Source organism: Schistocerca nitens, chromosome 9 (assembly GCF_023898315.1).
Source record: "Schistocerca nitens isolate TAMUIC-IGC-003100 chromosome 9, iqSchNite1.1, whole genome shotgun sequence".
Classification (NCBI taxonomy): Eukaryota; Metazoa; Arthropoda; class Insecta; order Orthoptera; family Acrididae; genus Schistocerca; species Schistocerca nitens.
Window position 1 is genome coordinate 211,380,298 of NC_064622.1, and position 144,179 is coordinate 211,524,476.

Below are 144,179 nucleotides of genomic sequence, written 5' to 3' on the forward strand. Positions count from 1 at the left end.
TAGTTTAAATTGTGGAAAGGGGCCAGAATAAGCGGCTGTCCGTTACACTCGAACTTACAACTTTATTTATTTGACCAAACATTACCAGAGCCAAGAAAATTTAAAAAAACGCAGCTTTAATTTTTGGAACAAAATTACCGGCTGAATGCGTCATACAATCTCATGCCTTAAGGGCAAAACCACTTTAATTTAAAATCGGTTGAAAGCCAATAACATAATACTCAAACCAAAATCAGAAATTTAAAAGGCAGAAGCCTTTATCTTAAATCAGTTCTTTCAATTAGGCTGAAGGCCCAAACAATCTTACGCCTTAAGCGCAAAACAACCGTAATTGAAAAATCGGCTAGCAGCTAAGCCATACAAATACAAACAACAAGAACAAATAAGAAAAGGCAGCACACCAAACGGCTCTCCTAAGTTTCCGAGGGCTGGCCTCGAATTCAAACACTAACGCTCGCTTAGGTGAGACAGGCAGTTGGCCCGACCACTCTCGATCCGACGACAGTCAACGGACACACCGACAAGATAACTTCCGCTCCACCCGACCATCACACAACAGGGAGTTCAATGGAACTACGTAGAAGGTATTGGCGCCCACAACCAATTATACATTGAGCTGTCAAAGTGCACACCGTTTTGTACAGCGACAACACGATGAGGAAAATACAGTGCCTGAATTTACGTCAACGGCCAAGGCTGGAAACCTGTCACAAGACAGAACATTCCGCTGGTGCACTTCAATTCAAAATAACAAAGTACAGTTGAATTCCACCGGAGGGGGGCTAAAATTTGCCAACTAGAAAACACACGTTGTTGCTCGCGGGAATGACTCAACAGTCGACAAAGAAATTCAAACGACACAATGTGAACAGTCGTGAATTGGTGGTAGATTAAGTCAAAAATCAACTTTCGTATCCAGGATCGGTGAGCCACGGACCTCGTAGCAATGGGAACAGCACCACACACTCCGACACCGTGTAGAGGCCGCCACCGGGCTCGGTCAAACTACGCGCCGCGGAGATTTCCTCGCTGAAACACGCCAACCGACCAACTGCCGAGGCCCGGAAACGGTCAAAGGACCAAATATACGTCGGCGATGAGACGACCAACCGAATGACCAACCAACGTTTGTCCCGCTCCAATCTCCCTCCGCTGGACAGTACATGTGTGTCGCCAGCGGTCGGCGATCACTGGCTGTCGGCACCTCACCGGCGCTCCGTGCCCGACTTCACTGCTACTGTGTCCGGACTGCACTGCTGGTCCGTCCTGGACTGATTGCCAGACTCACCACGACCCGGAAGTACAATCGGTCGCTCCAGAGATGGTACTACAGTGCTCTTATCCGTACGCGCTGCTGCTGCCGCTCACGGGCAAGTAAGGCAGGAAGTTAGTGACGCCAGTAAATGGAACAAGAAAACGAGGCTGCAGTACCGTAATAAAAGATGACAAACAATAAATGGGATAAACTCCAGCCATGCTCGGCTCACACATCATGCCGAAATTCGTCTCATATATGGCTAGAGCTAAACTGCCTGAAATTTGTGTTCAATTTGATTCAGCAATTCAGCACAGGACAAGAAAAATCACAAGCAAGGATCTTCCTCGCCGCCCTGGTTAAAAATGGTTCAAATGGTTCTGAGCACTATGGGGCAACTGTTGAGGTCATCAGTCCCCTAGAACTTACAACTATTTAAACCTAAATAACCTAAGGACATCACACACATCCATGCCCGAGGCAGGATTCGAACCTGCGACTGTAGCAGTCGCGCGGTTCCAGACTGTAGCGCCTAGAACCGCTCGGCCATTTCGGCCCACCCTAGTTATCCAGCGATGGAATATTATTCTTTCCCCTTGTAGGGATATTTCGCTACCCCAGGACACATACGTCTTGAGGGTTGCAGCAGTTTAAGGACACGAATCAACCTGTATCCCTAGATGATGATAATGATGATGATGATGTTTAGATGGCGGAGCGCTGAACTGCGTGGTTATCAGCGCCCGTACAAATTGCCAACCTTTGCTGAGCCCAATTTCCCTACTTTCATGAACGATGATGAAATGATGAGGACGACACAAACACCCAGTCATCTCGAGGCAGGAGGAAATCCCTGACCCCGCCGATAATCGAACTCGGGATCCCGTGCTCGGGAAGCGAGAACGCAACAAGACCACGAACTGCGGACTGTATCCCTAGAGGTAACTCGTTCGACACGAAGTCTTCCACAAAATTTTATGCTGTAGGTTTTCAACGCCCTATCGAACTATGAGACACGAGTTTATGTTTACAAGTGCAGTACGTCGAGATGGAAAATAAATTTTAAGCTGGTACACGCTGGTCTGATATCTCTATTCCAGTTTGCCGACTTATTTATTAAGTCATCCTCGTACATTTCGAGTACGGACTGCCACCAATATATATTTTGCATAAGAACTGTGAAGACAAGATGAGAGAAATTAGCCTTGTACTTTGGCATATAGGCCGTTTTTTCCATAGGTCCATTTGCAATGGCAACAGGAAATGAGGTGATTCGGATTAGTACAGGGTACCCTCCGCCTTGCACCGCATAGTGACATGCGGACTATAAATGTAGATATAGCTGTAGCCAAACAAGCATGTTATTTCCCATCACATTGGACAATACTAGACCTATAGTAAAATCACAATCATATCCAGCATTGTGTGAAAATTCCGTAACTTGTAGAAAACCTGTGGCTATGACATTAGAAGGGCCGTTGTTTTTGAGAGTTTACGATGATATGAATGAAGATGGACAGACTTTAACGTATATGCTTTCAATCAGTCGCATTTACACTTTTGTTATATTTAACAACTAGTATCATTGACAATAATCGTGATTCAGGGTGAATCCCTTATAGTGTTTCCTTATGTGAATGCAGTTCCGTGTCGTATCGTTGCTGTTTTTCACCGCATATCAGCATTGTGTACCTGCATTTTTCAGTGTTGGTATTTTCGTAGATTTTGGCCCAGATTAGCTGGGAAGTGCTTTCTGTGTTAAGTCCCCTCTAACTGGGCCCCGGCTACGTCAGGCGGACCCATGTCTACCACGGAGGAGTCTGCGGAACTGTCGTCGCGACCCTCCGACTCTCCCAACGCCGTCCCTCGGGATGAATCGGACCTGAAACCAATCACCGTGACGACTGTCCACCGTCCCGTGGCAGGGTCCATTCCCCCGTGTCGTCGTCGTCCGACGACTCACCCCCCACTTATCTTTCTTGTAGTGAGGTGGCGAATGCCTCGGCTGTGTCTGACCACCACCCGGTTGTACATGTGAGTACTCTTCTTCCTAAGCTGTCCCGTCACCGTGGCGAGACTTCTGGACACCCTGACCCAGTCGGAAAGTCCTCTGGCCGTCGCTCCAGACGCTCCTCCACCCATACATGCTTTGGTGACAGCGGATCGTGTTCCGATATCTCCTTCCCGGTGGCCGCTGCACTGGATGGTCCTGTGAATGAAGAAATGACTCATGCTCTTGACCCTCCTACTCAAGATACCCCGTCAAGCCCTCTGAAGAAAGAGATGATACCCTCATTGTGGTTTATAGTGTCACTAATTATACAAAACTGAGCACTGAGCTCCAGCGGTTCATTTGTACCCAACTCCGAGCTGTTTACCAAAAAGATCATGTGAAATAACTGCTTTACAGTAGGGACGACTATCTTACCAGTTTCGACTTTTTCAAATCAAAGGCGATGCCTTACTTTACCCACCATACGTCAGGTAGTCGCCGAACCAAAATCGTCATCAAAGACTTCCCACCAGAGGCTACGGCAGAAAAAGAGGAACTGCTTCAGCTCCATTTGGAAGGTCCTTTGGTTCACCAGTATAGCAAGATCATGAGACCCAGGCGTTGATACCCTGCCCTACTCACGTCGTCTCCCTTTTCCGGATAGAGGACATGGAGCGGATTTACCAAATCCAGTTTTCTTCTGTATATGAAAGTCCGGATTGAATCGAAGGGGCCCCGAACGGGCCAGTCATCTGTCGCTCCATGCCGTTGCAGTGTGTTAAGTGTGGTGGTCCACGTTTAGTAGAGAACTGTACATTCCCCACTTTGGAGAAACCTACCTGCACCAGGTGTTTGGGCACAACTCACGATCCCCACCACATGGCATGCTGGAGGGGGTGCCCTGTTTAAAAGAAGGCACTGAAGTCTTCTCGTACTCCCAAAAAGAAACCAAGAACAAATCACCTCACCCAATATAATTGGAAGCGACCAACTATCCTGTTTTGCGGGGCCAGCCTCGTGCACCACTCTCAGCACCCACTCTGGAACCAACCACTCAGGCACCGGATGGTTCTGTGGCTCCTGTGCTCCCTTCTGCCCAGACTGCCGCGACATCCTTTTTCTGTCTTCTATGATGGCTTCCACTGCTCACCGACTACTGGAGCCAGCTGCAGCTCCCTCCAGTCCACCTGTGGCTGTATTCCAGCCCTCCGCCCCTATCCCCACTTTGCCTATTACTACACCCGCCACTGCCTGCCGCAGGAGCAAGCACATCACCCAGGACCCTCCCCCAATGGTGGAGACCGATGCGTCCTTTCTGGATGACGTGCGAAATCCTTCATGTCATCTCCTTTTTCGTGAAACCCCACATCTGGGCTGTTATTCGTGATACTGTACAAAAAGTCCTTCGGTCTGAAGATGTGCTCTGCAAGGTCATCGCCCTTGTGGAAGGGCTTAGTCAAAAATTGTTGTAATAGCGAATCGACTACCACACAACCACCAACCCTCTTCGAATCTTGTAATCTGCATTTTGATGCCAATGGCATAAGACAGATGAAGATGGAGTTGAATGCCTTCGTCCATGACCATCCTGTGGATGTTTTACTGGCCACAGAAACACACTTTAAACCAGTGGACGATTTCCACCTTCACAACATGGTGTGCTATCGCTCAGACCGCCTCGACCACCTCGGTGGAGGCATGGCAGTGATCCTCAACAAACCTCTTGTCGATACCCAAGAGACTCTCCAGCCAATGGAACACATAGAGGACACAGCAGTTACCATGTCCATACGCCTTGGTGCCATTACATTTGCAGCAGCATATTTGAGCCACTGCTGGAAGCGGACCTCTGTACATTGGCATCCTTTGACAGGATCATCATTGGGGCAGATGTCAATGCCAAGCACCCATTCTCCTCCTTGACCTGGAGGATACTTTAGCGTTATCGGTCTATGGCCCCCACGAACCTACCCACATCCCATTCCATTGTAACTGTGAGCCAGACGTTCTGAATGTGGCCATCTTCAAAAATATCACTGCTCAGTTTTCACTGGACGTTCTCCATGAAGTGGCCTCCAACAATGAGCCAGTACTCCTGCACCTCACCGATGCTGCCCTTTCAGTTGGTGTTTGTTCCACTGTGACCCTCGCCAATGGGGACAAGTTTTCCAGGGTACTTAATAACACCACTTAACACGACCTCGACTTGATGACACCAGCCAATATGGTCTGTCCTGTGGATTGCCTTACCGCCAAAATACAGGAAGCAGTGAAACTCTCCACCTCCACTGCACCTCGGGATATAACCCCTCTCGACGATTTGCCTCCCCTGTTATGGGAGCTGTGGGTGCAAAGAACCACTAGCGTCAGCGTTGGAAGCAGTTTCGCTATCCTCGAAGACAAATGCCTAATGATACGCCTCCAGCGCGAATTCTGCTACCGGCTCGCCGACTGGAGATCGCCCATCCTATTCTCACGGCAGTGGGCTTGTCGTATGATACCCTCCAAATTGTGGAAACGCTGGCGGATGCATTCGACATTCGATACCCAAAACCGCCCCCGTGTCCAGGACCTTTCTCTGGACGAAGTACAGGACAAACATGAAGTCCTGGCAGCTGTTGCTGCTTTTCGCTACCGCCCACCCCAGTCTGCCCACTTCCTTACGTCCATGGCAGAAATTCAGCGTATCCTTCGACGGAAACGTGGCCGGTCGGCCCCTGGATTGGACGGAATTTTAAATTAACACCTTTGCCACCTTCCCAGCACACCTCTCGTCTTCTTCACCAAGATTTTAAACTGTTGTCTCACATTTGGCCATTTCCCCCGTTAGTGGAAACAAGGCACGCTGATTGTGATGCCCAAGAGGTACAAGGACACTATGGTACCCGCCAACTACAAGCCCATCAGCCTCTTAAATACTATGGTGATGGTCCTTGAGTCTGCGATCCTCCATCAACTTTCCCAACCTCTGGCGGCTCCTGGGACGATCTATCCTGAACAGTTTTGATTCACTTCGCACCTCTCTACCGAACTTCAGGTCCTATGTATTCCTAAACACGTCACTAAAGGCTTCAACACCGCAAAGTCGACAGCTGCCGTTTTTATGGACTTGCAGAAGGCCTAAGACAAGATCTGGCAAGACAACCTACTACACAAGATGTTGACACATACCCCTATACTAGATATTTATGTCAAGATCGTGGACGACTTCCTCCGCAGTAGGACTTTCCTAGTGGCTCCATCGGGAATGCGTTCTGGCATTCGCCAATTGTCGGCAGGTACTCCACAAGGATCAGTGTTATCTCGCATCCTTTTTAATAACTATGTGAATGCTATGCCAGTCATCCTCGAGTGCCATCTATCACAATATGCTGACGACACAGCACTATAAACAACTCTCTTCATTACTGACTCCGTCGTAGCCCGCCTCCAGCGACAGGTGGACGCCATTATCACCTGGTGCCGGACAAACAAAATAGCTCTCAATGCCGCCAAAACTACGACATCCTATTTCACCGAACGCCGCCCAGTCCTCCGCCGCAATATTTCGATTGCAGGCGTGTAGGTGCCCTGGTCCCAGACAACTACCTGTCTCGGGGTCCAGATGGACTACAAGTTGATCTTCAACTGTCATGCTTATTTCCGCCAGGGAAACTTCGGTCACTACCACGGTTTGTGGGCTTTCCACACGGTAAGTCACAGAGTTTTAGATCGATGGTATGGACTTCTAAATTGAATCAAAAAGTGTTTCAAAAGAAGTTTCGCTTCGGGAAAACAAAGTGCGAAGTAAATATAAGGAATGTGATTGATCATTGTTCTTTAGATAACCTACAGACCTGACTTCAAAGACGTTCCATTTACAGACGTTTAAAACCACAAAGAACTCAAAAATATTTCCAATACTAGTGCGGTACTTTCATCCAAAGACTGGAATTATTGTAAAAATATTAGATAGTCTGAATTTACTTGGTAAACCTGCAGTTTATATATATGATTCTTTAATGGACATTCTAGAAATCATGGGCTTAAGGAGAAAGTCATGAGAATTAGTGTAGGTAGTGCCAATACAAATTTTGCCGGAGTTCAACGTGAAGGACAACATAATGTTTCCTTCAAACTTCAAGAGGACTCAGGGCGAAAAGTAGTTGGCACGGGGTGTGCAGCGCATATTGCACACAACGGTATACAAACATCAGCAGAGTTGTTACCAGTGGGCGTTGAATATACTGTGACGAAGATTTATTCGTACTTTTATACATATACCTTGCTTGTAGAAGCTCCCAAACATTTTTGCGAAGAAGCAGAAATGCAATACAAAACAAATCCTGGTATATAGTAAAACAAGATGGCTTGCACTTTTACCTGCAGTAGAGAGAGTCCTGCAAATGTATGCACCATTGAAATCTTACTTTCTATCGGAAGTAAAATGCCCACCTGTGCTACACGCATCATTTTCTAATGAATGTTCGCAGCCTTGGTTATAATTTGAACATGTACAGGGCGCTTTATTTAATGACTCTGTGAAATTGATGGAAGGAGATAAAATTTGCTTTTCACAAGTTTCACAATTGTTTATGGATCTCAAAAACAAGTACACGAAGCGATTGTATTCCCCTGAGCATACGAAATGAGTTAAGAAGGCTTGTGGAGGGTGGGAAAAATCAACAAAAATTATTTTGTGGGACATATACATAACTTCCATGATATCTGCAACAAGTACCTACAGACGTATATGCATTAGTACAACGAATTCAAAGCATATGACTAGATTGCGTTAAAAAATAGGCTGAAATACATACCAACAATTAGTTGTGCAAATGCCAATGACGGCAACAACAACAGCAGAAAATAGATTGTTTGACGGGGTAAACTACATTTCAGATTACGTCAGTCACGATGTTCTGAACAAATGGGAAGATATGAAGAGCAGCACGGAGGAACGGTGGTTAGAGGTGTTCAATAAACTTAGTGAACACCACATACAACATACAAACTGCCTGGCCATCGTCCAATATGTAATCGGCTTATCGGGGACGAAGTCACCTTCAGGACGAGTATTTTCGCTGATGAACACCATGTGGACATCGGAAAAACTTCACTTAAAGTTGAAACACTTCGTGAAATGCTGATTGTAAATTCCTATATGAGAACTTGTGAAAATTTTTTATGAAATTCGAAATCAAAACAAAGACTTAGTAAAAAATGTCACTCATCTCAGAAATATGATTTTAGAAATAAGTGGAAAATTAATAAATTATGTTTCATTTCTAATTTTAGCACCGTCAGGATACATGGTAACTTACTGTCAATTTCCATCCACATGCGACAAAACGTCCTACATTGAGCTTGGCCATCTTAAGCAAAAACCATTCAAAAATTAATAAATGGAAAACACCAGATTGCTTATCTTCTACAGTATTACTTTTATTGCGTTAAGCGGTTTTCGGCTTACAAGGCGCTTGCGAAAATATTTATGAAACTAAAGTAAAGATCTAAAATTCAAAATAGAACGTCACTTATACTAGATATATTATTAGAAAAGCAAATGAGTTCTTTTGTCGCCTAGTTTCAGAATAACCGAAACACTGAATCACGTGTTCATAGTCTCCATCAACATCCTCGAAACGTCCCGCGTTGGGACTTGAAAAAGTTGGCCACCTTAGGTTACTTCAGTAACAAGATTTATTGAACAGTGGGCATCTATTAAATACCCACTCCCTTTTCATTATAAACTAGGGCAGTACTGAATATTAACAACCTGTTGCCTCCGTACGAATTGTATTTCAAACAAAAAAAGTAAATACTTACAGTATTACAAGCCGCCAGTTACGTTGTAAGGCACTGAATAGTTAACACTTTCACTAGTAACATGCCACAAACATTCAGCGCAGCATATCCACCTCGAAAGATCATGAAATTTCATGTAATGAAATTTAAGTTTATGTGAAGTGCATATGATCTTTGCGTTACTTTTCGTAAATGCCGTTTACACTTTTCTGTACTAATTTTTAGTTGTATGTTGACTGCTGTGTTAGTTTGAGGAGCTACTGCACCTCAGGTTTACCACTGTTCAATAATATTGCAATATCTAGAGAGAACAGCAAATGAGAAATCTTACTTGTTTTAGCGAATACCCATTTACGCACCATGCAATGACGCCATGTGTTAAACCCTCATAAAGATTACAAAAATTGAATTTACTGCAATACACGATTGTCCTGGGAGCATACGTCCACCGTCTGAAAAGACTACGTGGTGACAGCACCGCTCAAGTGATTTTGTCGGTCTCACTATTGTCGCCATGGCTCTCTCTGCTGCAGCACAAAAGGGAGCCGCAACAATGTACACTGCGCTGACAATCCGTCAGCCCACTCACATTGCGGATATTTGTCGTGCTGCAAGGAAACCTTTTTCCTGACTCAGGGAACGTGACTTGGCAAGACGATCATGCACTCCCAAGCGAACAAAATCCCAGTTCTCTCGGGCGATAGCCACGCAGGGGCCGTTCTTATGCTGCAAAATTCTGAGCGATTCCCCACTCGCAAAGCAGTCGTTATGTCCCGACCAAAGTGAGCAACAGTGTTGCTGAACAATGACGGACAAACTCGAGATCACGACCCTGACCGAACTGTGATATCTCCAGGTAGAACGTCCATCGCCTTACTGCAAGTATAACGCGATCTTCTCACAAACAAACGACTTCAAAATGAAAAACTTGAATGATTCAGGACTGCCATACTTCTGGGTTTCCCAGTTCGGTCCTGTTTTTGACGGTGGCCAGGAGAGTCCCGGGGAGGAGAAATTGTGCAATGTCCAATGCAAATCCGGACTGACTTCAGTTTCTGGAGAAATTCAGTGGACTGGAAAGTAACACATTTCAATAAATCACAGCAAAAATGGACTAAGTGATAACTGCCGTGTAGGTAGTTCCATCAGTTTTGTTTTAAAAGTTCATCGTGAACCACTCAAAGATGCTTTCCTAATCAAACATGTTTTCATATTTCTTAAGTGAGAAGAATGACAAGCCACCAACAGTCGACCATGTCATGCATCCCACAGCCACCCATTGCAAGTGCTATGTATAAGTGTACGTTTCACTCCACACGTCTGTGCCACCAACACAATAACTCTATACTGCATCACATTATGCACAATGTATCATTAACATTCGTTAACCTTCGTAATACCAGAGAGAGTGGGGGGGGGGGGGGGAGGGTACTGTATAACCACCTATCGAAAATATTCTACTGTAGTCATGTAATCAATGTTTTAAAAATTTTGAACAATATTTATTGTTTTTAATGATTTTTATTTATTTACGGAGTTACAGAAAAAAAACCACATCGTTTGCTAGTAATTTTCTAAAGTTATTTCGCGACCGTTTTCGTAGCTTAAAGCTTCATCATCAGGTGCAACCAAATAATTACGAAACCATAAATATGTGGGTCTTGGGCCAATCAGTCACTGGGCATCATACTCACGTGAAACAAACGCATGGGATCATAGTATCAGGAATCACACCACCCACCAGGACAGCACGATTTATTTTACCAGATTCCGTACTTGTTTTCAATTTTTTAATAAAACCTAACCCATAATTTTTGTCTTAGTAGTGAATCCGACTTTCCCCAATAAATTTCGTATTCATATTTTCATGTTCAGGGCACTTATTACACATATGTAATCTTTAAAAAGTGAATAAATCGATGACAATTCACAAAATTTGTATTTTCATTTAATTGTTTTCGTTGGTCATAAGGTAACCCTCGAATAAGTGCACACATTACGGAAAAATCGTTGGTATTGCTAAGATCGCATTAAACGATATTTTATGGCTCTGGACCTACTTATACATCAGCACCTACTTAAAAACGATGTTGTTAACAAAAGGTGCCATCACGTAACGACATTGTTTCTTATTCTTTTTGTAGACACCATAAACTACCCCCACCTCCATATTAAACATCATGGAATAAGCGTTGATATTGCAAGGGTTAAGATCATCTAACGCCATGATGTTATTTGTATGAAAGCTGCTGATCGGTACACTGCACGCGTACTCAGGCGTTGTCAGCACTGAAATATAAACGAGGATACAATCATGTCCCCACTATCCGCTGGGAAATTCCGTCGATAGCTACGCTATTGATGAAATACATCTGGAGACAGCGTCTGCCATAAAATGTTTTGGCGTAACTATCCAGAGAGATCTTAAATGGAATGGTCATATAAAACAGATAGTGTGAAAAGCAGACACCTGACTCAGATTCATCCCAAGGAAATATAACTCATCCACGAAAGAAGTGGCTTATAAGGCGCTTTTTCGGCCGATTCTTGAGTATTTTTCAACTATATGAGATCCCTATCAGGTAGGACTGATAGAGGAGATAGAGAAGATCTAACGAAGAAGGGCGCGTTTCGTCGCGGGATCGTTTAGCGGGCGAGAGGGCGTTACGGAGATGCTAAACAAACTCCACTGGCAGACGTTACAAGAGAGGCGTTGTGCATTACGGAGAGATTTACTATTGAAATTTCGGGACAGCACTTTTCAGGAGGAGTCGGACAACATATTACATCACCCCCCGCCCCCTCCCCCTCCCTCCCGCATATACATCTCGCATATGACCACGAGGAGAAAATTCGAGATATTAGAGCCAATACAAAGGCTTACTGTCCGTCATTCTTCCCACACATTATTCGCGAGTGTAACAGGGTTGGAGGTATCAGATAGTGATACCGAACGTACCTTCCGTCACACACCATTATGTGGCTTGTGGAGTATGATGTAGATGTACTAGGTCTACGTGTCCGGAAAAATAAATCACCTTGACCCGAACGTCCCGTTTCTTCTAAATCTTACGCCGGGTTAAGTAATTTCAATGATGGCAGGTGTATGAATAAGTAACGCACTATACGATCTTTCCATATACACGGGATGTAGATGGATTCTCTCCCAGCTGCTTCGTAAGATTGAACTGAAATGCCAATTTTTCGCGTTTCAAAGCATGTGCTACACTTTCCGCCCATTTGATGCTTCTTGTATTCCTTCTTCAAGGTGTTTCAAATACGTTGGTAACCTGATTACTTAACTGTATCAGACAGTGCATAATTTATAGTAACAAAGATCAGTATGAGATGCGAATAGCGGAAGTTCACTTTAATGGTCCTCAAAATCTTTTCGTTACTCACTTTGTGCTGACGAAACGAATGTCGTGGAGTAGCAATATGCACATATAAGATGGCGGTAGTATCGCGTACACAAGGTATAAAAGGGCAATGCGTTTGCGGAGCTGTCATTTGTACTCCAGTGATTCGTGTGAAACGGTTTCCAATGTGAATTAATAGACTTTGAACGCGGAATGGTAGGTACAGGTAGTCGCATGGGTCAGTCCATCGTCGGGGAATTCAGTTCTTCGAGATCTACAGTGTGAAGAGTGCTCTGAGAATTCCAAATTTCCGGCATTACTACTCAACACGGACAACGGATTGGCTGATGAACTTCACTTAACGATCGAGAGCAGCGGCGTTTGTCTAGAGTTGTCAATGTTAAGAAGCGAGCCACACTGCGTGAAAGAAATCGTGAATAAATCAATGTGGGCTGTAGGATGGACGTATCCCTTAGGACACAGCAGTGAAATCTGGGGTTAATGGACTATGGCAGCAGCCGATCGACGGGAGTGCCTGCAGCTCCTCTCCCGGCCTCGTGACCATATCGGTTCGACCTTAGACAACTGGAAATCTGTCATCAGGTCAGACTGGTCATAATTGCTAAGAGCTGATGGTAGAGTTCGAGTGTGGCGCAGACACCAAGAAACCATGGAGCCAAAATATCAACAAGGCACTGTGCGAGCTGGTGGTGGCTTCATAAGGGTTTGTGCTGTTTGTACATGGAACAGATTGGATCCTTTGGTTCATCTGAAACTGTCATTGACTGGAAATGGTTATGTTCGGTTGCATGGAGACCAAGCAATGATAGAGTTTGTATGAATGACAATATGCCGTATCACCGGGCCAAAACTGTTCGCGACTGGTTTGAAGAACATTCTGGACAATTCTCCCGAATGATTTGGTCACTCAGGTCGCCCGCAGTCAGTCCCATCGAACGTTTATCAAAGATAATCGAGAGGTCAGTTCTGCGCTCTCAACACTTTCCCATTTGTGGACGGCTACAGAAGCAAAATGGCTCAATATTTCTGCACGGGCTTTCCAACAACTTTTGGAGTCTATGCCACGTCGATTTACTGCACTATGACGGGCAAAGGAGGGTGCGAAACGATGTCAGGTATTATACAGTGATTTTTGTGACCTCAGTGTACGTGTGAAAATCTATCAGTTCACAGAGCAATTTTTGGTACTCCATCTCCACATCATTTTACTTCACGCACGTCGCGTTGACTCTTAACTTGGTTCAAATAATAATTGTGTAAGTTATTGATTCGTTACAGTAAGCTTAGAGTTTGTTCCTTTTCGAAATTATTTCAATTCCTATTGAGCTGTGTTACTCGATTACAATGTAAATTATCCTCTAGCTCCTTTTGTATCAATCTTACATAATTATACAGTTTTCCAGCCATTCATTGCAGTATTTTTACGTCTCTATAACACAAAAACATTTCCTGAACACTGTTTAATCTCTAAATCACTGTTATTGCGATCCTTCTCAGATACTAATGTTGTGCAGTCCAATGAACGCCCGTCTACACTCCTTTACGCCTAATACTCACTACGCAGGGTATCTGTCTCTTTCAGACCTACGACTTGTTCCGTTTAGCACACTTGTAACCGGCAATAGTTTTCTTCATTCTGATTCTGCAGCGCTTAATGAGGCACAGCCTGCTAACTTCTTCGAGGTTTCTCTTTTATGTAAGGCTTATACAATCAGTAATCAACTTTTTCCTGATTTTCTTCGATACTGTCAATTATGGTTGCCGACCTATATTAGAAAAATTCTCAAACTGTCCTTGCGGGGTGCAGATTAATAATTCATTGCTACAATTGATCTAGATTTTGTTCAAATGGTTCAAATGGCTCTGAGCACTATGGGACTCAACTGCTGAGGTCATTAGTCCCCTAGAACTTAGAACTAGTTAAACCTAACTAACCTAAGGACATCAAAAACATCCATGCCCGACGCAGGATTCGAACCTGCGACCGTAGCGGTCTTGCGGTTCCAGACTGCAGCGCCTTTAACCGCACGGCCACTTCGGCCGGCCCAGATTTTGTGTTTTCGAAAATTAGGGCCGATTCTGGGAAGTTTTCTGAATGATCAGAGATGCCATTAGTTCTCTGATGACTATGTTATCGATATAACGTCAAAAAAAAAAAACTTGAGGAACTTTCGTGGTGTTCAAAGCAGTTCCACTTCTGCTGACATATTACACATTCTCGGCCAATACCGAGCTACCTCCGGCTCCATTATCATTGTTCGGTTGACCATTCTTTCTACGCTGACGCGCGGTGGCTAATGGAGGGATTAAACTGTAGATCGACATACGTACATCGCTCAGTACTGTTTGGTGGCGGTTTCTGTATCCACTTTAAAATTTTTGCCTCACTCTGTCCGAAAGCAAACAATGTGAACGTACTACGTTCACATTTACTTCAGATTAACTGTCAGACTTAATGAACTTAATGTTACTTACACCGAAGGAGTTAATATTTCGTGTGATCCATGCTTCGTTCATTAATCCTTCAATTCGGTATCATTTAACATTTTTTATCTCTGCCTCCTTCCTGAACAAAATGATCTTTTCCATTACAAAAACTTTAATCGCAAGAGACTCAAGTCGTGCTTTTAACACCTGATATCCCCTGTGCTAGAGATAACATTTTGATAGAGGATAACTTTCTATTCCGTACTATTTCGGGGCATTCTGAATGGGTCCTCCTGGAATATATAAAACCCGGTTTAAAAGAGGTCGAAAACTGTCTGACAGACAGGACGCACATACCGAAACTGCATCTCGTGAGCCCCAGGCAGTGTAGTAGGGTCTTTGGTTTTCAAGATACACGTCAATGACTTTGCGGCCGAAGCTAATTACAAATCTAAGGCTCTTCGAAAATGATGCAGTTGTCACTGAGGAAATTCTGTACGGTAAAAATGACAATAATGTGCAATTATATCTCGAAGAATTATCGGACTGCTGTAGAGAAGAGGGTAGTTGTGCTCTTTACGAAGTGGTACAAGAGTTGTTTCATTTGACTACTGGATTAACTAACATTCGTATCTGGTTTACTGGAGCTGCAATACCATAGCGCTACTGCGAAATGCCGAAAATTTGATTCCAGTGTATGTTAATATCAGGGCCGGTTCTAGAAGGTGTAAATCCACAAAAGCGATATATGATTACCTCCCTTTTTTCTATACAACATCAGATTTAGCACCTTTATCCCTTTACTTCCCTCTCACATACAGTTTTTGCCTTTATCTGGGTTCTTTGTAAGATCTTTACAGATAAACTTACATCTTTTTAGCGTGAAAATGGGTTAATTTTGCCATTATTTATGATGCGGCCTTTGTGAAAATATCGCACTATGGGTGATCCTGGCGCTACTCTGAACTTGCCCCTCCTTCCTCCCCCCCTCACCCCCCCCCCCCTTCCACAGTGATCGAGTGTATCGCTTCATGCTTTAAACGGGCCCAGGGTAATATGCACAATCTGTCGACCTGGCCTGCACAAAGGTGCACATTTCGTTGCCAAGCAAGAGACATAGGGGCCATGTGCACAGTTGATGCCACACATACGGCGAAGCGAAACCATTTCCCTGTACTGGACACAGCCTTTACGAAAAGGAATCACAAACTATATCACTAATTTGTTTAGTTTGAACAACGTTTCATGTTACATTAGATACGGTTCAGTCGTTACCATGCACAGTTTTAAAACAAAAATATTCCCCATCTTTTTTTCCGTATAATCACGCTTCTTTATGAGGTACATATCCTGTAGTTTGACGGCGGGTTCTGTGACGTAAATATTTTAATAATTCACACACGGTGTTAAATTTCATATAGCTGTCAATATTTTATTCAGCTTAATAATGGTCTTGCGTTGTCACATCTTCATATAAATGTTTTAAATGTGAAACCTAAATTTTTAAATTAAAAGCTGCCATCGAACTGTTTGAGAGTTTAGAAGAATGATAAGTTTTCATAATTTACGTCCATCGACAAATTACGTTTGTTTCCTATTATATAACTCAGTCGACACTGTCTGCAAGCGAATCTAAATAACTCATCCACAAAATGCTGCAGTCTGCCTTGATAATTCACAACTTAATTCTGCCACTGCAATTTGCAATAGTTGCAGCCATACAGATGTATTCATATATAAAAGACAGATTCGCCCTCAGTCACAGAAGAGAATTAGAGGAATGCAGAAGCGTTCAGTCGACTTTCTTCGTCTCCGTATCTCACGATCCCCATCCGGCAGGGGCAGAAAGTTGTTAGCACTCGGTTTACCGACAGGAACTGTAGTAACGTCAAAAGGATCTTAAGTACTCGCTGTAAGACGGGCCGTATAAGAGATACAAAGGGCCTTAAAATGAAGGATAATTTGTCCTGGGCAGCCAGTGGCAACTCCGTTCTCAAGCTTAACATCCGACACCTGTCGCTGTTGGGAGTTTGGGAACTGGGTGAATCCCACCTGTTCAAATTCCAATCGATTATCGCAGTCGTATTAAGCTTATGGAGCACCGTGGAGTGCGCCCTAGCTGTTTACTTCATCTGGGGAGATCTGGAGCAAACCACCCTTGTTCTCCTGATCACCTTCACCTGCGGCAGCGGCGTGGCTAAGACGGCCGTCTTTCTGTACAACAGACGGCAGTACAACTCCCTGGCTCATCAGCTCGACAAGCTGCTGTCGCTCCAAAGCGAGTCCTGCTCAGAGGACCCTAACTTGGCAGCCATTTCTGAATGGTCCCGCCGGAAAGCTGCCCGCCTCACGCTGGGTCTGCTGCTCTTCATGCTGTCGCAGAGCTTCTTGTGGAACTTTGTGCCCCTCTTAGTCTACCCAGAGGAGCGGCGTCTGCCCTATGTTCAGCACCAATGGGACAACAACAGCCTGTACGAGTTCTCCTACACCGTGCAGGGCCTGTCGGCTATTTGGGTGAGCCAGATAAGCTTCGGTGTGGACTGCCTGTTCGCGTCCGTCATGATTCTGGTCGCGGCCCAGCTGGAGATCCTCGGACAGCGTCTTGTGAAGCTGAGAAACGACGTGGACATCGTCGGCGAGGAGAAAGCAGTTTCTCAGAAGAAGGAACTTGACAGCGAAACTGGTGAAACCATGTACGACGATTTGTGCCTTTGTATTGAAACTCACCAAGAAATCCTCAGGTAGGTTACTTGACGCGATGTCTGATTGCAAATACATTTCGATACATCACAGTCATTCCTCCTTGCAAAACAATTTCCTAAATATTTCTGTAACCGCTATTTATTTTGAAGAATAAATAGTGTAGAAATAATTTGACAGATTTCGATGTCATGTAGCGCTTTCATCACCAGTGTTATTATTTTCGCACTTTGATATCAATATTTTGATTTATCGTCATTTTCATGTTTTCAGTAGTTCCTTAATTACTTTGTTACTGTTCTTATCATTACGATTGTTTTCCTCTTGGATATGTCGTCCATCTGCGGAACTAAGCAAAAATCTGTTGATCTCTATATTATATGCGTTACGCTTCGATCCAACAGCTTTTCCGCTAATAAATCTAAGAGATTATTCTAAGAAAACATTCGTTTGTTTTATGATTTCTACAACAAACAGACTGAAACTGGCTAATGACCAGTTGTGGTACATACCACATCTTCAGTTGTAAAGCTTATATCAAAATATACTCCCATAACAACATATCTGACGTTCAAAAGCCTTAAATCTTGACAGATACTATTTCATATCAAAATTTCACTAAGTTGCAGATGTGATGTATTCCAGCAACTTTCATATAAGCTGTAATATATTTTCATTTACGATTCTAGAAAGGTTCGATAATGTATGTTTTGCCCACGTACCCTTCACTGTAATGTAGACGTCGTAAAATCTTCACCGGGGTTCAGAAGAAAAATTGCTAAGCGAAAATATTTAAGTTTTTGCTGTACCATTAACGTTCGTGATCAAGTGAATCGAAAGATCCCTTACCATGGTATGTTGGAGATTTGGATTACACTTATTTTAACTTTTGTGCAGTATGTTATAAGGCACCATAGCTTCATGTTTACATTGCTCACTTATCTATCGTTTTCTGGCCCATTTACGAGGTAGTTTATACACGCATGTAGAACATTTATTTGCCGAAAATGGTTCAAATGGTTCTGAGCACTATGAGACTTAACATCTGAGGTCATCAGTCCCCTAGAACTTAGAACTACTTAAACCTAACTACCCTAAGGACATCACACACAGCCATACCCGAGGCAGCATTCGAACCTGCGACCGTAGCGGTCACGCCGCTCGGCCACCACGGGCGTTATTTGCCGAGAAACGTTTCTTAGTTTCATGGTACATGATCTGGCTAATTTATGTACGTTTACACAAATACACTCCTGGAAATGGAAAAAAGAACACATTGACACCGGTGTGTCAGACCCACCATACTTGCTCCGGACACTGCGAGAGGGCTGTACAAGCAATGATCACACGCACGGCACAGCGGACACACCAGGATCCGCGGTGTTGGCCGTCGAATGGCGCTAGCTGCGCAGCATTTGTGCACCGCCGCCGTCAGTGTCAGCCAGTTTGCCGTGGCATACGGAGCTCCATCGCAGTCTTTAACACTGGTAGCATGCCGCGACAGCGTGGACGTGAACCGTATGTGCAGTTGACGGACTTTGAGCGAGGGCGTATAGTGGGCATGCGGGAGGCCGGGTGGACGTACCGCCGAATTGATCAACACGTGGGGCGTGAGGTCTCCACAGTACATCGATGTTGTCGCCAGTGGTCGGCGGAAGGTGCACGTGCCCGTCGACCTGGGACCGGACCGCAGCGACGCACGGATGCACGCCAAGACCGTAGGATTCTACGCAGTGCCGTAGGGGACCGCACCGCCACTCCCCAGCAAATTAGGGTCACTGTTGCTCCTGGGGTATCGGCGAGGACCATTCGCAACCGTCTCCATGAAGCTGGGCTACGGTCCCGCACACCGTTAGGCCGTCTTCCGCTCACGCCCCAACATCGTGCAGCCCGCCTCCAGTGGTGTCGCGACAGGCGTGAATGGAGGGACGAATGGAGACGTGTCGTCTTCAGCGATGAGAGTCGCTTCTGCCTTGGTGCCAATGATGGTCGTATGCGTGTTTGGCGCCGTGCAGGTGAGCGCCACAATCAGGACTGCATACGACCGAGGCACACAGGGCCAACACCCGGCATCATGGTGTGGGGAGCGATCTCCTACACTGGCCATACACCACTGGTGATCGTCGAGGGGACACTGAATAGTGCACGGTACATCCAAACCGTCATCGAACCCATCGTTCTACCATTCCTAGACCGGCAAGGGAACTTGCTGTTCCAACAGGACAATGCACGTCCGCATGTATCCCGTGCCACCCAACGTGCTCTAGAAGGTGTAAGTCAACTACCCTGGCCAGCAAGATCTCCGGATCTGTCCCCCATTGAGCATGTTTGGGACTGGATGAAGCGTCGTCTCACGCGGTCAGCACGTCCAGCGCGAACGCTGGTCCAACTGAGGCGCCAGGTGGAAATGGCATGGCAAGCCGTTCCACAGGACTACATCCAGCATCTCTACGATCGTCTCCATGGGAGAATAGCAGCCTGCATTGCTGCGAAAGGTGGATATACACTGTACCAGTGCCGACATTGTGCATGCTCTGTTGCCTGTGTCTCTGTGCTTGTGGTTCTGTCAGTGTGATCATGTGATGTATCTGACTCCAGGAATGTGTCAATAAAGTTTCCCCTTCCCGGGACAATGAATTCACGGTGTTCTTATTTCAATTTCCAGGAGTGTATATTAACTAGCAACAGAACATCGTTTTACCAATTAGTTGTAGGCATAAAACGTGTATGTTTTCATTGTTGTGTCAAGTGCTACTCTTTACTCTTCGCTTTGAAAATTATGTGCTGAAACTTGATAACTACGCGCGACAAAGCTTGTTACTCAGGAATATTCCTTAGTACCATTACTCTATAGCTTCTGAAGCTTAACAGTAGCATACATTTTTATTTTTACTGTTTCTACAAGAATTCAGTGTCTCAACGTACTACTAACAAACTGAATGTACGTGTACCTTATTTAGAATGTATTATCACCCACGTACTTTGATCTAGAATAGAATTTACTATCCTACTTCTGAACACGAAGATTGGCTATGCAAATTACTTTCAGTGCATACAGCACCAATGACTCTAAACTGAATCTATCTGTAACTGTAACTGAATATAAGGAATGGCTGCCAATAGTACCCGGAATGGCTTCGTCATCATTCAGTCACAACACCCTGGCTAATAGTCCCATACTGAAAACCATGCTTTGTTAGAGAAACGCACCAACTGAATCATGTGAAAATGTTACAAGTGAATACAGTTCCTATTTCCAACTCAGAAAGTTCGTTTAAACCCTGCAGTTGTTTCTTACCTGCAACGGACCATTCAGCTCTGCCTTGTCTTGTTCCGCTGTAACAATACGGAATGCAGAAATGGAATTAATAATTGAGCAGCTAACTGCCTTATCATTCACTTTAGGCTACTTTGAAAAATGCAACTAACTGTTTACGCAATTGTGTAAGGGGGTGAGCGTGTAGAAATATTACGATTTGCCGCCAGAGGTTACAATAACACGAAACTATAATCGTCCTTTTGCATTGTAATACACAATGTAAACTGATACGAATAAACATTATTTAAGTTCCAAGTTAACTCTTTACTCTCTCTACAAAACATTTATAACTAAAAGTGATGGATGGCTAATAGTCATTAAGATTCTAGACACATGACCAATAATTTGCCCTGGTTACAAAAACATAGATATTGTCGAACAAAGCGTAATCTTTACACTCCAATAATTACTCGGCTTCTGCTTGCAGCAGAGAAGAAGTATATTCATGTTTTTTTCCAAATGTGTCGCCTCTCTATGAAAGGATCTCAAAATTATTGTCTACTCCAGTGAGTATCCAGATTATATTCATTCCTTATCCAGCACGTCTGCCGTCAAAGCTACTCACTCACCGACGAGTCAACACTCTCTCTCTCTCTCTCTCGCTGCAGCCGACGCACTCTCTCTCTGTCTACTTGAAACTTCAGGAGGAATCTGCTTTTCACACTCCTGTCTTTCAAGATTGCAGCAGCAGTGTTTACATAGCTGCTGAGGCACCCTATTGCACTTTGGCTGGCTAGCTGAATCAAGCGTTCTTAATCTCATAGAAGATGTCTGGGACTGTTTGGATCAGCATGTGAAATACAGTGATCAAAATACCTACACTTTTGTTGCTCTACAGTATCTAATCTTCTATGAGTGCCTTCAGCTGGATAGGGCACTAAGTAAGGTCGAATAAGATTTCCATTGACTTTCCTTGCTACTAAGTCTACGTGTTCGAACTACTTCATACCATTAGCCCTAAGTATTTAAACCATGCGACAACTCCAGATGTCTACCACTGAGGTGTAAATCGGATGTAGTCAAACCATTTCTCTCTCTTATATGCATTAGCATATTACCGTTTGGTATAAAATGTAGAAATACTGAATAAGCTAAGACTAATGAAATTTCTCTCAGGGCTCAGTATGCAATCCAAGTGTACGTCCTCCACTATTTTCAGGTATTAGATGATTAACCGACGTTGCCCAATTACCTCGAATTCTCCAAAAAAACCAGGTCTTGAAAAAATTTTTCTAGTAACTTTAATCTCCGATAAACCATGCCTTATTGTTCTAAACGTTTTCAAAACATTCGGTATCTCTACTGCACCTGGGCTTAAATGTCATTCGGACCATTATAAGTGACACTAGTACATATGGCGTCTAAGCCAAGAACTATCGTTTCGATTACTCTTTTATGTGACGCCTTCTCTTCACTATGCCAGCCTCTAGGAATGATGTGTACGTTACCACCTACCCAACATACACTAAACGTAGAGGCAATTGTTGGAATGAAGAAGGTTTCAAGTCCACTATGCATAGTTCTACTGGAGATGAGGTTCCAACCCAGTTATTGTGCTATCCACAATTTAAGGTAGGTTCCGAACCATATGCACAAAGCGTTTTCCACATTCACAAGCATTCCCAGAGTTAATAAAACAGTCAAGAAGGCTAGGAGAGAGTTTCTACTAGATGGAGCAGATAAGCACTTACTAACGTCTTACTTATAGGGTGAATTGGCATCACTTACCATCAGTAAGAAGGATGTAGAGGAATTATAGGCAAAGTTTAAGCATTCTTGAGGGTATTTTTGTTGTGCCGTTGCAACTACAAAAATGTTCAAATGTGTGTGAATTCCTAAGGGACCAATCTGCGGTAGGCATTGGTCCCTAGACTAACACACTACTTAAACTAACTTATACTAACTTATGCTAAGAACAAGACACACACCCAAGCCCGATGGAGGACACGAACCTCCAGTGGGAGGGGCCGCGCAATCCATGACTTGGCGCCTCAAACCACGCGCTCACTGCACGCAGCAACTACAAAAATGCGTCATTTTTTAACCAGACGCATTTCGCCTTATTGAGGTAAAGCATCAACAGTGGTCTGTAATTAGGTTATTCACATTTTGATTTGCATTTATATCGATAAACGCTTCGTTAAGAATAAATTGATTTGTACTCACGGTGATTTTCGGTTGATTTCTTGCTTACACTGGGAAACGCTGTCTGCAAGCACATCGTTGTTTTTCTGTGTTAGAGACTGATAGTTTTGGTGTAATTTTTATGTGTTCTACAGCACCATGTTTTTCACAACACACTTTTAAGCACGCCACTTTCGTTTTTGTACTTCAAGTATGTTTTGTGGTTTGTGTTTTTAGTGTTGCCCACATAACCTTTCCACTACTTTGTCTTTGACATACAACTTTTTTTCCCGATGGACTATTGTATGTGGGTAATTCTATTTAATTATCTTTCTGTTTATTTATGTACTGTGTAAGAGTAGATATGGAATATCGTATGGAGGGATCTTTTGTGTGTGTAGGGGAGGGGGAAACCGTGATGAGTGGACATAACTGTGTAGCAGTGTGATGGATTGTCTAATAGAGGAGAATGTGAGGTCACAGATTCATTTCACTTCTTGCTCCTCACTTTAATCTGTTGTAAACAAAGAACTCTCTCTTAGAGGAAAGACTGTAGTTATTTATTTAGTGGCTGTGTACTTGGCATTCACTGCTATGTTTATTTGAATATTCTATTAATCTCTTTACCCCCCTCCCATAACTCTGTTCATCTCTTCATCTTCCCTATCCCTGTACATCACTTCCTGCCCCCTCTCTTCATCTGCTCCTCCAATATTTCTCAATATTTCTTTCTCTGTCCATCCCATCTCCTCTTGCCACTTCTCTCTGTCCACCTCCTACTACCTCCATTCTCTATCCATCTCCTCCCCTTTCCTTTTGATGTCCACCTTCCGCTCTCATCTATGTGTCTCATTCTACTTCTCTTCCCTTTATTCTATTTACCCCCTCCCCTCCACCCCCCCCCTCTCTCTCTCTGTCTGTCCATCTGCTCCTCTCCCTTATTCCCCTCAGTGTATGTCCTTGTCCTCCTCCTCCCTTATGTCTCTACATTATTGCTCTCAACCCTATTGCATGTTGCAGATCCTTAACCACCACAATATTTCATTCCAGAAGAAAATAATTTTTACCAAATATGGGCAAACTCGAAGCAGTGGCTAAGTTGAAGCTTTTCACCTGTGACTTTGCCTGCATAAACTCGAACATGTTTGAGACTGGCTCTGATCTATATTCCTACCATACTTGCCCAAGGATGCTGTGTGGATGTTTTAGAAATTTGGTGTTGAACCTATGGCCTGTAAGGTAGGACTATGCCCTCTCACACATGCAGAGTTCAGAAGAGCAGCAGTAACGATAGTGATGTAATCAGACATTATCTCAATGTCGGTTCGACTACACTCCCTGGAAAGGAAATATTATCGCTAAAAGAAATTAGTGTACAGGCTGAGATATAACTATATATTAGCAAAAGTGAAATCTTAGATTTTCGTATTTAAGGTTTATTTTAACTTTAAGTATGACTCCATGACATAGAAATATTAGCAAATTTATGTACAGGGTGGAAAAATATTATTACTGGGTCTTCACAACTGCGAAAGGAAATTCCTAAATTTTATAAGGTTCTTTAGTGGTAAGATGGTGATGACCATGTCTCGAAGTTGATAAATATACAAACAAATTAAATACAATTCGGGCAAGAGATATCAATTGCACTAAAATACACAGTGAAAGTAACCAAAATTAAATGGGATCAGTAAAGAGCAATCAAAAAGAAGTACACAGTTAAAAGAATTCATAACTCTATAGTGACTGATCAATCCCTTTCGTTAGATGGGACATCTCACGTTTCAACTTTAATTAAGCCCGACAATTGTGAATATGTTTAACTACAGGTCATGGATGAATGTACGAAAGTTAGGATAGATGGAGACTACGGCAGTTCCGAGTGTCCATCGAATATCGCATGCTAGCATGGGACAAGCACTTGTGATTACCTTGCATTGGCTGAGGCAGTGGCAGCTGATCGTGCGAGCTATGAATCTGAGAACCGATTCTAAACCTCTCTAGATTATTAAACACCAGTCTGATACATTTCCTATGTCTTTGGTGAAGCTGAGACTCCTATTTTCCCCTAGCTAAGTTAACTGGTATGGTACATGCTATTTGGCAGGAACAGCGAGTATGTTGTTGCCCTAAAATCGCTCACAAGCATTAATTGTTAGGTGCGGTTCTCTGTGCTTGGAGACTTTGCAATTTAACTCCTTATGCCTGAAGAGGAGTCTGTGAACAAGTGTTCTCATAATGACTGTCGCAATTGTCCTAGAAAGGCGCGAGTGACCTTGCTCAAAACCTTGACGTTTTTCTGCAAGAGAAGAAGCCAATTACTCTGTCTGAAGTTTGCCTATATCAGAGCTGGTGGCCACATGTTTTCTTTCTGGCCAATGAGGGCATATGTACTTGTTTCTTTCGCAGGGCAGAGTTTAACTTCTACTGCTTAATACTAAGACAAACAGCTTTTTCTTTCATGCGAGTTTTAAAGTAGGTGGCCACAATGAGTCACCAATGTTTTTAGTTGGATTCCCCGGACGTTTATCTGCGATTTCCGGCCCTGATCCTGTAGAAAGGGTTTCTGAAGGTCGTCGTTAAAAGCAGGGAGTAGGGCTGCTTTTCCCAGCAGCGTACACAGTGGGTGCAGCGTCTCATTGTGTCCACTAGGTATCCCGCATTGAGGGTTTCAGCTGCACAAGAAGGCGTGCCGTCGTAAAATTCTCCTTTCAGGTCAGGGAAATTACTTGCGTTCAGTTACTAGGGTGAGTGGCCGTGGTTTATATTCACGAAATGTTGGTTTCTTTATTCGCTTCACTTTATCTATCAATAAAAATCATGTATTTTTACATGACTATGTAGGGTGACATACTGAGTTAACTGCAGTTGTTCCAGGAATTCAATGTAAGGTGCGTTATACGTTTGACACCTTACATATCACTACCGTATTTTACTGAAGTTAGACAATGGTTACGGCATTGTGTAAGTCAGTCGCAAATTATACTTTTTCTCAAGCATTGCATATTGTTCAACCACTTGGTTTAGTACTTATTCTATTTCATTCTGTTGGTTTGTATACTTTGTTATATGGTTAATTTTGTTACTCATTTGTCCCCCTTAAGTGAAGACTATAATATTTTTTTACTGACATCAATTTCTTTTTCTTTTTTATTTAAATGTGTTGTGTGTTTTAGATTTTATATTGAAGACAAGGAGCCTCTCACATCGATCTTTTAATACTTTTTTGTCAACCACTTACTATTTAAATCAGCTTAAAAGATTGAATACTTTATACGTAATCCAAAAATGCAGTGTTTACATTTTGCTGCTTCTTTTACAAAAATTATGATTCTAACAACTAATGTAAGCATCAAAATAATTCTTTGGCAAATCCTAATCATGTCAAAATTTTAAAAGTTTCTGTTCCTGATTTATGCAAATTCAAAAATATTGTAGCCAAAAACAATGCTCATACACACATGTTATTATAAAAAATATTAGTCTAAGAGACAACAAGGTTTTTAAGAAATGTTGTATTGATAATTACACATGAATAAAATTTGAAAATATTACACTCATAGACAGTAAACGAACTTCACAAAAATGTTATCTTCAGGACACAATATAGATGAAAAGGTTTTCTTTTTAACATATTATTCTAACGAACGTTATAAGTAAATAAAACATTTCTTTACAAAAATGCTTCTCCTGAATTGCTCATGAAACAGAGGTTATGAAAAGACTTTGATACAGTTCTCATTCAGACATTTTCACATATTGTATGAAGTGTTGCAAATTGTATGAAATCGATATGAAATCGCCAAAGTCCTATGTTAATTGCTGTGCTCTTTGCAGGTTTTTCTTTGTCTGACACTGATCTTTACCTAAGTTCGATACTATTTTCATATGATGTCTACGAATGTTCTTGCGTGAGTTTGGCAACAATTGTCTTTGCATGAAGCTGAAGAACTTATACCAGATGTTTGTCAGCAAACCTTTGAGAGACCAGCGACATTCTTCATCAAATTTTGCAACAGGTTGTTGCCATAGTTTGGTGTGACCCTCATAATAATGTGGACCTTTTACTGCTGCGTCTCATGTAGTATTGGCTTTAAAGACATGATTTTTTCATCTCAAGACATTGCTGAAGATAGTTTGTTTTTGTAGCGCTTCGTACACTACTAGTTTACAGTAGGATGGGTGTTTGGAAAAAGTGTATCTTGAAATATTTCCGCCCATCCTCTGTGTTCAACATCAGTCTTGGGACTCTTCATCCTCTGCTCTTCTAAGTATCTTCCTTTCTGCAGACTTGAACCTTGTCTCTTCTCTGGGTAGCATATACGAAATTATTGTCCACTAGTTGCTTTGAAATTTTATGTTCGGTAGTGTTTCAGTCAGTGATTAGGATGTGTAGTTCAGAATTGTTTTATTGATTTTCCTTCAGCTCTGTAGTTCAAAATAACATCGCAGTCTGATGGCAACAATGCCATTCTACACGTAATATGTTTTTTCCCAATTATGCCTCAGCCCGTCATTCCCTGCAGTCCTTCAAAATCGAGTATCGATCGAAAGGGAATTTTCGCAAGGCCTGGACCCAAATTCGATCTTCTGGTGCTCATCTATCCTCCTTGTACTTTTTTATTATGGCAAGATTGCTACCGCAGTTAGGTACAAGGGTGCCTAGATTACAAATTGCCATCCTTCTCGTGTCCTTGCCAGCACCTCTGCATTGTAGAAAATAGTTTATCTCTTCCATTCACGTTCGATATACATATTCAGTTGCCATCTGCCGCATCGTCATTGGCAGTTGACGGTTGTTTCTTGCAGAGGCCGAGTACAAGAATATTTTCTTATAATCTACCTTATGCCTAATGCCTAATTTACGCGCTTAAGAAATTCTTTACATGGTCCGTCGTCCTATCTCTGTGTTACAATTCTCGTTTCTCTGTCAGGTTCTAGTTTGTTCCTGATATCTTAAGCTAATGACACTCCCTATGGTCGATATGTGTGGTGTCGTGGTGTGGCATGTTAGTAGGTCATGCTATTAGATCATCACCTTTGCAAACTCTATATATTATGTTAGTTGCTACATATGAAAATTTAAGGTACTTCTCAGTACTCTGATTCTTCTTTCGCCCATACTCCTGGTCACGTCCTGTCTGGACGTACTTGACGGCTTCTTTGATATTATTTACTGATGCTTATAAGTGATTATTTATCACACCTTTTAATATGGCTTACATGATGAAGTCCTAGAACGTAACCTATCTCATTCTATGCTTCGTTCGTTCTGTCTGCACCACTTTGTTTGAGTGGTGGAACATCGTTCCTTAGGTCTGGAAGCTCTTGCTCTTCCACCTACGTTTGACAGTGTTCAGCCCTGGCTCAAAGAGAAGTGTAATCCTCTCAAATGTCATGCTATCCTTTCCCATGTCTAACACACCTCGTCTTTCATTCGAAAATCCGCCCCAATATCAGGTCCACCGTTAATTTCGGTATGATAAAGAAATTGGCTTAGATCTTTTGACCTTGGCTGAAAAGCATTACCTTGTTTGTTTATCGACACCCGCAGCATGATTTTTGTTGAGACCCTCCACTTTAATCTCCTTCGTTTTCAAGATCGGTATTTCTTCGTTAGCATTGCATTGGTTTAATAAGTTTTCCGAAATCGCGGTTAGCTCGCTTCTGCTGCCTGTTGACTACCTTAATTTGGATTTTTGCTACCAGGGCCTTCACAACTGGTTGAAACTCGACCGGTTTTCACTTTTCTTCCTCATCTCCCTGCAGTAAAGCACCCTCTATGAATCATGTATGAGTCGTTTTAGGATTTTTACCTGTGACATCGAACTTCCTGTCAAGTATGCCTCGACCACTATCTCTCTCTCTTCTACCAGTTCTTCTTCACATTTAACGTAGTCTTACCTCAATTCAACTATATTTGCCTTTTCTTTCTTTGTGTAGACTCCAAATAGTCGCATCTAAATGTCCTTGATGTATCTCTGTAACTTTCATTCATTGTACACATTGGAACCTATGCCCAATAGTTATTTATTTTCAGCTTCCGTCGACTGCGGATCATCGTCCTTGAGTTCGTTTTCCCTGGTCTCAGCCTCAAATAACTCCGCCAGTAACCACCCATTTACTATCTCCCCAGCATGATGTTATTGTTATCCTGCCTTTGTTTGATCCTTGCCATCCTATTTCCTCATTTACTACCTGTCGTTACTAAATGTTTATTTCTGTCGATGGTACGTTGTCCTCTTGGAATCGGCTCTCCCTAGTTTCAGTATTAAATAACTCTGCGATGCTAATTACTTTACCTGTTATCTCGACTTCCGTTATGCTTGCTTCATTTTGTTCTGGTAGTCCCATTTTTGCCAAATCCTCCCAACTACTTCGTGTCCAACCTGTTGTTTGCGGTTCTGTTCACATCCCGTGATTAGGTGCATATTTGTCTTACTATGTTGCTGCTGCTTGCAGGAGTAGGTGCGCTGTACTCCTTGTCTTTGCCGCTCTCTCTTCAATTCGAAGGTTTATCGGGGTTTGGTGGCCTTATCTCCACTTCTTCTTTCGGTCCTTCTTGTCTATGTTCGACCTGGTGACACGGGTTTCGTTGCTGGTAATTTGTCAGCCGGTTTGTCCTCCAATACCCATTGCGATTATCGTTATTCCTCCTATAATAGTTATTACCATTCCTGTGTGGATAACCGTTGCCTCTTCTTGTTCCGTACCATACCCGTTTCTCTGTTGGAATTTATTGCCACTTCTCTGCGCCAAGTTATCATGCGGTTTTGTAATACCTGACATTCCCTCGTGCGATCTTTGGCGCATTTCGCTGTCTTTCATTCACGTTTTCATCCTGGTTTCGCTTTTTTATTGCCTCATCTTCCGATAATATGAATTCTACTTCTCTCAAAATTCCTTTGAAGGCTTCCACGTCATTGCCTCCACGTCCTGCTAATGACTGTTGTTGCTTTAGCGTGGGCCCTCCCGCCGGAGGTTCAAGTTCTCCCTCGGGCATGGGTATGTGTGTTGTTCGTAGCATAAGTCAGATTAAGCTACTTTAAATGGAGTGTAGGTCTAGGGACCGATGGCGCGGTTACGAATTGGACACTGCCGGTTCAGCCATCGCCATCTGCTGACGGCTGCGCCGGTGCCGTTCTGCCCATGTGGGCAATTGCTGACGGTTCGCCACATTTTAACGTCCTGTCCGAATTTTAATACACTGCGCGTTGATCTTGGCCTGCCATGTACTCTGGATGCCATTTTAGCGGATGACCCATGAGCAGCTGCTCACGTTCTTCGTTTTATCCACTTGACGAACCTGTCTCAGGACATTTGATTAGGCTGTTTTTTTAATCCTATGCCTATTAATATGTCTTTTATAGTGTTGTCACTTTTAGTTGCTGTTTTAACCTTGTGCCTCGCAGTGCATTCCTAACTTAGTCTGGGCGCTAATGACCATTGTAGTTGTGCGCCCTAAAACCACAAAAAAAAGACCTCAGTAGTTTGTCCCTTAGGAATTCAGACACACCTGTATATTTTTTATTTTAGTGGTACATTCATGGTACACAATTTAATCAATTCTCCCTCACTGTACGGCACATCCAAACATTGGTTTTTCTTTCTGACTGCTTCGAAAAAATTTACACGGGTCTTCTCTCCGGAATTCTCGAAGTATGGATTTTGAAGTAGTTCATACTTCACCGTAGCGTGAGAGAAACTAATCTCTGAAATATTCGTATGATCGACATATAGATGCTACATTTTGCACCGTTTCTGGTTCTGTTCGAGACAAATGGGCACATATGAAGTCTAGTTTTTGTGCTAATGTCGAATGTTCTGATAGAGTAACTCTGAATTGATCAATGAATGTTCGTGTATGCAGTGAGTTTCCTTCACGAAAATGCTATAACTTCCTTACGGTGAGGAACTGACCATTATCGTACCTCGTCATGGTACCGTACGAAAGTCGAGAGTCCTCGCCACTTCTGTTCCAGATCATTTCACGTGTTAGTGTTTCACGTTGTGGTAAATCCATTGCATATCGTCCACCGTAACATTTGCCTAGTAATGTATGAAGTCGTTGTAATGGAACGCAATGACTTTCTTTCATCGGCTCTCCGCGAGTGTCGGTATGCTTTGCGCTGTAACCTTCGCTCCCTTGCACTTCCTGCCACTTCATCATGTGGTCCGCATTATTCCGAGAAGTATGCATACGGTACCCAATGTCTTTGTGGTACGTCTGCTCTTCGTAAGTTTCGAAACGTGCCTGTGGTATCGTAAGTGGTCGGATATCGCGTAATTTATTTTTCATCTGTGATCTGAGTCGTTTCTACGTGAAATCTTTTTCTTTGTTTCTTGTGAAACTTCTTGCCTTCCTGGTGGTGTTATTGACTAGGAAGTTGTTACGGATTCAGACCTTGCATGACCTTGATCACTTAACTCTTGTATAGTTTGCAACAGCTCTTCTCCGAATTTTTCGAACAGATTCTTCGTTTTCGCTCCTGTCTCACGATGCGAGTATAGTACCTCTTGAGAACCGCTTTCGTGATGCGTTTTTTCAACACACTATCTTCAACTGTTTGTCGTGCTGTGCCTGTTGCTTAGCGTCTAATTTCATTAACCTTTTCGGTTATCTTCGTAACTTCACCATGAGTATTATCACGTAATGTTTTGTTGTCACCACGCAATGTTTTGATTCCAGTCTGTGTTTTGTCACGCAATGCTTGCACGCCCACTTGGACCTTGTAAATGTATGTTCTTAATTGTGTGTGAAATATTATTGAAGTTTCGATCACATTTCTGGATTCTTTAGCCTCTTCCTCTATGTGACATAACTGTTGTCTGACCTCACACAGTTGTTCCGTTGTTTCTGGTTTCTGCTCACGTATCTGTTGTTTCATCTCTCTGTTTTGTACCTTTATGGTGCACGTTAATTGCTAAAGAATTTCCGACAGATTAACGGGTCCTACTACCTCTTCTTCCAACACTCTTCGCTTTGCGATTACATTCTCGTGTCTGTCCGAAACTAACTGCAGTGAACCATGTGATCACACATTTCGACTTGTATTTCCTGTACTTGGTTGTGAGGGAGGTGTTATTATATGTACTATGGGATCTGCATATCGAGACGTTCACCATCTTCCTGAACTTCAGCATTAGGCGCCTTGTTGCTCGGTATTTACGTCCTGCTGCACACCTTGATCTATTTCTCGCGGTATTGTGTGGTCTGTTATTCTGTCCTGAGATTCCTGCATGTTATCTTGCTGGGTGTCAGTCTCAATTCAGTCAAAGTCTCAATCTGCCACTGCTAATCTCTCTGATTCCCGTATTTACAATTTTAACTGACGCGCCATACTTCGCTTAATCATGCGACTGTACAATCATACTCACTTCTTAAACTTACTACCTTCGCCCATTATCTAGTGTTCCTAATTCAGTTGACACAATAACAAGACTGTGCGACCGTGATTTACTAGTTGGGACAGAATCAACTTATGAACGCTGTGTCAGCTATGTGTTCATTTGCTAGAAAAACTTAGAGTTAACAATTGCACTGCAAATGTACTATGGGGATACTGCGTACGCCTCTCAGTGCATTGCACGTCTCTGTCTCCCCATTGACTTGTCAGTAGCCACTAATATTTACCATTGGTTGATACGACGCAAAAATTTAATACAATGTTTTTAAGAGTATGTTTTTCTCTGTCTTAGCAAATACATATGGTTGACCACCTTAGCATGGTATTTTCCATACTGGCAGGGTCCCCATTATCTGACACGTCTGCGAGACTCGTTCTGATGTGTCATCCTACCAGTTGTCCAAGGACACCCTGTGAGTATTTTAGGAATTTCGTGTTGAACCTACGGCCTGCCAGGTAGGAAGATACCATCTGACACATGCAGAGTTCAGAAGAGTGTAGATTATGTCAGTGATGCAGTCAGACAATGATCTCAATGTCGGTTCCACTACACTCCCTGCAAAGGAAACGTTATCGCTAACAGAAATTAATGTACAGGTTCACACGTATCTATATGTTATCAAAAGTGAAAGTCTTCGATATCCGTTATTGAGATTTATTTTTACTATAAGTACGACTTCATGACATAGGAATATTAGAAAAATTATGCACAGGATGCCAAAATATTCATACTGGGTGTTCAAAACTGTGAAACGAAATTCCTGTTATAAAGTTCTGTAGTGGTATGATGGTTGATGACCATGTCTGGGGACGATAAAAATACAAACAAATTAAATACAACTCGGGCAAGAGATATCTATTACGCTAAGATGCACAATGAGATTACCCAAATTGAATGGGGTCGATAAAGAGTAACCAAAAAGAAGTAAACAATGACAAGAATTCATAACTCTACAGTGGCTGATCAGTCCTTTCCGTTAGATGGGACATCTCGCGTTTTTGCTTTAATTAAACAAGACTTGTGAATATGTTTAACTACAGGCCCGGGTTCAATGTACGAAAATTAGGAGACGACGGCAGTTCTTAGTGACAACTGAATATCGCTTGCTGGTGTAGCACGAGTGCGTGCGATTACCTTGAATTGGCGGCAAGCAGTGGCGGCTGTCGGTGCGAGCTATGAAACTGAGAACCTATTCTAAATCTGATTAAATAGGCCTTCCCGGCGTAATAGGTCTTGAAAGTCTCTTCGGGTTTGCTGCCGGATCCTAAAATCAACTGTACTGAACGGTGGCCTATATAGGACGTCGATTTGCAACCTGGCGTCAGTTCTCAGCGGGACTCATCAGCAGAAGCAACATTTTCCTGAAGATGGCGACCAGTTGGATCGCCGAAATATCGAGTCATGTTGATTTTAGGATCCGGCAGCAAACCCGAAGAGACTCTCAAGAATATTCTAAATCTCTCTTGACTGTTGAACACCAGTCTGTTACATTTTCTATGTCTTTGGTGAAGCCGAGACTCCTATTTTCCCTAACTAAGTTAATTGGGATGGTAAGCGCTATTTGGCAGGAATAGCGAGTACGTCGTTGCCTCAACTCCCTCCCAAGCATTAATTGTTATTGCTTGGTGAGATTCACTGTACTACAAGACTTTTCAACTTAACTCCTTACGAGTTAAGACGAATCTGTGAACAAGTGTTCTCACAATGAGTCTCGCAATCGTCTCAGCACGGCGCGAGTCACCTTGCTCAAAATCGTGACGATTTTCTACAAGAGAAGAAGCCAATTACTCTGCATTTTACCTATAACACAGCTGGTGGCCACGCATTTTCCTCCTGGCCAACCATGGCGTTTGTACTTGTTATAACTTCACCTTTCCGAGTTTTTGTAGCCTTTCACAGCCGTCGTTTCTTTCGTAGGGCAGAGTTTAACTTCTGCTATGTAATACTGAGATAAACAGCTTTTTCGTTCATGTCAGGTTTAACACAGTTGGGTACAGTGAGTCACCAGTGTTCTGATTTGAGTTTCTCCAGATGTTTATCTGCGATCTCCGGCCGTGTTCCTGTAGAAAGGCTTTCCGAAGGTCGTCGTTAAAAGTAGGGAGAAGGGCTGCTGTTCCCAGCAGCCTACACACTGGGTGCGGCGTCTCATTGTGTCCACCAGGTGCCCCTAGAGAGCCTCTATAAGGAGAGAGTGGCCAAGCGGACGATACGGCGGCCATTTTTCTGCCAAACTGCGGGCGGGACTTTTGAATAGCCAGTAATGGAGTAGTGGAGTACACACTAACCGAATCAAAGACACAAGACAATATGGCAAAATCATTCGTTAAATACCTTTCTTTACTGCTGTAATGTACTCATAGTAGCCTACTACGTACAGCACAGGAAAATTTGATACAGTGGCTGTAATAATTATTCGTTATTTGCATTTATCTCCTTTAAAGTTCGTTTACTAGACATAGTGCAATGAAAGTAACGTAAATAAAAAATATAGTGTATAGCATTTGTTTTGTATCAGAAGTGCATAACGCTAAAAAAATTACGTACCTGTATTACGTCAGATGAATGAGTCTTAAGCAGTTGTTTAATTCTGACATGCAAAAAGTGTGAGACGTATTAGTACTTCTTGTCACGTCTTCAAACTTTTTGCATTTCACAAGTAAACAACTGCTTACGACTTTCTTTCATATATTTACTGGACACCTCTCGTAGATAACAAACAAAAATAATTGCAAAAATCAGGTAATGATAAATGTAGGCTACTGTAATAACGACCAAATATAACTACCGTATCCCTTCTACCCCACAGTAAGTAGGCCTATTAAAAACTGTCTTCAAGAGTACCTACAATAATTTACTACGAATAATGTTTCAGCAACTACGAAAACTGCGGGAAACGTGCTTACAACTTGCCTGCGTCAACAGTCAGGCGATAATACTGAAACCAAAATAATGCCTAGTGTTCTGACGCTACAAAGTCGAATGGGCATGGCATAACAATTACAGGAACTTTCCATTTCCAGTAAGGACTGTCAGATATTGGCTTCAGAAAAGCTTGTGATGCTACCAGTATGCACAAACTGTTAAAGAAAAAAGATCTTGAAAATGCATTAAGTTGTAATAGGCCTACCTGTTTTGCGTGACCTTCTTCATTGCGTGGAAATGCTAATATGCGAAATCCACCTTCGATCTATTGGAAAAACCAAATGCGGCACAACCTGGCATCGTTTACGAACGTCTGCAGAACGAACTAAAAACGATATACAACTAAATCGAACATGCATGCACAACGCATAAAAAGTCTCAATAATTCAAATATCTTTTAATCTTTTCTAAAACTCCTCTGAGCTTCAATTCAACTCAAAAGCACTGCGAACATAGAAAGCGCGAGAGACGTTTGGCAGGAAAATGGCGGCAAAGCTAATCACCCAATCACGGGCAACTTCACCTATGGCCACTCTCTCTGTATACAGGCTCTCTAGGTGTCCCGTGGTGAGGGTTTCAGCTTCGCAGGACGGCGTGCTGTCGTAAAATTCTGTTTTCTCTCAGAACTGCATCTCGTAGCCAGAGTCAGAGAAATTACTTGCGTTCAGTTACTAGTGTGTGTGTCAGTGGTGTATATTCATGAAATGTCTGTTTGTTTATTCGCTTCGGTATGCCTATCAATAAAATTCGTACATTTTCGTCTAACTTATGTCGTGTGACTTATCGAGTTAACCACAATTGTTTCAGGAATTCAATCTAATGTGTGTTATTTTTTGACTCTACATCATGCACGTGTCACATGTATTTGATATACATCTAACTTATCTCGCACGTATTTGTTTGTATATTTCACCAGTATCTTCAGTGAATTTCGTAATGCAGTTTCATTTTCACGTAGCTTAATGTTTATGGCGTCATATCTCCTGAAAGATACGTCATGCAGTGTCATACATTTGGAGGTACATCTAGTTATATATATGGATAATGTCTGTGGAATGCATTGCGAATGGAGTAAGTAGTAAAGTAGTAATAAACTGAGACGTTATGCATGATTCGGCAGTTTTACTCTATGAACAGAGAAAATGGATTTCGGTGTTTATGAAGCCATATCTCGAGAAATACATTCAGTGGTATATGTAAATACTGTATGCAATTCAGGCTGCACAGACATGGTAGTAAAGAAATAACAAATTAAAAGATCGTATCTGATGTTGCTGTTTTACTGTATTTAAAGCGAAATTGTAGTAAGTGATAAATCCTTTACCTTCCCTTAGTTTGTTTGCAGCTATAGCGAGAAAATGTAAATATTTGAAATCATGTTATGTTAGATCCAAGTCTCATTCTCAAATAGCAGATGAATGTAGTCTCACTATTTGCGCATGGTGAGCTACGCTGCTCTTTCAGTACTATCATCACCGCTTGGAGAGATAATTGCTTCTTACTGGTAGAGTGGTTCTTTCCAGACAGTAAGTGATACGTGCACCAAATTTTTTTGAAAACGATTTGGTGGTTTAGGAGGAGGTGTGGAGCGTATATACGTACACAAATACATACATCCACCTTTAACATAAACGATGATTAAATTTTAAATGTTTTAAGACCGTTGACTTCAGAAACATGAGACAAAATTATAAAAAAAAAATTAAAAACTGTGCACTCGGTTATCCTGAATATAAATACATTGAACTTTATGTTATTCAGAGTTAAGCTTAACCTTAAAGTAATCAAATTAAACAATCATAAAAATTAATTTCTCACAGAAATATAACTCACAAGGGTGACATACGGTTAACTCTTTTTCATACATTCAGCACTGCATAATCTCAGAAAATGGAATTGGCATGCCAGTTTTTCATACTATTAATGTATTGTCGCATGCATATATACCGACTACATCAAACTTGCTAAAGTACTATGAAACGTCCCCTTTGAACAATTTATACACTACTGTGCTTATACTGACACACAATATTTTTAGTGCAACGCAATCTGACTTTCAATAATCTCTACAAGAGAATGGCCCTGACTAACATTAACCTGTACTTTTCACAAATCACTTACCTCACAAAAATCTTCGCTGCTCAAGCTACTGCAATACAGCAAGCACCACTACTGCCAGCTAAATAAAAGATACAAACTATGGAAGGCACTAACTACTGATAGGGATAGTTAGCAAATGAAAGATATTAATAGAGAACAAACAATGTATTTACCTTGATATCATCATATATATAGCAGTTCATGACAAATTACAAAACTCCGCCATCTCTCTCCCCACATCCACCACTGCTGGCGGCTCACCTCCAACTGCCCAACGCTACGCGCTGTTCACAGCCAGCTGCCTAACACTACAATGGCGAGTATTACAACAATGCAAAGCAGCCACAGACTGCACACAGCACAGCCAGTGATTTTCATACAGAGGTGGCGTTACTAATAAAAAAACCTAAACAGCCTACTTACAGTACATTTCATTTGATGTTGTTATTTAAAACGTTTTCCTCTTCCAGGTTCGTCGCGTACCTCCAGGACACCATGAGCCCCATCGCAATGACGCAGTTCACCCTCAGCGTTGTCATCGCTTGCATGGCATTATTTCAAGCAACTTTTGTAAGACTTCTTCTTCACTATGTCTCATTCGTGTAATAAGAGTGACCATAGTTTTCAGTTGAGAAAAACCACTATCATAAGAGAAAAGCGTGCGTGCAGAGGTAATAGACATTCTCTCTTACTTCGTTCCAAAGAAAAATCAAAGGACGACACAGAAAACGGATAGAAGTTATCTCGACTGTTTGCGATAAATAGTATTTTACCTCACCATCATAATGGTGCTAAAATAGAAAGAGAACACATTAAAGTAACAAAAGTAATATCCTCTTGTATCTAGATGTTCCCGTACCCTAAACATACACATACACACGTAGTGGTCCATACTCTAGGTTCGAATGATTCAGAGCTTAGATTAAGTCTCAGCCATTAGCCAGTCCACTAGTGAGTAACCAGAAACGGTGTGAAAACTTGCAAGGGTATTGCAAGGTAGGTTGTGCAGAGAAATAATAGTTAAGACAAAATGTGATTATATGCTACACCGTTCCCTATTTAAGTGACAATGAAGTCATCCAATACGGTCACCACTCGCGCAAATTCAAGCAGGCTGCCCGATGCATCTAGTTGCACTTTGTTATTACGCACTTCTGGTAAGAAAAAAAAGTCACACTACCGTACATTGTGGATAAGTGTTGTTTCGTCTCTTAAAATATGTATCACATATATAGTATTCTGTAACAGAAATAAATATCGAAATCTTACTCCACTGCGAAATATTAAAAGAACAATCAATTCAATCTGTTCAGCGTAATTCGTGAGATCCTTAAAAGCTTGTAGTGAAAGCAAATAGAACTTGAGGTAAAGAAACTTCCTGGCAGATTAAAACTGTGTACCCGATCGAGACTCGAACTTGGGACCTTTGCCCTTCGCGGGCAAGTGATCTACCATCTGAGCTACAGAAGCACGACTCACGCCCGGAACTCACAGCTTTACTTCTGCCAGTATCTCTTCTCCTACCTTGCAAACTTTACAGAAGCTCTCCTGCGAACCTAGCAGAACTAACACTCCTGAAAGAAAGGATATTGCGGAGACATGGCTTAGCCACAGCCTGGGGGAGGTTTCCAGAATGAGATTTTCACTCTGCAGCGGAGTGTGCGCTGATATGAAACTTCCTGGCAGATTAAAACTGTGTGCCCGACCGAGACTCTAACTCGGGACCTTTGCCTCTCGCGGGCATGTGCTCTACCATATGAGCTACCGAAGCACAACTCACGCCCGGTACTCACAGCTTTACTTCTGCCAGTATCTCGTCTCCTACCTTCCAAACTTTACAGAAGCTCTCCTGCGAACCTTCACGCCCGGTATTCACTGCTTTACTTCTGCCAGTAACTCGTCTCCTACCTTCCAAACTTTACAGAAGCTCTCCTGCGAACCTTGCAGAACTAGCACTCCTGAAAGAAAGGATACTGCGGAGACATGGCTTAGCCACAGCCTGGAGTGCTAGTTCTGCAAGATTCGCAGGAGAGCTTCTGTAAAGTTTGGAAGGTAGGAGACGAGATACTGGCAGAAGTAAAGCTGTGAGTACCGGGCGTGAGTCGTGCTTCGGTACCTCAGATGGTAGAGCACTTGCCCGCGAAAGGCAAAGCTCCCGAGTTCGAGTCTCGGTCGGGCACACAGTTTTAATCTTCCAGGAAGTTTCATATCAGCGCACACTCCGCTGCAGAGTGAAAATCTCATTCTGGAGAACTTGAGGTAGTGTATTCTTCTAGCATCAATAAAAATTTCCTCTCTATTAAACTAAATGGAAAGATGAAAATAAAATTTTCCTTTTCTTTCTCTAGACTGCTACTGGGGCATTTTAATTCCCTAATTTAGAAATTATTTCACTTTTCATCGGAAAACGTGCGACATAAATACAAAAAGTAACATCTAATTTCATAATTGAGTGCTACACATTAGACACTATTACACTGCGTAACGTCTACATTTACATTTATACTCCGCAAGCCACCCAGCGGTGTGTCGCGGAGGGCACTTTACGTAAATTGTAGATCTGAAGAAAACTCATCAGTAAATAGTTACTTACTAATAAATTTATGATGAAAGATCCTGATAACAGTTAAAAAGTTGCAAAACTTTTATGTATGGAACTGTAAGTCAAAATACAAGATGTGTATAATACGATAGAGAAATATTCTCTTAATAAAGTCGTATGTAATTCCTAAAGTTGTTCAGATTACGTATCGTTAATTTTTTCTTTGGATAAAACATTCTATTGACTTTTTATACTTTCTCGTTTAGCAGTACTTTTCTAAATAGAGTCCGGATCTGTTCATTTCGAGGTATCGCTATCAGTGGTTAGTCAAAAGTGCAGCCATTCGTTCTTTGGAAAGTACTGACCTCAGGCTAGCTTTCTCAACTTGAATTTTGAAAAGCTCCTTGCACCACTTACCATAGATACTGACAAAACCAGGACGATTTCTAAGCTTACAAGATTTTTGGGGAAAATGTTGGTAAAACTGTTTCTTTTTTATTTTTACACTAGATAATGAGCACTGTGAAGATCTTCCTGCAGGAAGGTAAGGTCAAGACATAATCGTTTACCTTCTCCCTTGTTATGTCACATCCGTCACCATCATTTGACACAATCTCAGTGATGAAATTTGAACCCAGTTACGTGGGTATTTAGCTGAAAATATTACTTTTCAAAAATATTCATACTAAATAGAAGACCTGTAACCACACTTTCGCAGTTACTCTTATTTACGAGATCGGGTTATAGACTTGGTTATAAGGCTTACGGGTCAGCGATAGATGATCCATCGTGCAGTAAATGTTTTTATCCAACCTCCAGTTTGTCTCAAGAATGTGACTGTCATTAACTACGTAAATAAAATTTGTAGATGCATTTTTTGCTACTTGAAAGTATGTTTCGGGATTTTTACTTACAAGGAAATAAATTCTGTCACACAAATACTACTGTTCCTCACGTACCTCTTCTGTACTGTAGGTAGGTAGGTTACCAGCATTGAGTGCATGCATTATTCAGTCACCTGGTATGATCTTTTGTCACCTAAGCAGAATTTGCAGTTAACTGGCCGCAGCCATCTCGTTGCAATATTCGGAGAGAGGCGGATAGGTCGAAGTGGCCGACGAGCATAGCTCACAGACTTTACTCTGTTAGACTTGTTCCCGCAGTGTTACATGAGAATTCTATGTTACAATGTCCTTGTACTGTAGAAAAAAGCCATTGCGTAAAATAGCGGTCGTGTTGTCACATCTTACTGCAGTTAACTGCGTGAAAATTCATCCTTCTTAAGGCGAAAGTGATATATCTGGTATGGTTTTGTACTTCCAGCTACCAGTTGCTATGGAAACTTTTATCTAGTGAATATCCTACACATCCTCTAAGAAGTGTTACTAAGAGAAATTTTGGATCTTTTAGCTTAACATGCAAGAGGCTCTCGGCTACTTGCCTTACCGGAAATTCTTAATAAATACACTCCAAAAAGTGTAAACATCTGCTCAGTGTGAGACGAAACAGATTCTAAGAGCTGCGATGAGAACTCATCATATACCACGAAATGAGCTCGGAAACGCTGGGTGCATAACTATTGTCACTGAATTGTTGAAAGAGAGCTTCATAGCTTCCAGCAGCCTACCAGTATCGCATGAGCTTCCATTGTCGGTAAGTCGGGATAATGTAAATGAGCACATTAAACACAGTTAACCGAATTCAGCGAGATAGTGAAGTGGATCTGCGGCTAGGCTGGTGGGTATTCTGAATATAAGTCGTGCGCGTGAAATGTAGGAGCGACGGTGGCGGTAATCTTTCTTACCATAGTGGATTCAGATCTCAGTGTCGTTGAGATTTTGTTGATGGCCTGCCGCACCAGTAATCACCGATTCCTCACCCTGCTACTCTCTCACTTCACTTGTCTTAAATACATAGACGATGATCACACGTCGCTAAAACACCGGAAAAATGTGTCGAGTCTGAAGCACTCTAGTCGAAATGAAACGCGAAAGCCGGCCGGGGTGGCCGAGCGGTTCTAGGCGCTATAGTCTGGAACCGCGCGACCGCAACAGTCGCAGGTTCGAATCCTGCCTTGGGCATGGATGAGTGTGATGTACTTAGGGTAGTTAGGTTTAAGTAGTTCTAAGTTCTAGGGGACTTATGACCTTAGATGTTAAGTCCCATAGTGATCAGAGCCATTTGAACCATTTTTTTCTTGAAACGCGAAAGTATATTTCTAATTACCAGAATGGAAATATATTCCTCTCTCCCAGCAAACACTGAATTAACGAATTAGTATGTATATTGTTGTTAGAATGAAACGTAATAACTTGAAATATGACAGAACCCATATCTACGTTTATACTCTGCAAACGCCGTGTGGTATATCGCTGATGGTACTTATTGTACCAATGTCATTTCCTTCATTTGCTGTTCCAATCGCAAATAATTTTCTATCTCGTGGTTACTTCTAAACCCCAGTGGTGTTTATAACATGTAGCTTGTGTATCTGTAGTTGTCTGCAATGGAATTCGTGTGCCTACAAACGATTAAAGCGATCCTACCATTGACAACCTACATCAAGGGATTTCCATAAAACGAAGAATCATGCCACTACCTCTCTTCAGTTTAGCATATCAAACCAGTCTTTCCTATCAGAATGCTAGTAGACTGGATCACAACTTGGATACCATAAATGATTTATTCGCTACGAACACGAAGACTGCAAAAAATTGTATAAATATGAAGTACGCAATGTCGGATACTACTCTAAATGTAATTCCGAGACTTTCAGAACGTATGTTTCACTTTGCCCCCTTGATTGGAATGACAAAAAGTTGGCTGATACTGAATAGCCTACACCCTGACTAGCCCATCAGATGACGTACGTGGCGTACCCGTAATTCTCTCCCCACACAGTCGAAGCAATAAGCCGCCCACCAACCTGCATGACTGAATGTGCCTCAATAAGAGACAAAACATAAGATTTCTGTTTGCTCACAAGCCAGGAAAAGAAACTCGGTTCAGTAATTCTACCATAGGGAAAGACTTCAATGTGAGTCAGACTCCACAGAGAGGCAAAGAATCGTTACCTGAATAAGCAGAATGACAACTCTGTTCACAGAGGAACGACTTCACGTCCCCATTGTGTCGCAAGCAACACTTCTCGAAGTCTAAGCGCCAGATTCACCGCTGTGGCTCTCGCCAACGGAGTCTTTAGATCGATCACCATAGGGAAGTGCCTTAAATCGATCCCCATAGGCAAGTGCCTCTCTATGCCGTACACCCACTACGCCCACGTTTGCCCATAGGCTACGAATACCAGCGGTTGTTACGAAATATTACCTGCAACTAAATGGGTCATGCCATCTTCCAACCAATTACCTGACGCATATACTCTTTTCACAAGATTGCCTGGAGATATCCATTTTTCCTTCAATGTCCTTAGCAATCTGGATATCAAATATGCCTCTCTGCTGTTCAATGGCAAAAATGCTCCGGCACTTAACGTGACAAGATTCAATGGAGGCCATATCGCGACTTACGTTTGTGACCCCACACATTCCTTCATACCAAAATGATGTCTTTTAGCGTTATTCCACCACTAAAGCTCTTTCAGCAGATATGCAATTCTGAATTGTTTTTCGTCCCACCTAAGTGCAACCTCCCGCCCATACTGTCCGTGTTTCGGGCGTTCTGTGGCCTCCAACGTTGTAAAACGCCGTTTCCGCACCCTGCTCTCTCTTAGGGCAGTAAATGTGTAAACACGTCAACTCTCTTCAAAGCCCTTTTTCAGCCGATACCAGTTTCTGAGGATCCGTAACCAATGTCGCTCATTCTGTCAGTGCTCAACGCTGTTTAACTCCTACACATGCCGTACTACAGAAATAAAACTAGTAGCACTTTCCTGTTGAACTGTTCTAGTAATAAAAATGTCGTACATCCAAAGATAGACCAGAAACGGCCAAAGAAGAATTAATAGTCTGAATGTGGACCGTACACAGTGATCTAATACAAATGCAAATCGAAAATAATTTACTGAATATTAAAAGCATGGTAGCAGAATATTGCCACCTTACACATTTATTTCGATATCTGTCATTTTAATTTTCGAAAGGGGAAACAGGAGTACATTCTCGATCAGAGAAACAGTTTCGGTAAAAGGAATTTAGTATCCCGAATATCTTTATGCCATTCTCCATTTCGTTGCCAATAAGACCACTGCGTGAGTGGACAGGTATCTCCGCTTATTGATGTAATGTATGGCTTAAAATCCTTCGGATAATTTGTTAGATCATTGCGCAGTATTTTACCTCACAGTTCGATGAACGTATGAAGGTTCTCCTTGTGCTCATCCTGATCTAGTTCACATTTCGCTTACGTACAAGGTGTTGGCGACGTTTAAATGTGTGGTGAAGCACTCTTTGCTTTCGGGATAGCTCTCTAAGCCGGCTGTTGAACCACTGCGGGTGTTTCCGAGTCTTCACAATTTTTCTCGGCCCATACCTCTCTAAATTGTTCGTCCTTTAATACTCAAATCTGTCATGTCCACAGATGAATGTTTGATACTGACTTCTCAGGTAATCAGACACTTATTTCTTATCACACTAACTAAATACAAATTTCTTCTCATCTTTCTATTCATTCATACTGGCACCCATAGTCAGAGAAATGGTGTACATTACAGATTCCCTGTCCACGGTGACAAAGGCAAAACGTTCGATCTTTTGTAACCAGGAGATCTAAGATTTTATCCCCTCTAGCCGGCTCCCTGAATAATTACTTAGTGTAATCTCTTGCTAAGCTATTTTGAACAATATCAGATGAGTCCTGCCCATATCACTTGCTCTAATCGCTTGAGTCTCCAATTCTGAAGCTGATGCAGGTTGTAAAGCACAGAAGTATACAGTTTTATCACTTCTTCTTGTCTCGCTCGGTACTAAAAATTTCTCCGATATGACCACCTGTAGCTCGTTGAAGACATCCAGGATTTCGTGGGCTATTGATTTATTCCTTTGGTGGGCATTACGGTTGAATTTAGTTAGTCGAACAGACGATAATCTTCAAAGAAAGCCCAATTTCTGATCCACTCGATTACACAATTAGCAGAGACTCCTCTCAGGGTCTTTTGAGTCTTACGAAACTAGTCAGTGTCGGTACATATCATTATCTCTGCTTCCTACTTATATTTCTTTGTTTCAGTTCTATCACGTATTAAATATATATGTCTACTTCTGACCATCATTTCGTTGGCAAGCAGTTTTTTCACGTAGGTATCCATTTATTGCCGTTCTTTAGGAAAATTGAGTGAAGCAGCCACTGTCCTGCAACAGTCTGCATGTTGAGGACGTTCGCACCCCTTATTGGTGAATAGTAGATTTTAATTATAGTATTATAATTTAATATTTGTTCAACATATATAGATTATTTAAGTTTTAGGTGTTTAAGATAACTTAATATAAAGTTAATTTTATATTAATAACATATTACAATAAAAGATATAATTCGTTCTAATAAATCTATTATATTATCTGATGTCACTGTAACTTCGTACCTGTCCATACCATTGCTGGTTATGTAAACAGTTACAGGTTCAATTCTCTGTGACAAGTAGAACAGTCAGCTGAGTGCATTGCTGTCTTTCGTGTTTAGTGTTGTTACCAGGACTGGTAGGCTGTATAACTGATGTGAATATTATCAGATATTACGAGATCGTGAGGAGGTAGAAATGCCACGTACTCACGTGAGACAACACTAGCAGCACCTGCTATTGTGCCAAAGGGACCTAATTCTGGCATCAGTTTCGCTAGCTGGTCGAATACTGCAGTATTGCGATTTGTGGACTTTTGGATGTGAAAGGGACCAATGTGTGACTACGGGAAACTATGAGGGTGTGAGTACTTGTCGTCAAAGTTCCGGTCGACCACGTCTGCTGATCACAAGGAAGAATCCCTCAGCATGGCACCACAGACCTCGTAGTCCCTTCACGTCTGCCCCTGCTATTAAAGAACAAGTCATGGACTCCCTGCAGCATTATCTGTCATCCCACTGGTATATGGATCGCTTAATCGTACCACACTTACGCACCATATCTTAAATAGCATGAAAGAGGAAGCGGGATGGAATCATGGTTGGTAGTCACAATTTATAGTTAAGACAATTTATTGACATTACACCTTTTAAGGAATTTGACGACTACAAATTGTGGAAGAGCCACTAGATAAAGCTTTGCAATTACAGTTAGAAACCCAACATACTCAGTACTCAAATAAACCGTCCCTTATTAAGAAAAGAGAATTAGTGACAAACTTCAGAATTTCAAATTCCCATATAGGATTTCGATCAAAATACATATAACAAAAAGAATTACCCGTAAAGGGTGACTCAATGACACTTTAACACTAGTGCCAAGCTAAGGTCCAATTACAAAACATGATAGAACCACTTAAATAAATAATCTACAGCTGAAACACTGATCTTTAAAAATAAATGTTCACGTGCTCCGACGTGTTAATAAAAAGAAAATTACTAGAAATAGCTGCACAAGGAAGTCAGCGGATGCTATGCAGCTTAAGGATTAGCCAGTTCCAAATCCGTAATATTTAAGGAAACAGGTTCAAATACGAACGGGTTACATGCAATCCATACCTGTATATCTACCAGCTTAACCTGCCTTGGCGGAAGGATGATAAATACTAAACTTTGCAACGCGATATGTGAACAACTCCCGGTAGTGGACAGGTACTTAAACACTGCCAGGCCTAGATATCAGACGACATTTCATCCCCCGCCAAGGCGCTGGCACAGTGAAAAGTTTCTGCCCAAATCACAAAGACATTCCGGTAGCTCTAAAACATAGAAATACTCGGCAGAACCTTTGACTCGATATATGGGTAAGGGTGTAAAGGAACACGTTACACTACTGACCAAATTGCAACTTTGACCTTAAGTATTATACACATGGACAACTGTATTAATAGAATGCAGGCTTTGAAAACGCCAACAGAAAATCATTTGTTTACAAGAGACACAAAGCACAGTAATAAAACCTCTGAGAAAAATTTGAAATAACGGCCACCATTTAACTAGGCCAAGTGAACTCTTCCACACCGTCTTAAAGGTCGACTATGAAGGTCTCACCACAATAATAAAGTTTAAATGGCTCTGAGTGCGTCGGTCATAAAACACAGTTACGACCACTTACTTCATATCACGTACACAATACAAGTGAGCGGGTTCCATTGCTTCACCGCTTCACTTCACATTTTGTTATGATTGAAGTCACAGAACTTGTATCTCCAAGCTGACCATGTTGGCAAAACGCCCAACCAATGTCACACCACAACACGTAAGGGTCATCACGCTCGTTCGGCAGCCGTTGACACTCGTCTCCCAGCGAATGTCATGAGAGCTCGAGGGTTATCCGTCGAAGGCTAACAACCAACTCACTTCCCCCGCCAACCCAGAAAATAAGACACACGAAAAGCAAAGGTAGCTTAACTCAACCACAATCGACCTCAACGATACATGGACAAACTTACACTGGGGCCAGCTCGCCACGGCTCACCCGCACCATCTGTCGGAATCCAGCACTAACAGACTAGTCAGTTACCCTCCTATGCGAGGGTTACCACTAACGCAACGACACTAACGGCTACGTATCGAGTGGTGCGGTGTTCCGAAAGCATGGATAGCTGATGAATAACGTCGCTTTGCTTTCCTGATGAATGACCGGCGTCAGCAAGTATGGAGGCTGCCTGAGAACTTGGCCCAGTCTTCCAGCGTTTTGCAGAGATAAAGCGGTATTAAGCGTCATGCAATGACGTGAAGAGCCACAGGGTATGACTTCAGTTCCCGGATGGTAGTGACTAGGGAACTCTCATAGAATATGGTATATCGCGGGCACGCTTATTCCTCGTGTGTTACTGGCAGTATTTTTGTACCATTTTTTGGGTGGGACAATACTCGTACACTCATAGCAAGTGTCTGTATTGACCGTGACCGTGTATGTGAAGCCGAGGCAATATCGCGGCCAGAAAGATCTCTAGAAGTATCCGCGATAGATCATGTGTGGGACCAGCTCGGACGTCAACCGCGTCCAGTGCTTGTGACCGGAATATCACTTGTCGGCAAGCTTGCCTCAGAAAAGGAAATCGGCTGCTTTATGATACTCTTGCCAACTGAATGACCGTATGCATCCAGGAAACAGGCGGTACAGTACCATACTATTAGGTGGTTCAAAATGGCTCTGAGCTCTATGGGACTTAACATCTGTGGTCATCAGTCCCCTAGAACTTAGAACCACTTAAACCTAACTAACCAAAGGACATCACACACATCCATGCCCGAGGCAGGATTCGAACCTGCGACCATAGCGGTCACGCGGTTCCAGACTGGAGCGCCTAGAACCGCACGGCCACATCGACCGGCTGTTAGTTGGAGTCACACTGCCAAGGTCTTTGTCAATTTCACTCTGGTTTGTAATCACATACCGTCTCAACTTATAAAGTTTATCTCATTTCCTCCTCCATGGCTGGGCGTTGTGGCCGAGCGGTTCTAGGCGCTACACTCTGGAAACGCACGACTGCTACGGTCGGAGGTTCGAATCCTGCCTCGGGCATGGATGTGTGTGATGTCCTTAGGTTAGTTAGGTTTAAGTAGTTCTAAGTTCTAGGGGACTGATGACCTCATAAATTATGCCATTTGAACCATTTTGAACCTCCTCCACGTCTGGGTGTTTCACTTTTCTTGTCGGACAATGAACTTCGATAAATCAGGACATCAATGTAATTATTATATATTTATACTTTACGTTTGGATTGTAGTGTGACTATAAATGGCTAATGTAGGTACTATCATGAAATGACTTTGTTATTTATTGGTCTATATTAACTTTATTCTTATTCAGTTAGACTTCTGTGTACATGTCTCACGGAAAATTTTGTTACACAGATACAAATTTTAAAGTTGAAAAAGAAATGTAACTAAACGTTGAAGTTAAAAAAAATCAGTTTGGAAAATTCAATGACACTATTATTAAAGACGAATTTATCCCATTTTATAAAAAAAATGGGTATTTTAATCATTATGTAGTAAAATGGAACACATACTACCGTCCTTTCGATGTTAATTATTATATGGCTACCAGTTGTGGTGATTCAGTACACCATCTTCAGACATTAAGTGCCTTTGAGAGGGTTAACGCAAACCGTAACACGATTATATTAGTGGCCAACACCCATGCACTAGTTTTTGATGAGTACCTGTAACAACGATTCTAGTGGTTTCAGGTACAACAAAGTTGTTACAGGTAGTTATGCTTCCATTTCCTTTTCGTTACTCCAGTGAGAAACTATTGACTTTCAACGTCTATTTTGTCAAACTGTTTGGTAGTATGGCTCTGAGCGCTATGGAACTTAACAGCTGTGGTCATCAGTCCCCTAGAACTTAGAACTACTTAAACCTAACTAACCTAAGGACATCACACACATCCATGCCCGAGGCAGGATTCGAACCTGCGACCGTAGCAGTCGTGCGGTTCCGGGCTGACCGCCTAGAACCGCTTGGCCATCACGGCCGGCTGTTTGGTAGTATTGAAATAACCTGTTCATATGCCAGCTGCAGCCTGCAATTTATGACAGATACCTGGTTTCAGCTGTCGTACCGGCCCTCCCATACCATGTGACTGTCGTTCATATCAAAGCCCCCAACATTATCATTGTCGTCTGTCCCCGTCGCCGAAGATGGAAAAGTGTATCACTGGGCGAATGAATTCGTGAAGTCGCACGCGGCTTTTTTTTACAGTGCTAAGAGGGAGTGTCATGCAACAAAAGATACTAAAACTGCTGACCAGTGGGGTGTCAGCATAGAGGTGGTGGTGGTTGGGGGAGGGGCGATGAAATATAATTTTTCATGTTTTACTTGAATAATTCGAAAACAGCGACTTCTAGGATGACGCACCTAACGATTCACCGTTTTTTGTTCACTGCCTGGTCTCTGAAGACATTCTTTAAAAAGTTTTAAGAATTTTCAAATAAAACGTCCAGTTACATTACTTTTCAACATGTTACACAAGCGGCAGGCTATGTGGTGTGTCAGAAACTTTACAGCTCCAGCTTTGATCCGTAAAAGCTCACTTAAGAGCTGAAAATAAGTATTCACTTAATAAACTAAAAGTAATTGAATTATAAAACGGGAGCCCAATGAAGTTAAGTTGTCTACTCACATTAGAGAACTGGACAACAAATGCTGGGAATGTGTAGTCTGTCTGCAAACGGAACAGCGAGCTGGAGTCGTGGTGGAGGGGGTTTCAATTGATTGAAGAACACTTCAGCTGCCGTGTGGGATAACCAGGAACCAACTTCACCTCTAGCGGTATAGAGCAGTGTGGAAAGATTTACGTACATTCTGTCAACATATATTTGTTGCTTTATTACTATTGATAACTGATATCTGTATTCCCTGTAGTGTTAATGCACTCTGTGCAAAATGAACTCCCCTCGGGAGTAACATTGCGTCGCCAGTCGTTCATAAGTGTGCTGCAGTAGGGTCAGTATAATTTCGTGAAACATCGTGCAGTCACTTCTTCTGATCTAGTGAGGTATGCAGAAGTGGGGATCACCCGATTACTCTTCGGATTGCAGATCTATAAAGGAAATAAGGATGTGACCACAATCCGGCGACCTACCTTCGCTCACATATATACCTTCCCCCCTCCCCTGCCCCACCACTTTGTCACACCCCAATTCAACAGCATTTACGTGTGTTGCACTTCTTTAACATTTGTTCTTGACCCACTTTATTAAACAATAAACACGAATTTTACACTAAGAAACAGTATTTTTAAAAATACAAGATTTTACTATCCCCGCGTGATATCGTGCGATTTTAGAGAAAAAGTGCACAAAACCTTTTCCTGTAGATAATTTAATGTAGCGTAATTTTGCACAGGGATACATTTTCGCTAGAAACCATATCGGTTTCGAATTATCTCAGAAAAACATAAGTAACTGACTCCCCTCAGCTAGGCTGATACCCTATGGATCAGGAATTTTAATGTTACTTTCATTGCACGTCTTTTTGCCATTGCACAAAAATTTGCGAATATACGAATGTTTTCTTATAATGTTCCTCTCCTATCACTCTGTGAAGTTCCGGTCAAAGCCATTTGGTATACGCCCTGCCTACTACTTCGTTACAAGTCCAACAGTAAGCGCAAAATATCCTATAGTGCCTCACCTGTACACTTGACCCTGTGGAATATTCAGTGAAACACTTTTTTTTTTTTCGGTGGCAAGTGGCATCTTGTCTGGTGAAAAGCGTGAACAAAAACTTAGAGTTCTCCTTCGGAATGTCGTTAGAGTTGTGATTTTAGCCCTCAGGAATGCTGACCACATACCTTGAATCTCCGATAACATTAAATAAAATGAAACTGTTGTAAAACGTTGTTTTGAGACTGTGTATGTGTACAGAATTATTCTACGTCTGGGTATATTCTGGAAACAATCAGTGACATATCAGTGGATGAGAGCTATAGAAGAACAATATTCGTTAGGAATCCTGCCGAATGCTTCATAAAAGCAGGTGTATTACTGTTTAGCATGCAGGGCTTCCGCCTCTTGCGAAGAACATAGCGATTTACTAGAGCAGATGTTACATATCCACATCGATGTACGTGAAAGAGAATCGGAAGAACACAAAAACAGACTATATATTATAACGAAACCGTGGTAGTTTTGTTTAATCTGTTGCTATCTTTGTGTTAATATAATGCAGGCCATCCATCTTTTCAGGTATTTATATATTTGTTTTGATTTTTCGCAGAGTGAAGAATTCAGTTCAGTATTGAAATGCGCATCATTTCTTCCAATTCCGGGAGGCCAAGTCTACCTCTATTGTTGGGCAGCAAATAACGTGACAGCGCAGGTGAGTATGAGATGAACTTCCTGCTCTGAATTACTCGTACTTGTTTCCAGGCTTTTGCCGGCAACTCTTCCACAGTTATTAAGCTGATTTGAGATTTCAGTCTCTAAGGCACTCAAGCCAAGGTGTTTTTGTTATTATTATTATTATTGTTATTATTATAAACCGAGAATGTACCACTACAAGCGAAGGAAATATCGTATCGTAATTGTTTTTTACAACGTTAACGAATCTTTAGGTACTGTCTCTCTGCTAGGAAAAGAAGCTAACAGATCTGTATCAAAATTACACGGTATTCAACTTACGAGATCCACATTCGATCTATGTACTTTTGAAGTACGTAATCATCATCGTCGTCATCATTAGCCTTTAGACATCCACTGCTGATAAAGGCCTGCTCCAGTTTCTTCCCTGCATCCACGTCCCTCCTGCATGTTTTCTAGTAGAAGATATGCTCCTTCCATTAGGTCATCATATCTGTCTCTTCCTACCTCTTGGTATTCAACACAGTATTTTGTTTCGTGCAGACCTTATTTAAATCGAAACCTCTCATTTGGAATAGAATATAGACGTTTCACGAAATGCAATAGACTCTAATGGTTTTTTTTTCCTTTATTGTAATTTTAATCACCTATACAGGCGGGCTGGCAGCAGCATAGTACGCTGCTCTTCAGCCTTAAGTGGAACAATAACATGACATAGAGGCGATACAAACAATACAAAAATCGGCGGGCAAAAAATGGAGATACAAAAAACAATAAACAAGAAGCCGTTCACGTTGGACGATAAAAACACTAAAACTTGTTGACAAGGCGCACAAAACACGGAGAAAGGCGACAGCACATGTGAACAGTTGAGTTGTAACTGCACGAAACACAAAATGAAGCACACACACTAGACACTGATGGCGACGATCTCCGGCGCGCGAATGTTCACTATGCGTGTGCGAGTCCGGGGACCTGCCAAGAGAGGAGGAGGAGGAGGAAGGGGAGTGGGAGAGGGGAGAGCAGAGATGCCATGGGCAGAGGAGAAAAGGGGGGAGGGAGGAAGGGGGAGGGGAAGCCCGGGGGAAGAGGGGTGGAGGGAGGTGATGGGGAAAAAGGAAAGAGAAGGGAAGGGAAGGGAAGGGAAGAGAAGGGAGGGAGGGTGCCTAAAGGAAAGGACACAGGAACTGGGGGGGGGGCAGGGTCAAAGTTGATAGGAGGGGTAGATGGAGGGGAGGAGGACATCATCAGGGAGGGGGAGCTGGCGGAAGCCACCTTGGGAGAGGGTAAGGAGGGTGGAGAGATGGAGACCAGGTGGGACGTGGGCATACAGGCGCGGCAGCGGGCGGGGGTGGGAGAGGACCGGGGAGACGAGCGGGTGAGGAGGATCGAGTTTACGGGAGGTGTACAGGATCCGTATCCTTTCAAGGAAAAGCAGGAGGTGGGGGAAGGGGATGAGATCATACAGGATCCGCGTGGGGGAGGGGAGACGGATGCGATACGCGAGGCGGAGAGCATGGCGTTCAAGGATTTGGAGGGATTTATAAAAGGGAGGGGGGGCAGAGATCCAAGCCGGATGGGCATAACAAAGGATAGGGCGGATGAGGGATTTATAGGTGTGGAGGATGGTGGAGGGGTCCAGACCCCACGTACGGCCAGAGAGGAGCTTGAGGAGATTGGGTCGGGAGCGTGCCTTGGCTTGGATTGTCCGGAGGTGGGGAGTCCAGGAGAGGCGACGGTCGAGGGTGACGCCAAGGTACTTAAGGGTAGGAACTCTAATGGGTTGTGAAACATTGATATTAGGAAGTTTAGTTCAGAGTTAAGTATAAGAAGAAATATGGAACGAAAATCATAGCCCTAAATGGTTCCTATATGTTCATCAAAGAAACTGAGCCCACTGCAAACGGGTATACAGGGTGGTCCATTGATCTTGACCGGGCCAAATATCTCACGAAATAAGCGTCAAACGAAAAAACTACAAGGAACGAAATTTGTCTAGTTGGAAGTGGCAAACCAGAGGGCGCTACGTTTGGCACGCTAGACGGCGCTGCCATAGGTCAACGGATATCAACAGCGTTTTTTTTTTTTAAATAGGAAACCCCATTTTTATTGCATATTCGTGTAGTACGTAAAGAAATATGAATGTTTTAGTTGAACCACTTTTTTCGCTTTGTTATAGATCGCGCTGTAACAGTCACAAACATATGGTTCACAATTTTAGACGAACAGTTGGTAACAGGTAGGTTTTTTAAATTAAAATTCAGAACGTAGGTACGTTTGAACATTTTATTTCGGCTGTTCCAGTGTGATACATGTACCTTTGTGAACTTATCATTTCTGAGGACGCATACTGTTACAGCGTGATTACCTGTAAATTCCACATTAATGCAATAAATACTCAAAATGATGTCCGTCAACCTCAGTGCATTTGGCAATTCGTCTAACGACATTCCTCTCAACAGCGAGTAGTTCGCCTTCCGTAATGTTCGCACATGCATTGACAGACGCATGTTGTCAGGCGTTTTCGGTTGATCACGATAGCAAATATCCTTCAACTTTCCCCACAGAAAGAAATCCGAGGACGACAGATCCGGTGAACGTGCGGGCCATGGTATGGTTCATCGACGACCAATCCACCTGTCATGAAATATGCAATTCAATACCGCTTCAACCGCCTGCGAGCTATCTGCCGGACATCCATCATGTTGGAAGTACATTGCCATTCTGTCATGCAGTGAAACATCTTGTAGTAACATCGGTAGAACATTACATAGGAAATCAGCATACATTGCACCATTTAGATTGCCATCGATAAAATGAGAGCCAATTATCCTTCCTCCCATAATGCCGCACCATACATTAACCCGCCAAGGTCGCTGATGTTCCATTTGTCGCAGCCATCGTGGATTTTCCGTTGCCCAATAGAGCATATTATGCCGGTTTACGTTACCGCTGTTGGTGAATGACGCTTCGTCGCTAAATAGAAGGCGTGCAAAAAATCTGTCATCTTCCCGTAATTTCTCTTGTGCCCAGTGGCAGAACTGTACACGACGTTCAAAGTCGTCGCCATGCAATTTCTGGTGCATAGAAACGGTATGGGTGCAATCGATGTTGATGTAGCATTCTTAAAACCGACGTTTATAAGATTCCTGATTCCCGCCCAGTTTGTCTACTACTGATGTGCGGATTAGCCACGACAGCAGCTAAAACACCTACTTGGGCATCATCATTTGTTGCAAGTCGTGGTTGACGTTTCACATGTGACTGAACACTTCCTGTTTCCTTAACTAACGTAATGTCAAATATGTGTGAAACCTTATGGGACTTAACTGCTAAGGTCATCAGTCCCTAAGCTTACACACTACTTAACCTAAATTATCTTAAGGACAAACACACACACCCATGCCCTAGGGAGGACTCGAACCTCCGCCGGGACCAGCCACACAGTCCATGACTGCAGAGCATTAAACCGCTCGGCTAATCCCGCGCGGCAGCTAACGTAACTATCCGGCGAACGGCCCGGAAACTTGGATGATGTCGTCCAGGATACCGAGCAGCATACATAGCACACACCCGTTGGGCATTTTGACCACAATAGCCATACATCAACAAGATATTGACCTTTTCCGCAATTGGTAAACGGTCCATTTTAACACGGGTAATGTATCACAAACCAAATACCGCCCGCACTGGCGGAATGTTACGTGATACCATGTACTTACACGTTTGTGACTATTACAGCGCCATCTATCACAAAGCGAAAAAAATGATCCAACTAAAACATTCATATTTCTTTATGTACTACTCGAATATGTAATAAAAAATGGGGGTTCCTATTTAAAAAAAAACACAGTTGACATCCGTTTGACCTATGGCAGCGCCATCTAGCAGGCCAACCATAGCGCCATCTGATTTCCCCCTTCAAGCTAGACAAGATTCGTTCTTTGTAGATTTTTCGTTTCACAGTTATTTCGTGACATATGTGGCGCGGTAACGATCAATGGCCCACCCTGTATAATCGAAAGGTAATAGAGAGGAGTGCACTAGCCTCACAGAATTTCCACATTCGTTGCGAGCAGGGTGCTGTATCTTGGTGAAGTTTCCAAAATAATGTCACAAGACACCACTTTAACCCTCTTTGATAACAGAGAATCTGCGCCAACCTTGAGCCGCGTGGGATTAGCCGAGCGGCCTGGGGCACTGCAGTCATGGATTGTGCGGCTAGTCCCGGCGGGGGTTCGAGTCCTCCGTCGAGCATGGGTGTGTGTGTTTGTCCTTAAGATAATTTAGGTTAAGTAGTGTGTAAGCTTAGGGACTGATGACCTTAGCAGTTAAGTCCCATAAGATTTCACACATATTTGACGTTACGTTAGTTAAGGAAACAGGAAGTGTTCAGTCACATTGAAACGTCAACCACGACTTGCAACAAATGATGATGCCCAAGTAGGTGTTTTAGCTGCTGTCGTGGCTAATCCGCACATCAGTAGTAGACAAACTGGGCGAGAATCAGGAATCTTATAAACGTCGGTGTTAAGAATGCTACATCAACATCGATTGCACCCATACCGTTTCTATGCACCAGAAATTGCATGGCGACGACTTTGAACGTCGTGTACAGTTCTGCCACTGGGCACAAGAGAAATTACGGGAAGATGACAGATTTTTTGCACGCGTTCTATTTAGGTTTGGTGATCTTCTCCGCCTGGTGTCTGGGTGTTTGTGTAGCCCTCATCATTTCATCATCGTTCGTGGAAGTGGCGAGATTGGACTGTGTAAAGATTAGGAATTTGTATGGGCGCTGACAACCGCGAAGTTCAGCGCCCCACGAATCAAACATCATCATATCCTCGAAATGCAGAACAGCGAGAGCGCCTCCTCCATCTTGTTAGTGTGTTCAGCGTAGTTCACGACTGGGATTCGGCTTGCGGCCGTCTCCACTGGTTACCCGTAACACAAAGACTCCAGTGCCACTTCACAATGGGCCTCCGCGGACAGCGCTCTGAAAGCAGGGGGCAGGGAAAGTTGCGCGCTACCTGCCGACAAGAAATCTAGCAGCACACGTTTTAATCGCTTCCCTTTAATCCCATGTGGTGGTGTTTCCAGACACTCGAATGGTTTTCAAGAACAAGAGTTCCATACGCAGTCTCCTTTATAGACCAGCTACACTTTCCTTAAACTCTCCCAGGAACCAGAAGTGGACCAGTTGCCTTCCTTCATACCACTCTTTACGTCCTCATTCAATTTCATATCGTTTTCTTACATTACGCCTGAGATACGTAATCGACGCGACTTTGTCAAGCAGTACATCACTAATGCTGTATTCGAAAATTACGTCCATACTTATCTGCATTAACTTCCACTTTTATACGTTTATAGCAAGTTGCGGATTTGAGATCTAGAAACCAGGTTTTAAATTGTAGGACGCTTCGAGGGGCAGATATGGACTCTGACCTAAATTTATTGGTTATGAACTGTAGATTTAAACTGAAGAAACTGCAAGAAATGGGAATTTAAGGAGATGGGACGCGGATAAACTGAGAGAACCAAAGGTTATATAGAGTTTCGGAACGAGCATTAGGAAACAATTGACGAGAACAGGGGAAAGAAATATAGTAGTAGAAGAATGGATAGCTTTGAGAGATGAAATAGTAAAGGCAGCAAAGAATCAAGTAGATAAAAAGACGACGGCTAGTAGAAATCCTTCAGTAACAGAAGAGATATTGAATTTAATTGATGAAAGGAGTAAATATAAAAATACAGTAAATGAAGCAGGCGAAAAGGAATACAAACGTCTCAAAAATGAGATTGACAGGAAGTGCAAAATGGCTAAGCAGGGATGGCTACAGGACAAATTTAAGAATATAACAGCGTATATCACTAGGGGTAAGATAGATGCTGCCTACAGGACAATTAAAGAGACCTTTGGAAAAAAAGTGATCCGCCTGTTTGAATATCAAGAGCTCAGGTGGAAAACCAGTCCTAAGCAAAGAAGTGAAAACAGAAGGGTGAAGAGATTATATAGAGGTCTATACAAGGGAGGTGTACTTGAGGGACACATTATAGAAATGGGAAAAGGACGTAGATGAAGATGAGAAGGGAGACATGATACTGCGTGGTGAACTTGACAAAACAGTTCAAGAGTAAAATCGAAACAAGACCCCAGGAGTAGACATTCCGTTAGACCTTCTGATAGCCTTGCGAGAGACAATGATGACAAAACTCTTCCGTCCGGTGAGCAAGATATATGAACCAGGCAAAATATCCTCAGACTTCTAGAATAATGTAATAATTCCAATCCTAAAGAAAGCATTTGTTGACAGGTGTGAAAATTACCGAACTATCAGTTTAAAAGTCACGGCTGCAAATAATTAATACAAATTCCTTACAGATTATTGGAAAAACTGGTAGAAGCCGACCTCGGGGAAGATCAGTTTCGATTCCGAAAAAATGTTAGAACACGCCAGGCAATACTGAATCCACGACGTATCTTACAAGACAGATTAAGGAGAGGCACACCTACGTGTCTAGCATTTGCAGACTTAGAGAAAGCTTTTGACAATGTTGACTGGAATACTCTCTTTCAAATTCTGAAGGTGACAGGGGTAAAATACAGGGAGCGAAAGGCTGTTTACATTTTTACAGAAACCAGATGGCAGTAATAAGAATCGATGGTCATTAAAGGGAGGCACCTGTTGCGAAGCGAGTGAGACAGGTTTGCAGACTGCACGCGATCATATTCAAACTGTATACTGCGCAAGCTGTAAAGGAAACAAAGGAAAAACTGGGAGTAGGAATTAAAATCCGTGGAGAAGAAATAAAAATTTTGAGGTTTGCCGATGAAATTGTAATCCTGTCAGAGACAGCAAAGGACCTGGGAGAGCTGTTGAACGGTATGGATAGTGTCTTGAAAGGAGGCTCTAAGATGAACGTCAACAAAAACAAAACGAGGAGAATCTACTGTAGTCGAATTAAATCATGTGCTGCTGAAGGAATTAGATTTGGAAATGAGACACTTTAAACAGTAGATACGTTTTGCTATTTGGGGAGCAAATTGATTGATGATGATTATGAACGCCAATACCGTTTCACATACTGTACCTTCATCAGTAAAGGATCGCTCATCCCGTCCGCCAGATCATTAAAGTATACAGAAAGCAAGACTGATCCTATAACACATCCCTGCGGCGCTCATGATGATAACATTGCCTCTGATGAATACTCACCGACGAGGACAACTTAGAGGGTGCTATTACTTCTGTAATCATCGAGCAACTCACACGTATATTTGGGAAGCTCTTCCGTATGTTCGGACGTTCGTTAGCAGACTGCAGTGAGGCACCATTAGAAGTGAGTCCGAAAATCTAGGAATATGGAATCTGCCTGTTACCTGCATCCGTGGTTCACAGGATGTCGTGTGAGAAAAGGTCAAGGTGAGTTTCGCACGAGCAACACTTAGTAAATCCGTGCTGATTTGTGGACAAGAGGTTTCCGGTCTCAAAGATATTTATTACATTTGAAATGGGAATACGTTCAAGCATTCTGCAGCATAATGATGTGAAGGATATTGGCCTGTAGTTTTGAGGGTCCATTCTTTTACCGTTCTTGTGTACCGGCTTCTCCAGTGTTTTTTAACCGTTGCTTGGGACTTGGCGCTGGACAGGAGATTCAGGATCAGTGCAAGCTAAATAAGGGACCAGGGCCATAGAGTACTCTCTAAATCAAACTGGGACTCCGTCCAGACATTGCGACGTATTTATTTTCAACTCTTGAAGTTGCTTCTCAATGCCAGGAATGTCTATGTCCTCCATACGGGAATCTGTGCGACGATCAAACGGTAGTACGTCTGTACGATCGACCTGCATGAATAATTTCTTAAATGCGTAATTTAAGACTTCAGCTTTAGTTCTGCTGTTTTCTGTTGCGATCCCAGACTAGTGGAGGAGCCGCTGGATAGAAGCCTTCGAGTCTCTGCATTCTTTACTCTAAGATTAAACTCTGGTGTCTTTGATACTCAAACCTGAAAACTGATTTAATTTGCTTACTTTTACTCTATTATTTCATACGGTGTAATATTTTGAGGCCAAACCGATAATATCTTTAGACCAGAAGAGGGGAGTCAAACTGATCTGATTCACAAACATCTTGTAGATCGTTGCTGTGGTATTTCGAAATCCTAATTCAGCCATCTCTGTGTATATTTTTTTAAACTTGGGATTTGTTTTTGACATTATTCAGAAGAAACTTTCGCATTCATTCCGTGAACACTAGACGGATCTGCACGTACTATATAACACTTCCTTAAACGCTGTATAGAAAGATGTGCAATAATCAGCAGGATTCACTTTCAGTGAGCTTGCAGCAAAAAAGAGGGAGTTGAGCTACAAACACGAAGTCATTAATGTGGAACATGAGCTGCAGCTGTCCTGTTACACTCCCCTGGGGCACAGCAGTGTCTCTAGATGACTCTCCATCCAGAACTGAGTCCTGTATAGGGCCTGTCAGGATACCTTGAACTACCGTAAACCTTCCAAGTCATCCCATAGGACAGTATTTAATTTGTACGGCGAAGATGTAGTACTTAAGGAGAAGCCTCCCGAAAGCCCAGAAACATTGACGAAACCTAGTTTCCTCTATTCATGGCGTCGAGGATATCATGCGAAGTGTTCGAATTCAGAGCGACATACTTCCACCATCTGATGTTCTATAAATATATTAATAGGAGATTTGTTATTGCAGACTGTGATTACATTCTATTGGCGTTATTACCTTAAGTATAATATTGATTTTGCCATATACTATCTTTGTTGGAATTCGTATAAATGTCACTTGGACATTCGTTGTAAACGTACTTTACATCTAATTTTTGCGTATTGATTAGTCGGTTTTCGTGATATTTTTTTTTTTTTTTGACAGTTTGGATGACAGTGGATCACTGACACTACATGTTTACATAGTTACCACTAGGAGTAGGTGAAGTGTGGAAATTCGTCCATGCATTGATTATTTTCTTAGATTGTATTCCTATTATGTCACTCAAACTGCGAAGAGGGAAAGTTACGCACAAAAACCGGCTACTTCCATTTTCTTAGCGTTTTTCCTTTAAATACTGTCAAAAAATGATGTATCCAGAAGGGGATCATGAACCAAAATTAAATTTCATGCCTTCAGAGGGTGTTTGACGTTATTGTAGAGATTACAAAACAAAGTCAAGATTGCAAAGAACTTAGCGATGTGAGCCCGCTTCAACACTTTCTGACCTGGACCCGCACCTCTTCTGAGCCAAGTTGGTCCACAATTGTTGCAACTGGTCCATGGCATCCTGGATGTAGTCACTGGGACAGAGTGGACATCCTAACGGGTCCCACAAATATTCTATTGTGGAGAGATCTAAACATCTTGGTGCTCACGAGAGTACCTCAACATCATGTAGACCTTTGAGGTAGACGGGCATTGTCCTGTTCAAAATTGGCACCACAATACTGTCATATGAGAGGTGACACAGGAGGACGCCAATGTCTGTCAAGTACAGCTGTGCCGTCAGATTTTCCTCGTTTGTTATCAGTCTTCATCTGAGTTATACCTGATATCTGTCCACACTATGACACCACGAATAACACCGCTGCTCCTCTCCGAAACATTGGAAAAATGGAATCTCTCTCCACATCGATGGCATACTTGCTGACAATGGCCATCGGAGGTAGTTCATCACTGAGAACAATATAACGCCTTTCATCCCCAGTCCATGATTCTTGCTCATAGCACCACTTGAAAAACAACAGCATCTGTTGTGGCGTTAGTGGAAGCGTACACATGGGATTGTAATGCCCCAGTACGACTGCTGGTAGTCTCTGAACACTAGTGTGTCATTGCACAGAAATTTTCTGGGAATCCATTACTTCTTGTCGGATGGGAGATGAAGATGTGAAAGTGTTTCAGTGATCTTGGTGCGCGATGCTGGGATGCTCCCAGGTGGTTGTGAGACGTGGTCGAACAGATCCTTGCCAACCAGTACCCTGCCCCCATGTTACCAGGCAGTTCAACCTACTGTCGCATACCAAAGGGTAAAAATTTGGATGTAGCATGAGTCCATCAGAGAGCCAAATGCAGATCCACAAAAAATGGTTCAAATGGCTCTGAGCGGTATGGGACTTAACATCTGAAGTCATCAGTCCCCTAGAATTTAGAATTACGTAAACCTAACTAACTAAGAACATCACACACATCCATGCCCGCGGCAGGATTCGAACCTGCGACCGTTGCAGTCACGCGGTTCAGGACTGAAGCGCCTAGAACCGCTCGGCCAGAGCGCAGGCGCAAATTCACAACAAGGCCTATTTCAATGTCTGTGAGGTGCAGGTAACACTGTCTCACACAAGTCCACAGCATCTCCGCGTCCATCACCATGATCATCCAACATCTGGCAGTGTTTGGCCCTCCACACACACCCTACCAGGCCTGGTAGCAACACTGAACTTGAGCGACGCAAGTGGACTCTGGTGGCCATTCTACCTGTTTCAGACACTGGAATTGTAATCATTAACATAACCACTGACGGCATGTACGTCTGTAAAAGTTCAATTGACATCCGACCATGTCTCCTGGGGACTTCACTTCTTTGTCAAGATGTGCATAAAATAAAATAAAAATGTTATAACATGTACACAGGAGGGTGTCTTCTTTACTACAGGCAGAGGCGGTCTCGGTGGCAGCATACAACAGCTCTTGGGTGGACGCGAGTGAGCGCTTCAAACGTGCTCTGAGGATCATCGTCAGCCGTTCCCAGAAGCCGTTAGTTCTCACAGCTGGACATCTCTACCCCATCAACAGGGAAGCATTCCTCACGGTTAGTCTACATACTTGTTCCCTGAGTCAATAGAAATGAAAAACTGAACATAGTCGGAGTTGTCAAGCGAAAATTTACTGTGTGAACATCGCGAGTGCTGTAAGCACCAAATTCATCTTTGTAAAACGACCTACGTGTTTGTTTGAATCTTCCAACTAAACAGTAAGCAGCTGTAAATCCTGGAAGCTCGTCTTAACACTGCATTGCTTTACTAGGCACAGTCTTATCTGACTTGATGCCCCACTGGCTTCATCCAACGATGGAACTGACTTATCCACTCACTTATAGAGGGATATAGTTCAACGTGGACTTCTAGAACTATAGAGTTCTTCAGCCTGCACGGTAGTAAACATTGTCAGAGGTGAAAGAAGTAATAAATGGTAGATAAAGTAGTAGAGGTAGCTGGAGATCGAACCGCAGACTTTCGGAACTGTAGACTGTAACTTGATCACATTTTACATATTCCGTCTTTCTAGGAACGATGAATACAAGTGAGAAGACTGTTAAGGCGTAATATATTAATTACTGCTGGTAACATCGATTTATCCTGTGTTTCAACAACACGAAAACGTTCATTCATTAACAGTTGTGAATCTGAGTGACAGTGTTTCCTAATTCATTGGAAATGTCGGTGGTCCATCGAAAATTATTTCTTTATGATTGCTTTTCACATCTGGAATGTTATCTTTGACATACACTGAAAATTACGGGTATCAATCAGAATTACAATAGCCGAACCACTGAAATCATGAAATTACGGTTAGCATAGACAAGTCATTTATGTAAAACTGAAATTCATAGAGCTTTTAAAATAATTGTGTATATTAAATTTCAAGCTAGTATGTATTGGAATAACATAAATCATTTATTTGTCCTATTGTTTATGAATAATAACAATGTCGAACTCTGTTTCAGTTGGTAAACGCTTCTTACTCATACTATGCACTGCTGAGTCAAATGAACAGTCGCTAGAGCTACCAACCACAACAGCCAGCGCCTGTGATGTAATGGAAGAAGAGTGATTTGGTGTAAACCATACCTTAAAATCTTCTAATTTTTTCTTCATCAACTACATTCACTGATTCACAGCCGACACTAGCTTATTTAAATTAATTTCTGTGGCATTATATTCTAAAATCTTACATGCTTTTGTAATCATATTAATAAACAGTTAATGCTGCTTGAAATGCCAAATCATCAGTTATGTTGTTCGAAATTCAAATTAGTGGTGACCTTTAATACATCTGAGTAAATTTGAAATGCAGTTCTATGCGCCTAATGAATTGTAATTAACTCTACATGCCGTGTAGCTGTCGCAGACCAACTAAACTACAAGTTATGGCGGGTAAAAAATACCTAAAACGTTTCAACCAAAAATTCATTTTATTCATAATTCTCGGTATTTCTTTCATGTAGTAACTTAGTGCTCCACAGTGCACTTTCTGAAATAACACAAAAAGTGAAATAGAACACAAAACGTAGTTATTTTAGAAGTGTCACTGAAAATCCATAGTATAAAACAAGTCAGGTTATTTCTTTCCCATGTGCAGTGATAATTTTTGTTAAGGTAAACAGAAGCTGTAGTCTTAAATAACACGAAATTGACTGCTGAAATGTGTACTCATGAAGTCCTCAGATAAGGTGGTTTTGTAGTAGGGTGTGGATATTATTTCTCACACTGTTGCTGCTAACTGAGAATAAGGGCTTTGTTCATGAGACAAATTGGTTTCTTAATAAGTGCAGATAATTTATCAGCGAATTAAAAAGTTTTGCTAACAACGTATAATGACTTTTTGTTTCATGACATCTGAAAATAGGTGTCAACAGCAAGGTGAAGCTTACTACACTAAGATGTTGCAAATATAGGACTAATGGATTAACATAATGGTAGATAGCGCTGTCTTTAGTATTAAAAGATAGAAAACTGATGCTGATGTAGTTACAGACAGTTTTGTGAAGTTTGGAAGTTCTATAATTGTTCTGTTGGACAGATGTTCGCGAGTGAAAATTATGCCTTCATGGTATCCACGAGGCATAATTCAGCATTCAACCACTGAGCATTTATGGCGAGCAGCGTTCTTTTTTCAGGAATCCATAAGAATTACCCAACGTATTAACTCAAATTAGAGGTGAAATTAATGATTGTGAAAACGTTGTTTAATTTGGATCGGGTTTTGACAGGTTTCTGGCTGCTTTGAGTGCGAAGTGAGTGTATTAATTGTGAACTTGACGAAAATGACCAATAGTTTAAATGTGGACTGAATAGTACCGTTTCTTTGGCTATAAGAACAAATAAACATTTTTGTGTGGAAATTTTGGACGTTATATTCCAGAAACCAGTCCGTTATCTTACGGCCCGATAAATGTTTCAATGACCCTTTTTCTTCAGAACTTTATTTCATTACTAGAGTTGCTGGCCTCAGTAATTGTAGATATTAGATGGTGTTTCTTATCAACGCTGCTTTTACATCATCTTGTAAGTATCTACATTGCCGAGTGGAGGGACATCGACCAGAGGCCGTTCTGAGGTAGGTGAATATCTAATTTACAGCCTGCACACGGAAAACACGCAAAAAACCAGCGCAGCCGCAATGTGTCTTTTAATCTAGTGTCCAAGGGCTATAGTGAAGATTTCAATAAACTACCCGTTCTAGAGGTTGATCCTTATCCTTTAATTTAGGTTTCCTTCGCTAAAAGACGAAAACAGTGTGTGTTGCAAAAACTGCAAACGTTTGGTCGATGACATAGGCGTGTTTCCGCAAGATTGCAATAATGTCCTCTTGTTTAGCCGAGTGGTAGCGTGTTTTTCTACCATGCACTGGACCTGGGATGGATTCCCTCCCATGTTGGAGGCTTTCTCCGCTCGTGGATTGGGTGTTGTTCTCATCATGGTCTCATCATCACCGCCACACAAGTCGCCTAATGTGGCGTCAACTTATATAAGACTTGCAACTCGCCTGCCAGACTTCCAAGCTTGAGGCCTCCCAGTCCTCAACGCTACACGATCATTTCATTTCATTGCGATATTAAATGGATAAGGAGTGGGCTGTTCTACAACTCGAAAAGTTGTGGGTGTGTTACAGCATCACAGTAATTCTACGTACACACTGGTGTGATCGTTTCAGACTTCTGAAAAACATCTTCATATGACCCAACAAGACGTAAGTAGTTCAAAATATCAAAGTACAATACGAATAAATTCTGAAGTAATCGTTCAAGTAGCAAATCACATCTCTTTCCTTCAATAGACACATTTATGTTTTCGTCTTGTATAGATTCGTTTATGTATAGTATAGTTTGATTTGATGCTGCAAACGGAATTTTCTCTTGTTTTTGTGGCTGTAACACCGTCTGTTATTCCACTGTAAAATTAGAAAATGTCCTATATTGCTTCTAAAAGCGTGACACTTGAATAGACAGCTAACAGCTAAAATACAATTTGTAGATAGAGTTCAGCCAAGCATCTCCTGAAGATATTCACCTGAAGCAGCAATGTTATCACCCATGCTCCACAGAAAGTAAAGTCAATAGTTCAAGAAGCTCACCTCCAAGTGCACGTATAATATTTCACTCCACAAATACGAACTGGAACGTTATTCGTATGGCAAAAACTTGAGATTAGCTTACACCATAGAAAACGGCGTCTTTGTTTCATATACGAGACGAATAAAACATCTGTTCTATGATATAAGAGTTAAAAAAGACAGCAAAATAAACTAAAAAACACTAAAGAGCAACAAATTCACTCAAAAAATTGAAACAAGCAGAAAGGTCCCATTCAGTTCTACTGACACCTCATAAATCTCACCGACAGAAAATTTACTGATGAAGAACCGCAGCTGCCACAGAAGGGTTTAGAGCTCCCAGGTGAATGAACGTTACATGAAACATTTTATCATAAGATATGAATACATAATATCTCAATAACAGAGAAAGGCGACTAACATGAAGGAGTTAGGAAACTAATAAGCAAAGAAACTAAGACGGTCAATGATACGAAATATGAACACAATAAAACAATAGAAATAATCAATGAATGTAGAACTCTGGAAATACTCACAGAAAAATGTAGACAGAGAAAAATTAATCATAACCAAGGTAGACAAGGGGAATACAATGGTTCTCATAGATAAAAGCAGTACATGAGAAAAGGCAAGAACATATTATACAGAAAAAAATCACAAAAATAAAGTTGGAGCCAACCAGTAGGTTCCATTCTGAAATGAAACAGTACTAAAACATTTTGAACACATATTCAAGACAAGCGAAAAGCTCAGATTGTACGTATGAAACCAAATTCTCCAAAACTCTGTATCCAGAAACAAATTCATAAATTAAACATACCCATGAGAACAGTCATAAAAGACAGATAAGCACCCACAAATTACAGTACAAAACAAAGAAAAACTGAACAGTGAAAGTCACAGACGAACTAAAAAAATCAAATAGAGGACACATGTATTTCACATACACCTATGTTAATCTCATTTGATGAGTTTTTTTTTTTTTTTTTTTTTTTTTTTTGAGTCATCTGTCTTCTGACTGATATGATACAACCCGCAACAAATTGCTCTCATATGCCACCCTCTTCATTCCCGGCACTTGCAACCTACGTCATTAGTTATTTGCAGCCGGAGTCTTTCTCTATAGTTCTTGCCTTGTACAGCTCCCTCTAGTACAATGGAAGTCATTCCCTGATGTCTTACCAGATGTCCTATCACTCTGTCCCATCACCTTGTCAGTGTTTCCACATAATCCTTTGCTCTCCGACTGTGCGCAGAACCTCCTCATTCCTCACATTATCAGTCCAATTATTGTCAACATTCGTCTGTAGCAACGGATCGCAGATGCTTCGATCCTCTTTCCCACACACCACGTTCCACCTCCAATAAATTCTATGCTCAAAATGCACATTTTCAGAAATTTCTTCCTCACATAAAGGCCTACGTGCGATAGTAGTAGACTTCTCTTGACCAGGAATGCCATTTTCACCAGTTCTCTGCTTTTAAGGTCGTTCTTGCTCTGTCCGCCACTGGTTATTTTGCTGCCAATGTAGAAGAATTACTTGACGGCATCTACTTCGTGACAATCAGTCTCGCTTTACTCTATTGTGCCTTTACCTTTCCTAAAAACATACTGATCGTCTCTAACACATTCTCAATTTTTTTTTCCATTCTTCTGTGTATTCTTCTTGTAAGCAACTTTGGGACATGAGCTGTTAAGTTGATTGTGCAATAATTCTGAAACTTGTGAGGTCTTGTAGTCTTCGGAATTGTGTGGATGATATGGTATGTCACCAGACATACATTGTACTCATCAGCGTGAAGGCTGCGCGTGGTAGCCGCACGGTCTAGGCACCCGTCGGATTTTCGAGTCCTCTCTCGGTCATGGGCGTGTGTGTTGTCTTTAGCGTAAGTTAGTTTAAGTTACATTACCTAGTTTATAAGCCTAGGAATCGACGACCTCCGCAGTTTGATTTCATAGGAACTTAACCCTAATGATTTAGGAAATTCTGATGGAATGTTATCTTGCTTCCGCATTATTTGATCTTAAGTCCACCAAAGCTCTCTTAATTTCTGTTTATAATACTGGATTCCCTGTACCTCCTATATCGATTCCTATTTCTTCTTCTGTCACATCAGACAAACCTTTCCTGTCACAGAGGTCTGTCCGCTCCTCCGCCCTTTTGGAGAAGGCCGTTGGCAGAATGAGGATGACTTCTCGTCCCGGAAGTTTTCTTCCGCCAATGCTGATTATTAATAAAAATTTATGCGGTGTTGGGTTTCGAACACGGGACCGAGGACGCTTTTTATTGTTAATAAAAGACACTACCTTTAGACCTTATTAAAACCAAAATTAGCTTGAATTTGATATATAATTTTACAAACAAAATGAAAGATTGTCAATGAGATCTCCCATTTAAAGGATGTTAGCAACTATCTTCATGAACAAATTAGGAGAAAGAATACTTCAGAGAACAGTACCAGGAAAATATAATCAAATGTACTGATGTAGGTACACGAATGACATCTTCTGCTTGGTGGATGAACCAGAAATGAAGACAGAATATGACACAGAGACACACAAACAATACAAAACAAGAAGCTAACTTGAAATAAAGAATAAACACGAAATATAGACTACCTGGGTGCTTCTAACGTGAAGATATAGGAAGACGACATTTTTCTGGTATTTGTAGATAAACTAACACAATAGAAATAACACAATACCAATGATCACCTGCAAACTTAAATACAACCACCTCTCAGCTCATGCTCCACAGATTTAATACTGTACAACTACAAAAACAGAACTACGTTAAGGAATTAGACTCAAATAGCAAAAAGAGGCCATACCAAGGACCTCTCGGCATAAAAACTGATAATAAAATAGAAAAAGACATAGATAAGAAAGAAGCAAAGGGAAACACAACACAAGTCCATTGCCCCTCAAAATTAACCATACATTCATGACACTAATACCACACAAGAAGGGCACAGTCCTGAAGGTCAAATGGTGGGTGGCACATATTCACATGTGTAATTAAATACGGCGTTCACCAACTTCAGCATAGTGACTGGTGTATTGACCACCATACTGTACAGATGGGACAGACCAGAAGGACTTTTGAAACAAACTACGAAAAGAGTAAAAGAACATGGAAATACAGCATCAGCAACTGAATGTCCTCAAAACACATGTGTCAAGAAAACCGCTAGGCCATCACAGCAAAACCAGGCACGAAAATGGTAAAATTCATTAATAATGTACATCGAACACTACTTTCAAATTCAAAAGTTAATCACAGAATAGAAACATTTACAAACACACACACAAACACACACACACACACACACACACTACAAAAAGAAACAGTCTCACATTAAAGGAAGGGTATGACTCCACATCCCACCCATTATAAAAAAAGAAAATATTAGTGTATTTACTATTCAGTCTGATGACAGAAAGTGAAGCACCTCAGAATTCAATGTAGCATTGTACATATATACAGTATTGACAGGTATGTGAATCACTAGAGTTAGCAGACAGAACAGCCACCAAACAGCAGTAGTGTTGTTCACGTTTACTGTTGTTATCGGGCCAGCCAGGGTATGAACAGCATCAGGTGTTGAGAGATCGCTGCAATGAACATGGAGATGTCACATACACATTTGAGCATAATCAGCAGCTGACAGTATTTGACATGGGCCTCTCTGAAGGCCTCAGTTTGGCCAGTTGGTCGAATTAAGCGAAATCCTGATTTATGGTGCATTTGGATGTGACAGCGGATTACAGTAGGACTGCAATGGATTGTGTGGGCAGTACTGTCTTCTAGGTTCTGGTCGATGTTGTGTGAGCACCACACGGAAGGATCAACTTATTGTGCACAAAACACATTGTAACCCTTTCAGATATGCATTTGTCATGTAATAACAAATACTGGACTCCCTTCAACATTCTGTGTAGTCCTGCGCTATTGGTTAGAGAGTAGCAGCCAGAATAGGAAATTACTTCACCATAAATCGGCTGTCACTAACACCACAACAAAAACTACTTTGTTAGGAGTGATACTGTGACCAGGAAGCATTGAGTGCTGAAGAATGGTGTCATACTATTTCCAGTAGCGAATTGCTCTGATAGAACCATCCATGAGAGACAATCCTTTCTCCCAGTGTTTTGGGACAGACACGGCAATGTTCTCCTGATGTAATGGTGCGGGAAACCGTCGGGTAAGACTTCAGGTCAGGGTTGGTAGTGACTGAGGGAACTCTGAAAGCACAATGGTAGGTCATGGACATCCTGTGGCCACAAGTGTTATCTCTCATTTAGTATCATGGTGTCATTTTTCAATAGAACAATGCTTGTCCACACATGGCATATGTTTCAGTCAACTGTCAGCACAATTCTGATATAATTCCATGGCCAGAAAATTCCTCAGATCTGTTCCCCAATAGAATTTATGTTGGACCACTTTAATCAGAAATTCTGTTCCAGTGCCCATGTCCTGGGTATTATCGACCTACTACATATACAGCCAACAGCCTTGCCACAGTGGTAACACCAGTTCCCGTCATATCACCGAAGTTAAGCTCTGTCAGGCTGGGCTACCGCTTGGATGGGTGATCATTTGATCGGCCAAGCGCTGTTGGCAAGCGGGGTGCACTCAACCCTTGTGAGGCAAACTGAGCGGCCACTTGACTGAGAAGTAGCAGCTCTGGTCCTGTGAACTAATATACTGCTGGGAGAGGGGTGTACTGACCACATGCCTGTCCATATCCGCATCCAGTGATGGCTGTGGACTGAGGATGAAATGGCGGCTGGTCGGTACCATTAGGCTTTCAAAGGCGTGTTCTGACTAAGTTTAATACACACACACAAACAAACACACCTACACACACACACACACACACACACACACACACACACACATATATATATATATATATATATATATATATATATAGAAAGTATGAGTATATGACGATACTGTGTGTGTGTATATATATATATATATATATATATATATATATATATATATATATATATACCTGAAGGGGTGGGAGGAGGAAATCAAATGAAATTTCGTGGGTTGAGAATGTAGAACATGTTATTTCAGTGATTACAAGATATAGCCAGTTTGGCAAGTAACTTGGCAATACATGCCTATATGATGTTGCACCCACTTATGCACACTAAAGCAGTTGGGTGGCGAGTGGTGGTGACAGGCTGTGGGTCCCAGGGAACATACTGTTAACAGTTACAAAGAAGTTTTAGTGACATCGATACATATTGTAGTGGGTTAGGCACACCTCTGAACATTGACTCACGTTCGGGCTGATGACCTGGTAGCAACATCTGCGTGGTTCTGCTGCCTCATGCTTCTGAGCCCTGTAGCCTTTGTAGGCATTGATGTCAGCAGTGCAGCCACATTGGCGGCATGTGGAGTTTGCTGTGTGCGAGGTACAACCCGCTACTCCCGAACAGAAGTTGGCAAGCAGCATCATTGGCGGCAAGCATGGATGGCAAGCTGGCAGACTAGTGACACCAGCTCTCATGAGGAGTTACTGCAGACAGCAGGCACCGCCTGATCTCCAACCTATGGCCGAGCCTAGTTGTCTCACTGTCTGGCATGGCCCTGGTGTCATGGTGGTACTGCTGTCTTCTGGTAATGACAGGTGCTCCCTGCCTTAAAATCAAGATGTTTTTATATACCTCCAGTGTCCATTTGTTTCACTAAAACACAACACATAGTCATGTTATCTTAAGAGGAGACTCGTCCTGGAGTGTTGACACCTCCCCGTTCGCTATATGGTTACTGCTGTGTGGCGCTATTTACCACTGGGCTTGGCTATCCCTATAGAACAATGGGTGTCTGTTATTGTGATTCACATGTAGCCACACTGGCGGCTATTGACCAGCGATTGCTAAAGTAACGCTCTTTCGCACTTCTATGTAACTTCCTGTTACCTTTTTAAAAGAATAATAATTTCTTGACTACAGACTGGATCACGACGGTACACTGCCCTCCCCTACCAAGAAGACCCAGTCTCTCGGGTCTTATCCTGTCCCAGAACTGCATTGTAATTACTTCTACCCTTAATCTGCAAAAAAGTTCATAATACTAATTTGCCTCCTCTAAATCACTGTATTAAACCCTGACTCCATAAATCTACCTTTCATCTCGGTCTCTGGGTACCTGGTCAACAGGAACTGGAATTACACCTAGATGAGCCTTCTGAATGGTTCATCACTTGAAATACGTGAGAACTAGGCAAAGTAAAATCAGAGTTACCATGGCGCTAAGAGGTGAGACACTCAGTGTCATGGTTTCTTGACATTTACCATCTCAGTTCTACACCAGACGCCACAGTTGTTGCTCTTCAGTGATCTGTCCCTCTTTGGCTGCTATCATTTGGGTTTGCGAATGCTCCTGGCAATGTTCCCAAGTGTTGTTAAGGAAGGTAAGGTTCTGTTCGGATAACATCTCTAAAGGTTCGTCTGACAGTACAGCAATAGCTGTGTGAGATTTCGCTGAGTAATTCCTGTCATGGTAGCTTTCAAATGAAACCTGTGTCTCAAAATATCACCATAATACAGTGGATCAAACATCAGAAAACATGGGTCTCATCAAACCCTACGTAACTGAACTTCAATTCAAAATAATTTGTAAAAAGAAAAGCTGTACCAACAAACCCAAAAGCATAAAATATGATGCAGGAAAGCTCCTACGCTCAAAAGGATTTCCCTTCGCAACAGAAAACGTGTAAATTCAGAACTGAGATCAAATGTTGGAAAGTTGAATAGTTAAAGTAGAGCCACTATGTTCCATAATCAAAGCCAAAAAAGAGCCTGATTGACATACGGATGTCTCAGACTTCTCGAAGAAAGAATAAAAGTACAGCAACAGTGGCAATGACAGAAAAACAGACATAACAGAAAAATATCTTAAGCTTAAAAAAATTTAGGAGTAGAAGTCTCAAAAGAATCCAAAAACTCAAGAAGACCAACTCCTCTTCTGGATCAATGAACACCTCATCAAGAATAACAAAAGAAACTTTTATAATATTTTTAAACAAAAAATAGCAAAATACAGTCAACCGAATCTTCAACTCTTAGACAAAAAGAAAATATTGTCCACAACAGGAGGAATTGTAAATAATACCAGCATATTTCAGTACAGAATCCATAGGAAAAATTGACTTTTCTACTATAACGACAAGGAACCCTAAAACGGAATCACTCATAAGCAAGTACTACAATAATGATATCTCAATAACTAAAAGTGCTCATAAGAAAACCAAACCGCAGATGAACCCTCGAGAAATGTGAACAAAAATGCCAAAACAAACCACAGAGAAGTCTGAATAAGTGAATACCTCGCAGATGAAGAAGAGACAGTGCTCTTCTGTCCATTACTTAAGAAGGGGTTGTAAACAGACCATCAAAACTGCAACGGGATGTTAGGTGTACTGAACAAGACATTTTCTAAATTCCTGCTAAATGGAGCAGGTACCAACTAGACAATCAACTTGTAGAATGCCAGACGGTTTCAGGAATATAACGTAGTACACAAAATAAATCCTACACCTCAGAACCACACAGCATTCGAAAAATCAAGAGCAATATTATATATTGTCTCTTTCATTTACTTCCAAAGCACGTATGATTCACTAGGCTGGAGATCCCTCATTTATTAAAACAGTTAAACATTGAGAACAAATCACCATAACTAATCAGATTAAACGTTACCTACATACACTCCAAAGCTAGACTGACTGGAGAAATTTCAGACAATGTTCACATAAAACACAGTGTATGGCAACAAGACTCATCCAACTGCAATTTAACTGTGCACTACATAAGACAGTTAGAGAGGTATAAACGTCAGTACCGTAGCTTTGGAAAATGATATGACCCTTTGAACAAATATCAGGAAATAAGCCTAAGAAAAGGCCTTAGAACTACAAAAATAACTGCTTTTGTAGGTCTAAAAATCTTCTTAGATGAAATCAAAATAATGACACACATAAAATATCTACTGAAACATTTTAAATTGGGTGAAAAATTATATAAATTGTCAAATGTTATAGATATCTTGGAGAATGAGTCAGCTGCAATTTAGAGGAAGTAACGGTGAACTGGTTGATCAGCTCACCAAAAAACACAAGTAACAAAAATTCCCTTACACAGATCGCAAACATAAGACACTGTAACATGGTACTCAAACAAGAAGCATTGCACATGGCCAAATCACTGACTGACATCATTCATGGCTCAGTTAAGAGTCTGGCTATCAAAACTGGAAGATATTAAGAAAAGATCTCTGCCCCAAATTCCATAACAACAAAGTGATTCACATCACAAACGAAACCTTTTAACAAATAACCAAAAATCTCTGAGACACAATGATGAGAAAAAGAATTGATTTGTTTAAGCACATCTTCCAGATGAACCCAAATAGGCTAACCAAAGAAAATTTTGACCACTTTCACAAAAAAATTGTTTACATCAACCTATAATGTCTTAAGGGGTGAATCAATACCATAGAAATTACGCTCACAGCAGAAACTGTTTTAAAATAACCAAAGATAAGAAAGAAGTTGAAAGTCACAATCAAAACCAGATAGACGATGCAAATTCTTGAAGACAGAAGGAAAGAAGGATTACAAAGGAAGAAACTACTGACGCAAAGGGAAGACACAGAGTACCAAAGTGTGGCTCATCTAAGGTACCCCATAATTGGGTGAAATGAAAGGAGAAGAAGAATATGGATGGCAAAACAAATCAGTAATCGAAATAGTAACATAGTTAACGAACATGATGAAAAATTTCATTTGTGAAGTTAATAAGTGTGCCACCCCTTTATTTTCGCAGTCAGTTCGTCGTTTCTCCAAAATCCATCTCAGCTAAATATAATTACCTGAAGGTAACGTTTTATGTAGAAATATAATACACTGTTATAAATATGGATAAAATTTCTACACTATGATAAATTTTAAAGAGAAGTTGTAGGAAATTCAGTCAAAAATGACCATCCTGTTATTCTGAAATCTTACTGAAACTGCTGGGATATGCAAACCATTATTTGTTTGTTTGTTACAAGCTCTGTTCACATCTACAACTTTTACTTTCTACTGCTTCCTCTAACAGTATGGAAAATTATTTTGTGATATCTTAATACCTTTCCTACCATCCTGTCCCCTTTTTTACTTACTAGGAAAGTACATAGATCAAATATCTAAAAAGTATGTTACAGTACAGAGGAATGCGTGTCCTTCTGTCTGTCTACATCATATATCTGTTGTAACTTCAAAGGTTGAAGCATACAAAACTGTAGCTTATAGAAGCACAACTTTCTGGATAAGCAATACTGTCTAACAATCAGTTACGATTATCAGATTCAGAAGAGTCATACACATGGTATTGTTTAGAAGTACCACAGACTAAGGTACTTACAAAGTCATATTTTCCAAAATAGAAGTTCTGTGTGGTGCATTCTTCTTTCATTTATCTTCCAACAGCAAATATGATGTTTCACTGAAGCGATTAACTTACAGCAGAATGGAACAGTATGCACAACTGACACGGACAACACGTTGTCCATTTATCGCCAGTGCAGCATTCGATTATTAAAGAGCCACATAGTTTTTAATCTAATGAAATAATATCAGCTTCGTAAACCAATAGTTATCACACGTTTCTTAACATAGTCATGTATCTTGTTGCAAAAAGCTCACTGAAAATTTACTGTAGAAGTATGAGTACCAGTCTTATAATGTGACCTATGTATCGTCAGTTAGCAAAGGTATAAAATCAATATGAATTAGGAAAAGTACTCCACACAAATGTGGAGCCTTTGAATTTAATGAAGTTGATGTGTGGTACAACAGATTCATCTCCATTTTAAAACAATTTTTAGTCAGTTTTATCAATTCAAAGTAGGGTACAAAAAAATTAGCAAATGGCCAGGCATGTGCAAACAGAGGGCTCACTATCACATAAACTTGATCGTCAAAACCGAGAAGCCACCTATGAGTCAAGGTGAAGATTCCTTATGAACTGTTTATCCACATTTTCATAGAATTTAGTATGCATTCAACATAGAACTATCAAAAGTGTAGTATTTGCACAATAACTGAAACTGATAAAGCTCATTGCATTTATGAATTATATTTATTTTGCGGTTTGTAATTTTCGAAAATTGTGCATTAACACTATTTGAAATTAGATTGGATAAATAAATCTTTTATAGAGATTTGTAGACATAAGTATACAATAATAGACAAAACAACAGCTAATAAGCTAGACTACTAAATATGACACTTTTAAGTTTTTATCCATACTGTTTCCATGGAGACATTGTTATCTAAATTTTGATGATCATTATGAAAGATTTTTCAGTTAGCAGTTACAATAAATATATACTTTTTGTATCCTATTTCATAAGATTACTTTCTGAAAAATCGAATCTGATAGAGATATTCTTTCAGTGACACAAGGTAAAATAGAATAAATATATTCTGAAATGACATTCTTTCTTTGTGTGGTTTTCTTTTTAAAGACTAATACACAGCATTAGGTACATAAAAATTTTTACTTCTTAGATAAGCATATGCAGTATATGTGACAAGAAACTAGGGAACTACTATTTTACATGTCCTTATAGCATAAAACAGAGATCCCATATCATAGACTAATCATTCCTCCTTACTAATGTAACTTTATATCTTGTTATTGTTTAAAGTATTCATGAAAATTACAATCAATACACTGTTCCAACAAGAGACTGACAGTGAATTATCTAACAACACAGCATTTAGGAATTGTTTTGATATGAAGTGATTGATATCACATCTAGTGTGAGGTGTATTCTTTTTAAAATTCGTTCCTCTATAAAATATTCTCTAGCAAGATGTGGCTTATTGTTCAAATATATTTTTTGTATTAGATAAAATACATGTAACTCACAATGTCTGATTGTTGGCCATGTTATAAATTATTGTAATTCTGTTAAGCCTTCATAACAATATTTCAGTAAATTTATTGAGAAGCACAAGCACTTATTTCCCTATAGTACAGTCTACATTTTACTCAATAATAACTGAGAGAACATAATTATAGTTATCAAGGTGTTAATAAAACTTACAACATAGTGGGCAAATATATTGTTACTAAATTTCATTTTAGTTTTCTCAGACTAAATATCATAGTGTATCATTATATTCGTTAATGTTTAGAGATAGGCATAATTTATGGAACAAAACTCGTTTATTATGAAAGCAAAACAATAGTTTCGCAGATACAACAGTCTCATTTGAAATATAATATAAAAGAAAATTAATAAACTCAGATAAAATACTTTTCAGTGTAACAAGTGGAAAGAAACGTCAATATTACATTAAAAATGTAGTTCTTTTGTAATGGAATTTTGAAATGAAAATGTTATTACATACTATAAATATTTACAATTTCTTTTGCATTGTAGTTTCATTTGCAGTTGATCTATTATATATTTTTAAACTTTTGAAACACATTTTGCTGATGTGAAGTGTCTGAAGAGCGACTGATATCAGTGTTACTATCCATCCTCCACGAACTCCTGTACAGCATTCTGGTCTATCGATTGTTTATTTGGCCCAAAAGGGCATAGTATGAGTAAGATGTATTCACCAGCTGTAAAACATGTCAGTACATAATTAGAGAGCGAAGAGTTATATACATCATTACAGTACCAGCTAGGAACCTTAACTTCCTATAACACTGACAGGTTATGATACAAATTATAAGCCACATTCATCTTCCTAAATTTCATTAATATGTGACATATCTAAAAAGTTGAGGACAAAAGTTTGTTATAAATTACTTATTTAAGGTGTTGTCCTTTTCTTGCTTGATTCTTTTCATACAGATTAACATATTCCTTTGATGTTACATTCCTTGCTCAAACGTGTAACATGTGAAAATTTTTGTTGTTTCCATGAACAGTCAGAGCACAATTTCGCCACAATTTTAAAGCAAAAGTTTGAGTTATAGAAAGACCGAAGTGTAGAAATTCACAAAAGAAAAATTTTATAATCGTTATTTCTTACTTATATACGTGAAGACATTTACACATTCGATTTTACAGTATAAAAAGCATTTGGCTATGTCTATTAATACCAATATGTTATCTTTCTTTTTGTTACATTATTTTGAACAACAATAAACTTTTTCTTCTGGTAGCTTAACCTTGCAAAACTTCATATTTACGTGTACTGAATGGCCTCCCTCATGTCAAAGGCATTTGATTGCTACAATAAGGGTTTATAGGCTTACATTCAGAGCTACACATGTGTGATGCATAAATTACTTTAAAATTGCGGAAAAGAACATCACAAAAAATTAATATACTTAAGGGGTATGCTACATAGACTTTTGAAAATTAGTTACTGTATGTTTAATGGTTCACAAACATGTTAACAACAGATTGGAATGTACATAATATCAGTGACATAGGACCCTGATAAAACTGAATATGAAATATTTTGGTACTGAATTAATTGCTGAAACTAATTTATGAAAAAAATTTATAGCTGTGGGAATAGGCTAGTATAGAAATGAGGCATCATATAAACTTGAAGACTTACCATACAAGGTGATATTTTGCGTATCACTAAGGGGTACTGTGCCAATATTTTGCTCTGTATTATTGTTGTGTCTATTTGCTGAAGTTTTATGTACAGCATATTACATTATATGATTATAGTTTTTACCACACTTTTGACTCAAATGGTTCAAATGGCTCTGAGCACTATGGTACTTAACTTCTGAGGTCATCAGTCCCCTAGAACTTAGAACTACTTAAACCTAACTAACCTAAGGACATCACACACATCCACGCCTGAGGCAGGATTCGAACCTGCGACCGTAGCGGACGCGCGGTTCCAGACTGTGGCGCCTAGAACCGATCAACCACTCCGGCTGGCACTTTTGAGTCTTCATGGACTCTACATCAGAAGTGTTTGTCACAGCTCTTTTATCTTGATGGAGCTTATTTACTCATTACTACATACCGATACTTTTAGTAGGAACAAATAAAAAGAAACTGTAAAAATCAGCTTGCTGTGAAAAAGTATTATCTTTCTGTACAAACTACCCAAATTTCAGGCTGACAAAATAACTTTGAAACTTTCTCTACACACTGGACTTCATTCTCATATTAATCTTCAGACCTTCAGCTATTACAGGATATGATTGAATCCTATCAAGCACCTACTCAATAATTGATATGAGGCGCTACCTCTGACCCCAAACAACCAACATCTAATAGAGCTGATTCGATATTTTATCACAAAACCTCCTAACTAGTTTACCATTTGCTGTAGTATTTCCTCGTTCCACTCCTGAAACACAGTCCCATTTGACATTTTATAAATGTAACAATCATGCACAAAGTGTCTATTTCCACTGAGTGGTTTTCAAATAACCCTTTCATCTAGACACTGAAACTTCTCTGTTCAATTCGTTTCATACTATTTAAGTTGTATTTCGTGCTGTCACGTTCAACTGTTTCTAATTTAGTTTTGTACTTCGTGTTTGTTCCCATTAAGTGGTCCACAATTAGGTTAAAGTATCAATTTCTCCACTAAGCATCTAATCCTATGTACATTATCTAAATTTTGAGCTCCCAAATATCCTCTCCTTCTTTATGATCTGTATGAATGACTCAGTGAGTATCTATGTTGAATTTGTCTTATATATGGTAGCAGTACAGCATCTAGCTCTCTGTTGTGGTAGCAACAGTGTAGCGGACGTAGCTTTCTTAGTCAAGGCAAAGACATTTGTACTTTTTCGTTAATCAATCGACAGTAGTTAAGTTGGTGTCGGAAAGTATCCCTGTGGTCTCTTCCGTCTACCGGGGGGACTTTAGTTGTAGGGAGAGCGTGCTCTCGACATTCAGGACTGTGTCATTGGTAAGTGTATTAGTAATATGTGATGATGTGTAGCTAATACGGCTGATGTACATATTTGATTTGCTACTTCCATTTTAAGTTTGGTAGCCGAATTCTTACATGTTTCAGAGTAGGTTTTTCTGTATGCAGGAAGTTTTTGGGGCCCTCGCTTTGTGCAAGCACAGCACGTGGTATAGAAAGTTCATTACGCCAGCACAGGTTTAAAATGCAGTTGTCAGATTTTTTTTTTAATTGGAATGTACGTGTGAACTGTCGAGTGTGTATGTTTCATTTCATCTACTTTTAATTTCTTTTCAGTTCTAAGATTGTGTAGCTCTGTTCATGCCACTTGGTGGTAATTTGACTGTGTTTAATTTCAGGACCATGTTCGATACTTTTATTCTTAATTCCGCTTGATATTTCGTTGCTGTTTGTGTCTATACGGTTTACATTGGTGTTTTAGAAGTTTCTACGAATATTAGTAATTTTGCTTCGTTCATTAATATTCAACCGTTTTTATGGGTGTTTCACGCCACCATAGCTTAGTTTCATGTTCAAGGTGATGCAGATATATATCTTTGTAGAAAAGTGTTCCATAATATTCGCAATGACATTAAGAGTAATAGCGATAGGGATGAACCTCTGAACCTCTGAACCTCTAACTTATGTGAGGGGCAAAATTCTTTTTACCTCTATTCTTGTGCATGAATCGTGTATATTGCGTGACGCTTTCCCATGCGCACCTAAGTTTTCCTCTTTATTTATCACAGCAATGTACAGTAGCACTCAGTACAACAATAATCGATGTAGGGAATTACATAACAGACAACAACCGATGACCGTTTAGAATTATCTTGAGATTTTTTTATATGTCGTTTTAATTTAATAAACTATATTAAACTGTGATGACTGTTTCTCAGACAAACCCGTCCGCTTTTGTAAAATTATTTTAGTACATCCCTTCTTGAGTTTCTGAAGCACAAAAGGCAGGCCTTATATTTTCAGCCTTTGTTTGATTATCTTATTCCTTTTTTTGAGGCTTAAGTTTCAGTTTGCTCTGAATTATTTGATTTGACAGTTGTACTTAAACTGTTCCCTTATGCTCATTCCTTATACTCACTTAGATTTTTTATTGGTATTAATACGTAAGTTTATTAATTTAAAGATTAATTCAATTCTTATATTAAATGTTCCCTGTTTTAATTAAATTGGGTGCCAACCCAGGGAAATTTTCTGGAGCATGAAACTTACAGTACACTGCGTCGTTTCACATTGGCCTACCTGCCCCAGTTTCTGTTTGCAAACCACTCTCCAGATAAACATTCACCGATTATTAAACATTTTTCATTATTTCTGCGCCACTCTGCTTGCCTGTTGGAATCAATATTAAAAGGTAATCTCCTTCAAGAAATTGTCGTTTGACTGTAATTGGTCTCAGTACCTTAATTGGGAAACGCACAGAAAGCTATACCAATTATTTCTCGTGTATAATCCTGCTCTAGTGTAGCAGCCAAATGTCATGGTAGATGTTGATCTGTGTTTAAAGTGACTAACTCAAATGCATGACAGAACACAACTTGGCAGGGAAAGGCAGAATGTCTGTATATTTGTTGGATACAGCGTTTAGGGAAAGTATGAAACATGACATAATATGAGTTCCATACGCTGAAAGGCCAATCTTAGTATGATACCTATATGACTTCAGTTATATATTCCGTTTTACTTCCCAGATAGATGGCAAATAATATCTCTTGTTATACATAGAATTTTCGTTACGTAATGCAGATCTAATTGATCGACATTGCTGTAGTGAGCACATCGCTGTTTGTTGCAGGTTTGGTTTTGAAATGCACAAATTGAATACCAGGCTCCAGAGTTAGAAATGGATATCTCCTTCCCGACTAGTAAAAATTTTAGTTGCAAAAAATACCCTTATGTTTCAATTAGTCTCACACTTTTACGATATTGACCGTGTGTTAGGGGTTTTAGCGAACTCAATACTTTCATCAATCTCGATATAGTGAAAAGGTGAACCCAGTGGAGTTACCACATTGTGATAAGGCCAAATATCAAGATAATTCCAGAAACGAGAATGAATTTAATGGGCAGTCAAATGAAAACAAGACAAATTGGAAAAGGTAATTGAACTGTTTATTATTTCAAAAGTGACCGGACTAACTATTACCACATTTATCTCACTGTGAGACAAAATGGTCACTGCCTTCATGGAAAAACGTTTGTGGTTGCCTAATGTACCATGATTTTACCCAGGCAAGCACTTCATCGTCCGAAGCAAATCGACAGTCACGAATGTCATACTTTACTGCTCCATAAAAATCGAAATCACATGGGGAGAGATGCGGACTGTATGGAGCGTCTCTAATGACTTGCGAAACTTCTGCAGGTTAGTCTAAACAGCTTGGCTATATGTGTGCCCGCCGACATGGATGTGGCCAACGAATTGCTTCGAACGAAGACATGGATGCCCAGGTAAATCGTGTTTCCATAGGCAACCACAAACTTTTTCCATGAACGCATTGGCGGACTCGTGTTGGAGGGATATATGTATTAACAGTTGTGGCAACTAGTTTTGAAATAAAGAGCAGTTTGCTTGCTTTTCCTGCTTGTCTCGTGTTCATTTCACTACGACTTTATAAAATATATTCCAAAAGACTAAATAATTCCAGCATTCATGCATCTGTAATACTATAAATACACAGGTAACATAATACAATGAACAGCGCAAATTACTGTGAGAAACTCTTGTACAAACTATACAAATCATTCATGTTTTTAGCTCTCTTGAAAGGTTTTTGAAAGTGAAACACAAAGATAGGCCATACTTTGGTTTACATTGAATAAACAAGAAATACAATGAATAAAATACAATAAATAAGAAAGAAAAAAATCGACTTCCTGTCTTGTGTGTAGATTGAATGTTAAAATTTCTTCGGAAGTGTCTATAATGTTAAAAAAATCCTATATGGCGAGAATAAGCAGAGGAACACACAGCAAAGTTAAGTAAGTGTTCCGAGAAGTTTCAGTGAAACCCTGTAAGATGTTCGTGGACGGATCCTACAGATCTGTGTGACCACATTTTCTAAACTGTTACTATTCCTACTGAATACAGTTTCTCTAAACTACGTCACCGCAGGGTACATGAAGGTGAAAACGAAGGTACCATTTCATGCCCTGTTGGAGAGGAAACTGCTGCTACGGTGAATATAGCATTATACTCTTCCTGCACAATAATTAAATTTGATAGAAAACAAAACACAAAATTATCCCTAAAATTCAAATTCACGGCCATGATACTGTAGAAGCATTTTAGTAATGCAGGCAGGTAGTCAGTAATATTGGTAAAATGTACCCCACCAGGTACTGCGCATGGGCTTTCAGAGTTTATGTGTAGATGTAGAAGTCGAAACTGTCTTTTCAGCCGTTAAAATGTACCTATTTGAAGTTAGGTTCTTCTACCGTTATTAGGTTGTAATAATTGCTGTCGCGACACTCTATTAATCTATTTCCAGGTAAAGCAAATTCAATGTAGGCGAAGTGACAGTATATGTCGATATCTGCTGATATATAACTTTCGTAGTTCGCCAGCAGAGCGTCAAAATTAATTACATTTTGGATCTACAAATCCACGGTAATGATAATAGTCAACAACTTTCCTGTTAAGAGGTCAATAAGTGCCTCACACTTAGAGCAAATGTAGAGTCTTGTACAGCAAGGCAACAAGGGAGAGGATGTTGTTATGGGTGGCCCGTACCCTCTTTCTACAACACAACTGCACAAGTGTATTTAACGGTTCTTTATTTAGACGAACTTTTATTAACTTTAATAGAGTCCATGTGTTGTGGTTCAAACTCATCAGTAATAGTCTGTAATCTTCCTGTTACAAACCTTAGTCTCACTGCTAGTCCCGCTATAGGCACTCATTTGGTCGATATATACTGTCATGATCTACAACGAACTGCAAGTATACTGACTGACGTCAAACTGAAATCGATGCATCAGTGATGCCCTCAGGTCAGCGGCGGCTGCCTAAATAGATGCTGTCGAGAGGGCGTTGGAGGCATTTTGCTTGCAGGTGTTTCTCTGTCCGCTCCCATGATCGGTGCACTTGATCCAGAGCCTAGTCATCGAGCTTTGCGCTTCATTTTTGCCAACCGGTGTGCTGGCAACAGCTTACGCCAGCACAGAAGGCAAGCAATCTGATTAATGAGAAAACAGTTCTCTCTGCGAAAAGGTGGTTAAAACAAATAGGTCTCTCAACAACGAACAAGGTGTATGGTTTCATGTATGTGTAGTGTCTGTTCTTACGGTTATGTCCAAATCAATAGACACCATTCATGATCCTGCAGCCGTATGTACATGACGACATTAAAGACACCCTGACTCGGGTGGAATTAAGTGCTGTGATAATCTCAATGTCGACAACTGAAAACTTTACCCAGCCCATAACTTGAACCTGGATGTCCTGCTTCTCGTTAATGGTCACCTTTACCATCCCAGAAACCCGGGCACAACTGGCGTCCAACCCAAATTTCCATCTTGTCACACACTTACGATGTAGCGCCAACTGCCCACAAATGTCGGTTTGACCCGTAGGTACCACCCTGTTGTTACTGTTTGCCATAATCTGAAGAGTACTGCTGGCACTGATTATTACACAACAGGCTATAAAGATAGATTGCGGTTCAGCTGCTTAGTTACCGAGAGGAAGGCTGCTCTATCTATAGGATAGAGACTTCCAGCAGTGAGAACCAGGGGCTTCTGGGCGCGACTGATGAGGATCCTGAGGGTACGTTTGAACCGTGCACTCCCCTCTACCCACGAACAGCTGTATGCAGCCGTAGAAACTGCATTTGCCTGTTGAAAAAAAGAGCACAACAATTAGTGGCACTGTCATACTGCTACAAAGGCCAAAATTCTCGTCAGTATGTCTCACGTCACTCAGTAATTAAATTTCTCTTCACTAAAACGTGCTTTCTATATATCTCTTAATGTATTTCATAATTATTAATAGAAGCTGAAAAATCTATGAATGAGAAAACAGCAACTTCGAAAATTCATTCTTCAATAAAAATAACTTCTTACCCATTACCACAAGAAAGGCAGTTATCATAGCAGACAGCCATTACACGAAGCACTGATTATATTACGTTTACTAAATTCTGTCTCTGGATTAATTTTATTTTTCATTTATAAAAATCGTATGCGTGTAAGTATGTATGCAAGTCCCACATCTCTTCCTAACCAACTACATTAGTTTCTTCCATAATCGGTACCCACATGACTTACAGTGTGGGAAGAAGCACCTTAGGGAGTAAGATCCACCTACCTCCCATGGGTGTGAGGGTGAAAAGTATGTGACGCAGAAGCATTATTTAGGACAGAAAGAATCGTTATACATATATGGGGTCCCAGATGGAATCGTCAGTAATCAGGGATATGACAGGGCAGATCATTCGAAGCAAATGGGTCTAGAAAACATTGGTTCTAAAAGCCAGACCCGAAGAAATATGAGCAATTCATCTTCGATACAGGGAAGCAAATCTCTTCTACTCCTCTACTGCGAGCTGTTTGCTTTCCATATTGTGGGAGGATTTGGTATAAATCAAAACAAGAAAATATTGTTTACTAAACATGAGATGTTAAATGCATACCTTAAAAGCTATCAACATTTGTTTACTAGAGGAGATGTGTTTCAGTAACGAAGATGAAAAAGTGCTCATGACTCGTAACGGACGGATCTTAGTGGCCACGTTCACCAGACATTTTTGCTTCGAATGATCGTTGCGGCCATGTGTCTGAATACTCACCATTCCTCCTGGGACAGCTTGTTTAGAATGTGCACAAAAATGGGGAAACATCTTGAGCAATGCATGCCTTCGCTTAAATTCAGATCGTGCTGTTGTATCCACGACGAACCACACCTGTGTGGTGCACTCCTTAATTTGAAAATGTCAGTCGTGGTCAGTAAAGTGTTCTGTCTAGTTGTGAGTGAATAATGCCAGAGCTAAGTCAATGCGAACGTGAGCAAACTGGAGGGCGTATGTTGGGTGCTTCCGCAGCAAAAGTTGCCACACTGGTGTGTCAAGAGTCACCCCCTCGAAGATTTACACCGCACACAGGGAAAGCGGGAAAACATGATCCTCTAAGTCACGACGCCGACGAAGGTGCGTCTTGAGTGATGGTGCTGGACGGTCATTGAAGAGTACTGTGATGAAAGATAAGTCAGAAGCAAATGTAACTCCACAGTTGGACATCCCATGTGGTGCCGAATCCATAAAACCTGGACTAAGGAAAAGTGCTACCAATTCATTTAGTCCTATGGGTCTTGTTTCATACGGTTTCCAGTTACTGGCCGAGTTTGTGTCTGGCGTACAAGGCCCCAGATCTACGACGCAGACAGCTTACAGCCAAGACTCATGTATGGAGGGGTTTGCTGATGATGTGGACGGCCATATCAGGTATTCCATGGGCTCGATTCTTACTCTGTTAGGTCGTAATATTGCCGAGCACTATGTGGCAATTTTTGGTGAACAGGTCCATCGAATGGTAGAATATTTATTCCACAATGATGCTGCTGTGTTCGAAGCTGACAGGGTACCTGTTTAGACAGATCGCCTCGTCCAGCACTGGGTTTCTAACCACGAGGATAAATTATCGCGTTCCCCTGCCCGCCACAGTCAGCAGATGACAATATTATTGAGACTTTGTGTCCTACTTTGGAGAGAAGGGTGCGTGATGGGTATTTACCTCCATCACCGCTACCTTAACTTGGTAGTATTGCGTAGCAATAACAGTATTAAAACTTTACCTTGATAACCATACAGAGCCAGTATTCACCCATTCCGAGACGACCAGAAGCTTTTTGGAATGCTATCTGTTTTGCAGATATACGAATTTTGTTTTGTCTATTCGTAACACAGTAATTGTATAATGGTCTGTATGTAAGTTCTTTGTGGGTAATACGTATTTACCACCGTTAGAGTTAAGGTTGAGAAGCTCTAACATGTAAAACATTCGGTAACTATTGATGTTAGTACCTAATAAATAGTTTTCGACGTCGCTAGACTCAGCGGCTATGATAGACCCCTAGGAGTAATGGGTCATTGGAGGCCGCCAAAGACAGTGAGATATCTTCCTATTACTGTAACACCTGAAGCAATTTCCATCAAAATGGTGCACCTATTAGGCACTTTCAGAAAAAAATTATTGTGATATTAACATACACGTAGGTTCACTGTGGCTGAGTGTTCCGACATAACTCAGAAAGGCCTAGAGCAATTTAAAGCAGTATATATATATATATATATATATATATATATATATATATATATATATATGATTCATTATTGGTATAAAAAAGAAAAGAGTCCTAGCAAGACACTCATACTATCCCTACGGGTGATGGTAGAGATGAGTCTAGGGGACAGGCAAAAATGTTCAAAAGCTTCCTGTTGATATTTTTCCGTGTATTTAGTTGACTTAAAATACTTTTAAAGTACGAAGCGCAAACTCTGTTTTATGGATCTTGTTTCATTGACGGAAGTTTGTCTGTTAAAATCAACGGAGAGGACATAAAAGGGAAAATATCGTCCGCTACTTTTGCATACTTTTCAAAAATGGTTCAAATAGCTCTGAGAACTATGGGACTTAACTTCTGAGGTTATCAGTCCCCTAAAACGTAGAACTACTTAAACCTAACTAACCTAAGGACACCACATACATCCATGCCGGAGGCAGGATTCAAACCTGCGACCGTAGCCGTCACGCGGTTCCAGACAGAATTACAACTTCCTTTTTTTTGCCCAAGCAGAATTAAATCATTCTTCAGGACTCAGAAGGAAGTGGAGGTCGGAATATTTTACAGGGACTAATGAAATATGTGAGATATATGTTACGTATACGTCAATTATATGTGCTTGGTGATCAAAAAGTCAGTATAAATTTGAAAACTGAATAAATCACGGAATAATGTAGATAGAGAGGTACAAATTGACACACATGCTTGGAATGACATGGGGTTTTATTAGAACCCATGAAATACAAACGTTCCAAAAATGTCCGACAGGTGGCGCTTCATCTGATCAGAATAGCAATAATTAGCATAACAAAGTAAGACAAAGGAAAGATGATGTTCTTTACAGGAAATGCTCAATATGTCAACCATCATTCCTCAACAATAGATGCAGTCGAGGAATAATGTTGTGAACAGCACTGTAAAGCATGTCCGGAGTTATTGTGACGCATTGGCGTCGGAAGTTGTCTTTCAGCATCCCTAGAGATGTCGGTCGATCACGATAGACTTGCGACTTCAGGTAACCCCAAAGCCAATAATCGCACCGACTGAGGTCTCGGGACCTGGGAGGCCAAGCATGACGAAAGTGGTGGCTAAGAACACGATCATCACCAAACGACGCGCGCAAGAGATCTTCCACGCGTGTAGCAGTATGGGATAGAGCGCCATCCTGCATAAACATCGTACGTTCCAGCAGGTGTTTATCAGCCAGGCTACGGATGATGCGATTCTGTAACATATCGGCGTACTTCTCACCCGTCACGGTAGCAGCTACAAAACCAGAATCACGCATTTCCTAGAAAAGAAAAAGGCCCGATAACCTTAGATGTGACTTTCTCGTCGTGCAATGGTTATTCTCATGAGAGTATTTGTACTGAGAGCTCAGATTACTTTTCACTTGATTGCTATGCATGTTGGGAACTGTATGTGCTCTTGCTTTTAGTTTTCTCTGTTATTTCCCTGGGTGAATTGTTGCGTGGCGAGCACTGGAGAACACTACACACTGAGCCAGCACGTGTGGCCGAGCGGTTCTAGGCGCCTCAGTCTGGAACCGTGCGACCGCTACGGTCGCAGGTTCGAATCCTGCCTCGGGCATGGATGTGTGTGATGTCCTTAGGTTAGTTAGGTTTAAGTAGTTCTAAGTTCTAGGGTACTGATGACCTTAGAAGTTAAGTCCCATAGTGCTCAGAGCCATTTTGAACTACACACTGAGTTTTCGTGGGGGGCTGCACTTCCACGAATACAGAGAGGGCCGTACATCAATGGGCTTGAACGTCTGGTGGGGCGACTGAGCTCATAGTTTCACCTATTGTAAGAATGGCGAAATGACCTCCAAGCCGTCTGAGTGTCGCCACTGTTTATGTGTTTACCATTCCCACGCGTCTGGAATCTATACTGCTGGCGCTGACTGACTTTATTGTCTTCATGATTCTGAGAATACTTGTGGGCTGTGCCCTGCTGGGCGCGACTGTCTGGTGTCGGATGGCTGGTGATGTTGGCATGCTGTTTTCGTAGCCGGTCAAGTGGCAAGTTCAGTGCCCCCAGCTAAACAGCAGGCGCTTGATGGGTCAACTTAAACTGAGGTGAGTTGATGTCATAAGCCCTGCACGTAATTGGAGGGAACGATCGCTATTGGTGCAGATGATGTTCTGAGATTCGTCTTCTTTATTCGTGTCAGATGTACACTAAAATGAACACATATGCAATACATACAAAGAACACTATACAGCATTCACCCAGAACTGGGCAACTTTGATAGCATTGGGTGTTACAGACGTTAAATCTTCATGCTACAGTTGGTTGGGCATGAGCTATATTTAAAGAGATGCCGAGTTTTCTGCAATTCACGGCATTCGCACAGTGTTGTGTTGGCAGTTGGCAGGCGGAAGTTCCATTTAAGGAGATTGTCCTCCGATCTTGCGACTTCAGTCCGCAGTCTGTTCAAGGACTTCCAGATGACCCACTTCTCCATGTGTCCAGGCGGCAGGGATTGCTGTGGTGTCATCCAGTTTGACAGGTGTTGGTATCATTCTTTCCACTTGGTGAGTCGGGTAGCCGCAGTTGATCCTGCTAAGGGCTGTGAAGTTGTTAGGACATTCTTCCTGGACTTCAGACTTGGCAGGTTGATATCCAGAGACTGGATGTGGGGTCACTGTATTTGATTAAAGCTTCTCGATGTTAGCAGTGACCTCTCTTCTGGTGTCACATGGAGCAACTCCAGCGAGACATTGAACTTTGACCATGGGGGTTGGCCTTAGGCAGCCTGTAACAATCGTACAGCAGTGATTCAAATGGCTCTCAGCACTATGGGACTTAATATCTGAGGTCATTAGTCACCTGCACTTAGAACTACTTAAACCTAACTAACCTAACGACATCACACACATCCATGCCTGTGGTAAGATTCGAACCAGCGATCGTACCAGCAGCGCGGTTCCGAACTAAAGCGGCTACAGCTGTCATCTAAGGCTACATCAACCTGATTTGCATGTACTGAATTGTACCGCACTGGGTTAGCATACTCTACTGCAGAGTAGCATAAGTCAAGAGCTGTTGTTCTTAATGTTTGTGGATGTGTACCCCAGTACGATCCCGCCAGTTTCCGAAGAAGGCAGTTTTGGACGATACTTTCTGCTTCAGGTACTTGGAATAGATTTTCCAGTACTGAACCGAGCATCAGCATTCCAGAAGTACAACCAAATGGTGTTCTGACATAGTGTGCGGGAATTTTGGAATGAGCACTGCATTTGGATTCCGGGCTTTTCGAGGATAGTGGAGAGTTGAGTAGCGCTGGCTTCGCTCTTGCATTGCGCGAGCGCGTGGCATTCGGGATCTGATCTTGGTCGGAATCGGACAGTCTTGCGACTTAGACGCACTTTCTGAGAATAGTTGTGAAGCATGACATTGGTCATACTCCAGATTCTTATTCTGCGTTTTCACAGCTGTACCGACTAGAGATACAACCTTGTGCAACCAGGAGTATCCCTGCTGCGGCCACGTGAGGAGAACTGGAAATTCTCGGACTTCATTCGAGGCCACAGGTGGAAACAGAGATGCTGCACAGCAGGAGTCGGTGGCTCCAACATCATCAGAACGCTGCCTACCGACAGAGTGCTGCAGGTTTCAGGTCTGGTAAAGTATTTTGCGCCTCCGGCATTATAGGACCTATCATTTTGATACTGAAGCCCTCAGCAGCACACGTTCTCGCTTTGCTACACCTTGCTTGTTTCTCCATATGTTCCCATTTGAGCTCTAACTACTAGTCGCGATACTGCATGAAAGTCGGGGGAGTAATATTTGATTCATTAAGACCTCCACTCACTGTCGTAAATCTATTGCATCACAAGGAGTTGAACCCCCTTGTTCTCCAGCCAAATCTTATTCTCATAATAGTTCAGTATGTCGTATCCTTTAGCCTATTGTTTGTCTCGACAATCAAGTACCTTTGTGTTCTGTTTTATAATAAATCTCGTTGTAACATTTAATCAGCAAATCATTTCGTAGGTAAATGCAGAGTCTAATTTCCTGTCGTTTATTATGAGCCGGCCGAAGTGGCCGTGCGGTTCTAGGCGCTGCATTATGGAACCTCGAGACTGCTACAGTCGCAGGTTCGAATCCTGCCTCGGGCATGGATGTGTGTGATGTCCTTAGGTTACTTAGGTTTAACTAGTTCTACGTTCTAGGCGACTAATGACCTAAGAAGTTGAGTCCCATAGTGCTCAGAGCCATTTGAATCATTTTATTGTGATGAAATACCCTTTCTTACTGAGTAGATAATGATTTTTATTAAATTATTGTTACTGCACTCCTTAGTTTACCAACTAGCAGTGTCCACCATCAATTCCTTTCGTTACAGTTGTGTGTATAATTAATTAGGTGGTAGGTAAGGAGGGGGTCGAGTGCATGTCTAGATCTAAGGAAAAATTCGTCAGAATTCAAATGGTTCAAATGGCTCTGAGCGCTATGGGACTTAACATCTATGGTCATCAGTCCCCTAGAACTTAAAGTACTTAAACCTAACTAACCTAAGGACATCACACAACACCCAGTCATCACGAGGCAGAGAAAATCCCTGACCCCGCCGGGAATCGAACCTGGAAACCCGGGCGCGGGAAGCGAGAACGCTACCGCACGACCACGAGCTGCGGACTCGTCAGAATTAAAGAGGTACAGACTGTTCTCGACCCCGGCACCTGGCATTATATGGCGACCCTTGCCTCGGATCTTTCCTATGACTGCTGAGACGCTATCAGGATTTGATCGATAACATTTTCTGATGAAAGAAGAACATCATAATTAATTTTCTTCGCTGTAAATAGATTTCGCGGTAGAAACGTTCTGCGGGGCACATGTAATAGCCATTCAGTTTTTTCATTTATTTAGTAATTTACTGTTGTTTGGTTTTGTGTGTGTTAGTGTTTTCGCTGTTATATATTTTTGTTGAGTTATCGTGCATCATACACCTTAATGTAAAAAGGTAAGCTAAACAAGCTAATGGGTTCATACCCCATTTATAGAGGTATCAATCCTCTCCTTCTTAATGACCAACAACTCTACAAAATTTCTCTTCCTATCAACATTAATGATAGGAACGATCCTGTCCATTTCATCAAACTCCTGATTCGGAGTTTGAATAGGACTTGAGATCAACTTACTTTCATTTATTCCGCTCGTAGCAGAGCGCGAATGTTGTCGAACGCAACTCAAATAAATGCGACTGCACACGATGAAGCAGGGTCGGGGTAGTAACAGGGTTGAGTTTTCCCACGGGACGGGAGGAACGGAACTCATACGTTAGACGCTTATCGGAGGCATACCGAGAACAGGAAGATCTGACCGGTGAAATCAGAGAGAAAGAAAGGGAGGTAGAAGTAAACAGACATGTGGAAGCAATTGTTTGTATAAATAAGACCACAGATGCGAACAAGCCGAGGAAAATTCGGCCACGACTGCATAACAGCGCTTAAATGTATAAAGCAACATGACCAGTTGTTGAAGACGGTCCTGGTCAGCCGAAGGATTTATTATCAGAGTTTGGGGGCGATAAAGCACACAAAGCAGTAATTAGAAAAGAAAATGGATGTGGTAGAGAATAACGTACTTGCGATTGTGAACGAAGTCAAGAATGAAATAGCGCTGGCTGGTAAGACGAGTGTGGAAGCAAAGAAAAGGGGCGTCGAAGAGAGATGCAGAGTTGGTAAGGATGGAGGCAGTTCACACCAAACAATTGTCAAAAATGACAATTAACCGTGGAAAAATCGCTAGGCGAACTGGACACATCAATTCGGTAGAAATTGTTATAATAAAAGCCCAGGAGAAGGAAGTACTTGCGAGTAAGACGCAAAGAATGCAAAGCATTGAAGAACGCGTTGCGGGTATCACCCAAAGATGTGAAAGCATAGAAGAACGTGTAGCACGCCTGGAACGCCAAGTACAAATTGGTGCATCGCGTCCAGAGGCGACGACTGGCGAACATGGAAGTGCGGCGCCGGACGACGCCCCACCGTGCACCGGCTCGGCAAAAGGTAGTGGACTACCAAGAGCGCACGGTAGCCCAGGGAGCACACGGACGTAAAATGAAAACCCAATCGGAACACCTAACGCTCAGTTCCAGTATCATTTTGGGACAGGACTATGTGGTCACAACACACACCAAGAGATGTCAGCTCGCGTCAAACAGACGGGCGCGTTTGATACTAGATCCTATTGATACATGCAAGGGGGACCAGAGTTTGATTACAAACACTTTTTATCGATCCTCAAATTTCAAAATTTCCGGGAAAATGGAGGGTCACTTCACCCAAAAATTTGGCTGTCACAATTCTCTAACACGCTACCAATATCTCGGCCACTGCTAGCAACATTAGAATTTATCTGCGGGCAAATCAAGGGCACGGCAACTGAGAAAATATGCTGTGTTGAAGGTACATGCCGAACGTACCAATAATTCACAAACGCGTTTCTCGAAACGTATTGGTCGCGCGAAATGCAAGACCGAATAAACAGGAAATCATTTTCTGTCCAGACCTGAAGGCATCAGGATACAAAAGTCCCAAGAAGCTCTTTGAGGCGTTAATTTAAAAGAATCAGTTCACTGATGTGCCACATAGTGACGGTGAAATAATGAAGTTCTTTTTCGCGAAACTACCAAGCAACTACCAGCAAGCGCTTGTAGGAAAGTACAGATCGAATATTGAAACATTCAAAAGCGTTCTGCGCGAGTTGGAGTTAATTTCTGAAAAAAAAGCAGCGCATGATCGAATAAAAGGGCAATATAACCATTACCATGGCGACTTTGGTGGAGCACCGCGCAATAACAACAGTGATAGGAGAAAAGAGCGTGATGGGACATCCGGTCGGCAGGACTATGGGAGAAAAAATTCAGGATGGCAGAGTAACTGGCAGAGGAAATATGATACCCGCCATAACGACACGAACTGGAGACGTAGAGATTCAGATGAACAGCGGAATGAGTCAATTGAAATACGTGGTCCTAACCCGAGTTCCAATCACCAAAATAGAAATGGCGTGTGAGACTGACGCCAGGACCGTGCGGATTCGGCTCGCGAAAAGTCCATACAAATACTAGGACATAGCCGTTTTTATGTGTTCAAATCTAAGGAGCGCGAGAACGTAATTTTCGTATAGTCGAAAAAGTGTTTGTGAAATCTTTTCGGCTTACGAATAAAAAAAAACAGAAATGGCAAAAGTTTTTTTTTCAGTGTACAATGAGTTTTAAAGGGTTAAAAGAATCGCCCAGCAGAACACGTACGAACTGCAGACACTGAAGGGCAAGAAATCCATTGGTATTCACCACATATCCCACATCAAGCGGTTTGTGGAATAAGTCTTGTATGTGAAAGAAAAGGGAAAAATTTGTAAAATGGTCTGGGTTAGAAAACATCTTTCTGTTGTGTACATATTAGACATTAAGCGTGGTAATTTGTTTTTATTGATATTATTTAACATGTACATGTGTAAGTTGTAGCTGCTACGATGCGACGTATGATATTGCGCGATCTTGGTTAACTCTGAAAGCGAAGATAGGAGTTGTGTCGGTCTATCTCACTTTTCCAGACTTTTCGTTACATCGGGGAGCCACCACTCTTCCAAGTCAACGGTAACACAGATTTGAACTTCATGTGTGTTTTCTCCTTACACCATACCTATTACTGTGTCTTTGTTGAGGAAGAGCTACTGGATGCATGTCGACAGTGTTCTGAGCACGCCTTACAACGTTGCACCATTTGTTTGTTTTCGCGGAATTTGTCACTGGTGTTATGGGGACACTATTTCAGTACTGCACCTATTTTCAATGAGGGTTTTTTTCCGCTGGCGCGTTGGACACACCATAGTGCATTGCAACATACTCTTAGGATTTGGAGGCGGATATACAAAGGTGGCCATTGTGCCCACCCATACTGCTGCCGCTGGGTGTAAACTTTCTGGAGTGTGGCGAGTTCCTCGTACGATGGTACAAAACGTGTCTGAACGTGTGCGGTCGTCGGGATTTATTGTATGAACGGTGTAATGCAGAAGGTATGGAATTCCTCAACAAGTTGGATATTTGATGTCTTGGTGTCAGACATATCACACAAGAGCAGTCCGAAAGGATGATATTTAGAAGAACTTGCTTACAGAGGTAGAGCCAGTTGGTAATGATAGTATGAAACATTTGTAGTGCGCACGTCCAATGACTTCTCTGCAGCCGGCCGGAGTGGCCTGGCGGTTCTAGGCGCTATAGTCTGGCACCGAGCGACCGCTACGGTAGAAGGTTCGAATCCTGCCTCGGGCATGGATGTGTGTAATGTCCTTAGGTCAGTTAGGTTTAAGTAGTTCTACGTTCTCGGGGACTGATGACTTCCGAAGTTAAGTCCCATAGTGCTCAGAGCCATTTGAACCATTTTTGAACTTCTCTGGTTATTGGAAACTGCTCTGTTGAAACTCGCAGAAATAATCAGTACAAACAGTGTGATATGAGGTTGGTCGGTTCATAAAGGAAATCCATAGATCTATAATTGTTTGACGCCAAGTGTGTTAACTTCTGGTATCTTTCAGATACAGTTAGCACTTTCCCGTAGTTCTACAAACACGTGCTATCGGAACATCGAAATTGGTAAGCGACTTGAATTGAAGACTCCCTAGTTACGAATAAAGCAATAGGTCTTTCTGAATAAGGAGATATTTTACAAAGACAAAGTAGCGGCTACAATGTCTCAAGGATGGATGGCTAGCCACTAGTTTTCACGATATACTGGTTGTATTGCGTAAGACGTGCCATTCTTTTTATTGCGTAATTGGGTTTCAAATATCCGATCGAAGTTCCCGGTGAATGATGTGCCATAGGGCTATGTAATTTTGTCTTCGGTATACAGTATAAAAATAACCTGGTAGTGGATACCTGTCTCAGAGTCCGTCATCCACAAGGGCAACAGATAGTCACTTCCATGGGAGACAAGGAATGTCTACGCAGCAGCTAACTCCATCTTCTCCGTCGGCGATCGGGACAATCGGTCGTGACCACAATAACAAATGAGACTGCGAGATGTTCCGCCTACGGTCCGTCAGCGTACAAAGTCACCATCGCCGCCGGAGAGGTGGCCTAGTGGCCAGCACCGGCGCCTGTAATGTCGACACCGTGCCGTGTGATAGGATGCCGTTTCCGGTCACAGATTCCTGCCCTCCATCTGTTCCTCAAGAGCCCACCCTCCCTCCCCTCGAAATTTCTCGCAACATTTCTGGGACACAATGTAGAGTGGGAAATACGTAGCCCGAGATAACAAGAATATGGCACATTCCAATTCAATAAAATTCATTGAAGAACTGTGCAATCCGCAGCGAAAAATAATCTTACGAAGATGACGCAATTACACTCTTCTTCTACTAACCTTCTCAGCTACGTTGTGAGCCGCCCAGCAGTACAGATAAACTTGCCCACACGGGTTGGAAAGGAAGGTCATGGAACTCAAAGACGTGATGATGTCCTTGTTCTGAAAGAAAACAAGTGAAATAGCATCTGAACGAGTGAAAACACCCCCTTTCTGCTAACTGCAACATCAACACACAAAGAACAAATCAGAATGAATACAATTGTGTTTCTTTCTTCCTTTTTTTTTTTAATTTACCAGGTTTATGACTGGTTTTGTGCGGCCAGCCACGAATTCATCTGCTTTAGAACACCTGCAGCCTATATAGTCAGTTATCTACTGGATGTATTCCAGTATCTACCTTCCTCTATCGTTTTTACCCTCTACACCTTCCTGTAGTACCATACAAGCTTTCCATGGTGTCTTAACAGATGTCTTACCATAATGACCCAGAGTTTTTCATTCTTTCCTCGCCGATTCTGCGGAGAACCTCATCGCATGCCTTAGCAATCCACTTCAATTTCAACATTCTGCTGCTTAGAAATCAAAAGCAATAAAAAACAGAAGGTTAAAATTTTTTTAAAAAACAAAACATGCAATTGAAACAATTAGCGGCTGAAGGCCTACACTACACATCTGAAGGACCACTATAATTAAAAAACATTAATAAATAATTTTACTAGCCGAGAAACATCCTTTTTAAACTTACGAAAGACCAGCCAGAAAGCTAAACAAAGAAATATTAACTTATTGCACGGCTGAAGGCTACAAACAAATTTGAAACAACGGCTGAAGGCCTGAACCACAAGTCAGACAAACAATTTAAAATAAACCCCTTCCTTCTGATAAAAAAGTTTGTCCTTTAAAGAATACACATGGCCGAAGGCCATATTAATAGGGGTTCACGTAAAGCCTCAGCTGAAGCCCACACATAAAACATCGAACAACTAACGGCTTAGGGCCTGATTTATAAACAATTTCTGGTAGAATCAATTGAAGTAAAATTTTTTTATAAAATAAAATGAATTTTCATGATTTTACTTTAACATAGCTGAAGGCCTTTATGTAAAATTTAAAAGAAGTGAAATAATAGATGGCCGAAGGCCTCGCACAATACTTCAAACCAACAGGAAAATCACAATCTAAAACAACCAGAACAAATGGTGCTCAGAAGTGTTCCGAAGGTCAGCTTGAGAAAGTAGCTCAAACGCAACGTGAGTTGAGACAGGCAGCCAAGAGTTGAAGTTAAATAATCAGATGGCAACCCAAACTAGGGACAGCCCAAAGACCGACCAACAATTTAACCGATACCCTTCCGTCCGACCAACGGCACAACGATGGAAACTATCGGCCGACGAAGAGGATACGAACAGCACTATGTCTTCAGGAGTTGGCATGTCAAAAAACAGCCAAGGGAGCAACAACCACCCTAAGCAAAAATATGAACCAAACAACCTAAAAAGCTGCCGAACAACACACTGTGCTTGACAGCATCAATACAACGAGGAAAGTCACACTGCCGGAAAATATGCTAACGACCAAGACAGGTAACTGGGGCGTTAACGACCACAGGGCACAAAATACCGCTGGTGCACTTCACTGGCAATGTAATAGTCAACTTAATAATTAATCACAAAGTAGGAAGACGGTTGCAAGATTTCACCGACTCCAGCACATCACATTGCTGCTAGTCCAAGCAGCCCAGGAAGCAACAATCCACCAATGAATGAAGAGATGTCACAATAGTTGAGGTTTCATAACAGGTTAACTGATCGCTCAGCTTCAGTGTTCAGGTTCGGTGGGCGCGAACTTTGTTGCTCTCGCAGCTAGCACTTCACGATTTGACAGTGCGTGCACGCCACCACCTATCCCATCCAGGCCTCTCGCCATGGAGACTTCCTCACAGCTCCGTCCCAACCAACTGACTCAATCCGGCACCCAGACAGCATTAAAATAACTGCTGAGCCAAAACCACACAAGCTTCACACGGTTCCACGAAACACTTTCACAAACAATTCGATCTATACTAAAACCAGTCACTGTGAAAGAACTAGGGGGAATCACAAGTCGACACACAGAGAGAACCCGGAAGTGGTCGGTGACCAAATACACGCCCTCCAATGAGACGACCGATCTAACGACCAATCACGGTCGTCCCCACTCAAGTCATGTGTGTCGGCAACGGTTGGGCTAGTCATGGCTGTCTGGACCTCATTGCTGCTCCGTCTCGACTGAACTCCCGACACATGACGACCCGGAAATACTATTGGTCACTCCAGAGATAGTATGACAGTGCTCTTATCGAAAAGCGCTGCTGCTGCCACTCACAGGCAGGCAATCTAGCATTTTAGTGACAGCAGTAAATCGAATAAGAAACGCAGTACCGCAAAGACAAGGTGTCAAGCAATAAACGGCACGAACATGAGCCGTGCACAGCTCACTACATAGCAAAATACTTTAACTTCATTTGCTTGGTGATCACCAATCCCAATTTAAAGTTTCTCTCTGTTCTCATTTTTGCTCCTCCTCAGCACTTTCGTCTTCCTTCGATTTACTCCCAATCCGTATTCTGAATTCAACAGGCTGTTCAGCAAATCTTGTCACTCTTCTTCACTTACACTGAGGTTAGTATTGTATCTGCGATATTATCATTCATATCTTTTCAGCTTGACTTTTAATTCCACTCTCGAAAATTCCTTTCACTGTATTTCGGTCATTGCTTCTTCGATATATAGATTGAACAGTAGGGGAGAAAGACTACATCCCTGTCTTCTGCCCTTTTAAACCCGAGTACTTCGTTCTTGGTCTACCACTCTTATTGTTCCGTCTTGGCTTTTGTACATATTGATTACTGCTCGTCTTTTCCTAGAGCTTTCCTAAATGTTTCTCAAACTTTAGAGCATCTTTCAGCATTTGACACTGCTGAACGTTTTTTCCCGGTGGCCTAATTCTGTGAACATGTCTTGATTTTCCTTTAATGTTGCTATCATTATGAACCGCTACGTCAGAACTGCCTCTCATGTGCCTTTACCTTTCCTAAAACCAATCTGATATTATCAAACACATCCTCAATTTTCTTTTAAATTCTTCTGTACCTTATTCTCGACATCAAGTTGGCTGAATGAGCTCTTAAGCTGACTGTGCGACAATTCTCGCACTTGTCAGCTCTTGCAGGTTTCGGAATTGTGTTGATGATATTTTCTCGAAACGCAATTGGTATGTAGTCAGACTCATACATTCTACACGTCAAACTGAATAGTAACTTTGCTGCTGCTTCCCCCACTGATTTTTGAAATTTTGATAGAATGCTATGAATCCCTTATACTTTATTTGATCTTAAGTCTTACAAAGATCTTTAAATTTATGATCCTGGTACCAGATCCAGTATCTCTTCCATATAGACTCCTGTTTCATCTTGTATCACATCTATCAAGTATTCTTCCTCATAGAGCCCTTCGGTGTATTCTTTCCCGCTATCAGCTGACTCTTCTGCATTTAACACTGAAATTCCCTATGCAAACTTAATATTACTGTGGTGTCACCGCCAGACACCACACTTTCTGGGTGATAGCCTTTAAATCGGCCGCGGTTCGTTAGTATACGTCGGACCCGCGTGTCTCCACTATCAGTGATTGCAGACCGAGCGCTGCCACACGGCAGGTCTGGTCTAGAGAGACTCCCTAGCACTCGCCCCAGTTGTACAGCCGACTTTGCTAGCGATGGTTCACTGTCAACATACGCTCTCATTTGCAGAGGCGACAGTTTAGCATAGCCTTCAGCTACATCATTTGCTACGACCTAGCAAGGCGCCCTATTCAGTTACTATAAGTACTCTCTTCAAGAATGTATTCTGAACAGATAATATTGTGACTCACGTACCGTCAAGAGTGACGTTCATCATTAATGAATTAAAGTTAAGTATCAAACTAATTACGTCCGCTTTCTGAATTCTCATTCCTTGTCGTGTTCCAGACCTCACGTCCGTATAGTTCTTCTTTCCTCACGCCAGCCTGCGTGAGCTAAAACGCGTGCATTTCGGCCTCCATTCGTAACACGGTGTTGGCTCTTCTGCTAACACAAAATTACCACCTTTGCTTTTAATTTCACCGAAAGTTGTTTAACCTTTTCTATATGCTGAGAATCCTTCCGAAAATCATTTCTCTTTCGATTTCTTGACTTTTCCAGTCAGCTATGTCGCCTTAGCTTCCCTACACTTCCTGATTATTTCATTATTAAGTACTTTATCTGTGAATTCCTAAACTACCCTGAACATTTTTGTACATCCACTTTCATCGATCAACAAATGTACTTATTCTCTTACCTGTGGTTTTTTGGCAGCGTCTTTCTTTGTACCTGTGTTTTTCCTTCCAACTTCTGTGCCTGCTATTTTTTGAGGTTTCCATTACTCTTCAGCTGAGCTACCTAATGGGTTATTCCTTATTGCTGTATCTACAGCCTTAGAGAATTTCAGGCGTACTTCTCCATTCCATAGCACTTCTGTACGCTACCTATTTGCGCAATTATTCTTTCTGTCTCTTAAACTTCAGCTTATTCTTCACCGTTACTAAATTGTGATCTGAGTTTACATCTGCTCCTGTGTAGGTTTTACAATCCATTAGTAACCGCTTAAATTTTAGTATTGTGGGATACAGACATGTACAACCACAGCTGTACACTTCATGCTATTGTAGATGCATACTTGATATTATATACATAGTCATTACATCCTTTTATTTTGTTGGCTGATAGTACATTTGAAAAACGAAAATGTGCACCTAACTACCGAATTGTGTTTCACAAACAACCTTGAATTCACTACCAGTTTGTTCACAATATTAAATGCCATGTTGGTCGTACTTTTATTTCCTAAATCGCCACGGACGTAAGTTACTGGCAACTGGTTTCGTCTTGCAGAACCTCCTTGAAACGGCTCCAGTGAATATATACGTAAGTAGATCTGTCGATCTCTCATATCAACTAAACAAATGGCGAAATGGCGAAGATACATGAAGGCCTCCTTTGAACCTTCCCTACATTTTCTGTTAATCTTGTTAGGCAAAAAACTTAAAAAGCTGAACCGTTCTCAAGCAGAGATTGTCGTAATCAATTCTTTTACTTTCCTAAGAATTCTTTAAATGAATTTTGTATTGAAATGTGTTCAAGATGTTACATTAAAAGTAAGGTAAGCGATTCCACTTTGTACATTAGTTGCATGTTTGATTTATCTTACACTTATAATATGTGTTAAGTAATAAAATGGGTGAGTCTTGTGTGTGTGTGTGTGTGTGTGTGTGTGTGTGTTTGCGCATGTAAATTTCAGTGTGTGTCTGCAGAAAAGTTTCGTATTGGTGAAAGTCCCACACAATTCAGATACCTTAAGAGATATGCAGGTGGCGTAAGTCCCACACTGGCGTCTGGTACAGAACATCCTCCACAGAGCTCCAAAGAAATTAAATTTTATAGGTCTATGTTTGGAGAACTTCGAGACATGGGAATGAATCCTCCTATATACCAGGTAGCACTACTTCGACCTTTGAAATAGATAGCACTCCAACATGTTCCATGGAGGAAGTAGCTGATGGTCAATGTGTCTGGTCATCACTCACTGAATCAGAGTTCTGTTCGGTCATCTGACCAATATTTTTCATGTGCCTGTCATAGTACGTGCCAACAGCCTTTGTGTGGTAGTTTCTCATGTCTTGACGAGCACAGCTACGGTGCTTATTATTCTCAGGCTTCAAGAGAACTATTCTAGTACAAGCTAACAAAATCTGTATCACAGAACATACAATTTTATACAAATTTAATCCAAGTAATTTTAAGGGCATTCATATATTAGGTGTGAGTGAATATTATTATACAGAGGAGTGAGTAGTTTTTCATCAGTCAAACATTTAGCAAAATGTCATCTTTTATAAAGCTTGTACTTCAACTGTAGGAGGGAATAGTTAATATAACAGTTATTCACTGCTTTGAAACGAATAATGATATACTGTTTTTTTTTTCCAAATTACCCACTCAAATGTAAGTGCCAAGCTCAACAGCAGTCTTTTTGCTCCTTAAGAGAAAGTTGCCAATATTTTACCGGTTCCTAATTTGCACCACTACTAGAAGATTCGCACCTCCTGCACCGTCCGATATTTAGTGACGTCAGTGTGATCGCCGTGCTGCTTGGAGACCTACCGTCACCTACCAGTTCTGTGTGTTGAGGAACAGATCATGTGAAGACAGTTGTTTTGTTGCAGTTTAATGTGATTTTTAGTCTACGAGGTGCGGCTAGAAAAAAACCGGACTGATGCTGGAAAAAACATTTATTTACAATTATCTACAATTTCATGTTATCTCCTTCAATGTACTCTCCTCCTCGGTCTCTACACCGCTCCATACGAATTTTCCACTGTTCATAGCAATGCTGCAGATCATTTTCGGTAAGTCCATACATTACTTCCGTCGCTTTTTCTTTTACTGCTTCAACAGTCTCAAATCTATTTCCTTTCAAAGCTGACTTGACTTTAGGGAAAAGAAAAAAGTCACAGGGGACCAAATCAGTTGAGTAGGGTGGATGATCTAAGATGGGGATGTTGTGTTTTGCCAAAAACGTCTTCACTGACAACGCACTGTGAGCTGGGGCATTGTCTTGGTGAAGGATCCATGACTTTTTTCTCCACAAATCGTTCCGTTTTCTCCGTACTCGCTCACATAGGGTAGCCAGGACGCTAATGTAGTAATGCTGACTCACTGTTTGTCCCTCTGGTACCCAAGCAATGTGCACAATCCATTTGATGTCAAAAAAAAAAAAAACAATCATCATTGCCTTAAATTTCGATTTTGACATTCGTGCTTTTTTTTGTCGTGGAGAACCAGGAGTTTTCCACTGCATCGATTGGCGTTTAGTTTCGGGATCGTAAGTAAAAAACCACGATTCATCGCAAGTAATAACATTTTGTAAGAAGGTGGGATCACTTTCAATGTTTTCCAGGATGTCAGAACAAATCATTCTTCGGCGTTCCTTCTGTTCAATTGTGAGACACTTTGGAACCAATTTTTGAACACACTTTGTTCATGTTGAAACTTTCATGAAGAATCTGCCTAACACTTTCCTTGTCAACTCCTGTTAACTCAGACACTGCTCTGATTGTTAAACGGCGATCTTGTCGAACAAGTTTACCGATTTTTTCAATGTTTGCATCAGTTTTTGCTGACAATGGTCTGCCAGTGCGAGTGTCATCACTGGTGTCTTCGCGGCCATCTTTAACACTTGTGTTCGCGATAAACAATCATCGCCGTACACTTGTTGTAACATTACATATGTTTCACTTGCAGATTTTCCTAGTTTGAAACAAAATTTGATGTTAACACGCTGTTCTTTCTGTACACTCAACATTTTCCGACGCACAGACAAAACGTCAACTACTTAAAACAGACGCCACGGGCAGACTGAGTGCAGGAGGCAGATGAAACTCGAGCAGTAGGTGGAGCGAGAGTCACGTGACAGGCCACGCGACTTTCAGCCTTATTGCATTCGTTTTATTGTTTCACCAGTACTAGTCCGGTTTTTTTCTAGCCACACCTCGTATGTGGCAAAGAGAATTACTGTTATGAGTCACCACGTAGTGTTTTCAAATGGCTCTGAGCACTATGGGACTTAACATCTATGGTCATCAGTCCCCTAGAACTTAGAACTACTTAATCCTAACTAACCTAAGGACATCACACAACACCCAGCCATCACGAGGCAGAGAAAATCCCTGACCCCGCCGGGAATCGAACCCGGGAACCCGGGCGTGGGAAGCGAGAACGCTACCGCACGACCACGAGATGCGGCCCACGTAGTGTTTTATTTATATGAACTAACCTTAGTTTTCAGACTGTTATGGATATACAATCTGTGTGGTTGGCTTATAGGAAACCGATGAAGATAAAATTGCGACGGTGCCGATGATGTACCACTATAGTTTGCTCTATTAGTGAGTCTTCAAAACAATGGTTTAGCGTTATCAGTAAAACATACGGTTTAGAAACAAAGTTGTGAATGTTCTAATGAGTTCTGTAACAAAAGTTATTGATTAAATAATTATTTTGTATTACATTATGGCAACAGAAAGGCATTATAGAAAGTGGAGCACATATGAACTGATTTTAGCACTAACAGTATATTTGAATGGCGATCATGGATAAAATGAATTTATATAAAATGTGCTTAAACCAAGAAAATGAAAACAAAAATGTGGTCGGGCGTATAAACGTTTATGGTGGCACTTCTTTTCCAACTAATTGGATCAGCATATACTTATATCTGAAGAGATGAGTGAATGTGTCTCGTAGGGATTTAAATTCTGAAGCTTAGTAGCTGTTGAAACACTGTCCTCACGATTATAACTTTCACAAGTGCTCCCTCATTAGATACAACGAATTGTCCTTAAAACTGAGCAGCGTAACTATGAGACAAAGTTTCCTGGTCAAGATGGCTTGTTGGTAATATGCGATTACGTGGGTATGCTAAAACTCAACAATGTGAGTATTTTAGGACACGGTGTTTCATGTAAGGACAACTTCAGCTTGCTATTCTGGTAGCTGGATTCAGATTCATACTTTTACTAAGTGGTCTGATGATTTTGTGAACTTCATGAAGCTATCTGGTGATGATCCTGTTGTGCTAAGACTTGGTAGGCATCTTATCATATTTGTGCGATGGACAAAGCAATAAAAAACCGTGCCACCATTCCAAGCATGAAATGCAGCCTCTTATGTGGAATTCATTGGACCGTTTAAAGGTGTTATTCCGAATAAAGAGAAAGCTGTTGGGCAAATAACCGAGATGAAGATTACAAGATTATTTGGAACGGCCTAATTGAGACTAGTAGCGACGGAAAAACACTGAAGGGCCGCTGTAAAACGGGACTCCAGCCATGTAACAGGCAAATGCTTAGAGACAATGACTTGGCCCTACATGAGGAGTCTGACGTACAACGTGCAAACAAAGGAATAAATGTCAGTCGAATTGGAATACGGACAGCTCCCAAAGTCAGCAAGCCAAATCAAGAGGCAGCAGCTTTAATTGGATCAGCTCGTTCTGAATCCATTAAGCACCTAATTTGTCTCCATACAGAGAAAGTTTGAAATAATTCAGTGAGAAGAAAGCAGTGGTGGAGTGAAAGTAGGCAAAAGCCAATGTTATGTTCTTCGGAAAAAGGAGAGAGAAACACTGTCCATGGGAGTCTGTTATAAATTTAGTTGAGGACAATGTTTCAGATGTGCAACATGAAGATGCAGACACTGAATGCATACTCTGCAGCGATCATTTCTCTGAAGGCTAACAGCGAGAAATGGACACAATGCGTGGTATGCCATCCTTGAACTTCCAAAGAATGTTAACCTGAAAAATAACTTATGCATGCTCAAACTGCACTTCTTTTGCCCAATAAACAAGGAAAATGTTAAAGAGCCAGCCAGATAAAGAATATAATTTTTTTTTTACAGTTTATCTGTTGTTATTTTGGTCGACATTAATTTTTCCTCTGACAGTCTTACATCAGGACATCATTACTACATCGATTCCAACTGACTTTTTTGTGGTTTTCTCAAGTTCACATATGTTAAGTGTTATGTAGCACGATTTAAGTAAATAAAGTTTATAGTACAATGATTTTACGTAGATTTTTAATTTAAAAAAATACGGTTAGATCACTTGTCCTGATATGAAGTGTAGTAATTTGAGCGGACAACAGATTCGCATCAGAGATATGGCGTCAATCTCTGGAAACATGTCTCATCGCCCGAATGTCGCCTCCAATGTATCCAGCAGGTTTAATACTTGGCCAAGTGCGCATAGTGCCGGAGTCGGACAGTGTAAGTTCATGTATGGCTTCATTTTGGGTCACAGATTTTCGATGGGATTGAAGTCCAGCGCTCTATTTGCATACATACCAGGTCAACGCCGCGTATTCCGCTAGAGTGTAGTAGATGGGTTAAGTGATCTGATACGTATTCGTAAGACCTGACGGCGTTGTATGAGGAAGACACGGCAATCTGTATCACTGTAAGTTTTAGTAGTCTTTGCAGTAATTTTATGTAACAGCAATCATTTATTGCGTATTACACTTATTACGATGAAGACCATTAAATTTTATAAACATATACATTCCTATAAATGTCACGGTTTTGGGATACATATCAGCATGTTTTGCTCTTGATTCTGCTGCCGGTGGTAAGTAGTACACCTGAAATGCATCGACCACCTTAAAACGTGGCCCGAAAGCATAAAGGCGAAGCTGAAGAACTCTTCAGTGACTGTAAAAAACCCATAGTTGGGAAACTCTTTGTAGTCTCAAAGAGACAACATTCTTCGTAGGCCCTTACAAGATTTCTTATGGACGTTTATCGTTATTGCTCATGTTCCAAACCGTGTATTCATACACTATGGAAAAGTTAAAAGAATGCCATGAAACTCATAATAATCTTCCACATACAAATCACCTAAAATTATGAGTTCATACGGCTGTTTAAATGAAACAAGAGTTGAAGATGGTTACCGTCGAATGTGTGTTCACCATCTCACCAGTGTCGATACCATGAAAGCGTAAAACTCTAAGGCCTACAGAACAGCGCATTTAATACCCACGTAAAAGCCCAAACATAAGTTTCGTTACAGTTACGTCGTTGAGAAACAGCTATAAATAAGATACTTACGTATGTTGCCTGAAACAACGTCACGCACAGTACAAGAACGCTGCATACGAACTGAGTCATGGCGATGGGACTCATAGTGTCTTGCAGGCGCGCTACAAATCTAGAACAAAAGAAAGACGTTTTCAGTAGTGGCTCAGAAAACAGTCTTTGGTATTAGTTGCTGCAATACTACAAGTGGGTATGAAGGAGAAGATTTATAACATAATATCTTTAAATCTAATATCGAGGATGACATCCTTGCAGAATTTAGTGTAGAGTTCCTGAGTTTGAAAGAAAATAAGGGCAGACCAGGATTATTCAACACACACCCAATGTTAGTGCGTCCATCGTGTATATTGGTTTCCATGGTTAACTACTCGAACGTTTTTTCACAAAAGCTTGAAACTTTTCGGTTATAACTATTTTAAACTGACATACTCAATGTCAGTTTCAAATTCTTATGCTGGTGAATTAATTTTCCTTTTTACTTTTATTTCAAGTTGCGTATTTAGTAAAATACAAGGCGGTCTTTCGTAATAGTAAACAGAAACACGAACATGATTACTCTTGAAGAGTCCAAGGTGATGCAGGAAGAAACTCAATGCTATGTGAGGATCTCACACATTATTACACACATCTATAAAACTGAGCTACCTGTTCCACTATTGTACTCATGTGAAACTTCCTGGCAGATTAAAACTGTGTGCCCGACCGAAACTCGAACTCGGGACCTTTGCCTTTCGCGGGCCAGTGCTCTACCAACTGAACTACCGAAGCACGACTCACGCCCGGTACTCACAGCTTTACTTCTGCCAGTATCTCGTCTCCCACCTTCCAAACTTTACAGAAGCTCTCCTGCGAACCTTGCAGTTCGAGTCTCGGTCGGGCACACAGTTCTAATCTGCCAGGAAGTTTCATATCAGCGCAAACTCCGCTGCAGAGTGAAAATCTCATTGTACTCATGTGTTCGCGGCAACGTTGTAACACGTGTAAAAGGCAAAGGCTAAGGCTAAGGCAGAAGCTCGAGACAGGTCTATCGGCTTGCCTGCAAGTGCCGTGCAGACTTTCTATCAGCCACGAATCTTGAGTGAAAGATGTGGTGGACCAGTGACTCTGGTTGCCTATTATTCCTACTAAACCGAGCGAGGTGACGCAGTGGTCAGCACACTGGACTCGCATTCGGGAGGACTGCTGCTCGAACCCGTTCTGGCCATCCAGATTTTAGTTTTCTGTGAATACCCTAAATCGTTTCAGGCAAACGGAGGTTCCTTTCAAAGGGCACAACCAATTTCCTTCTCCATCCTTCCCTAATCCGAGCATGTGCTTCGTCTCTAATAACCTCGCTGTCGACGGGACGTCATACACTAATCTCAACTTCCTTATTCCCGCGGAAACTCACCGGTACGCATTTTGAAAGGATATTGGTGGGTATGTAGTCTTCCTGGAGGGACTGAAACGAGAGGAGACCCCTACTCCCTACCCGCGATTGAACACAGGACTCTATTCCCAGAGTCTAGTATCCTGACGGAACACACTGAGCTATCGTACTGGCACCCGCTAGGTCACCACGGTCATGTTGGAACACGTGTAGCGAGACTGAAATTCCTGTTACAGTACCCTAGACGCCTCAAATGGTTCAAATGGCTCTGAGCACTATGGCACTTAACTGCTGTGGTCATCAGTCCCCCTAGAACTTAGAACTACTTAAACATAACTAACCTAAGGACATCACACACATCCATGCCCGAGGCAGGATCGGTCGCGGGGTTCCAGACTGTAGCGCCAAGAACCCCTCGGCCACTCCGGCCGTAGACGTCTCAACCTGAAGCAGTTACGCCTCTTCTTCAGTGAATCCAACATAGAAAAAGACTGACATCTTCAAAGGTTCAGGTCGAACCTGGATGCCATTATGTTTCCCATCGATAATTATTCGGGAAGTGTTTCAGCATTAGAGGAACTTTCATCTAGCGTTACCTACACGCATGCGTACCGTTCTTCTTCTACTTAAATACGCTTAGTCTGCCATACAAGGAACACCGCAGTACCTCAGAAGTATTTTTTAATTCTTTCTCTGTCTCATTAATAATACTTTTTCAAAAATTCATTTTTTTAGTTGTTTTACCTTATGTTTGTGAATTGTAGATATAAGTGTAAACAATCTTTTACTGACTGCTAGTTAAATTATTCTTAAGTTTGAAGATATTATCTTACATTTTGTTTTATAGCAGTTTATTTCAATACTAGAAAAACTTATGCAAAGGTAACGTTACTAATTAAGGCCAAAGTTTTGAAGCACCTATCCAAACCGTAGGTTTATTATTTGGGTACTATACTATCATATCATTTGTTTTTTAATTATAGGCCTAGACAAATTAAAAAATAATGTCCTCAGTCTCATCCGCAAAATATCGAAGTAAGCTCACACAAGTAAGCTCACCATAAACTCTAATTTTTAACAAATTTTATTACATTTTATTTTGTTTGTAGCTATTTTGATAGATACAACCTGCAAGATATATGTTAGAACGATTGGCAAAAGACTACACGCTGTTAGTGCAAGAATCCCTTTACAACATAACCTTTTCAGGAAGGGAAGGTCGTTCACAGATAGTGTAGTCAATGAACGAGGTGTATTCATTATACAGTTACTAGAGAAAAGGTGTGAATTTGGTACAGGAACGCAAATAGTTCTTGTAGATTATGAGAAACAATGTTATCCTACACACGAACACTTAAATAATGATTAGATTAGGTACAGGAATTTTCGAAATGATACCTGTGAATTAGGGTGTCAGCAAGAGTGCAGCTTGTGAACGACGTTATCCAACATGTAGAATGAAGATTTCTCAAGGAAAGGGAAATAAGAAGTACATCCTGAGTTATAGATATCGTAGCATGGAAATATAAACACTTGCCTTTTTGCAGATGATCAGTTCATTTCATTAGGCCATGAATATAATTAACCATCTTCTGTACGTAAGTTGCACCTTCTGTGCAAAGAATACCATATGGAAATCTCAGTTGCTAAAATAAAAGTAATGGCATTTAAAGGGACTGAGGCAATCAGATTAAAATTTTGTTATCAATTTCGGCACAACTGAACAAGTTAAGAAATTTATACATTTAGGAAATGAAAGAACTTACCAGCATGATAGATACATGGACAAAAAGCTTAACTAGTCCACCCTACATGTGACACTATTAATAGACTCGTAAGGAACGGAGTTAGAAAGTAAACAAAAATAATGTTTTATAAAATATGACTGTCATGTCTGCTGCTGAAATGAGATTTCTAAGAACAGTGACAGTTTGGGAATGAACAAATTAGTGAAAAACTGAGTGTTGAGGGTATAAGTAACACAATAGAGAAATAAAGGAGCAGTCGAACAGAGAATGTGAGCAGAATGCCAGAAGGAAGACGGACGACACAGACCTAGATGGTAGGGTCAAAACGAAATGTTGTCAACAATTTGAGGACGGAACAGGCAGAAAGCCTAATCCGTGGAAGTGGTCATTATGATGATGATAGTAGTAATTTATCCTACTGGACCTACATTCTTACTTAAAAATACGTAACGTACCTAAGAATTTTTTGGTGACTTTCGACGATGCGACACAACTCTTTGTATATTGTGTCCGTGGCTGGGTTGCTCTTATCTGCAAAACAGGACAGCTCTCCCAGTTTAATAACGCGTCCTGAGAGGATCTCCAGCTGCGCTGCTGCCAGAATCATGATGGACGCGAAGAGACAGTCCATGCCGAAGCTGATTTCGGCCATCCATAGCCCTGCTACGCACTGGACAACATACGAAAGCTCGTAGTAGTTTGTATTGTTGTCCCAGAAATGCTGCACGAAAGGTAGCAGCCGTTCGCCTGGGTGAGCCATGAGTGGCATGGGGAACCACACGAGACCTTGGGACGCCATGAAGAGCACCATACCGAGGGAGAGGCGGAAAGCCCGTCTGCGCGATGCCTGCAAGATTTCTCCCAGAGGAGCGTCTGTAGAACACGCTTCCACCTGCTCCGACATCAGTGCGTCTAAGTGACGGACCAGGGAATTGAACTGCCGTGTGTTACGAAGGAAAAATGCCATTTTGACAAGGCCACTGCCGTTGGTGAAGGTGTTCATGAACACCATCGTCGTCTGCTGCAGATCTCCCCAGCAGAAGTAAACAGCCAGGGGGCCTTCCACCGCGTTCCAGACTCCCAACCCGAATATAGAAGCGGCGTAAGCATAGAATACCCAAGAACCAGGCAGCGGCCACACCCCACACAGCCACAGATGTCGGATGTTTAGCTTCAGGACCGATCGACTACTCTCCGCCCAGGACATTGGCGTTCCCACGTCGTTTCGCCGCACACTCGTCATTTGGTACCGTGCAACGACTTCAGTGTACCCAAGACAGTGTCTGTGTGGTGCACTGTTTCTGGAGTGCTGAATGTCTGTTACTTCGATCCTCACGAGCTCATGAACCTTACAAGTGATTACTTCACGTCACTCTCACTTTTGAGATACCTGCGCTGAAAGAAGCCTTTATATATATGACCGCAGTGACCTTACATTATGGATATCAGGTCAGATATAACTTATTTACTTACAATGCAGTATTTTCTAAGTAACTTATTCATGTTTCTCCACTTTTAGTTCCATTCGAGTTATATAACGTAAACAAACGCAACACGTCGATGACTACAAATAATGAAAGCTGCGTTAAACAAGCAGGTCGATCGAGATATTTAAAAATTATGAGCCAGTGTTTGGCGTAACTTCCGTTTGTAAGAAGGAAGCGACTGTCCTAACGAATAAAAATATCGGCGACCTAAGGTTAATAAAAATTCTTTAATGACAAATTTTACATATTGGTGCGAAAGAGATAATGTGTGCCTACGTGTAACCAGGGAGATTTCTATACCTCGGAAAACTTTTCATAATTTTGACTCTAGTCAGCCCTGTAACGAGAGGTTAATAAATTCTCCTTATCCATTTTGAAATGACAGCATTCACTTTATGTGTGCTGCAGTCTTTTCCTGAAATTACAAAACTTACCCCAGGAGAGTAAGATTCCTCCAAATGTGAAAATATTTTCCAAGATAAATCTTGGTCATGTATCTAGGAACAATTACTCTGCTCTAAGGTGTTGCAATTAAGAAAATTTTATCAACAGTATATCCATGTGTAGCCGCGCGGAGAGGCCGAGCGGTTTAAGCGCCATGTCATGTATTGCGCGGGTCTTCCTGCCGGAGATTCGAGTCCCCCCTCGGCCTTGCGTGTATTTGAAGTTCTTAGTATAAGTTGCATTAAGTTAGTTTAAGTAGTGTGTAAATCTAGGGACCGATGACCTCAACAGTTTGGTCCCTTAGGAATTCACACACATTTCAACATTATCACTCTACTACACACCACAAATCACTGAGACAGATCACATTAAGAAGAAGTACTGTCAAAAACCAATTACAAGTTAACAATGTTTTGGAATAAAGGCAAATTGCAGTTAACACAAATTTCAGTTTTGGACGCAGGTAAAACTGTTGAGATACTAAAGAAACTCAGTCCATTTGCAAATATCAGATTTTCCATGGCAATAGACCTTCTTCCGTTTCAAGATACAAGATGGAGCGTTACCGAGGATGTTGGCTTTACTGTGCACACAGTACATAGCTAGTTTTAAAAATTTATCGAACTTTACTCACAATAAAACTCTGTAACTGAAGAAGCAACTGCACCATCCAGACGGCTTTATTACAATATACAACTACTAAATATGTTGAACGCGTAATACACTGACGAAAAAAAACAACACAAAGACAGTAAGGAGTTGTGCGACATAATCGAAAGTCGGTAGGCGTGTTTCTACATTTTAAAGACGACGTCTGTTCGGCTTTCGTGCAATTTACATAAGAGTGGCGCTAGTAGCACCACTTTGAGGATACAAATTAGGTCTTTTTGACATACACGCTGTAACCATCGTGAAAGTCCGCCCCAGTAGCTGAGTGGTCAGTGCGACGGATTGCCGTTCTTCGGGGCCGGGTCCGATTCACGGCTGGGTAGGGGATTTTCTCCTCTCAGGGACTGGGTGTTGTGTTGGCTTCATCATTTCATTCCCATCCTGCGCGCAGGTCGCCCAGTGTGGCGTCAAATGTAATAAGACCAGCACCAAGGCGGCCGGACCTGCCCCGTAAGGGGCCTCCCGGCCATTGACGCCTAACGCTTATTTCCATTTTTACCATCGTGAACGAGCTGTCTTCAGTTGAGCAGCAGGCCGGTGTGGCCGAGCGGTTCTAGGCGCTTCAGTCTAGAAACCGCACGACCACTACGGTCGCCGGTTCGAATCTTGCCTCGGATATGGGTGTGTGTGATATCCTTAGGTTAGTTAGGTTTCAGTAGTTCTAAGTCTAGGGAACTGATGACCTCAGATGTTAAGCCCCATAGTGCTTACAGCCATTTGAACCATGTCTAGCACATACGGAACATCATCGGACGATAACTCCAGTGTTATCCACAAACACCAATATCCGTGTAAGAGAAATGGAACTCTATCCCACTCAGTGATATCTGGCACTTAGTCAACGGAATGCATGCACGTTTACATACTTGTGTTCAACATTCTGTACGTTACACCTGTTACTAGGTACCAGCAATTAACATTTGCTATAGCGTATCTCGAGCTTACATTACCTGTGATCTTGCAATGTTAATCACTTAACCTAGACAAATGTATTCCCGAAATTTCATTACTGTACATTAACTGCTTTTATGTGTTGCGATTTTTGTCCGGAAATAATCATGTATCCCAAGGTACACCACCGTCTAGATACCACAGTCACCGCTACATGAAAACCTCATCGGTGTCTCGTTTTTGAAGAATACTGCTTTACTCGACAGTAAAAGAATGACTACATTCGTACAGACCACCATCTTCACAGGAGTTTATTTTATGTAAACCGCCTTCAGATGTCCACAAATCAGAAAAGTAATTTTTTCTTTCCAAGCGGTATTAAGTCAAGTTAAAACACGATACTAACAGTGTGTTGCACAGTGCCCACGATAACTGCTTGGAGACAGTTTCGGATCTGCGGACTTAAAATAATTTTCGTCACACAGTCTACGTAGGTTGGTACTTAAATAGTCGCAATGCTGCGACGGTGACACTATGCAATGGAATCTAATATTGTCGCTAATAGCACATGTTTTTGACATACGTACCTTACCTGCGAGCAAAAGGACTCGCCCGTCCCACGTCACCGGCGTGCGTACAATCGAGCGAGACACAGTCTCTTCTGAGCGAGCGGTCTAAAGTAACGAGGTCACTATGTTTCCGAAACAGGAACAACGGAGTTGGATCAAGATTGAATGTGCCAGGGGTCGTATAGCTTGACATGCGAAAAACTGCATCACGATGGGTTCCGCATGACTTGACGCAAATGCAGAAATGGATGCGATACGACGCTGCTCGCATGCACTTGGAGCGCTATGAGCGCTAAGGAGAGGCTTTCTTCCGCCGTATCGTACCACTGGATGAGACGTGGGCCACATCGTACGAGCCAAAACTGAAACGCCAGTCCAATGAATGGCGTCATTATGGGTCGCCGCGAAAGCTGAAAGTGAGTCAGAGCCCCAGTATGGTGGAAGTTATGGTGATTGTGATGGATTTATCCTAACGCATTACGATCCTCCACAGCAGACCGTCAATACACAATATTACCGTTCGTTTTTGAGGCATCACCTGCGAACAGGTTTGCGAAAGAAGCGGCGACACTTCCTGCGCAACCCACCCATCATTTTGCGCGACGATGCGCGGGCGCATACAGCGCAAGCTGTGGCTGCTCTGTTCGGTCGATGGGACTGGGACGTACTGTACCATCCACCATACTCCCGCAACTTAGGTCCTTGTGACTTTGATTTGATTTCGAAGATGAAAGAACCACTTCGTGCTATTCGCTTCAGAACTGCTCAACAGATTAGACAGGCAGTAGGCCGCTCCATTCGTACCAACAACAGAATAAGCTCTACTAAAGGTATACTACGCCTTCCACATCGCTGGAAACGGGTTCTACACAACGCTGGTGACTACTTTGGAGGACAGTAACAGCGGCAAACATGTAACCCTTTTGTATCGGTTGTGAAAAAGCAGTTGCCACTATTTAAGTTCAAAGCCTCGTATTTCATCCGACGACCCATTGTCAGAGTTTACACTCTCATCTTCAGACGGAATAAAGATATTGCGTAACATCTTTGCTAGTAGGATGAAACATGTTGTTTCTTGTGGTATCAGCTTGCTACTATGCACTAAGATTATATATTTTAAACGGTGGTACATATACGTACTTACAATATGTTACTGTACTGTCTGCCATCGGGTTCCCCTAAATGGCAGGCAGCATCGCATAACAGCCACGCTATGAGGGAAACAAACCAACAGCCAAACAGGTGAAGACATTAATAGGAACCTTTCCTTGCAGAGGTCGCCGCAACATATCCGGCGACGGATTCCTACGCCGGGTTTCTATTGGATCCAGCTCACTATATAGGCCCGGCCGGTCGAAGGCAGACCAGTCTTTGTCCGCTGCTAATGGCAACCGCTATAGCAGAGTCTCCAAGAAGATACCACCGAAGCCGCTGTACTGCACCGCCGATCGAAGTACCAGCCGACCGAAAGGAACCACATCTCCGGCTAGATCGACGGACGTCTACATCTATTGTACAGCCAGCTATTGTATTGTAGAAGAAGTTACGTTCAATAAACTGTCGGAGAATACAACAGTTACAGTGCACACAACCCTGCGGTTCGTCATAAATATACCTTTTTAACTTAATTTGTCTCACATATCACGAAGTGCCAACATAAGCAAACCGAAGATCGTAGCAATATAAAGATGTAGGGCTTTGTCTCAGAGATCATTCATTATTAACTTACATTGTGGGCCATAGATAAATATCACAACTATAAAATTTGTTTCATTCATTACAATAACTTGTTAAAAGCATTACTATCGCAAATACAGGACGGTAAAAACACAAATATAAAAAAATATAAAAAACAAATGGCTCTGAGCACTATTCGACTTAACTTCTGAGTTCATCAGCCACCTATAACTTAGAACTAATTATACCTAACTAACCTAAGGACATCACACACATCCATGCCCGAGGCAGGATTCGAACCTGCGACCGTAGCGGTCCCTCGGTTCCAGACTGTAGCGCCTAGAACCGCCCGGCCACTCAGGACGGCTATAAAAACATAAAACATGCAGACTTATTATCGACATAATATCATTCTTTCTGATTCTGTATAGCGCTTCGTAAATTATCTTTTATTAAGATTAGTCAGGACGTAGAAAGTGGAAAGAGTTAAAATGTATCTTCTAGTATACCTGCGAAGCGCCCGCATCTCGTGGTTGTGCGGTGGCGTTCTCGCTTCCCACGCCCGGGTTCCCGGGTTCGATTCCCGGCGGGGTCAGGGATTTTCTCTGCCTCGTGATGGCTGGGTGTTGTGTGTTGTCCTTAGGTTAGTTAGGTTTAAGTAGTTCTAAGTTCTAGGGGACTGATGACCATAGATGTTAAGTCCCATAGTGCTCAGAGCCATATACCTGCGAAGCTCTTCAACAAGCTCACTGTGCTTGTCTCAGCTTTTTCATTTAGTGTGTTGTGTCCATGTCGTCCACTGTGGACAAACATTTTCAGTTTTTCATAACGATGGAGTTTGAGGCCTCCGTTTATTTTGTTATTATTAGGTTGTCCCCTATGTTATCAAAGGAATGTCATGTCTCCTGAACTGGGTGGCTATGGATGATTTATTGGAGATCTTGTATCCAAATACATAAATGTGCTCTTTGAATCTAGTTCGGAAACATCGTGCAGCCTGACCGCCATAAGAATGATCTCTGACTCAAGGCACCATGTTTTTACATCATTCCAACCTTTGCTTTGCTTTTGTTATTGGTTCATGTTCTGTGAGTCTAATTAAGTTAAAAATGTATATTTATGACGAACCGCAGGGTTCTGTGCACTGGAACAGATTGTAAATAACAATCATTGTTTTATAATCTAAGTGCAGTATTGCGCTAAAAAGGGCCTGTTATATGCTTCCGTAGTAAAATGGAAGTACGACAAACAAATAGCTGCTACCCGGTAGCAAAAATGTAACGCAATATTGTTTTTCTACCTGAAGATGAGAATGTAACCTCCATCCAAGCGTCGTGGGGTTAAATAAAGGGACTGAATAACGCAGATAATTGTTTTATTTGAACGTTTATTGTCATAAACAGTAGTAGTTTCTTATGAGAATCCTAATTCGTTCGAGGGAGGCCATTTATATTATTTTACCAACAAAAGTGAACCTGCAAATAAACTTCGTTTAACATTCTATACGATTATTCTCTGGAAGGAATAATAATTATGCAGGCTTTCCATAATACGGATCCTGTTGATCGTTGCATCATTGTTCGAAATGAATTGGCCGATGGACTCCCATAATAAAAGCACCAGTGTCATATCTGCCTCGGGCATGGATGTGTGTGATGTCCTTAGGTTAGTTAGGTTTAAGTCGTTCTACGTTCTAGGGGACTGATGACCACAGACGTTAAGTCCCATAGAACTCAGAGCCATTTGAACCATTTGTAGTGGTACTTAATAGAATAAGATCATTCGTTAGCATATGGAGCTACTTTATAAAAATATCATGAAGGCTTTGCGAAAGTTTTATTTGCCTTTCAGGTGTCTTGGAATGTGTGTGTCGGTTAATAATCCCAGACATTAATGCTGGTATTCATAATATTTGAACCATTTGTGGGTTCCTGGGCTTTGATATAGTTTTGAACAATTCCGTCAAGGTTACTTAAATGACATTCCTAGAGGCAAACTAAACAGATCACTGCCGCGAACCACAAATCCTCTGAAAATAAGTTTGACGCTAAGTCGACAGCTAAGAATGCACCAGGGAGCGACCGTTTCGACCACATGTAATGTGAGCCAAAGTCAGTGCCAATGAACTAAAGCCAAGATTCTCTTATTCCAAAAGAGTTTCAAAATATAAAGTCCAGGTCGAGAAACGTAAAATGTATCTGTGAGTTGCATTAATTGTAGCCTCAACAATGAAATATAAACTGCTCGATCCTTCCTGTGTGCTGGGTAATTATTTCTGTCAGACGGCTACGACGATTCCCATTAGATGTGTTTGCAACAAAATCTTAGGCATGTGAGTGCCGAAAATGAAAGTGTGAACCAAACAAACAATACCACTGGAACTTTCTGAATCCGCCCTCACAACATTGTAGTGGAGTCTGAAAATCACAGACACACAAAGGTAAAGTGTTTGGTTAGGTCTTGGGAATCCTCCCACAGACCACGTATTTTTGACACTCCTTAATTAAAGCTTGTCAACTCAGACTGGGCTCGTCAGAATTCGTTAAAGCAGTTTCTGTAAATTACCTACACGAAATTACTGGTCTCTTCTCAGCTCAGCGTTGGTACTTTACAATACCTCATAGCGTTCATAGACGTTAAGGACCTTCACAAAACAATAACACTCTAAAAAAAAAGGGGCGTCCAAGATTTCCTCTCACAGGTGATGCCTAGGCATGAGTGCCAAAGCACTCAGCTTCGCTTGGCAGTTCCCCCACCGCCATGCCACGCTGTCTGGGCGCGAGGAGCGGGAAGAGAGGAAAACAGTGAATACGTAAAATTTAAAAGGCAGAATAGGTGTACGGCATACAAATTGATTTTATGTTTCCTACTTCTCAATGACATAGATCACAAACAAAACAGGTTTTAAGCATTAATTAATTATTTTAGGCACCATGAAGACATAATACAATTTTTGTCTGGTACAAGCTGTCGGCATACCGACAGACGCAGACAACTGGGCACAATTTTGCACTCAAGTTGCCATGTAATCATGACTTCTTTCATTTGATAATCGACAAAAGGCCTTTAACACAAATATGTCGATCGAAATATTGTGGCACTTTCCAACCTCATTATGGAGACTTAGAAAACCTACCCAAGAAAAACATGTTGATATCATGGACAGTTTTAATGTAAAAATATTTTCAATGAAACCTGGAACAAACTTGCAGGTCAGTCAGTAACATCTGCAGATCAACAGGGCGCCTTCGTGTGAAATGGAAAACTGTTTCGAAAACAGCTCGAAAAGAGTTGTAAGACTGACAACGTCCTCAAAATCTTTATAGAACTATCCTTTTAATTCTTGCAAGGCCACAATGAATTCTTCAGACCTTGTGCTTTCTGTAACGACAGTGAGGTTGGGGAACTGGATTGTCCTCATCAGAAAGCATCCCATCAACAACGCGATTATCTTTTTAAATGCATCCCCTTCAAATCAGAAGAAAGTTACATTGCAATGTCTTAGTGTGGACAGTATGTAGTCCACTTAAAATTCGAAGTCTGTAATCCATTCCGTATGCTCTAATTATCGTTCCTGCACTCTCTTCTCCTTCAAAAATTAAACAATAGCGAAATTTAAATCATAAAATCGTTCAAGGCATTGTCCTTGACTTAACCACCGAATTTGCAATAATATATGAAGTACCCATACTCCTCGCTCAGTTCATTTGGAACTGTTGCATTAGACACTGGAATAATGCGTATGACTCCAGAAATTTAGCTATTCAAATTCAAATGTGTGTGAAATCTTATTGGACTTAACTGCTAAGGTCATCAGTCCCTAAGCTTACACACTAGTTAACCTAAATTATCCCAAGAAAAAACACACACACCCATGCCCGAGGGAGGACTCGAACCTCCGCCGGGACCAGCCGCACAGTCCATAACTGCAGCGCCTCATACCGATCGGCTAATCCCGCGCGGCCATTTAGCTATTCGTACCACCAATTTCTTCAAGTGCGTAATACCTGCAAATTTATCACAACGTGATTCGTGATGTACATAACAATGAATCCTGTCAGTCTATCGTTGTAATTTTTTGCTCTTTCACTGTCATCTGAAAGCTTAAATTCCTTCTGGATGGTACTATAATGTCGTTTCGTAGCAATGTCGCTTATGTGAACTGAGAGTTGTTATCCCCTCCCCCCCCCCCCCCCTCTTCTTTCATTCCCATCTCTTTTAAATGACTGTGACGATAGATGACCTGTTTTTGTGCAAACAGCCATTGGACCTGTGAATGTTCTTAATACCACGAAGAAATAGCGAAGGGTAAACAGTGCTGACAGCACGATTCAGCCAAACTCAGAGAGTTGTGCCGATCGCAAAACGTCGCACCGCTATGCTAAGTGAAATGTTGCTCTATTCCGGCTACATTCAAGTAGGACCGAGCAAAGCCGAGTGACAGGCCACGTTTTGAACCGCTTGCGGTTGCCGAGCGGTATTTGAAGATATGCGTCGCACAAATAAATTTTTGAAAAGTAGCGTCCGCCCCGTAATTTGTCCATGAGATCCTCTGGGTGTGGCAATGGGTAAGTATTAATCACAGTTTGTGGGTTGACTGTAGATTTAAAGTCAACAAAGAGGCGAATTCGCCCTAAGTTTGGGGTGCAAAACAAGTGGACTTGCCCATTGATTAGGTGATAAGGGCTCAGTAACTCCGGTATCTTCCAAGTCTTTAAGTTTAGCAGGGACTTTGTCCCGTAAAGCAATGGGAACAGTTATGGCCCGCCAAAATTCCGGCTGAGCATTGTCTTTCAGCGTACTATCTGCAACACAATTGTGAACTTTGCCTAAACCTTCAGAAAAGAGTTCCGGGAATTCTTCTAGCAAGATAGCTACACTGTCTTTTACATTGAATGCAGACAATGACAACACATTGTGCTGAATGTTAAAGCCAAACAAATCAAAAGAATCAAGACCAATTATGTTCTCACATTCGCGTGGGTTGTGGCACTGTAAAAGTCACTGTTCGTGTATGCCTGCAATACATATCAGGCAAGGTACTTGTACATATTCCGAGAACAGGAATATCTTGTCCTTTATAAGCCGTGAGTTGTGTGCTAGTTTTAGGCATGCGTGGGGAGCCTAACAGTTCATATGTGCAATGTGGGCCGAATTCTTATGTCTGTTCTGTTGCAAACATAAGGTTTAGACATGTCCTTCCCAACCACAAGCGTAAGACTGGGCCTGTTGGGAAGGGCAGTCTTGGCGTTTGTGTCGTAAATAACACCTACGGCATGACTTAATTCTGTTTGGCTGTGCAGGCGCCTGTTAGAAAAGTGCTTATTCGGCGTGGAACGTTGTTTACTCGGCATGGCTAGGGCAAGTCGCTGGGGTGGAATGGGGCAATCGCAAGCAATGGTTTGGACTGTTTCAAAATCTTTTCTCTGAGTCTGGCATCAGGTATATTGTACACGATCGCATCACACAACGTAACATCTGAATATAAAGCACTGCAAGCACATCGGAATTTGCATTTCCTTGTCATACCTTGCAAATCTGTGACCCATCCGCGATAAGTACATTCTGACCGTTTTCTTGCAATAAAAGAATTGATACCTAGCTGCTACCACATTCACTTTGTCATAATAGTTGTTAGCGAGGCGATAACATTGTCATACGCAAGTTAACTCGGAGCGGCGTTACGAGACAGTTTTGAATTAATCTGAACACTGAACTTCCTAGTGTTGATAATAGATAGGGAAGTTTCACAGTACCTGGAACATTGTGGGCGATGACGTGGGCTTCAAATTTGGAGAACCACTCGGGCCATTCCTCATCTTGTTCCCTGTCGAAAAGGTGGTTTAGCCGCTATAGTAGGCGGTGCTTGTTCCATTGGGCGCGCAGCGCTAGCCAGTCGCTGCTGCACCATGTTGAGTAATGTATGGACCTGCTATGTCTGTAACTGAAACATCAGCATTAGTTGTGTGGCATCCAACAGATTTCGTTGCGGGGCCTGAGAAGGGAGTGGGACAGGTGGGATGGGCATGATGGAAGACATAAATGCAACAAATAGACAAGGCAAACAAACTAAATAAAGGCAAAGAAAATTTCTCCAACGCCAACCTGAAAACACTAACTAGCAAAAACGACAAGAAACTGTTAAAGCAAATGAGCACCCTGCAAGGTAAAGACAAGTGCCGTCTGGCACTGGGTTAGGAAGATGCTCGTCGCCAAATGTGGGGTCCTCCCCACTCGTGTAAAGGATACTGCGCTCTCGGAATGCTATACAACAGCTCAAGCAAATAATATTAATAGTTTTTATTACAAATAAGACGAACGACCATACTTAACTTGCATTATCAGCAAGTGGTCGCAAGCGATGGACGACCTGCAAATAGGCGTCCTTTGCTATATACAGTGTTCTTGCAAGCAATTGATTTGGATCACACGTCACTGCTATCGTAGCACTCTCTTCCAGGCCGTGCTAATGCTCCTGAATACTGAGCCGATACTGAGCGGCAGAGGCTGGCAGGATTGGCGCTTATTCTCCACTTGTGGAGGCCACTCCTATCGTGGTGCGATCCTAATCAGTGCATCATTGCCCGACGTCGTTTCATCGCCTTCGCCTTCTCTTCTCTTGTGTTATTCATCTTCGTTCTAGCACTTATGGTTACGCCAGAACAACACTCTTGTCAGCAACATGGGTGCATGAGTTAATAAGCAGATTTTGTGATAGTCCTCTCACTTAACAGACATTGCTGTTTTCGGAACTGTGCTTATAACGTTTTTTCCGGAAGTTTGATGGTAAATCGATAGTCTCACATATGCAAACACAAACTTCACTAGTTGCTTGGGTGCCACCTCCACCTCAGTCATTTTAGGAATTACAATGAAGTATTGTCTATCTTTTCCTTCGTTATTTGATCTCAGATGTTTCGAAGCTCTTTTAAATTCTCACTGTAATACTGAATCCCTTACCTCTTTTGCATGGATTCCAACCTTTTCTGTCGAGACATCAGACAATTCATTTCCCTCATAGATGCCATCAGTGTACTCTTTCTATCTGTCTACTTTCTCACTGGCGTTCAACAGTGGAATATCCATCGCACTCTTAATGTTGCCACCCTTGCTTTTACTTTCACCGAAGGTTTTCTGACTTTTCTATATGCCAAAGCAGTCCTTCATACGTTTATTTCCTTTTAGATTTCTTCGCATTTTTCCTGCAGCTATTTCGCCGCGTTTTCCGTGACAACCTAGGTATTTCATTCCTGAGTGGTTTACATTGTGGTGTACCTCTCTTTCTCTGGATTCCTTCTTCGACCCGTTGAAATATTTCTTCTGTTACCAAAGGTGCCGTCGCAATTGCCTTCCTAATACCTATGTTTGTCTCTACAACAGCCGTGATTGCACTTTTTAGAGGTGTCCACTCCTTTTCAACTAAACTGCCTACTTTGATATTGCTTATCGCTATATCCACATCCCAGCAAACTTCAAAGGCATACCACTGTTCCTTATTACGTCTTCATGCCTCACAGATTCTTCAACTTCGCTCTGTTCTTCATTATTATAATGTGATCTTACGAGATCCAATACCTCATTACGGACTCTCTGCCTGACCAATATGTAATCCACTGGTATCTTCTGTGTCTCGAAGTCTTTTCGAATTACACCTATACCTCTTGTGATGGTTGAACAGAGTATTCGATATTACTAGCTAAAATTTTTTGAAGAACTCTGTCACACTCTCTCCTCTTTGATTCCTATTACCAAGCCAATATTCCTCCGTAATCCTTTCCTCAACACATTCCCCTAAAACCACAACCCAATCCACCAAGGTGGTTAGATTTTCCTATCCATTTACGTAGTGATTAGCTCGTTCAGTATCTTCATATATTTTCTCAATTCTTCATGTTCTACTTGTAACGTTGGCTGGCATACCTCAACCATTGTGGTTCAAATGGCTCTGAGCACTATGGGACTCAACTGCTGTGGTCATAAGTCCCCTAGAACTTAGAACTACTTAAACCTAACTAACCTAAGGACATCACACACATCCATGCCCGAGGCAGGATTCGAACCTGCGACCGTAGTGGTCGTGCGGTTCCAGACTGTAGCGCCTTTAACCGCTCGGCCACTCCGGCCGGCTCAACCATTGTTGTCGGCGTTGGTTTGCTGTCGATTCTAATGAGAAGAAACCTATCACTGAAATGTTCACAGTAGTTTACTCTCTGCCTATCTTCCTATTCTTAATTAACCATTCCAGTTATACCATTTTCTGTTAATATTTGGAGGTCCCAATAGGGGACTAATCCAGAATCATTTGCCAATGGAGTATCATTTGCCAATGAACAGATCTTCATAATTTTTTTTTTCAATTACAGGCCACTTGTCCTGTAGATACATCTTATAAATCATTAATTCAACCGTTTCGCTTAACTTCTGCATGCTCGAACAGTTGATTATTGCTGATACTTCCGCCTTTTAGGGGCAGTGTTACCCACCAAGGTGAATGTGCAGAGCCCATGTCGGTTACTGGAGAATGCCTTCGGCAGAACGAGAGTGACTTCTAATGCTGCAAGCCCTTGGCCGCCATTGCTTATGATTTCTATTAAAAAATTGACAGTGCCTAGATTGAAAGCCGGGACAAACGGCATTATGAGTAACAGTCGAAGATGTTAGCCTTATACCATGGATTTTATACACTTCATCGAGGATGTATACGTGTAATTCGGTCTAGTGTCTTCATTAATCGCAAGTGACTAGATTACGGAAATCCTTCACGATCTCTGGCTGCAGATGAGCTGAGACGTTGCACAATGATCTCTGTTTTATTGGTTATTAGTTCCTTTTATACAGTGTGGTCAGAAACAGCCTGGAAAGCTTGTAACGCCATTGCAAAATATGTTGTGTTGAGAAATAACTGTTACGAAAAAATGCAGTTTGTTGCACCATTTCCGTGTTAGCGATCATTGCAGTTAACAAATCAGGATGTTGCGGACGTGAATTCAAGCGGTCCATCAGAGACGGTGTTTCCAAAAATGTGCTTTGTTTCCTAAAACTGAACAAGAGAGTAATAAAAAAATATTTGCACTATCATCTATGCTATGCTATGAGAACAACTAACACTAATAGTATGTGGTATACAACTTGAATTTGCACACACAGCAGTCCGATTTTTCTGACATCAGTGCTAATTAACTCAGAAATAGTTCAATGTATCGGCCGGCCGGACTGGCTGAGCGGTTCTAGGCGCTACAGTCTGGAACTCCGTGACCGCTACGGTCCCAGGTTAGAACTACTTAAACCTAACTAACCTAAGGACATCACACACATCCATGCCCGAGGCAGGATTCGAACCTGCGACCGTAGCGGTCGCGCGGCTCCAGACTGTAGCGCCTAGAACCGCTCGGTCACACCGGCCGTCAATCCGTCATTCAGTGACTGGATTATTGTTAAATGCTCCCCAGTGTCGATAAGACATTTTATCATGGGCTACTTGGTCTGTCCTTTCCCCACTCGGGATTTAAAAGCATCTGAAACTTGACTCAGAATGCCTATTACACGTCGATATTGTTTCTCAGTCAGACCAGATCCTAGAGGAAGTTTGGGAGCAGCCTGTTCCCCTGCGTTTTGTGTATAGCAAATGCTGAACGATAATTCATCGATGGCACTGAGATGAGTTGGCCGTGCGGTCTAACGCACTGCTTTCCGGGCACGAATCCGCCCGGTGGATTAATGTCATGGTCCGGTGTGCCGGCCAGTCTGTGGAGGGTTTTTTGGGTGGTTTTCTATCTGCCTCGGCAAATGCGGGCTGGTTCCCTTATTCCGCCTCAGTTACGCTATGTCGGCGATTGCTGCGCAAATACTATCTCCATACACACCATACACCATAATTACTCTACAACGCAAACATTGGAGTTACACTCGTTTGGTGCGAGGCGTTCCCGAGGTGTGTGTGTGTGGGGGGGGGGGGGGGGATGCACTTGGGGGTTGAAGAGCACAGTGACCCTGGGTTCGGTGTGAGGCGGCGATGAGGTGAGGGGACTGCTGTAGCCTGTTGTGGGATTGTGAACCACTGAGGGCTACGGCGGTGACGCAGCCTCTCCGTCTTTTCTAGGTCCCACTTCCATATAATACAATACAATATAATCTTTCTGGACTGCTTTGGTTGCCCTCTAAACATACCTTTAGGGATGAGTTGTGTGTACTCGAAATGATTACTGAATGTAAGTTCTCTTTGACCACCAACAATGGCTATAATAGTCGCTGGCAAGTAGATTTCTTTTGTGAGCCTAAGTAGCTTTTCGAAAATCGAGAAAAGCAACTCAGTTTAACTGTGAATCTTGACTGACGACTGGAACGTGTCTCGCTGTTGATATGTGAATAACAACGTCTTCAAAGGCAAATAGTCACCCAGAGCAATCTGTGTTAAGTCTGTTTGTTGGAACAGATCCGTCAGTTTGAAGCTCTGATCTTCCACAGTACATGATTGCTTGTGATGCTTGTAAGAATTCACTTCTGAGAATAGCGTCGTGTCTACATGCTCGTAAAACGACAAATTCGAAGGTAGTTATTGTTGCAATACATGTTCCTGTTGGCGGGAGGTATCTCTCATTTGCGAATTTCAGCACAACTGCTTTCATATCGCAGAACGTAGTCGGTTTTAGCAGACGCCGATATGCTTCCGACATTTCAGGAAAAAAAGCGGCGAAGTCAACTAGCGTGTGGACAGGTAAGCCATCGATTTTCACGTCAGTGACATTTCATGACATCTTGATGATTGCTGTCCATGGAGACGGGCTCAAGGAGTTTTTCGGACAATTGACAGTGATCTTGTCCACGGTACGACGACGACATTCAGTCCGCTTGTCGACTATATTCGTCTGCAGTCGACTAGCGTAAAAACGATTTTGGTGGTTTTATAAAAGACATCATATAGACGCCAGTGACTGTAACATTTTCTTTATTTCACGATTGCAGTTTCGGCCTTAGGCCATTATAAAGTGCAGCTGAAAAATACAGAATATTTGAAAACTATTTAACAAAATTGTTGTGTATCTTGATATTCGGGCCATTACACAGAATGAAAAATGCAATTGCGTAAGCATGCTACTTACATTTTTATGGCTTTAAGCCATATCAACTTAAAATGAGTTAACACATTTATATGTCGTTGTCGTTACTATTAAATACATTCGTGACGCTGTTGTATATTGCGAGCACATATACCCATATGTCATAACACAACACAGTCTGTAGAAACTCATGTACATTAGCCCATCACTAGTCACTTATGCACTAAACTGCAGCGGCAGATTACTGTTTACGAGTATATGCTAGTGGTAGCAGTTTTGACGCATAACGGATTACAGATATTGTACCAACAGCTTGTAAACAGTAATCTGCCGTTGCAGTTTAGTACATAAGTGCTTTCATCAAATGTTCTGTTCTGTCGGCTTCTGTCATCTTTGGTTTACAATATCGCAAAGCACCAAATCTTTATCTGTGCAGGACTGTGTCGTTTCTTGTGACGTTGGGCCCTGTTCTTCAACTGTTCTTCTGCTAAGTGTACGTGATGTCTACTGTCACCAAATGTTTCCTGGAATTTGTACTAGTTACGAAGCTTCTCTTCGTTGTTCTCGGAAGAACGCAGTCTCCATAGATAGTCCAAATGGAACTCGATTGTACTAATAAAGACCCCCCCCCCCCATCCACCTTCTCCAGTACGCCGATGACACCGCCTTCCTTGCCCTCGCCCCCACCCTGCAACGGTCCCAACACCTTCTCCAATCCCATCTTGCTCGGTTCACCACTTGGTGCAACCAGTGGTTGCTTAAGGGCAATCCTTCCAAAACCCAGGCGACCATTGTAGGCAAAACCACCCCTTCCTTTCGCCTAATCGATTTCTATATGACCATCTATGGCCGTCCTATCGTCCTCACCCCCACCCTTAATTGCCTTGGCGTCACCCTCGACCGTCGCCTCTCCTGGACCCCCATCTCCAGACAATCCAAGCCAAGGCACACTCCAGGATCCATCCCCTCAAGCTCCTTTCTGGCCATACATGGGGTCTGGACCCCTTCACCATCCTCTACACATATAAATCCCTCATCCGCCCTATCCTCTGCTGTGCCCGTCCTGCCTGGATCTCCGCCCCTCCCACCTTTTACAAAGCCCTTCAAATCCTTGAACGCCATGCTCTCCGCCTCGCTAATCGTATCATTCTCCCTTCCCCCACGCGGATCCTGTACGATCTTATTCCATTCCCCCACCTCCTCCTCTTCCTCGAACGGATATGGATACTATACACCTCCCGTAAACTAGATCCCCCTCAGACACTTGTCTCTCCCATCCCTTCCACCCCTGTCCGCTGCCATGCCTGTATTTCCACGTCTCACCTGCTCTCCATCTCTCCACTCTCCATACTCTCTCCCAAGGTGGCTTCTGCCAGCTCCCCCTCCCTGATGGTACCCTCCTCCCCTCCATCTACCCCTCCTACCAACTTTGATACTTCCTCCCTCTTCCTGTGTTTGTTCTTATGGGCACCCTCTCTCCCTTCTCTCCCCTTTCCCTCCCACCTCCCTCTCTGCCCCCTCCTCCCTGGGCTTCCCCTACCCCCTTACCTTCATTCCTCCCCCCATCCCCTCTGCCCTTGGCATCTTTGCTCTCCACTCTCCATCACCCTCTTCCCCTCATGGCAGGTCCCCGGACTCACACACGCTAAGTGGACATTCGCGCACCAGAGATCATTGCCATTGGTTTCTCGTGTGTGTGCCATCGTGTCTGTGTTTAGTGTTCTTCGCCATCACGCTCCTTCGTTCACCTGTGCCGTCGAAGTCGTCAGTGTTTGTGCGCCGTGCCGTCAGTTTTAGTGCTTTTTTTTCATCGATTGTGAACGGCTTCGTATTGTTTGTTTCTGTGTCTACTGTATTTTTGCCCACCGCTTCGTATTGTATCTTCTGTGTCTCCTTTGCATTTTAATTGTACAACTTGGGGCTGAAGATCAGCACAATATGCTGCTGCCAGCCCACCCTATGTAAGGTGTTAAAATAACAATAAAGGAAAAAAACAAATAAAGATACCGTATCCATCATCACCTTAACACCACCTCCTTCCTCTAACCCAGTATGGCTTCCGACTCCTCCTTCTCCGCTGAAGACCAGCTCCTTAACCTCAATCACCTTCTGTCCCTCCAGCTCAGCTCCCGTTGCTCTGCCATTTTTGTTTCCCTTGACCTCCAAAATGCCTATGACCAGTTATGTCATCCCGATCTCCTCTTTAAACTCCAAACCTATGCCCTGCCTATCAATTTTGTCCGTCTGGTCACTTACTTCCTCTCGCACCATTCTTCCTATCTCACCCTCTACAAAACCAACTCCTGTACCTTTTATTCCACTGCTGGCGTTCCCCAGGGCTCTGTCCTCTCCCCTCTCCTTTACCTCTTGTATATGGCTGATATGCCACATGTCCACCTTCACCAGTATGCTGATGACACTGCCTTCCTGGCCCTCTGTCCTACCCTTCAATGGTCCCACTGTACCCTGCAAACCCACCTTAACCAGTTCATCACTTGGTGTAACCAGTGGTTCCTCTGTCTCAACCCCTCCAAAACCCAGGCAATCATCATAGGCCGCACCACCCGCTCCTTTCGTCTCCATGATTTCTACCTCACCCTTTATGGTTGTCCCATCTAGCTCCCCCCACCCTGAGATACCTTGGCCTCACCCTCGACCGTCACCTCACCTGGACCCCTCACCTCCAGGCCATCCAGCAGAAAGCCCATTCCTGCCTCTACCTTCTGAAACTCCTGTCTCGCCGGACATGGGGATTGCATCCTTCTGCCATCCTCCACACCTATAAATCCCTCATCTGTCCTATCCTCTGTTATGCCAGCGTTGCCTGATCTCCGCACCCACCAGCTTCTACAAGGCCCTCCAAATCCTCGGACGCCATGTGCTCCACCTTGCCTTCTGTCTCAGCCTTCCTTCCCCCACACGGCTCCTGTATGAACTCATCCCCTTCCTCCACCTCCTCCTGTTCCTCCTACATCTCCACATACTTTACATTGTCCGAAGGCTTGATTCCCCCCACCCCCTGGTTTCCTTCTTCGTCTCCAGCCCCTCCCCCCCGCTCGTTGCTGCACCTCTGTCGCTGTATCCCTCCCTCTCCCCACCTCCTCCACACCATCTCCTTCATCAGGGCAACTTCCTGTGCCTCCCCCTCCCAGATGATGAACTTTACCATTACATCTACCCTTCCTTCCAACTATAACCTGGCCTAGTTCCCCCACCCCTCCCCAGGGCCCCCTTTTTCCTCTCCCCTCCTTCTCCCAGAGCGGAATTTCCTCCTTCCCCCCCTGAGACCCTGCACCCCATTCTTGCCTCTTTCCTTCCCACATCCCACGGTTTTTATCTCCCTTTTACATTCGCCCTTTTTTTTGTCTATTGTCTTCCATGATGTTCCCCCTTTTTTATATCTATGTTGAATATGCTATCCCCTTTGTATATTTTTAAATGTCTTCTATTGTTTGTTCTATGTATTTCGGCTGCAGAGCAGCGCATCTGCTGCTGCCGGCCCGCTCCGATGGGGAATTGAAATACAATAAAGGAAAAACAAAACTAATAGAGATTGCTGTTGTTAGTAAAATCAGTTACTGGTTTTGATTCAAGGCTAGCGGAATTTAGTAATAAGCCTAACTAAGGTTGAGACTAGTAAAATTCTTCGCCTTTGGGAACCAGCCAAAACACCTACACAGGTCATGTAACCCTATCGTGGCTACATGCATACACATAAGCCCGAAAGTTACAGTGCCCAGACGGTTGTAGGAGTACGCGATGCCGGTAAAAAATCCAGGTGGCTATGGATATTTATTTACATCCGGTGAGTAGGCTGGGGCATTCACCTATGGTCTACGAATCGTCAGTTCCGCTTCGAGCGTCGAGTGGGCAAGTTCTTGTTTATTTCACTTGCTGCAGCGTCGCTTTTATGAAGTTTTCCGTGTTAGTCTTATTCTCTCTGCCGAGAGAGTCGTAATGCCTGCGTTCCGCCTTACTGTGTGATTAGTGTTCGTCTACTTCCAGTCGCGTCGAGCGCTCCGCTATGGCTACCACAGTTTCCACGTATATCCCACGAAAAGTAACTGTAAGCTTTACTTCCGATAGAAAAACCGACACGTGCAGCCCGGGTCTCTAGAAATCCACGATTGCCTTGTCAATAAATTTCATGTGAACTCTGATCAGACCAACACCGCTTCTTTTGAAGCAGGCTTGTACGTGTTTTACATGAAAATTATGGATCCCCATCACACTGAAAAGTTACTATCGCGACATGGTTCCCAAGTCCTGTTCAAGCATCGCGCCGCGCCGAGTAGAAGTGTGGTCTCAGGCGCCTTGTCATGGTTCGCGCGTCATTCCCCGTCAGAGGTTAGAGTCCCCCCTCGGCCATAGGACTGTGTGTTGTCCTTAGCGTAAGTTAGTTTAAGATAGAGTAAAAATGGTTCAAATGGCTCTGAGCACTATGGGACTTAACAGCTGTGGTCATCAGTCCCCTAGAACTTAGAACTACTTAAACCTAACTAACCTAAGGACATCACATACATCCATGCCCGTGGCAGGATTCGAACCTGCGACCGTAGCAGTCGCGCGGTTCCGGACTGCGCGCCTAGAACCGCGAGACCACCGCGGCCGGCAAGATAGAGTAAGTAGCGTGTAAGCTTAGGGATCGATGACCTCAGCAGTTTGGTCCCATAGAACTTTCCAGAAAATTTCAAGCATGGCGATAATTCCGTACGTCTGGTGTCACTCGCGGATGCTAAAATTGATTATACCAATGTTCGAATGTTCAACCTCCCGCCGGACGTTGGTGATAAGTATCTAAAGGACTTATTGACTCCTTGTGGTAACCGTCAAAAACGTCCGTCGTCAACGTTGGTCTACTCAGTACAGATTACAGTGTTATAGTGGAATTCGTTCCATGGAAACGCAAGTCAAACGCAATATTCCATCACATTCCATATTACCACGTTCTCTGTCACGTATGCTGGTCAAGAGGGAACCTGCTTCCTATGTAACGAAAGTGGTCACTTTCGGTCTAATTCCCCACGGAGGGTTTTTATATTAAAGCCGTCATTAGTGCAGCGTCACAAACTGACGGTTGCTGATCTTATTCTTCCCCTCTCGCCGTTGGACCTACTTCTGCTTCGGATCATAATGAACAGAAAGTCGATTCTGATAATCATGTCAATGAATTACCGCTCGATGCTGCGATACCTAACGTCCTTAGTATGGTGAGTGGCGAAGAAGTTATCTCCAGCATCCCTCCTGCTCCCTGGTCGCGAAGTAGCTCCTGCTGAGCTGCTGTTTATAGAGAGGGAGCAGTGCCCCCCCCCACCCCCTTCGTCATAGTGTCCTCCGTTAGAGTCTGAGACGATGCAATGTCCTCCTGCTCCTTTGCCTTCAGCTCCGAAGGTTTCCTGAATATTCTGCCTACAGCAGCTCCCGAGGAAATAAAATTAACGACCTGTTGCAGTGGCCGTTCCAGAGAATGCTACCGCTCTAGTGACCGGAACTGCATTACCTGACCCTTGTTCTGAGGGGCAGGAAACTGTGCCTATGACTCTCCCACACCTGTGTTTGCAGAGGCCATCATGTCTCCCAGCCGACAGAAAATGTATACAACCTGACCGTGCGGTGGCACGTAATAAATCTAAGGAAAAAGATTGCGACGACGGCGGTTTTTGTCCCCCGTTTCCTCTGAGGATTCCGCAATGGGCTTTCACTCTCAGCTGTGTACCTAATTCTGCTTAGACTTCCTGTACATCCCTGTATAGCTGTGATCAACAATCCAAGCCACACGTTTCTTTCCTTAAATTTTAATCGTGTGGAATCAGAATTGCTATTTTCTTCTCTGTGTGACTTCATTTATGATTCTTGTGCGGACGTAGTCTTCTTACATGATGTGTTATTTAGGCATTTTTCCTTACTTGGTTTTCGTGTGATCTTTAATGCAGCACCATAATTTGCTGCGGGGACCGCCTTATTTTTGCTCGAAAGCATTCCTATCGTCAAGGTGGAAATGTTGTATTCTGGCTGTGGTATAGCTTGTCAACTTTTTAATCTTACCTTTGTTCTTTTATATGCTCATTCTGGCACTGGTCACGCAGTGGATCGTTCGCGTTTTTATAGAGAGAATATTATTTATCTGTTGCTTAAGAGTCCTCCGGGTATTCTACCGGATGGTGATTTTAACTGTGTGTTGCGTCCTGCAGGTCAATCTCCCAATTTTAATTTCTGTCGCGAATTACATGAATTGGTCCGCTCCTTATGATTGCAAGACGCCTGGTTGTGTAAATACCAGACGTTTGTTAAATTTACCCACTTCACTGGGACTTCTACTGGCAGGTCAGATATGTTTTACTTATCAGGTTGCCTGCGTGATTGTATCTTAATGTTGAAGTAATCTCAGTTTCCTTTACGGATCACTGCGCTGTGACTACAACCCTCAACCTATAACGGAAACCAGTCAATCTGTTTCGCATGCTCTGGATGTTAAACGTCGCTCACCTAGCTGACCCCTCTCTCGATGGACAAAGCTGGCCAAACCGAGGCTCAGGCCATCTCTGATACTTTTCTGTGCTGCTAAGGCGCGAGACTCTCGGAGAACTTACGAATATTACTATTCCATCTTGCGTGAACTTTATGATGCTCTGGATCACGCCCCTCTGAGAATTGCGGATGTTAGGTTTGTAGAGGCAAAATTGTTGACCTTGAAAATAATAGAAATGGAAGGGGTGAAAATGCGATCCAAGACACGTTCGTTGGTGACGGAAGAACTGACTTCCTTGCCGGCCGCGGCGGTCTCGCGGTTCTAGGCGCGCAGTCCGGAACCGTGCGACTGCTACGGTCGCAGGTTCGAATCCTGCCTCGGGCATGGATGTGTGTGATGTCCTTAGGTTAGTTAGGTTTAAGTAGTTCTAAGTTCTAGGGGACTGATGACCACAGCAGTTGAGTCCCATAGTGCTCAGAGCCATTTGAACCATTTTGAACTGACTTCCTTATATCATTTTCTTCGGCATCAGACTCGTCGACGACGCGCTTGTATTCAATCTCTCACGACAAATAAGGGATATATCGTTTCGGAGCAAGCTGATATAGTGCGTGTCTTACACCAATACTATGTAGACAGCTACGATGTCGTTGAGTTCACGCAACCTTTTGCGACCCACTAGTCAGCATCCTGGATACGGCACTTACAACTGAACTAAGGAAACGCTCTTAGCTGCATTGCAGCCTGAGGAAGTTTACAAACTTATTGAGGGATTGCCTTCTCAAAAGTCTCCAGGTCTGGATGGACTTCTAAAGGAATTTTACGTGCGATTTTGGCCGTTTCTGGATGCTACCCTGATGTCTCTTTGAATGAGTGTTACAGGGTAGAGTTGTGCCGACCTCGTTCAATGCGGGAAAAATTGTATTAATGCCGAAACTCCCTGGACCGGCTTCCCCTTATAGCTTTCGCCCAATTACTCTGTTAAACTTTGATTATAAGACTGTGTTGAGGACAGGTAATAGTAGGATGTTGGCTCTGACGGAGGTGATTGTTGTAAAACATCAAAGCATACCTGGGCCCACCATTCTTACCCCTATAGTCGAGTGTCGTGACGTGGTTTCAGTTGCTGCTGTAAGATGTGCCCATTGTGCCCTTTGAAACACCCCTGTTATGTCCTTTATTGGGTTTTGTATGATTTACCAAAGCCGCCAAACAGTTAATTATTATGATTATTTGACAGTGTGCTTAATGGATGAAAGGCCATCGATTTTTCTGCTCTGGTTTCTGGGGTATTCGGACAGAGTGCGGCTGTTCTGAGATGGAATAGTTGATGATTGAAAGTTTTTCCATTATTAAAGACCACAAAGATTCCGATATACAAACTGATATGTATTTTCTATTAGCAAACAAATTCTGAGGCAGGTGCTACCTTCGCCTTACACGTATAATTACGGTTATATCCTTTATTGGTTGCTGATTTTAAGCACCTTGTCACACGCAATGGTTATCGTTAACATTCACAACAATCCTCATCGCAATCCATGGTTGTTGCTGGCCGACGCGGTTGACGCGAAACGCGTAATTCGGCACTTGTCACTTTTGGTTTTATACACTCGCTAATCTGTATTGATGAGAGTCAACCCGACGACGATAAGGGGACGCGCTCAGTTGTCACATGCCGGTGAATTTACCGTTTACTCCTCACTCGGCACATCTGCCATTGACACCGTACTCAGCTCGACCACCATTTTTTTTTTTTTTTTTTTTTTTTTTTTTTTTTTTTTTTTTTTTTTTTTTGCGAGCCGTCCCACTACTGGTTTCACCCGACACTAATCTCACTGCCTCCTGCAGAGCTCGATAATCGACTCCTGTCTGCTATCGACCTGGGTGTTGGATACTAATATCTATATTCGTGGGATCACGGATCCCTTACACCTTGCTTTCCTAGACTTTGATAAGGCATGTGATCGTGTTAATCACGACATCTTGCTTCGGTTTCTGGAGACAGTGAATTTCACTGTTGACTTACATCAAGCGCTCTGAAGTCTGCTTATGGGTATTTCAGCTTCGGTGGTTGTTCATGGCCAACTGATGCCCATGATAAATATCCATTGGGTAGTGCCTCAAGGATGCCCGCTGTCAATGATTTTGTTTGTGTTGTCTCTGGAGCCCCTACTCCGGATGCTAGCACCCCAGATGAAAGGCTGGATGCTTTCCGGACGGTCTATAGATGGTCATGCATATGAGGATGATGTGATGGTTCTACACCGCAATTATGAGGAGATACCTCCACTGAAGCCTGTAAACAATGATTATTGTCGCAGTTCAGGTGCAGTACTTAATGAAGGTAAGTTCAGGTTTCTTATTTTGCTAGCTTTTCATGACGCCGATGTTCCATTGGCTACTGCAGTGGATCAGCATACGTCTCTCCTTATCATCATTGATCGTTGTCCACTCAAAATGGCGACACTCAACTGAAATTCTGTTACGGAAAAATCAGGGAGCGATACTAGAACATGAAAGGCGTTCTCTTACTCTGCTTCAGAAAGTCCGAATACTGGATACATGTGTCTTACACAAAACTTATTACGTGGCCCAACTTTATCTGCTTCTCTCGATTGTAAGGGTGTGGTTGATTTTGTTTTGCTTATTCTAGAATTGAGAACATCTGTGTAAAGTGAAATGACAAGTTTAATGTCGCAATATTTCTCACCAAATTCCACCTTTTCACACAGTTGCAACTCGCCAAAACAAAAACAGCGCAAAGCATAACGCATCTTGCCAACATCAAAAGGAGAAATAAGTTGATACATACCAATGTTAAATATTAACTCCCTGAAAGTACATTAATCCTAAATACAATATTATGAAAGTTTAATTGGAAGTTTCTTTACATTAATCTAAGCACAATAATATGAAAGTTTAATTGGACGTTTCTTTACAAAATTGCTCCTACACATATGTTATGATGTTGGTCAATACTACGAAACTTGTCCGATTCCGGTTCAAAGTTCAGCACTGTTTGGGATGACAATCAAGTCTACGGTGGATAGTTAGGAAAGTGAGTGCAAGATCACCCATGGCCGCTCGAGTTTACAGTGGACGCAAGCTGCTGAACCAACAAAGTTTACGCCTCTGCACGCGGTATTTACCTTAAGCTGCGACGTGCTGCTGTCAGAAAGGGCGATCTCTCCCACTGAAATTCCTACAAAACTAATCTGGTCTTTGCTGAACTTCCCAGCAGAAATTTTCCCTACGTTTCTCGTTATGTGAGAAAACATGTTCTCAGCCCTCGTCTTATTATTTGGCGATATACAAGCACATGGTTGGAGCACTGTGCATATTGTAGTGTCCTCTCAGTTCTCGTAAGAACAATTAACTAATTTGGCTGGTTCGTTTCTCCACAGTCGGAGCTAAACGTTGCTACAGCTAATTTAGCTGGAATGCAGCCACTGTGAACACAGTGTCCACACAAATTTCTTCTCTGCTTCATACGGAGCATTAAGCGCTCCATTCTGAACTTCACACCAGTTCAGAGAAGAGTCCCAGAAAATTTCTCCCTTGACCTACTCATGGCAGACCAGCCTCCCTCCTCTTGTGTTCCTTTTTCACGTCACGGCTTTTTTCGACCAATAGGAGCGTTCCTCTTATTTTATAGAAACACCCTCTACCATTCTCAACATCCCTTCTATCAATCTGCGTCGAAACTTCAGTATTTCTCTCCTTCCTAGGGTGTTTCCCCCAATTGGACTTTCTGTGCCCGTTCTAGATGTCTAAAGTACATTGACTTTTCCATGTGTCACACTTGCTGGACGAAAATGAGTCACTTGCTTTTGTTCGTATCTCATTAGAATTCCGGAAACGCAGTTTTCTAAAGCTTCTTCTCTGCCCTTGAGCAGATACCCCCACTACAAGCGGCCCTCCAGCTTGAATCACCTGGCCCGGGGTCGTTGTCCTCCTTCCTGCCACCCCTAAGTATTTTCTGGCGTAACTCCCACAGCACGGCTTCGCTATGCCGTTGTGGAGCTGGCTTTTTAATACTAAAAGTGACTCGAATCGCGTTCCCCGTTCCACCTTCTTCTCAAAGACATGCATTCTATAGGAATGGTGTGTTAATTACCATCGAATGACTGTCATCCCTTTCGCATTACATATTGATAGGCGAATGTTCTCATAATTGCCGATTTACATTAGGTGTGATCTTCACCTGCTCACTGCGATTTATAAAGGTCTCATGTAAGGTGCGAATCTGACCATTTATTCTGCAAACTTTTGCGATGATGACGGAGAAACTACGGCAATTGTCTTGTCATTTCTTATGAAGAAGACATATCTTTTGCTTCCTGTATGAGGTGGTCACAAAGTCTCGATCCTTTTGGGCATGGCAGATGTTTTATGTGCGATGTACTGTTTTGATCATAACTCAAGACACTCAAAATTCACATCTCATTTATCTCTCTGTGTCGCTCCTACTAGTCTGGAATCCTCTACTGATGTTGGTCACATAAATTATAAGTAAAAACACATTTGTGACTTCCACTTTGCGGTGAGCTATTTAGGGTCTGACATGTTGTGGAGACCCGTCCTCACCATGAAATTCCTACAGACTAGTTGGCAAGCAGTCCCTTGCCCGAACCTCGTTGAAAGAGGATTGCTGCAAACAAACTGGACGACAGTTTGGTGCAATATCAGTCATCCGATCTAGCCGATCATCTTGGTATAAGGTAGTACATAACTTGATTCCAATGAACGAGCGACTTTTACATATTCGTCTTAGTGACACGTATTTATGTAGTCGTTGTACGTCTATAGGTACGATACGACAACACTTTACTTGTCGACGTCATACGGCAAATTGATCTGGGATTTGGACGCAATTGTCCTTTCTCACTCGATCTTCTGAGACTTTATACACTAGACATCATATTGCACCCAGGTTCTTCCTTCTTTCATGCAGTCGATAATCACGGCCTATTGGAGAAATGGTTGCAAATGCCTTGATATTGAGACCTCTATGCCAACATGTTGAATCTTGTTTTCTGTCAGCAAGGTGATGGTTAGTTTCTTTCTTCTAATGATAGGTGTATTCTTTGTTATGTATGTTTCCCATCTGATTTGCTTCAGCTTGACCTCTCCTAGTTCTCCTGCTGGTTTTGTTTTGTGTTTTGACTCAGTATCCCTCCAGTTCTATTGTACAATATATATAGATGAAGTATATACACATATGAGCGTATACCAATCTTCAAATCAGCTTTGAATTTTTCTTAGTTTCCTATTTCGAATACAATTTGATCTCATTATATATATATATATATATATATATATATATATAATGGCGAATTAAGAAGGTATTGATTGTGTTTTAACGGCCTCCTCAATGGGGAATTAAGGAGGTCTATATATATATATATATATATATATATATATATATATATATATATATATATATATATATATATATATATATATATCCTTAATTCCCCATTGAGGAGGCCGTTAAAACACAATCAATTTACATGGCACATTTTTTCTCTTGCTTTTCTCTTCCCAAAAACCCCTCATACATTCAGTGCGTTTCTCCTTCCTCTCCTCCGTCCACTTCTTTCCTGGTTTCTTGTCTTTTGGTGTTTCTTTGAATTTCTGTTAACTGACTTTGCTCTGTTTGTTATTTCTTCTGTGGAGATATTTAGTACTTAGCTTCTTGAGATCTTCCATGGTTCACTTTGCCCAGTAGGTTTTCAACATAATGCTCATCACTATGTTAAAAATCCTGTTGATCAGCCTATTTCCGTTCATCCTATAAATGTACACATAGAATTTAGCCCTTCTTTCTCTGACGTTGTCTGCAATTGTCTCTGTCTGTTTGTACAGTGCTTTTGTCGGTCTTTTTATCCAGATCCCCTGTCTCTGAACTTGCCCATAGATCTTTCTCACAATTTTCCTCTTTTGCTTTTCCATTTCCTTGATTTTCATTCTTTCCCGGATTACTGTCGTTTCTGAGGCATACAAAGCTTCTGGTAAGACTAATGTTTTGTAATGTCTTAATTTGGCATTAACTTGAAAACTTCTTTTGTTGTTATGATTCCATGTACGTCTGTAATGTAATTGTAGCTTTGCACCTCTTTCTATATTGGCTGTCGAATTAAGTCCTGTTTTCTGCACGATCTCTTCCCACGTATCTGAAACGTTTTACTTCTGCTACCTTTCCGTACTTTTTTACGAATGGGTTTCTGTCTGTGGATTTTGCGTCCATGTAGCAGGTTTTTCATATGAAATTTGTAGTCCTGTTCTGGCTGTGATTTCATGTAGTGCCTCTAGTGCTTCTTTGATTTCTTTTCTGTTGTTTGTTATGATGGAAATATCATCGGCAATGGCCAAAGATTTTACATTGGTGGTTATATCTTTGTGTCTCCCCATCTAGCAAGTTGAGACGAACACTTTAATACGGGATACTTACGGTCTATCAAGTTGGGAAACTACCTCAAATTGGCCTACAAAAACTACGAAAGATTCAGCGCATGTGCGTCGAGAGAGTTTTTCAACATTGTCCTGCTCTCTTTGCCCAAACCATTGCTTGTAGAGAAAAAATTAATAGGATCTTTTTTGGAGAAATTCAATATAGTTTAATTTTGTACTGCGCCACGTTTTCGCCGGAGGGTGCGGATTTGGAGTTATTCAAGGAAAACGTACAAAAGTAATACTAAATGTGTTGTATATCAGGAACTATAAACCATTCGGAACAGGGTATACGTCCATATCAAGTTTTTTGTTCAGAATCACTAACACTATCACCCCTCAAAGCAAAAGGAGGTGGCTTACAAAACACTCGTTCGACCTATACTTGAGTATTGCTCATCAGTGTAGGATCCGTACCAGATCGAGTTGACGGAGGAGGTAGAGAAGATCCAAAGAAGAGCGGCGCGTTTCGTCACAGGGTTATTTGGTAACCGTGATAGCGTTACGGAGATGTTTAATAAACTCAAGTGGCAGACTCTGCAAGAGAGGCGCTCTGCATCGCGGTGTAGCTTGCTCGCCAGGTTTCGAGAGGGTGCGTTTCTGGATGAGGTATCGAATATATTGCTTCCCCCTACTTATACCTCCCGAGGAGATCACGAATCTAAAATTAGAGAGATTAGAGCGCGCACGGAGGCTTTCAGACAGTCGTTCTTCCCGCGGTCGATACACGACTGGAACAGGAAAGGGAGGTAATGACAGTGGCACGTAAAGTGCCCTCCGCCACACAGCGTTTGGTGGCTTGCGGAGTATAAATGTAGAATGTAGATGTAGATACATATATGCTTTGAGGGGGTGATAATATTAGTGATATATATATATATATATATATATATATATATATATATATATATATATAACAACTAAAAATGAAAAAAACTAAATAAATGCAACAAAATGTATAAAAATTGTTTATACTTAGCATGAGGGCTTGTTGTAGGTTTTTTGGTGATGTTCCTGGTATTTTTTTTTCGTTTCTTCTTTTATTCCTGTTATGTTATAAATCTTGTTGTTGTTGTGGACTTCAGTCCAGAGACTAGTTTGACGCAGCCCTCCATGCTACTCTATCCTGTGCAAGGTTCTTCATCTCCCAGTACCTACTGCAACCTACATATTTCTGAATCTGTTTAGTGTATTCATCTCTTGGTCTCCCTCTGCGATTTTTACCCTCCACGCTGCCCTCCAAAACTAAATTGATGATCCCTCGATGTCTCAGAACGTGTCCTACCAACCGATCCCTTCTTCTAGTCAAGTTGTGCCACAAGTTCCTCTTCTCCCCAATTATATTCAATACCTCCTCATTAGTTATGTGATCTACCCATCTAATCTTCAGCTTTCTTCTGTAGCACCACATTTCGAAAGCTTCTATTCTCTTCTGGTCCAAACTATTTATCGACCATGTTTCACTTCCATACATGGCTACACTCCATACAAATACATTCAGAAACGACTTCTTGAGACTGTACTCGATGTTAACAAATTTCTCTTCTTCAGAAATGCTTTCCTTGCCATTGCCAGTCTACATTTTATATCCCCTCTACTTCGGCCATCATCAGTTGTTTTGCTCCCCAAATTGCAAAACTCCTTTACTACTTTAAGTGTCTCATTTCCTAATCTAATTCCCTCAGCATCACCCGAGTTAACTAGACTACATTTCATTATCCTCCTTTTTCTTTTGTTGATGTTCATCTTATATCCTAATTTCAAGACCATGTCCATTCCATTCAGCTGCTCTACCTGGTCTTTTACTGTCACTGACAGAATTACAATGTCATCGGCAAACCTTAAAGTTTTTATTTCTTCTCTATGGATTTTAATTCCTACTCCAAATTTTTCTTTTGTTTCCTTTACTGCTTGCTCAGTATACAGGTTGAATAACATCGGGTATAGGCTACGACACTGTCTCACTCCCTTCCCAACCACTGCTTCCCTTTCATGTCCCTCGACTCTTATAACTGCCATCTGGTTTCTGTATAAATCGTAAACAGCCTTTTACTCCCTGTATTTTACCCCTGTCACCTTCAGAATTTGAAAGAGAGTATTCCAGTGAACATTGTCAAAAGTTTTCTGTAAGTGTACAAATGCTAGAAACGTAGGTTTGCCTTTCCTTAATCTATTTTCTAAGATAAGTCGTAAGCTTCACGTATTCCAACATTTCTACGGAATCCTAACTGATCTTCCCCGAGGTCGACTTCTACCAGCTTTTCCATTCGTCTGTAAAGAATTCGTGTTAGTATTTTGCAGCAGTGGCTTATTAATCTGATAGCTCGGTAACTTTCATATCTGTCAACACCGGCTTTCTGTGGGATTGGAATTATTATATTCTTCTTGAAGTCTGAGGGTATTTCGCCTGTCTCATACATCTTGCTCACCAGATGGTAGAGTTTTGCAGGACTGGCTCTCCCAAGGCCGTCAGTAGTTCTAATGGAATGTTGCCTACTCCCGGGGCCTTGTTTCGACTTAGGTCTTTCAGTGCTCTGTCAAACTCTTCACACAGTATCATTTCTCCCCTTTCATCTTCATCTACATCCTCTTCCATTTCCATAATATTGTCCTCAAGTAGATCGCCCTTGTATAGAACCTCTATATACTCCTTCCACCTTTCTGCTTTCCCTTCTTTGCTTAGACCTAGGTTTCCATCTGAGCTCTTAATATCCATGCAAGTGGTTCTCTTTTCTCCAAAGGTCTCTTGAATTTTCCTGTAGGCAGTATCTGTCTTACCCTTAGTGAGATAAGCCTCTACATCCTTACATTTCTCCTGTAGCCATCCCTGCTTAGCCATTTTGCACTTCCTGTCGGTCTCTTTTATGATTCTTGAACCAAGTGTTAGCTATGATTAAGTTATGCTGTGTGCAAAATTCTACCAAGTGGCTACCTATTTCATTCCTTCCTCCAAATCCATATTCACCTACTACTACTTTTCCTTCTCTCCCTTTATCTACTATCGAATTCCTGTCACCCATGACTATTACATTTTCGTCTCCCGTCACTATCTGAGTAATTTCTTTTATCTCATCATACATTTCATCAATCTCTTCGTCATCTGCGAAGCTAGTTGACATATAAACTTGTACTACTGTGGTAGGCATGGGCTTCGAGTCTATCTTGGCCTCAGTAATGTGTTCACTATGCTGTTTGTAGTAGCTTACCCGCATTCCTATTTTCCTATTCATTATTAAATCTACCCCTGCCTTACCCCTATTTGATTTTGTATTTATAACCCTGTATTCACCTGACCAGAAGTCTCTTTCCTCCTTCCACCGAACTTCACTAAGTCCCACTATATCTAACTTTAACCTATCCATTTCCCTTTTGAAATTTTCTAAGCTACCTGCCCGATTAAGGGGTCTAACATTCCACGCTCCGACCCGTAGGACGCCAGTTTTCTTTCTCCTGATAACGACGTCCTCTTGAGTAGTCCCCGCCCGGAGATCCGAATGGCGGACTATTTTACCTTCGGAATATTTTACCCAAGAGGACGCCATCATCATACAGTAAAGCTGCAGGCCCTCAGGAAAAATTACGGCTGTAGTTTCCCCTTGCTTTCAGCCTTTCGCAGTACCAGCACAGCAAGGCCGTTTTGGTTACTGTTACAAGGCCAGATCAGTCAATCATCCAGATTGTTGCCCCTGCGACTACTGAAAATGCTGCTGCCCCTCTTCAGGAACCACATCTTTGTCTGGCCTCGCAACAGATACCCATCCATTGTGGTTGCACCTACGGTACGGCTATCTGTATCTATTTTATTATAATTAATTTTTTATCTCATTTGCAGCTTATATTACTTGTTGATGTGACTATGGTCTACT

At 42.0% G+C, this 144,179-nt stretch overlaps 2 protein-coding genes across 2 annotated transcripts; one reads left to right on the forward strand and one right to left on the reverse strand.

The window, feature by feature from the left end:
- The first annotated feature begins 16,661 nt into the window (after nt 1-16,661).
- On the forward strand, nt 16,662-63,702 carry LOC126203677 (odorant receptor 43a-like). Its single transcript, XM_049938043.1, has 5 exons — nt 16,662-17,583; nt 37,886-37,985; nt 51,763-51,864; nt 62,533-62,688; nt 63,604-63,702. Exons 1-5 carry the CDS (start codon nt 16,793-16,795, stop codon nt 63,658-63,660), a joined length of 1,206 nt encoding a protein of 401 aa, XP_049794000.1. The 5' UTR covers nt 16,662-16,792; the 3' UTR covers nt 63,661-63,702.
- A 14,046-nt stretch (nt 63,703-77,748) lies between these two features.
- LOC126203951 (odorant receptor Or2-like) lies at nt 77,749-111,889 on the reverse strand. The gene is made up of 5 exons (XM_049938343.1): nt 111,050-111,889; nt 107,490-107,589; nt 96,822-96,923; nt 84,840-84,995; nt 77,749-77,862 (listed from the first exon to the last, which is right to left on the reverse strand). Exons 1-5 carry the CDS (start codon nt 111,835-111,837, stop codon nt 77,806-77,808), a joined length of 1,203 nt encoding a protein of 400 aa, XP_049794300.1. The 5' UTR covers nt 111,838-111,889; the 3' UTR covers nt 77,749-77,805.
- Between the last annotated feature and the right edge of the window lie 32,290 nt (nt 111,890-144,179).

Coding starts and splice junctions, on each gene's coding strand:
- LOC126203677 (XM_049938043.1), top strand. CDS start 16,793: ATGAAGGATAATTTGTCCTGGGCAGCCAGTGGCAACTCCGTTCTCAAG. Junction 51,865..62,532: donor CAAATAACGTGACAGCGCAG/GTGAGTATGAGA, acceptor TCTTTACTACAG/GCAGAGGCGGTCTCGGTGGC. Junction 62,689..63,603: donor ACAGGGAAGCATTCCTCACG/GTTAGTCTACAT, acceptor ACTCTGTTTCAG/TTGGTAAACGCTTCTTACTC.
- LOC126203951 (XM_049938343.1), bottom strand. CDS start 111,837: ATGACGAGTGTGCGGCGAAACGACGTGGGAACGCCAATGTCCTGGGCG. Junction 107,590..111,049: donor AGTCACCAAAAAATTCTTAG/GTACGTTACGTA, acceptor CTTTTGTTCTAG/ATTTGTAGCGCGCCTGCAAG. Junction 77,863..84,839: donor ATAGAGCAGCCTTCCTCTCG/GTAACTAAGCAG, acceptor CATGTTTTACAG/CTGGTGAATACATCTTACTC.